At 43.8% G+C, this 142,679-nt stretch overlaps 4 protein-coding genes across 18 annotated transcripts in view; 2 read left to right on the top strand and 2 right to left on the bottom strand.

Annotated features, from left to right (window-relative positions):
* MST1R (macrophage stimulating 1 receptor) overlaps positions 1–3,452 on the bottom strand; it is a 13,044-nt gene extending 9,592 nt beyond the window's left edge. For all 9 annotated transcript variants that reach the window (XM_078077935.1, XM_078077940.1, XM_078077943.1 and 6 more), the window contains exon 1: positions 1,932–3,452. In XM_078077935.1, coding sequence (XP_077934061.1) covers positions 1,932–3,164 — 1,233 coding nt within the window. In that variant the 5' untranslated portion in view covers positions 3,165–3,452. The remainder of the gene's footprint in view (positions 1–1,931) is intronic.
* A 4,157-nt stretch (positions 3,453–7,609) lies between these two features.
* On the bottom strand, positions 7,610–20,416 carry MON1A (MON1 vesicular trafficking associated A). 2 transcript variants are annotated; one of them, XM_036109529.2, is made up of 6 exons: positions 20,150–20,415; positions 11,895–12,034; positions 10,199–10,684; positions 8,855–9,620; positions 7,993–8,140; positions 7,610–7,893 (listed from the first exon to the last, which is right to left on the bottom strand). In XM_036109529.2, exons 2-6 carry the CDS (start codon positions 12,019–12,021, stop codon positions 7,753–7,755), a joined length of 1,668 nt encoding a protein of 555 aa, XP_035965422.1. In that variant the 5' UTR covers positions 12,022–12,034; positions 20,150–20,415; the 3' UTR covers positions 7,610–7,752. The 2 variants fall into 2 exon arrangements, with proteins under 2 accessions (XP_035965422.1, XP_035965423.1); XM_036109530.2 differs by lacking the exon at positions 7,993–8,140 and having other exon boundaries at positions 7,758–7,893; positions 20,150–20,416.
* A 6,595-nt stretch (positions 20,417–27,011) lies between these two features.
* Positions 27,012–133,325, top strand: RBM6 (RNA binding motif protein 6). 5 transcript variants are annotated; one of them, XM_078077913.1, is made up of 21 exons: positions 27,015–27,170; positions 53,081–53,191; positions 57,500–58,778; positions 60,197–60,286; positions 61,487–61,556; positions 78,009–78,082; positions 110,818–110,892; positions 117,440–117,500; positions 119,494–119,766; positions 120,169–120,329; positions 121,545–121,642; positions 122,329–122,371; positions 122,512–122,593; positions 122,838–122,923; positions 123,451–123,597; positions 124,685–124,780; positions 125,948–126,208; positions 128,372–128,446; positions 129,367–129,464; positions 132,190–132,319; positions 133,079–133,325. In XM_078077913.1, the coding sequence occupies exons 2-21, from the start codon at positions 53,148–53,150 to the stop codon at positions 133,202–133,204; spliced, it is 3,369 nt and encodes a 1,122-aa protein (XP_077934039.1). In that variant the 5' UTR covers positions 27,015–27,170; positions 53,081–53,147; the 3' UTR covers positions 133,205–133,325. The 5 variants fall into 5 exon arrangements, with proteins under 5 accessions (XP_077934047.1, XP_077934048.1, XP_077934039.1 ...); XM_078077921.1 differs by lacking the exon at positions 124,685–124,780 and having other exon boundaries at positions 27,012–27,170; XM_078077922.1 differs by lacking the exon at positions 132,190–132,319 and having other exon boundaries at positions 27,012–27,170.
* A 7,192-nt stretch (positions 133,326–140,517) lies between these two features.
* The window catches only part of RBM5 (RNA binding motif protein 5), a 24,972-nt gene continuing 22,810 nt past the window's right edge, over positions 140,518–142,679 (top strand). The window contains exons 1-2 of one of the 2 annotated variants that reach the window (XM_036092038.2): positions 140,518–140,655; positions 141,989–142,059. In XM_036092038.2, coding sequence (XP_035947931.1) covers positions 142,043–142,059 — 17 coding nt within the window. In that variant the 5' untranslated portion in view covers positions 140,518–140,655; positions 141,989–142,042. Of the gene's footprint in view, positions 140,656–141,988; positions 142,060–142,679 lie in introns of those variants that run through there. The other variant, XM_078077911.1, reaches the window with a different exon arrangement.

The raw sequence follows: 142,679 nt of genomic DNA, 5'->3' as shown, positions 1-142,679 counted from the left end.
TGCAGAAACTCTACACACTCTTCGTCTGTAGCCTGGGTGGGTGGGAACTGGGACTCTGTCCTCACCTGAGGCGGTGAAAGGGGCCTGGCCTTCGCCGGAAGCCATCCAGGTGTTTTCAGCATGACTCAGGGACAGGTGAGACTGAGGGGTGGAAAAGAGGCCCTACTCCAGTCAGGGCCACACCCCTGTCTGCTTGCCCCTGGGTTCCAGGGCCTTAGCTCTGGGTTTCCAGGCTTGTCTATGAGCCCATGGCTCCTGAAAACATGACTCAAGTGTCCAGGGCCCCACAGAGGAGGGTGACTGCTCCAGACTTAAACCCTACCTGAACCCACAGAGGGCAGGTGCCAGATAAGAGCCCCACAGGCTTCCTGAGGCCAGCCACAATCAGCACCCAGTGGGTGTAGCCCTGGAGACTATGTGCCCCGTCACCGGGCAAACACAGTATAGGCTGGTTCACACACCTCCCAGGGGCCTGGCCAGCTTGTGAGCCATCTTGAGATCAGTCCTCCTAGAACCTGGCACTGCCAACTCATGCTGGCTGTCTTCTGACCTACTGACCACCAGCCAAGTCAGGGAGAGGTTCTGACTCCCCAAGGGAAAGCGAGGAGGGCAGGCGGGGCTGCCCAGGCCCAGACGAGGGCCCTCCACCCCTAGGGTCTCTGCAACCCAGAGAGACTCAGCTGAGGGAGTGAGGCTGGAAATCGCCCACTCCTCGCTGTCTGTAAGTTCTCCTCCCACGTCTGAGGCATCAATAAGAGCTAGAAAGGAATCAGCGGGGAATGTCACAGAAGGGCCAGGGCCACAGGGCAACCAAAGACTCTGAGAGCAGTGCCTGTGAGTCAGCTCACTGAAAGACCACTCCTCTAAGGCTGTTCACCCCGTTGCCCTGGTTTAATCTCTTATAAGCTAGGGTAGGACTGTTTCAATGGCTCTAAAGGGTCGGTTTGGGTTTTATCCTCAGCATCTTTTAACGAATGTCCTGTTTGTCTCTCCTCCAGCTCCCTGACACCATGGCTGGAGAGAACCTGGGTAGGGCCTGCTGGAAAGAGCATGGGCTGGGAGACCTCCTGCCTGGGGTGAGAAGGGAAACCGGAGCAGGGCCCCGACTATAGTGGAAGAAAGCCTGGGACTCCTTAGTGGTGAACCAATTCCAACTACCCCTTCCTAAGGCTTTACTCATTCCCAGATGTTTACAGTTGCTTGCACAAGACTGGGGTGAGCCTCCTGGAATTTACAAGAGCCAAGCCGCCTCCACCATGTCCTACGTCCTCCCCATAGAGAACTCCCATAGAGAACAATCGGGGACGAGTGTTTCAGTGAAGCCCAAGCCATGGAGGCTCTTGGACAAGCCCCCAAACTTCCAAGGCCCAGAAGGCTCCCTGAATTGGGGGTGGGGGCTTTCTCTGACAACTCCTGCCCACCCTCTTTGGAGAGCAGAACAAAACAAGTGCTTCCAAAGGGAAAACAGAACTGTGTTGGTGAGTAGCTGTATCTGTGTGACTCTGTTAGCATCTGCCGTGTGGGGGGCTGTTTCTCTGTGTATGTGCCTGAGGGAATGTGTGGTGGGCCGGTAGGAGGGGATCCCATCCTTCTACCCGGAGTTTGGCAGTGTGTCTGCAAGAGACAGTTGTGATGCAAGCTGGTTCTCACACAATCTGGGAAACTACCTAAAAAATCGGAGGCTATGGTAACTGAGAGGGTGAAAGAGCAAAATGGAGGAGCAATAGGGGCTAGCCTGGCTGGGAGGTGAACCTCCAGGGTAGCCTGGGCTTGGCTGATCCCCGCACCCCGGCACCACTCCACCCCGCTGCCCCAGTGCTAAGGAACTGGGTGGAAGAGAAAACTTCTCCCCTCCTCCCCTTTCCCCTCTCAGCCCCTCTCACTGGATTCAGCCACCTGCTCCCAGGTGAGGGTCCCTTCTTTCTGCTCACCGGGTTGGGGCAAAAACTGGGCGACTGGAAGAAGTTGAGGCCTCGCTGCAGGCCGTGGAGGACAGGAGACTCACAGCAGTTCTTCACACCCTGCTCGATGAGAGTGTCCACCAGGTCGATGGGAAAGGCACAGACGACAGAGTTGGGACTCACACCGGGGCTGCTGTCTCTCTGAGCCGTGAAGACTCCAAATAGAACTTCCTGGCCCTCGGTGATGCTCAGCTCCGTGGCCAACCGGCTGCCCACGGGAGCGGTGTGGGCGGCTCTCAGCACCGGGTAGGGCTGTCCTCCCTCAGAGGCCCTGCGGCGCCGGCGTTTGGGCGCGAATCGGCAGTCGAGGACCAGCTCACGGTAGTCGCCCAGGTCGGACTCAGCAGCGCTGAGCCGTGCCAGGCGCGTGTGCAAGGCGCCCGGGGCGGCTGTCTCGCTGACCCGCTGCACGGTCAGGAAATAGACAAAGTCCCCGGCGCGGAAGCTGTACACGTACTCGATAGGGTAGGAAGCCAGATGCTGGGGCAGCACCGACAGTGCTGCAAAGCCGGGTGCGAATCCTGAGGCATCGGCCTTGAGGCGCCGGATGGACACTGAGCGGGGGCTGAAGCTCGCGGCCACCGACTCGTCCAGTGAGGATGCCGCGTAGAAGTAGGAGGCATGGCCCTGCTCAACCACGGTCACGACGGTGCCCAGAGGGCTGGCCACACAGTCAGGGCACTCCTCAGGTTGGTTGTGGTGGGCGGAGAAGAGGCAGACTGGCCGTGCCAGGTGCAAGGCTGTCCCTCCGGGCTCAAGCTCGTGCAGGAAGCAGCGGCCATGCAGGCTCGAGCCGCAGCTGACCAGGGCGGGCAGCGCGGGCTCCAGTACCAGCACCTGTGCATCTGTGTCTTCCTGTGGGCCGTGGGGGCCCGGGCCACAGGCTGCACATGTCTGGCAGCCAGGGTCCCCAACAGGGCCCGTGGCCAGGCTCTCTACTGGCTGCAGGCCAGGCCCAAGCACGTACAGGCGATTGCGTGTAGCCACGAACACGGCACTCCCGTCCTCGCCGCCCTCGTAGGTCGTTATGGCCTGCACCGGAGCTCCGGCCAAGAAGCTGGGCACCTCGTACTCCACGTCAAAATCGCGCAAGGCGGCGAAGGAGGTGTGCGGGCACTGCCAGGACCCTCTGGCCAGCAGCGGCGGCAGCAGCAGCAGCAGCAGGAACAGTGAGGGCTGAGACGGCAGCGGGAGAAGCTCCATCCAGGCCCAGCTGGGCCCCGCAGGGACTCCTGCAGGCCCGGGCCTGGCTGGGAGCAGACTCGAGGGAAGTCGAGGCTGGGACCCGCGTCCAGAGCCCGTCCTGAGAGCCCTCCGGCAGCTGAGCCCCTCCCGGGGCTACCGTGACGCCCAGCGCCCTCCCGTGCCCTCGGGTCTGAGCACCTGGCACCAGGTGGACACACAGACACCGCCAAGGAACAGAGAGGCCGCCTCACCTGCCGCCCCAGCTGCCGCCCCAGCTGCCGCTCAAAGCCTCAGCTCAGAGCAAAGTCGGCCCGAGGGCGCTGGGCGGGGCGGGCGGGGCGGGCGGGGCCAGGGTGTAGGGGCGGAGCTGTAGGCGGGGCCTGTCGAAGGCCTGGACTAACCAGCCCCTCCGCCCACCCGACTCTCCAGGCCCTCGCAGGCCTGTCACCTACACTTCTTGGGCGCGTTTTTCTCCGTGGCGTGTGGGTGGGTGTGCGTGGAGTGGCCCGGAGAGAGGTAAGGAGGCCTGAGCCGTCCCTCACGACCCCCCAAGCCCGACTAGGCTGAAGTGAGGAGGGAAGGGGGCCCAGCACCAGTGAGGGTTTGAGGACCACCTGGCTTATTTCTTCCCTTGTCACCAGTATACAGCAACACACTCAGACGCTGGCTCCCGAACAGGGCCTGGGGACCCCTGAGAGGCCAAGAATGTGTGGAAGACCAGAGGGGAGACGTGGGGCCCTCCAGTGGTACTGCTACCCTCTGTGGTCAGGAGCCACCGTTCCTTGGGCCTGCCCTGGGATGTCAGTGCCAGGATGGTGTGAGGAAGGTGCGTTGCACCCTACCTGCCCAAGGCGGTAGGGGTTATGTGTTGGGGCCTACCGTGCTGGCTAGACATTAGAGTCAGAGAAGAGGCAGCTTATGTGGAGGCCCAACCCTAGCTCTGGTACCTCCACGGCTGCCTCAGTCCGCAGAATTTGCAGGATGGGGATAACAAAACACAGTGCTGGCCTTTGCTGGCTGTGCTCCAGTACCCCCTGCTATGGGGGGAACATGGGCTTTGACAGGGGACCTCTAACCTGCTCTGTGAGCTATGCTGGGCCTCCGTCTGTCTCTGAAATGAGGATGTAGTTCTAACTAGGTGGCTGCCCAGAGTTCTCTCTCTGGTGTGTGAAGTGTATGGGATTGGGAGGAGGAGAGGCTACACCTGGATTTCAGCAGCCGCTCCTTGATAACTGGTTCTCCCCAGTACTGGAGAGGGGCTTTGGGGGACGTCGTCAGCCTGACAGCCCCCTCAGTCAGGTGGGCCTGGACCCTGGGCGGGGGGAGGTTCATAGAGTGGCCCTAGGCTGAGGTCTGAGGGATCTGTGAACTGTGGGTCCCAGGGCTTTGGAAGGTAAGAGCGGTGGGAGAGAGAGGAGCTTTCAGCCCAGCAGGATTCATTCAGCCTGACTTTTGGAGCTGTATCTTCTGTACTCCCCCATCCAGACCATACTCCTTGTTCCTCCTTCCAGGAGCACCTTTTTCCCTTCCTCCTCTTTTTTTTTTTTTTTTTTTTAAAGATTTTATTTATTTATTTAAGAGAGAGAGAATGAGAGACAGAGAGCACGAGAGGGAGGAGAGTCAGAGGGAGAAGCAGACTCCCTGCAGAGCAGGCAGCCTGATGCGGGGCTCAATTCCGGAACTCCAGGATCATGACCCGAGCCAAAGGCAGTCGCCCAACCAACTGAGCCATCCAGGCGCCCCTCCCTTCCTCCTCTTGAAACTTAGATGGCACCTCCTCCAGGAAGCCCTCCTGATCCTATCAATGCCAGATCCATTTTGTGGGTCCCACAGATCCTGTGCTATACCCACCCCAGCAAGGGGTTGACTCTGGATACCTGGCTCCCCCTTTTCCCCATCCCTAGTGCTGGACTCCCTCCCCGCTCAAGGCTGGAGGTCAATGAGCACCTGGTGGAGAGAGGAAACACAGGAGTGGGCAGCCACACCCAGTGTTGGGAGGATTCCAAGCCTCGGGCAACGTAAAAGGCACTCCCTTCTCTAACCAGAATTGGCCCGGAAATGAATAAATACCTATAAAAAAATCATGGCATGGTTCCTGTGTTTCACAGCCAACATGCACATGCCTGATAGTCATGCACGGCAAAACTGAAATGAAACAGCCTCTGCTGGCACTAAGACATAGTTTCTTGGACCCCCATCCTGCCTCAGGACGTTCGGAGAGACTTTTGTGGGTTGGGAGGAGACTTCAGGGCCCTCCTTGATCACCCTATCCACCCGTTTTGAGGGTTGGGATACAGCAGTCAACAGTTGATTCTTTGCTGCCACCATGTGGCCAAGATGTTGGCTGCCCCCAAGCCAGCGTCCCTTCCTGGGCAGCCCTGGTCCTTGATAGCAAGCATCCACAGGAGCGCCCCTTCCTCCTCCCCCAACTGCTCAGTCTGCAGGAGGGGGGAGGCAAACCATGTGGGGGAAGTCTGTGCTAGGTATAAGTGCTCCCCCAAGCTGAGCGCATAAGGCCTGGCCCATATTTGACTTAGGACTTGCCCAACTACCCTGGCATCTGTGACCTCGAAGGAGTGCCCTCTTTTCCCATTTTGGGCTCTCACACCCCTCTGAACACTACTCCAAAGAACTAGTGCTGGCCTTTTTCTCCAACCCAAAGAGATCATCTGAGTGTCAGCAGGGGATCTCTCTAACCACGGTATGACCGTATCATTCTGCAGCTTTAAAACGTTCAGTGGCTCCCCAGTGCCAGAATTTTACCTGGAGTTCGAGAACCCTAGGCCTTGGAAACTCCTCCGGCTTCGGTGTAAACCAGTAATACCAGGTTCTTTATCAAGTCCTTTGCTTTGCACGTGCTGGTTCCTCCACTAGGAGCACCTTCCCTGTTTGCCTGTTATTCCTTCCTTGATCCCCAGATAAACCCCACACTTTAGGTGCCTCCTGATTGTGACCACCCCTTTCCACACCCACCCAGAATAGGTGCTGAACTGCAGAGAAGCTGAGAACCCTACGAGGATCACAGCAGCCAACAGGGGCTCCTAGGGGCGGACCACTGACCAGAAGAATGCCGATAGCAGTCATGGCATCACCTGGGCCCCAGAGACAGTGGTTTGGTGCACTGGCCAGGATCAAGGGGAGAAACAGAAGCAGGAACAGGCAGAAAAGAGACCTAGGGCACATGTGCAGGGTGAGCAGCACCACCAAGCCTGTGGCTGTTCCCCAAGGACTCTGGGGTCAGGGCAGGTGGCTTGCGGCCATACCCATCCTAATGTGATCCAGGATGGGGCCAAGGGCAGGGACTATGCTGCCATTTCCTGGGACAGCAATTGAACCATTCCAGTGTACCCTTGGCCCATGCTACCCACACAAATTTCTTTTCCCAACACGGGTTGTTTTTAGTGGCAGAGTATCTTAGCCCAGCTCTCAGAGACTACATGAGGGTGATTCACTCTACAGTCTGAAGACCATACTCAGTGGACACTCTTCTCCCATAAACATTTCCCAGGTCTTCTGCTCCCCTAGCCAATGAGATGGTTAAGTTGTGGCAGAACTGGAAAAGCCCCCCCCCCCACCTCCCACCCCAGCAGCAAGGTAGAAGCTTTCTGAGCTGTGCCTTGGGTTCTGCCCAAAGAGGGTCTCGGGATAGAGTGAATGGGGCTGGGCCTTCACTGCTGAGCCTCCAGGGATGTCCACAGTGACCCCCGTGGGCGGGGCCATTCCAGGGTATGGGGTGGCTGAAGAGGGCCCAGTGTGCCTAGTGGCATCTGCCCTTCCTAGGGCAGGGTTCACCTCTCCCCAGAAGTCAGCTGGGTCTTCTTGCAGGCCCTCCAGCTCACTCCTGGGGCCATCCTGAGGAATGTACTGGCTGGAAGTACAGATGCTGAGGTGGATAGCCCTTCAAGCTGGGACAATTTCCCCAGAGGCCTAGAGCTACGGTGAAGCTGAACTCTGAATCTTGAGGTCTGAGCTGAACACTGGACCACGTCACCAAGGGCTCCCACCCACATGTACCAAGCCTCAGACTCTCCCTAGTTGACCGTCCGAATCTTACTCAGCTCAGCTACTGCTGAGCTACTGCAGCCCAGTAAGCAGAGCCACACCTCCCAGAGCGTATGACTGGTCCTTTGGGGCACACCGCTGGGGGCCCCTCCTAGGAGTGAGAGGGGAGGCACCGGGGCTCCGACTGAATGTTGGGGTGGGGCGGTGGGGTGCAAGGCCAGGAGGTGCTGGAGAACACTTTATGTGTGGCAAGACTTTAGCTGAATGCAGAGAGCCCCAGCCCCAGTTTTGACTCTGAGTGCCGGTGGCCTGATGCTGTGCAAGGGAGGGAGGAGAAGGACTCAAATGTGCATGTGGCCCTGTGCGTGGGGGAGCACGGGCAAGGACCAGGGAGAAGGATTCGGTATTTGTATGTGAGTGAGAGTGGGTGAGTGAAGGGACCAGTGACAAGGCCCAACGAGTGTCTTTCCCAAAGCACTTTAATGCACGCACCAACCCACGGTCCCCACCTGCTGCCTGGGCAACAGAGGCCAGCCCACGTGGAGGCTCCCGTGGCTTCCATGGCCCAGTGTGCCGAAGAGGGCTGAACCCACACACATTCCCATCAGTAGGTGAGGGGCGTGAGGATGAAGAGGCGGTCTTCTTCTTTGCGGATCCAGCGCATCAGCTTATGGATGGCACTGACGGCCGATGCCTTGGTCCCCAGGGGGCTGTAGCACATGTAGAGCTCAAAGGCACCTGTCACCTGGAGGAGGGGGCACAGGGTAGTCATTGAGGTTAGGTAGCCCTCAGGCCCACTGCCTGGGATCCCGATAAAGCCCAGGCCAGCCCAGGGCCACCTTACCCAGGCCAGGAGGTTCTCATTGGGGCCTGTGTAGTAGATGGTCTTGAGTGGGCGGGAGGCATTGTGGGCTCGGCTGTGCAGATACTGGTAGAGGCCCAGCAGCCGCTCCTGCTCCTCTTCACTGGTGTACGGGGCCTCGATCTCAGGGCTGGAGATGGGGGGGGGGGGGTTCGCAAAGAAATGACTTCCGGTGCCTTCTCTGGAGACCCAGAAACAAACCATTCCTAGTCAGGGAGACTCTGCCATGTGTCCTACCCTCGAAATGTTCTCCCAGGATAGGGCACTGTCTACCTACCACAGAAGACTCTCCAGGACAGGGCTAGGCCCACCCAGACTGGAGCCCTGTTCTTCCCCCTCCCCCAAGTTCATGGCATCTTTGGTGACCTTCCCTTGGAGAGGCCAATCTGAGTTTAGGTGTCTAAGACAGAGGGACAGGTCTGAAGTGGAGGAAGAGTGATTTGGGAACCCAAAAAGGGGTAATGGGAGGATCGAAGATGCCACATCTGGCCCCAGCCCCTCTGTTGGAGGAGGAGTACTGTGCCTCCTGGCCTGGACTAAAATGACCCCTAAGGCAGACTTGCTCCAGGGCAGGAGATCCAGGAGACCTCGGTTCCAGCTTCCTTCCCTGGGTGTATTGGGTATTTCAAGGCCTTCTGGGTAACAAAGTGGAGAGATGTATGCCCATAGGGAACAGAGGGATAGGGAGACTGGGTCCCTGATGTCAGAGGGAAGCAGATCCAACATGTCAGTCCATTCCCAGAGGAGCTGTCAGCTTCAGGACTGCATCAGGGCTCAGGACCAATCCTTCTCCCCATCCCCAGCCCTATCTCCCTCAAGCAGTGTCCCCAAGGCCCTCCCTCACCTGGTGAAGAGTCCCGAGCTCTTTGACTTATAGAGGAAGTGGCGCAGGTCCGGGATGCCCACTTGAGCAACACTGTAGTAGGGCGTGCGCAGGGCCTCCCGCAGCGCCAGGTGGGCTCCGCGCTTCCGCAGGCGCTCCTGAAAGCGGCGGCGGCAGTCAGAGACTGCAAAGAAGTCCTCGCGGTCGGTGGAGACGAGCAGCAGGCAGAGATCGGTGTCAGGCTCCAGGTAAGAGATGTGTGCGTGGAAGAAGCCGGCTGCATTAAATTTGGGCAGGCACACGGGCGTCCAGGCCTCGCCCTCGCGGAAGGACGAGGAGGAACTGATGAGGTTGAAGAGCAGGTGCAGGTCGATGGGGTGCAGGAATTGGTCCTTGCGGCGCACTAGCGCCACGAGCTGGTTGCGCGCCAGCAGGATGGAGAAGACGAGGCTGCGGGCACGCGCCTGCTGCAGGCTGGCACTCACCGCGTCGCGCACTGTCGCCGCCAGGGGCAGGCAGCGCGCCGCCCCCATGAGGAAGCTGGGGTCTCGCGCCATGAGCTGCAGCAGGTTGTCGGTGATGCGCTCCGAGCCCGAGAGCAGGCGCCGCAGGTCGTAGTTCTGCTTCTGCTGGAAGATGTGGCTCAGCTGCGCGCCCGTAAGAAGGCTCAGGATCTGGTAGTAGATGTAGAGCAGCTCCTGCGCCAGTTCCTGCGCCGACTGCCGCGTGCGCGCCACTGCCACCAGCACCAGTGGGCTCCGGCGCACGAACACTACCTTGTAGCCATCTGAAGGGGGGGAGGGGGTGTCAGCTTCTCCGGGAAGCCCTCCTGGATTGGCCTTGCCCAGCTCCCTCGGAGCCCTGGCTTCCTACGCAGCTTGTCGCCTTCTACATCCTCTCCACCCTCCCTCAGAGCTCTGCACACAGTAGGGACTTAAGGATGATGCAGATAAAAACGGCAGCCCAAGGTCCCCTTTCCCTGAGGACTCCAGGCCTGTCCCTTCCACTTGCTTCACAGACTGGCACCAGCCAAAATGCAGTGAGCACTTCAGAAAAACATGCTTGTGTTAAACGGCAAGAGCCAGGACCTGGGGCTTTTTGGTCACCTCCCCCGACTTCTGGTTCTCTCCAAGGGCAAAGCCCACACCAGAGCCACCTCTGGCCCTCACAATAGCCCTATCAGGCAGGCGGTGTTGCTATCCATGTTCAGATGACAATACTGAAGCCCAGTGAGGCGGAGGGATGGCCCTTGGACCCCTTCACATAGCACATCCCAGGCCTCTCTAGTCCCCGGGGATCCAGGACCTGCTATGAATTAACCCTGGCCAGGGGAGCCCTCCCTGCCCCCCTTTCCAGGTGGCTCACCTGCGTGGATAGAACGAATGGCATTCTTGTCTGCCTCCAGGAAGGACACCAGGGCCACCATGACACCCATGGTGCTGGAAAGCGCCTCCTCTGACCCATAGCGGGAGTACACAGGCTTCCCCGCCTCGCTCAGCACAAAGACGTGCTTCTGGTGCAGTCGCCATGCCTCAGCAGCCTCCTCGTCATCCCCCTCGCCTGTGCCCTCCCTGGGGGGTTCCGTGGCTGGCCGCCCAACTGCCCCTGAAGACTCTGGCCAGTCCTCAGAGCTTCCTGGCAGCATCTCCTCCTGCAGGTCTCGGGCCACACCCGTCAGCTGGGTGCTCAGCTCACTGAAGTCCTGGCTGATCTGGCGCATGTCTGCAGGCAGTGGGGGGGGACCCCCAACACCCTCCTTAGGGCTGTCCCCAGAAGCTGCCCCATCCTCCGATTCCGTCAGGTCCTCGTAGGAACGGGCATGGACGAACATGGCACCCTCCTGCCCGGCACCTGCCGGCCAAAAGCACTGGTGCTTAGAGCAGGACCCGCTGGCAGACCACCTTACCAGCAAGGTGCCTAATATGGCACTCTAGCCTCACTGCCTGTCCTGGCGAGACAGGCCGCTGTTCCCTCCTACTACTGCCTACTGTGAGTTATGCCTCCCTGCCACTGAGAGCCCACCAGTCTCCGCCCATCACGCTGGGACTAAGACCCAAACCCCTCATGGCTGCGGGGGCGGCTGGTATCTGCTTGCTTCTCTCACTCTCATCTCACAGTCCTTACCCATTCCACTCACACTGACCTTCATCCACCTGCTCTTTGGACACCCTCAACACACCCCCACCCACCTCAGGGCCTCTGCACCTGCTGTTCCCTCTGCCTGGAAGACACTGGAACCTCCTCATATGGCCAGCTCCTTGTCACACTTCAGCTCTTAGCAAAAACGTTAGTTACCTCCTCACCTGACCTCCAACCCTAGGCACTCTGTCACATCTCCCTCCTTGACTTCTCTTGTGCCACTTGTCAGTTGTTACCCTTCTCCCCCACCGCAGTGGGGTTCCTGCGTTCAGTGACTCTCTCTCCCTGCGAGAAGTCTCCCTGACTCTGCTCAGGCCATAGTTCCTAACCCACTCCAGTGTAATGGCCCCACTAGCTTGTGGCTCCCCTAAGGCAGGGACCATGTCAGTTCTCCTTTACTGATTTTTTTTTGACAGAATAATTCAACAGATATATTTTGAGTCTCTACGAGGAGTTCGGTACTCTACTAGGTATTGGGGATACAACCACTCTGTGCTCAAAGAGCTCACGATCTTGGGGACGAGAGACGTGCAATACACACATAAACACATAAAGTTACAAAATAATGAGTATCCCGTATAGGGCATGGTCAGAGCAGGCAGGCCTGACTTGTGAGGAGGTGATACTTAAGCTGAGAGCTGAGGGAGGGAGAAGGAGCCAGGAAAGTACACTGCAGACCCAGGGAACAGGAGGAGGACCCAGGCTGGCACAGGGTGAGTAGCCCAACACGAAATGGAGAGGAAGGCCGGACACAGCCGGACTGAGCCCAGTTCCCTGCAGTATCCCCGGCACCTGACAAATAGCCCAGGAGTGACTGAACAAATACGTGAATGAGTGGGAGCGAAAGACTGGTTGGGAATCCCAGTGGCCCTGGAGGCTGCTCTCACTGTCAGCTTCCTGGAGCTGCACACTCTGCCCGTACCTGGCTCCATTCCCTGAGCCAGTCCTGGTGTGGGGCTCTCAGCTCTCTCCATACTCTGCCCATCAGAAGGAGCCAATGTGCCATCAGGGCATTCGCTGCTTCTCTTCCTCTGCATGTCAGCAGCCATCCTTCAGGCTCGCCTGTGGGGCAAACAAAGGTGTCATCGAGGCTAAGGGGGAAGGTGCTATTGGCAGGAGTCACTGGCATAATTAACGTGGTAAGTACAGGAAAGCGTCCCTCACCAGGACCCAACTAGCTCAAACCTCTGGGGAATGGGTTATGAGTAGTCCCCTCTAAAAAATGAAGTATGTTGTTCTTTTTCTAAATAGAAAAGGAAGAAAGAATTCATTGTACCTACTCACTGTAGAAAACTTGGAAAATACAACAAGGTCTAAAGAAAGAAATGTCACCATTCTCCCACCTTTCAGGATCTTTCACTGTTCCCATTTTGGTGTATTTCCTCCCAGTTTTTTTTTAATGTACATAAAAGGTAAATAATTTTTTTTTTTTTTTTTTTTTTTTTACAAACTGATAACAGCAGCTAACATTGAGCGCCAAGGCAGTGTGCTAAGAAGTTCAGTAGACAGTTATCCAAGCCTAATCACTCCGCCCTGGGGCAGGTGCCCGTGTCTCAGGCTAGCTTTATAGATCAAGGGACTGAGGTTGGGAGAGTTTAGATACCTTGCCTGATGTCACAACAGGAAGGAAGCTGGGAGCTGGGAATTGAAACAATTCTGTATCCTGCTGTCTTTCAGCACACATCCTACCACGAACATTTCCCCATTCAAAACTGGGTAGACCAATAGTGCTTCCTGGATATTTGCAAAGAAAGAACACGCTTGTCTTCAGGCTGGCTTTTTTCCGAATACACTGTTGTACTTTCTGATTTTGGCACCGGGGCTTGCCTTACAAATTACAAACAACTAGAGACATGACGGTTCTCAGTGCCCACCTGATGGCCAGGACAGACTCAGCTTGATCTCTGGGCCTGGTGGAGGTGGCTGGGAGTGGATGGCAGGGATAATGAAATTGGATGGCTCACCTGGAGTCATCCCTTGGGCCCCTGAATGGCAAGCTGAAGGGCCTTCACTTGGGGGGCAATATACATTCCCAGGGGAGGGGTTCCATCTGAGGCACTGACCCTTTCGTGAAGAGAGATCTGGCTGGATAGGCTAGAAGGGCAGCAAAGACCAGAGACTCATGAAGAGGTCATGCAGGCAGGCCAGGGGCCTGGGAGGGACTGGTGTTAGTGACCCCATCCCTGCCTTCCTAGGGCAGAGTCATAGGGAATAACTGAGACCTTGTTTCCCACTAACTCTGCAACCTTGGGCAAACGGCTCCTCCCTGAGCCTGGCGTGAAGTAGGTGCTCAAAAATGTTCACGAAGAGAGCAATCTCAAAGAGACGGCGTCCCCATCACTCGCATTTGTGTGGTCCCAGGTTGTCTGTATCCACGAGCACTCTCAGACCCCCCAGCCCCATCCCACCAGAGCTCCTATCAGGGAGCTCCTGTATGTACCCAAAGAACTGACTTTCAAGCTCCTTTTGTTTTGTCATCTTTGTTGGAAGCTATGGAATCCTTTCTTCAAATGAGTCTTTTGCAGAAGTTCAATGTGCAAAACAGACAGGGCATCCCAGTGGCCATTCCTGCACTGAACCTGGAGCATCGCACAAGTGAAGGCTGGGCACCCCTGGCCCACAGCACCACCCCACATAGAGTCGGACCAAAGAAACATCATTTGGGAACAGCCACCTTTGTGGATTTTCTAGGCCACTAATCCCATCCATCAGGACAATCAAGAGTGATGGTTCCTAGCATGAGCACCACCTTGGGCCCCCTTGTCTGACAAAGGGCCAGAGTAACTAAGAGGCTACTTGCCCTCAACAGCAACCTGTTCAGAAAGGTCTGCTCAGAGACAGAGATGGAGAGCCATGGGAGAAATCCCAAACAGGCCAAAACAACCATTGTAACACCACAGAGGCCAGGGCAGTGGGTGCTACAGTAACAAGGGCATGGCTAGGTCTTCCGCAAGAAGACACAGGCCCCATGAGAACCTTGGAGACCATTCTTTCACAAGCTACCCTAAAGGCCAGATTGGGGCCTGCACTGCTACATGAAGAGAGAGTGACCCCAGAGAGGTGAGTCTGTCCGAGTCCAGGCAGAGGGCAAGCTGCTACTGACAGTCCCAGGGCTGTGGCCAGGGCTTCTGGACCTGGCTCCCTGGATGGAAACCTGGATTGCTACGTGCTTCCTTCCAAGGAGAAGGTCCAGAACCATTGCTTTAAATTACCACGTTTCTGGGGCGCCTGGGTGGCTCAGTCGGTGAAGCATCTGCCTTCGGCTCAGGTCCTGATCCCAGGGTCCTGGGATTGAGCCCCGCATCAGGCTCCCTGCTCAGCAGGGAGCCTGCTTCTCCCTCTGCCTGCCACTCCCCATGCTTGTGCTCTCTCTCGCACGCTCTCTCTGACAAGTAAATAAATAAAATCTTAAAAAAAAACAATTACCACATTTCTATGTCGCCTCACTTTCCCACTCCACTGGTCAGTTTACACCTTCTCTCTTCTCAAACTTGCCTCACCTGCTTCTCCCACGCTCACTCAGCGCTATCCGTGATAGCCAAAGAGAACTTCCAAGATTCCCACCACCAGCTCACCTCACCTGTCAGACGTTGCCTTCCTTCTCACTGAAGATGAGCTCTTGTGCTCCAGCGGGGGCAAACTCCCCCACTCTAGCCCTCTCGCCCTCACAAGCACAGCGCATGGCTTCAGCAGCTGTCCCTCTCTCCTAGATCATTGGTTTCCCCTTCTCCCCTATCCATCACCAATATGCTGACGCTTCGTCCATTTTCAAGACACCTTCCCTGGGGTGTGTTTACTCCGTTATAATCGACTGAGCTGTACTTATGATTTGTGAACTTTACGTCTGTCTTATTTCAATTAAAAAGTTAAAACAAACCTCCCTCTAGGTTCCACCCCATTTTTTTTGCTGCCCTTTATAAAACAATCAAACCTCAAAATTGTAAATAATACTTGGAGTTTAATTAGTCAGGTGGGCTAGATTATGTTGTATAACAAATGAATGCCAAAATGGCAGAGGCTTTACACATAAAGGCTTATTTTTTGCTCACACAAAATCTACCATGGGTCTGGTAGTAATTCAGCTCCCTTCCAAGCAGTGATTCAGGAATCCAAGTTACTTGCATCTCATAGCTCTGCCATTGGAATACGTACTTTTCCCACATCACTGGGCAGTGGAAGACAGGGCTTAGAAGGTCATGTATGAGCTCTTAAATACTTCAAAGCCCAGATTGGCCAGAACTAGTCACGTAGCCAGAGGGACTGGGAAATGTGGAGAGTCGTGGATATTTGGTAATCAAGAAGTAAATCTGCCACAGCCTCTCCACTTCTCCCACTCACTCTTGAAGCCATTCCAACTAGACTTGTGTCTCCATTACTCTAGTAACACTGTTCCTATCAAGGTTGCCAGTTGACTTCAGGATCATCTCACTTCACTCAGTTGCAGCGGATACACTTGATCATTTCCTCTCTTTTGAAACATTTTTTTCTTCTTGGCTTCTGGTACACCACTCTCCTTCCTTGGTTCTCCTCCTATCTCATGGACCATTTCTTCTAAGTCCTTTTTGCAGTTCTTCTGACAGTTAGGGAACGCAGATTTCAGTCCTTAGATCTCTTCCCTGTCCTCATTCAGTCTACTGGTGATCTTATTCAGTCTCATGGTTTTAAATTCCATTGATACATTAATGATTCCAATTTTTTATTTCCAGTGCCAATCTCTCTTCTGACTTCTAGAAGCACACACATTTAACTGTCTACTTGATGCCTGCCCTTGGATGTCTTACAGTATCTCAAAGTTCTATGTCCAAAACTGAGTTCCTGATCATCCTCTTAAAAACTTATTCCTCCCATGGGCGCCTATGTGGCTCAGTTGTTAAGTGTCTGCCTTTGGCTCAGGTCATGATCCCAGGGTCCTGGGATCGAGCCCCCACATCAGGCTCTCTGCTCAGCGGGAAGCCTGCTTCTCCCTCTCCCACTCCCCCTGCCTGTGTTCCCTCTCTCACTGTCTCTATCTCTGTCAAATAAATAAATAAAATCTTAAAAACAAACAAACAAAAAACCCCCACTTATTCCTCCCAGAGTTTTATCCATCTCCATGAAAGACGTCATCCTTTCAGTTATTCAGAAAATGATCTTGGAGTCATCTCTTTTGCTCACACCTCATATACCGAACCACTAGCAAATCCTGTCACCTGTACTTTAGAATACAGGTGCACCCAGCAAAATGTCACTCTTGTTAATATTTTCCCCATAGAATTCCTTTTAGTTTTTAATACCCAACTGTGGTAGCCAGCCTTCAAGATGGTCCCCAGTGATCCTCAACTCCTGCTATTCATGCCTTTGTGTACTCTCCTTCCACACCGAACAGGGCTGATCTATATAACCAATAGGATAATGTGAAAATGACAATGTGGGTTTCTGAGGCTAGGTCATAAAAGATACTGTGGCTGCTGCCTTTCTCTCTTGGATCACCCTCTTCAGGTAGAGCCATTAGCCATGTTGTGAGGACACTTGAGCAGCCCTACAGAGAGAACCTCATTGCAAGAAACTGAGACCTGCAAACAGGCAGTATCAAATATGCCAGTCACGTGAGTGAGCAATCCTGGAAGCAAATCATCTGGCCCCAGTCAGGCCTTCTGATGATTGCAGTGTCATGAGAGAATCTGAGCCTGAACCATCCAGCTAAGCTGCTCCCAAATTCCTCCCAAATCCCCATAGGAATTGCGCGAAATAATAAATATTTATTATTGTGTTAAGCTGGTAAGTTTTGGGGTAATTTGTTACACAGCAATAGATAACTAATACAACAAACTTGTATTGATTCAGCTTATGTTTATACAGAAAAAAAATGCATATTTACATCATCAGAACTTGATCTAGATTTTAATCAAAGTAATGTGCATTTAAAGTCTCAAATTATATTCCAAATCAGACAGTGGAGTGGAGTGGCAACAAAAGGGGTTTACTTGCATCGTGGCTGTTGCAGGTACTGAAAGAGGCCATGATACTGCATCAAAGCAGCAAACAGTGTTTGGTGATCAGGAGGAAATGCTTTAAGCATTTTATATCCTAACACTATAACTTACTAGGCATATATTTTTCCTGGGATTTAGTACCATTTTAGAAAATTAGGGATTTGGGATTGATGAGGGAAGCATTATACTTTTCCCCATTTAAAATAATGGGAAACAGACACTAAGTTAGTGATTCCAGACATAATGCCCAACTTTTGTAGATTACGATGTTAAATGGGAAATACCCATATCCAGAATCCAACCACTGCTCATCACTGCCACCACTACCACATTGGTCCAGGCTACCATTCTCTCTCTAGGAGTGTCGCACCTGTCTTTTAACCAGTCTCCCCATTTCTGCCTTTGTCCCTGCACAGTCTTTCCCTCGCACAGCACTCAAAGTGATCCTCTTGAAAAAGAAGTCAGGTCATGTACTTCCCCTGCTCACAACTCTGTAATGGTTCCCATTCATTCAATGAGAAAGCCAAATTTCCTCACAGCAGTGCACAGGCCCCGCTCTATCTTCCCCCCCCCCCCCCCCCCCGCCCCACCATTACTTCTTTGACCTCATCTCCTATCCCTTCCCCCACTCGTTTTACTTCAGCCCAGCTACAATGATCTCGTGGATTTCCTTTAGGATAATGTAAATGTAAATGTAAATCCTGAGCATTTTTTTACTTCAGAACTTTGCCCTTGCTGAGCTTTCTGCCTGGACCATGTCTCCCTGCCTTTCCCTCTGGCCCCCACCTTACCTAGTCCACTGCTTGGGCTAGATATTGACATGACCCGCTCTCTCACTTCCTTCAGGTTGTTGCTCAAGTGTTACCTATCAGAGAGGCCTTCCTGCAATATCCCTGATTCTCACCCCTTTTGCCCTGCTTCATTTTTCTACATTGAAGGTCACCCTGTGACCTGCCACAAATTTCAATATGTCAGCTCCACACACAGGAAGAGTTTAATCAACATTTGCTAGATAAAAACTTTGGGAGGGAAAAGGTGAAAGATCCTCAAAGAACATCCAGTTATTAAAGATTTTTTTTTTTTTTTTTTTTTATTTATTTATTGGAGAGCGAGCGAGAGAGAAACAGCATGAGAGGGGAGAGGGTCAGAGGGAGAAGCAGGCTCCCCGCTGAGCCGGGAGCCCGATGTGGGACTCGATCCCAGGACCCTGGGATCATGACCTGAGCCGAAGGCAGTCGCTTAACCAACTGAGCCACCCAGGCGCCCAAAGAACATCCAGTTATAATGCAGCCTCTGGAGATCCCTGCCTGTGGAGAAGATTTGTGTTTGGTAGTAGTCAAGTGCTCAAGAACAATGGCCCTGGAGTCAGAGGGACCTGGATGAACCTGGTTTGGTTTTATAAGTCTTTAGTTTTCTCATCTATAAAATGGGGATAATGATAGTACTGGTTCCCTGGGTTGTGGGAGGATTAAATGAGATAATCTATGTAATTTGGTTACCCTGGCACAGAGTAGGCACTTGTACACTCAGCTGCTGCCATTAGCACAACATGATTATTTTTACTTAGCATTCAGACCATATGTAGCTGCACTTACAGACAGATCCAGTGGTTTCTGCCCCATAAGTCAGTCCTTTGAGAGCTGGCTCACCCTGAACGAGGCCCTGAGTGAGCTGGCTGGGGAAAACATGATTCTGACCTCATGAAGCCAGGTAGGCTCTGGCCTGAAGTGAGCCACCTGTGATGTCCAGCCAAAGAGATGTCTGTGGGCCTAGGACTGGGAGTTCCTCCAGGCTTACTGGCTCTTCATTGGGCTTGACGTTGTAGGAACAGACTATTGGTTTTCTGCTGCTCCTGGAAGTCTCTCCCAAGTTGAACTCTTTGGTCGGCCACGTGCCCCTGCTCTGTGCCTTGCACCTTTGGCTCAAAGGCCCAAACAAGGTCTACAGCAACTTGCCCAATGTCTTGGGGGCCCACTACCCACCAATCCCTTGTGGGCTTCAGGTGACTGAGCCTAGTGTGGCTGAGGGGTACCCAGCATGGTACATGCATGGAGTGAGGACAGGGTCAGCTGGCTGGGGCTAGCAGTGGCTTCCTTTACAATAGTTCCCCTGCTACCTGAAATCATGTAGCACCTCAGCATCTCCAAGGCCAATCTGGGGATCCAGCCAGAAGTCCTGATGAAGCAAACAGTTCTCTGGACACTTACTCTGGAAACTAGGCAGGGAGGGTGAGTGACTCACAGCAAACCCCACCCCAACCCCCACTGGAGCCATAACCTGCATGACTGAAGCTCCTGGGAGGCTGGGCCTGAAGCCATTAAGCAAGAGAGGTCTCTTGGAACCAGTCCCATATGTGCCCTTGGGGCCCCTTCTCAGGCAGCCTCTCTAAAAGCCCCCAGGGCATGCTACTTTACCTAGAAGTGCTCTGCTGTGCCCACAAGCAATGTCATCAAAGAGGCTGGGTCCATCAGCCCTTCTGTGCCCACCCTGGAGCAGGTAAAGCCTTCAAGAGCCCCTCCCTACTGGCTCCCTACCACTGTTGCTCCCTCTTCCTGCTTAAAAAGTGCTCTGTTCTCTTTGACTCCTTTGGGAGTGGGCTCCAAATGGGAGGGTGGTGCCAGGATGCATGGGTGCGTGGCAGACAGGGCCCTGGTGAGGCTGTGCTGTAGCTGTTTCAGCAGGATGCCTACTCCTGCTGAGAGCATGGCCTGGTACTTGTCACTGCTGGTGGCCACTCCCCTCTCTGACAAAGGCTGCTCACCCTCCCCCAGCAAACTGGAACCCAGAAAGGGCTGCTCACTCAGTACAAGGAGCAGACGTGTTATCTGAGCCAGGGCACCCTTGAGAGCAAAGTCCAAAGCCTCAGGACACTTCCAGGAGCTGCCCCGCTCACCCCACAGTCACCTCTGCCGATCTTTGAGAGGACTTTATTGGGGAGGGGGTGCCTTGGGGGGCGGGTCCTACCTGGCTACTGGCCCCTACAGGACTTTGCCCTCCCAGCCAAAGGAAGGATTCCGGTCCTCGCCTTTTGTATTCTCCATCTGGGGGCCAACCGGCTAAGGCACCCCAAAGAGACTAAGACCTCCTACCGCAAATGGCAGCGTAGGCAGCAGGGGCGCCCTCTCTTCAAGCCCCTCGCTCCAAGGATGACAGCTCTCCAGTCTCTCGGTAGCCCCAGGCCACGTGGGTTGGCAGTCGTACTCACCTGTTTCTCCGGGGGGCCCTGGACGCACAGAGATTGCCGGTCACTGCACTCTGCCGGACCCCCGGGAGAGCACGGGTGCCCGGCGGGACCTGGACTGAGGGCGCAGGTTCGCGGGGCCACGGCCCCCTGCGGACGCAGACATGGCCACTGTGCGGGCCACCGCCCCCTCCCACCGCCCCTCGCCCGGCCTCCGGCCCAGGAAGACAGCCTTCGCCGGCCTCTCGTGGCGGAGGCCCGGCTCCAGCCGCTCGGCCCAGCCCTGCCCGCCCCGGGGTGCATTGTGGGAACTGTAGTCCGCAGCTCGCTGCCGCCTGCGGCACTCTGGGGCGGGGCGGGGCGCGCAATCCTGGCAAAGTCGGGGGCGGGGCCTGACCCGGGACAGGATTTGCCTCATCCCGCACAGCCTTCTCTTGCGTCGCGGCCTGGCCCAAGCGCTTCCCCGGAACCCAAAGGCATGGGTGGACCAGACCCCCAGGCCCCCTCCTCCCCGGCCAACTAGAGGTTTATTTCAAGGGGAAGGAAGAGACGTTGGGGGTGTTTCCTCTATTGACTGTGGAAGGGCAGTACAAGTTTAGGGGCTGGATAAATGTCATTAGTGGGTCCAGCTACACTGGTTGTAAAGGATGTAGGCACACCAATTGTTGCTAGACATCTTTTTAGCCTCGTTTTAATATATCAGTATGAGGCTCTAAAACAGTTCTCAGCTTTGACTGCACATAGAACGACCTGGGGAATTTTTAAAAATCACTAATGCCTGGAGATTTTGATCACTTCTAGACATTTTGATTTAATCGAACCGGGATGGGACTCAGGCATCGGTATCTAAAAGCTTCCCAGGTGATGTGCCAGGGCAAGGAACGATTGTTATGGGCATTTGTAATTTCCTAGACACAAAGCAATGCAAACGACAGGAAAACATAAAGTTTTCCCACACAATTTTATTTTATTTTATTTTTTTTTTTTAAAGATTTTTTATTTATTTATTTGAGAGAGAGAATGAGAGAGAGCAAGCACATGAGAGGGGGGAGGGTCAGAGGGAGAAGCAGACTCCCTGCCGAGCAGGGAGCCCGATGCGGGACTCGATCCAGGGACTCCAGGATCATGACCTGAGCCGAAGGCAGTCGCTTAACCAACTGAGCCACCCAGGCGCCCCTCAATTTTATTTTTGAAGTACAGTTTAAAGAAGTAAAATTAGAGATTAACAAAAATACCGCTCATGTTTTCTCTGAAGCAATGAAATTACTTTATAGCTTTCTGGTTAATTACCCCCACAGTTCTAGGATGAAGGAAAAAGTCTGAAATCACTCCTTTAATTCTCCCTGCTGCTTCAAGCACCTCAATGCAGTGTCTTGTCTCCATCTCAGCCCTACACCGGAATTGGAAAGCTCTGCCCCTGAGCTTCTCTTATGGTCTCAGATGGCTGCCACTTAGAGCCTACCTCCACAATACAGGTCTGTGACTGAAATGATGACAAAACTGTGCTTTGCGCTTTTTTTTTTTTTTAAGATTTTATTTATTTGACAGAGAGGGAGAGGGAGAGAGCAAGCACAGGCAGGGGGAGCGGTAGAGGGAGAGGGAGAAGGCTCCCCGCTAAGCAGGGAGCCCATGTGGGGCTCGATCCCAGAACCCTGGGATAATGACCTGAGCTGAAGGCAGACGCTTAACCAACTGAGCCACCCAAGTGCCCTGAGCATGGGACTCTTGATCTTGGGGTTGTGAGTTGGAGCCCCACGTTGGGTGAAGAGGTTACTTAAATAATAAAATCTTTAAAAAAAAAAAAAAAGTTTAAGCCAAGAAGATCTCATATTCTCTGATTGGTACAAAAATATCCTGGCTATATTCCATTAACCAGAAGTTGCACCCCATAGAATTGATCTCAATACAAGACAAATTTAAAGTTTCCTAACATACCTAACGAGTCTCCTCAATAGTCTTTATGTTGACCTCAGGGTTTCTTCTAGAGTCTCACTCTTGCTTTCAAACATATCAGCTCCAACAGACAGCACCACTGTCATTTGGAAGTATAGCTGACCCTTGAACAACAGGTGTTTTGTTATATGCAGACTTTTTTCAATAAGTATATTGGAAAATGTCGGGGGGATTTGTGACAATTTGTAATACATTTTTTAAAGGATTTTATTTATTTAGGGGCACCTGGGTGACTCAGTCGGTTAGGCATCTGCCTTTGGCTCAGGTCATGATCACAGGGTTCCCAGATCGAGCCCTGTGTCAGGCTCCCTGTTCAGTGGGAAGTCTGCTTCTGCCTCTCCCTCTGGCTCTCCCCCTGGCTTGTACTCTCTCCCTCTCTCTCTCTCTGTGTCAAATAAATAAATGAAATCTAAAAGATTTTATTTATTTATTAGAGAGAGAGAGAGAGAGAGAAAACAAGCACACATGGGGGGAGGGGCAGAGGGCGAGGGAGAAGCAAACTCCCTGCTGAGGGCGGAGCTCCATGCTGGGCTCGAACCCAGGACCCTGAGATCATGACCTGAGCCAAAGGCAGACGCTTAACGACTGAGCCACCCAGGTGCCCTGGATTTGCGACAATCTGAAAAAACTTGCAGATGAACCACATAGCCTAGAAATATTTTTAAAATTTAAGAAAAAGTTAGCTATGTCATAAATGCATAAAATACATGTACATACCAGTCCATCTTATTTACTACCATAAAGTATACACAAGTCTATTATAAAAAGTCAACATTTACTAAACTCCCCCACACAAATACTTGTAGACTGTACATGGTACCATTTGCAGTGGAAATGTAAACAAATGTAAAGATGCTGTATTAAATCATAACTGTGTAAAATTAACTCTAGAACATACTGTACTACTGTTATAATTAAGTAGCCACCTCCTGTTGCTTTTGTGGTGAGCTCAAGTGTTGCTAGTATCCACTAATCATCTCCTTATGAGCAGTTAGTCTCTCTGGTAAATTGCTATCACAAGTGAAAAGTGACCTCTCATGGTTCTCACTGTTAAGTAGTTAAGTTTTGGAGGAGTCAAAAGTTTTACATAGATTTTCAACTCCACAGGGGGGAGGGTGGTTGGTGCCCCTAACCCCTAGGCTCTTCAGGGGTCAGCTGTACTGCATCTACTTAGGCAAGTAAGTGGCTTCTGGCTAAGACTTGTGCCTAGGACACTCTCACAGGGCAAACCACTGTGGCTACTTAGTAAAACATTTTAAGGTTGTTATTCCAAACTCTGTTTTAGTCCACTCATTGACTTGTATTTGAATATTGGGACAACCCTTTTCTATATGTCACTTTTTGCTGATAGAAATTACCAAGAAATAGGGGCGCCTGGGTGGCTCAGTCAGTTGGGCGATCAATGATTCTTGATTTCAGCTCAGGTCTGGATCCCAGGCTCTCAAGTTCCAGCTACACGTCGGGCTCCGGGCTGGGTGTGGAGCCTACTTAGTAAATAAAGAAATAAGAAATTACCAAGAAGTAAATCTTAGCCTTTTGGAATAATAATAAATGCCAGTCCCAGGATGGCTCTGCTGCCCTGCACTATGCTGCCTCAAATCTTGGGCATTGTCACAAACAACACTTTACCCTGCACCTTCTGTCACCCTCCAGGTCAGGGGCTCCTCTAAATCTCCGCTTTCTGTTTTGTCTGGGCCCGTGATTTTCATGGACCCGGCATGTCATCTCCACAACTGTAGTAGTGAGGACTAGTGGGGACTGGAACAATGATAAAATAAGACCTCTTGTTCTTCCCCAGATTAATTTTCTTTCATAGCTTTAGCGGACATTTCAGAACCTGAGGTGCTGCGAGGAGGAGGTCATGGCTAAGGTGAAAATGCCTGATTGTGCCCTGAGGCTGGGATCTGCTCCCAGCCCTGTTGCTATCTTTTTTTTATTAATTAATTTATTTTAAATTTTATTTTATTATGTTATGTTAATCACCATACATTACATCATTAGTTTTTGATGTAGTGTTCCATGATTCATTGTTTGCATATAACACCCAGTGCTCCATTCAATACTTGCCCTCTTTAATAGCCATCACCAGGCTAACCCATCCCCCCACCCCCCTCCCCTCTAGAACCCTCAGTTTGTTTCTCAGAGTCCATAGTCTCTCATGGTTCGTCTCCCCCTCCGATTCCCCCCCCCTTCATTTTTCCCTTCCTACTATCTTTTTTTTTTTTTAACATATAATGTATTATTTGTTTCAGAGGTACAGTTGCTATCTTATGTGTGTGACTAGGGGAAAATCCTCTCATGTCCCTTTCAGCACCTTCAGCCATTTCCCCCTCCTATAAATACAAGATACCTGGTAGGAAGTATTTTGAGCTAATAATAAGATCACTCAATCTTTCTCTGCAAAATCCAAAGTTTTCCTTCCTGCCTTTATTACTTGGCAGCTCCTGGTAAGGCAGCTGGGTTTTCTGCTCTGCTGGGAAATTCCATCTGCGGTCTTGTATCACCTGTATCTCTCCTGGTTCCTGTCTCTCATTTTAACATTCGATCAAATCCTACTTTCCATGTTGGAGAGTCATGGCCCCAAATGAGACCAAGGCAACACGGAGCAAAAGACAGGACATGGCCTTTCTCTTTCCTGAGTCCTCCCCTGGAAGGATTTAGGGGCTGAAAGTGGGCGCATCTCCCTGACTAGACCTTGTACACCCCATTCCAGGTGAAGGTGCTGCTCGGATCAGCTCTTCTAAATAGTTCTTATTTCCTGCTCTTGGGTAGTAAAAACAAATTTACAAGTACTATGGGCCCTTGTAAGTTAAAAAGAAAATTCCTTATGCTTCCTCTGAAAACCCTCAATAATCATGTTAAGGAAAAGGGGAAAGTAGTCAGGGACATAAACCTTGGAACAGGACTGACCTGGGTTGGACTCCCCCACCCTCTACTTTCCAGCTGCGGCAATTACTTAATTTTTCTGGTCTTTGGTTTCCTTAACTATAAAAGGGGTTTCCTCATATGATTATTATAAAAATTAAATGAGATAATGAAGTGCCAGCACAATGCCAGCCATAGAGTTTGATAAAAAGTAGAGATTATTACCCAAGGAGATTGGATGTATGGCAAGAATAATTAGTTCCTTAATATGGTTTCCCTCTTTAGAGGACAAAGTACTACCTGATAAGGGAGAGATCCACCAACAATGGTCCAGTTTGGGAAGCAAAGTCAAAGTACCCACAGTTCTGTGTAGCTGTTCCTTCTCTTCCTTGCAACCTCTTAGCGCTGGCGTGCCCCTCCCTCATTCACTTGGTCACCTCATCCAAGCCCATGGCTTCAGATACTGGCACCAGCAATATGCTGATACCTCCCAGATTTGTATCTCTAACACTAAACTTTTACCCTGAATTCCAGACTGATGTATCCAACTACCAATTCCATGTCTCACTTGAATACTAGGCATCACAAATTCAACCTACCACAAACTGAGCTCCTGGTCTTCCTACCAAAACTGCTTCGCCCACATTCTTCCCTCTCTGCCCTCATCCCAGTCCATGTCTCCTGTTTCTACTGTTGCCACACAGGTACAAGTACCACCCTTCTGTGGTTGCGTTTATGGCAACAGACTCCTAATCGGCTGCACTGCTTCTGCCCTTCCTACCTTTAGCCTATTTCCACACAGCAGCCAGAGGGATCGTATTAACACGGATGTGAAGTTATGATATTATTCTATTTAGAGCCCTCCAATGGCTTCCCATCTCCCTCCTTACAGAAACCAAACTCATTTCAGCAGAGATTGTATATCTTGTTGGTTTGTTGTCCATCTCCAATAACTACCCCACCCCCATCTCCAGTAGGGCAGCAAATTTTATCAGCTTTGTTCCTGTAGCCCCAGCACCTGATACAGTGCCTGGCACACACACACCCTTTGTACAGTTCTTGAATGAAGGAATGACTTCCAGGCAAGATGCCTGAAAAGTGGGAAGATAATTTTAAAGAGTACTTAATCCAACAATCTCCTTTGTAGATAAGGATGGCTTTACTTTAGAATGCTTTATAGGCTTTTCTTGCAGCAGATTCCTTTGATCCCATGATGCTGAATTTAGGCTACAAAGTCAGGTTACCTTTCCTAAGGGTCCACTGGTAGAGACACCAGTGGCCGGAACCAGCAAGCGTATTAACAGTGTAGATAACCCACCTGGGAAGCTGAGAGCTTGCCATTTGAAGACTAACTGTACGGAGATCCTGGAAGTGAGCTGCAAACTGAAAGCTTTTCCGCTAGATTGGGAGATTTGCAGATAACCTTCCAGTTCTGAGACCTCGCACGTCACTCTTGGCCAGATTTATCGCCTGAGATCTAGCAAGGCCTTGTGGAAGCTGGGTGGATTTTCCCTTATAGGTAGGACTACTGAACCTTTAACGTAGGTGGTATTTGCTTGATATTCTTGAGCGGGGGATGCCTAACTTGGCAACCCCCTCAGAAAGAAAAGGGGACGAGCCTCTCTGACTACTGCTGCTCTAACTCAAGTGCTTCTCTCGCACCTATCCTCAGGTCTTGGGCAAAAAGGGCTAAGCGGCTTGTGTGGGCCAGCAGCCACTTCCCCGGAAGGCTTAGGCCGGAGAAGTCTCCCTTCCATTGCCTTCACAATGACGGGAAAGGCGTCCTCGAACTAGGCAGATCAAGGCCTGATCTGCGTTCCTGGTGGGGAGCAAAACTTGGGGAGGGAAAGTTAACAGCAGACTGCAAGTCTTGCTCAATTCTAAAGAGAGCACCGGAAGACGAGCCAGGGTCTAAACCACAACCCCCAGCAGGCCCGGCGGGCCTGGGGAAGCACGCCCTCCCATTGGACGCCGGCGAGCAGCGTGCCCTCACGCCTCGTTCCGTATCAGCCCCGCCCCCCCACCACGCGCGAGGCACGGCGGGAGTGGAGTCAGCGCGACCTGTCGCTGTACTCTATCTCCCGGCGGGCCGAGCGCTGAAGGCGGCGGCGCGGCGCCTTTGTGGAAACAGCGGTCGGCGCGGAGGAAGTTCCGGTCTCCGCGACGCTGGGTCGGTGGCGGCGGCTGAGGATTAGGAGGAGCGGGCCGCGGAGGCCGCGCTGCCTCGGTAAGGGCCTGGGGCAGTAGAGAGGGCGTGCCAGAGCCTGCGGGGAAGGAGCGGGCCTGCCAGGCCGCTAGAGAAGTCGCGGGTCCGCGAGGCCTGGAAGCTGCGGCTTCGGTGTCGCGGGGCGATCGCGGCCTCGGTCGGGAAGAAGAGAGCCAAGTGGCGGTGTGGTGAGGGAGGCGCCGCCCTCGGGAGGAACGCCCCGGAACGGTCGCGGGCCCGGGGCGGGGCCCGGCACGGCGGTAGAATTACCGGTCCAGCCTCGGGGCTGTCGGCTGCGGAGTAGGGGGGCTGGCGCGTGGTTACGGTTTGGTGCTTCTGGTCTGCGGACCCGCAGGCGGGCCCTTTCTTCCTCCTTTTTTCCTGCTTTTGCAGGAATCTGATCCAGTTCTGAGGCATCGCTCGAGAGGGAGGCCTTCTTGTGCCTAGCACGTAGCCTCGTCCTTAGACCTGGCTAGACTGGAGTGGGTTCGGCCGGACTACAGGGTGCGAGAGCTCGGAGTCCGGCACGCGGGACTGTAGAACCTGGAGGCGGGGGAGTGGTCTGATGGGTTCTGCGCCCGTTGGGAGAATGTGGGAGGAGGGATGTTTCTTCGTATTTACTCTTTAGATTCCTTTTGGCGTTGTAAATCTGTGTTTTTCTCCTAACTTTAGTATTGATGTGCTACTGGATTCAACTCTAGGAGTGCATTTTTTAATAAAAACAAAGGGTCATGTTTTGTAAGGTACCTAAACTTTAAGGGTAATGGTACTTTTTGCATATTCCAGGTTTTGCATGTGAAGGTCAGAGTTGCTGGATGTAAGTGAAGGAGTTCAGTAGACTCTGATGCGCCTGGTCACTTGGTTCATTTTCTGAACTCTGGATTGTACCCTAGGTTTGTTAGTTTTCAACTTCCTGTTGAGTAATGCCACCAGTGTGAATAGTTTATAATGTCAACATCAGCAAACTTGTGAGGACTGTAGGGAGAGGTATGAAGAACTGATGGGTGACTGGCAATGTATAAAGTAACTAATGGCATGTTACTGTTTTGGTGAAACAGACAAGTTGGACCTGAACCTTGTCTCATTAATTAGCACCTAACTAGGTACTTAACCTATAGGGAAGGTACTAGGTCTCTTTTCTGGACATCTGTAGCACCCTTCTTTATAGAATTCTGTTACCAGACTTGGGTTTATTTTTGTTGCCTTTAGATTCCTAGGTTGTTGTAGCCTTTCATAGGACACTTGTCAAGGCCTGGGTGGGGGAGGTGAGTGGGTGTTACTAAAAGAACTGTTATTGCAAATACTTGAGCAAGGTTATAGTCTTGTGCCAATGTTTAAACGTACAAACTGCTGTTAATCAGATTCAGGGTTGTATTAAAATTAAAACTATTTCCTATAGTTCTGAAATTTTAAAGATCATAAATCATTCCTTGGTGGACTTTTTTTAGCCATATGCCAAGTGCTTAGAATTACTTTTTCTGCCACACTCCCACAATTATTCTTCATCTCATTCGCTTAGTTAATGGGGCATCTGTTGAATGCATTTTATAACCCTCCTGTCATGCTGTGGGACTCAGAATAGCAGAGTGGGTAACTGGGGGAGCTCTAGAATCTGATAGGTTTTGAATCCTTAACTCAACCTCCACTAATTCAGTGACATTGGATAAATTACCTTACTTGAGTTTCCTCATATGTGAAATGAGGCTGTTGTGAAGTTTATGTAATGCCCTTAGAACAGTGCCAGGTGTGCACAAGGTGCTCACTAAATGTTAGCCACCACTGTTGTCTTTTTTTTTTTAAACAGCTTTGAGATACAATTTGTAATTCATATGCCATACAATTAACCATTTAAGGTGTATAATTCAATGCTTTTTATATTACATTGCTAATTTCTTTACAGAGTTGTGGTAAATATATTTTGTTACATATGTTGTAACAAAATTCGCTATTTAAACCATTTCTTTTGATCTTTTTTTATGTTTATTTAAGGAATCTTTACACCCAGCATGGGCTGGAACTCATTACCCAGAGATCAAGAGCCACACACTCTTCTGATTGAGCCAGCCAGGCGCCCCTAAGCCATTTTTAAGTGTAAAACTCAGTGCATTAATTACATACACAGTGTAGTGCATCCATCACCACTCTCTATTTCCAAAACTTTTTCATCACCCCAAACAGAAACTCTATCCATTAAGCAAGTAACTCTCATTGTTCCTTCCCTGCAGCCTAATGATTTATAGTCTGAAATCACTGTGAATTTGCCTGTTCTAGGTATCCCATATAAGTGAAATCATACAATATTTGTCCTTTCATGTTCGACCTATTTCACTTACCATAATGTTTTCATGGTCCATTCATGTCATAGCAGGTATCCACACTTCATTCCTTTTTTTTTTTTTAAGTTTATTTATTTATCTCTACACCGAACATAGAGCTCAAACTCACAACCCTGAGATCAAGAGTTGGTCACTCTTCGACTGAGCCATCCAGGTGCCTCAAACTTCATCCCTTTTTTTAAAAATTACAAAAAATATATTTTAAAAATTGAGATGTAATTGACATACTCATTCTCTTTTATAGCGGAATAAATATTCCATTGGTGTGAATAGGCCACATTTGTTTATCTCTTCATTTGTTGGTAGACAACTATGTTGTTTCCACCTTTTGGCTATTGTGAATCATGCTGCTATGAACGTGGGCATGTGCATATTCTGAATATTAATCTTTTATCAGATATGTGATTTGCAAATATTTTCTCCCAATTTGTGAGGTGCCTTTTTACTCTGTTGAGTGTTCTTTGATGCAGAAGAGTTTTTCATTTTGATGAAGTCCAATTTTTTTCTTTTGTTGACTGTGCCTTTGGTGTCATAGCCAAGAGATCATTGCCAAATCCAATGCATGAAGCGTTTCCCCTATTATTGTAAGAGTTTTGTAGTTTTAGCACTTACATTTAGGTCTTTGATCCATTTTGAGATAATTTTGGTATGTGGTGTTAGGTAAAGGTCCCACTTCATTCTTCTGCACTTGGATATCCAATTTTCCTATGAGCATTGTTGAAAAGGCTGTCTTTCCCCCTTGATAGTCTTGGCACCCTTGTTGAAAATATCCTGACCATGTATGTAAGAATTTATTTCTGGTTTCTCTATTCCACTGATCTGTCTTTGTCCGTATACCAATACCACACTGTTTTGATAACTAGCTTTGTAGTAGGTTTTGAAATCGGGAAATGTGTCTCCTCCAACTGTGTTCTTTTTCAAGATTGTTTTGGCCATTCAGAGTCCTTTGAAATTCCATATGAATTTCAGGATGGGTTTTTTCTAAGCATTGGCTTTAGAATCAGATGGTCTTGAGTTTGCATATTGGCTTTTTCTCATATTAGGTATATTGTTTTGGGTCAAGTTTCAGCCTGTTTGAGCCTCAGTTGCATGGTCTATAAAGTGGGAATAGTAACTGAGTTTACCCTACAGAGGACTTGTGATGATTAAATGAGAGAACCCGTGTAAAGTACTTAACTATGGTAGAGTCAGCAGTCAGCTATGCTTGTCTTTATCACTCTAATTTTGGAGAGTAGGATTAGACATAGGAAGGTCCTTTCCAGCTTAACATTATTATGATTTTATTTTTATTTTATTTTTTTAAGATTTTATTTATTTATTTGACAGAGAGAGACACAGCGAGAGAGGGAACCCAAGCAGGGGGAATGGGAGAGGGAGAAGCAGACTTCCTGCTGAGCAGGGAGCCCGATGTGGGACTCGATCCCAGGACCCTGGGATCATGACCTGAGCCGAAGGCAGACACTTAATGACTGAGGCACCCAGGCGCCCCCGTTATTATGATTTTAAAAACCTGAGCATAGTAGCATTAGTAGTAATATTTATTACATTGTTTTTTGTTTGTTTGTTTGTTTGTTTTATAGATTTTATTTATTTATTTGACAGAGAGAGACAGCGAGAGAGGGAACACAAGCAAGGGGAGTGGGAGTGGGAGAGGGAGAAGCAGGCTTTCTGATGAGCAGGGAGCCCGATGCAGGGCTCGATCCCAGGACCCTGGGATCATGACCTGAGCCGAAGGCAGACGCTTAACCGACTGAGCCACCCAGGTGCCCCGATATTTATTACATTGTTTTAAAATTCTTCAAAACTTTTTTTGGAGACATAGTTTACATATCATAAACTTCCTTCACCTGTAAGTGTTCAGTTTGATGTAATCATCACCACTGTTCAGATTTAGAATATTTCCAGCACCTCAAAACATTCCTTAGCTCCAGTTTGTTGTTTATCCCCACTTCTCCAACTGCAAGTCCTAATATCCACTGATTTGCTTCCTGTCTTTGTAGTTTTATGTTTTCTAGAAATTTCATATAATTGGAATTATACAATTCTCAGTCTTCCTATGTCTGGCTTATTTCACTTGCAATGTTTTTTGAGGTTCATCTGTGTTGTTGCATTCTTCTTTATGGTATGTTTCTTTTGGTTCAGCCATTCACTTATCAGTGGACATTTGGACTATTTCCAGTTTGGCGCTATTATGAACAATGAGGCTATGAATATGATTGCTTCTTATGCATGATCTCATTTACTCCTGATAGTAATCATATGAGGTAGGTACCCTTATTCCAATAGTATAGGAGAGCTTTGAGACATATAGAAGTTAAAAAACTTGTCAAAGGTGCAGTAGTTAGAAAACTGGAGTTTTGATTCAAACCCAGGCATTCTAACTCTAAAACACATGCACTGTGGGTGCCTGGGTGGCTCAGTGGGTTAAGCGTCTGCTTTCGGCTCAGGTCACGATCCCAGGGTCCTGGGATGGAGTCCTGCATCGAGCTCCCTGCTCAGCGGGGAGTCTGCTTCTCCCTCTCCCTGCCACTCCCCCTGCTTGTGCGCGCGCTCTCTCTCTCTCTCTCAAATAAATAAATAAGATCTTTAAAAAAATAAAATAAAACACATGCACTAGGCCAGTGGTTTTGAAATCTCTTTATTCTTGGACCACCTAAAATTTAAAAAAATTTTCCCCCTAAAATTTTGAAAAACTTATTACTCCCTTGCACATTTTTTTTTTTTTTTTTTTAAAGATTTTATTTACTCGGGGCGCCTGGGTGGCTCAGTCGTTAAGCGTCTGCCTTCGGCTCAGGTCCTGATCCCAGGGTCCTGGGATCGAGCCCCGCATCGGGCTCCCTGCTCAGCGGGAAGCCTGATTCTCCCTCTCCCACTCCCCCTGCTTGTGTTCCCTCTCTCGCTGTGTCTCTCTCTGTCAAATAAATAAAATCTTAAAAAAAAAAAAAAAGATTTTATTTACTCATTTGAGACAGAGAGAGAGCATGAGCAGGAGGGAGAGGCAGAGGGAGAGGGAGAAGCAGGCTCCCTGCTGAGCCAGGAGCCCGACATGGGGCTCGATCCCAGGACCCTGAGATCATGACCTGAACCAAAGGCAGATGCCCAACCATCTGAGCCATCCAGGCACCCCGCACCTTGCACATTTTTAAGTTAGCATTAGTGCCTTAACATTTCTATCATAAATGGCTGCAAAGGATGTATTTCCTTGCATAATATATATTGTATGTATGCATGCATATATTATATATATTATATATATATATATATAGTATGTATATATATATAGATAGATAGATAGACAGACCTTGGAGTTGCAGACTTAATTTATGGAAAATGCCATATAATCTAATTGGCAAGTCAGATTTTTAATGTCAGTCATTTAGCCAAATCAGACTGCATCAATGGGAATGCATTCCAAATCTCAATGATTTTCTAAATAAACTCTTAAAGTAATAATAGCTAACATTTATTGAGCATTTTACTTATTGGCCACTGTTCTAATGGATTTGCATTGTCATTCTTTTTTTTTTTTTTTTTAAAGATTTTTATTTATTTATTTGACAGAGAGACAGCGAGAGAGGGAACACAAGCAGGGGGAGTGGGAGAGGGAGAAGCAGGCTTCCCGCTGAGCGGGGAGCCTGACGCGGGGCTCGATCCCAGGACCCTAAGCAGAGTATGACCAGAGATGGCACTTTTAGCCCTTTCCCACTACACTGTACTGCCTTACAAAACTCACTCTTGAACTAGGAGCCTGACTGTAATTTGCTGGTATAAGGAACCAGGATATAAGAATATTTAAACCATGGGGAATTTCTATTTATTTAATTATTAGAGAGAAAGAGTGTGGGTGCGCACAAGAAGGGGGAGCGGGAGAGGGAGAAGCAGGCTCCCCACTGAGCAGGGAGCCCAACGTGGGGCTCGATCCCAGGACCCCAAGATCATGACCTGAGCCAAAGGCAGATGCTTAACCGACTGAGCCACCCAGGCACCCTGGGAAATTTCTTTCTTTCTTTCTTCTTTTTAAAAGATTTTATTTATTTGACGGAGACACAGCGAGAGAGGGAACACAAGCAGGGGGAGTGGGAGAGGGAGAAGCAGGCTCCCCACTGAGCAGGGCGCCCGACGCGGGGCTCGATCCCAGGACCCTGGGATCGTGACCTGAGCCGAAGGCAGACACTTAACGACTGAGCCACCCAGGCGCCCCAAGGGAAATTTCTATTTATAAGAAAAAGCAGCTCTAATGAAATATTTAAATGTCTTCCTGCAGTAATAAAGTCTAATTTGTACATGACTTTGAGATTCCTATGAGATAGCCAAGTGGTGATTTCTGGCAGGCAATTTGGACTTTACAGGAAGTCTAGGCAGAAGATAGAGATGTGGAAATTATCATTGTAGAGATGGTAGTTATTGTTATTAAATTGAGAATGGATGCAGTTGCCCATGTCTAGTCAGCTTTGGCTGCTATGACAAAGTAACATGGACTGGGTGACCTGAACAGTAAAAATTTATTTCTTCAGTGTGGAGAAATTGGAACTTGTATTATTTTCTTGTATTATTTTCTGGAGAAGGGAAGTTCAAAGTCAAGGTGCCTTTTGATTTCGTTCCTGGTGAAGATCCTTTTGGTTTGCAAAAGCTACCTTCTTGCTGTATCTTTATATAGCTGAGAGAAAAATCATTTCTTTTGTTTTTTCTTATAAGGGCACTGATCCCATTCATGAGGGCTCCACTCTTATGACCAAGTTACCTCTCAAAGCCCCCACCTCCAAATACCATCGCATTGGGGATTAGGGCTTCAACATAAGAATTTGGAGGGTGGGTACAAACATTCAGTCCATAGCACCTAAGGATGGCGTGTGGATCAAGAATAGCGCTAAGAAACAGTGTGGAGCCTTGGGGGATTAGCAATATTTGGTGGACATTTATTTAAATAATATTTGAAGGTTTTGTATTTGTGCGTGTGTGTGTGTGTTATTGCATGAGAAAGACTTGAGTATTTTATTTTATTTTTTTTTTTTTTAAAGATTTTATTTATTTTTGACAGAGAGAGAGAGAGTGTACAAGCAGGGGAAGCAGCAGGCAGAGGGAGAGGGAGAAGCAGCCTCCCTGCTTAGCAGGGAGCCCGACGTGGGCCTCGATCCCAGGACTGTGGGATCACGACCCGAGCCAAAGGCAGACGCTTAACTGTCTGAGCCACCCAGGCGCCCCAAGACTTGAGTGTTTATAAGCAAAAAAGAAGCAGTCAGCAGAATGGTAATATGGGCAAAAAAAGTTGAGTGATAGAGCAATATAAGGGTAGGTTCTTCAAACTACAATCTTCAGCCTAGGGGGTACACAAAAACATTCCAGGGAGAATGTGGGCATATGTATATATATATTTTTTTTTTTTTTTTACTTATTTATTTATTTATTTTTTTAAGATTTTATTTATTTGACAGAGACACAGCGAGAGAAGGAACAGAAGCAGGGGGAATGGAGAGGGAGAAGCAGGCTTCCCGCTGAGCAGGGAGCCCGACGCGGGGCTCGATCCCAGGACCCTGGGATCATGACCTGAACCAAAGGCAGACGCTTAACAACTGAGCCACCCAGGCGCCCCTGTATATGTATATTTTTAAAGATTTATTTATTTTATAGAGAGAGAATGCGTGAGCAACGGGAGGGGCAGAGGGAGAGGGAGGGAGGGAGGCAGACTCTGCACTGAGTGTGGGGCTTAATCTCACAACCCTGAGATCATGACCTGAGCCAAAATCAAGAGTCAGATGCTCAACCGACTGAGCTACCCAGGCGCCCTTGCGTATGTATAGATTTAAAGGAATCAGTGTGTAAAACTTTACCTTCCATAAATATTCTTCTAAGAATGAATCTTCTAAATGTAAGAACTAGGGGCGCCTGGGTGGCTCGGGTGGTTAAGTGTCTGCCTTCGGCTCAGGTCATGATCTCCTGATCCTGGGATTGAGCCCCACGTCATCAGGCTCCTGGCTCAGCAGGGCGTCTGCTTCTCCCTCTTACCCCTGCTCCTGCTCGTTCTCTCTCCCTCTCTCTCTCAAATGAATAAATAAAATCTTAAAAAAAAGGAAAAAGAATTAAACCATAAAACTCTTACAAGAAAACGGGGAAATCGTCATGCATTGGATTTGAAAATGATCTCCTGGGTATGACACCAAATGCATAGTCAACAAAAAAAATAGACAAATTGGACTTCATCAAAACTTTCCTTCACCAAAGAACACTGGCAACAGAATAAAAAGGCACCCCACAGAATGGGAAAAAATATTTGTAAATCACATATCTGATAAGGGATTAATATCCAGAATATATAGAAAGCTTCTAAACTCAACAACAAAAAGACAACCTGATTCAAAAATGGGCAAAGGACTTCAATAGACATTTCTCTAAAGAAGGTTATACAGATGGCCAATATGTCCGTGGAAAGATGCTCACCATCATGAATGATTAGGGAAATGCAAATCAAAATGACAGTGAGATGCCACTTCACACCCATTAGGATGACGGTGATCAAAACAACAACAACAACAAAACACCTCCAAAACAGAAAATAACAATGGTTGTTGGTGGTGTGGAGAAATTGGAACTTGTATTATTTTCTTAGGACTGCTATAACTCATACCACGGATGGGGTGGCTTAAATAACAGAAATGTATTTTCTCTCACTCTGGAGGCTAATGTCCAGGATCAAGGTGTCGGCAGTGTTGGGTTTTGGTGAGGCCTTTCTCCTTGGCTTGCAGAAGGCTGCCTTCTTGCTGTGTCCTCACGCAAACTTTCCTCTGTGCATACATTCCTAGTGTCTCTTCCTCTGACACCAGACCTGTTGGATTCAGGTCCCACTCTTAAGACCTCTTTTAACCTATGTCCTTAAAGGTCCTCTCTTCAAATACAAGCCCATCGGGAGCTAGAAGTTCAGCATATGAATGGGGTGGGGAGGGGCACAATTCAGTCCATTGACAGAACCCTTGTACTCTGTTGCTGGGAATGGAGAATAGAGAAACTGGTGTGGAAAACGGTATGGTGATTCCTCATAAATTAAAAATAGAATTACCATGTGATCCAGCAATTCCACTTTTTTTTTTTTAATTTATTTATTTGACAGAGAGAGACAGCAAGAAAGGGAACACAAGCAGGCGGAGTTGGAGAGGGAGAAGCAGGCCTCCCGCCAAGCAGGGAGCCTGATGTAGGGCTCGATCCCAGGACCCTGGGTTCATGACCTGAGCCGAAGGCAGACGCCTAACGACTGAGCCACCCAGGCGCCCCTCCACTTTTTTCTTTTTAAGATTTTTTATTTATTCAGGGACACCTAGGTGGCTCAGTTGGGTAAGCATCTGCCTTCGGCTCAGGTCATGATCTCGGGGTCCTGGGATCGAGCCCCCATCGGGCCCCTGCTCAGCGGGGAGCCTGCTTCTCCCTCTCTGTCTGCTGCTCCCCCTGCTTGTGCTCTCTGTCTTTCTCTATCTCAAATAAATAAATAAAATCTTAAAAAAAAAATATTTATTCATTTGATAGAACACAAGCAAGGGGAGCGGCAGGCTTGCTCCCAAGACCCCGGGATCATGACCTCAGTGGAAGGCAGACGCTTAACTGACTGAGCCACTGAGGTGCCCCTAAAGCACCAATTCCATATTTGGGTATATGTCCAAAAGAATTTAAAGCAGAGTCTCAAAGAGATATTTGTACACCCAGGTTTGTTATTCACAGTAGCCAAAAGATGGAAGTAACCCAGGTGTCCATCAGTGGATGAGTGGATAAACAAAATGTGGTGTATACATACAATGCAATATTACTCAGCCTTAAAAAGTAATGAAATTCTGGGACTCCTGGGTGGCTCAGTCAAGTGTCCAACTCTTGATTTCAGCTCAGGTCACGCTCTCAGGGTTGTGAGGTTGAGGTTGAGTCCTGCATTGGGTTCCATGCTGGGCTTGGGGCCTGCTTGAGATTCTCTCCCTCTGCCCCTCCCACCCCCCTCTCCTCTCTCTTTCTCTTTAGGGGAAGAAGATATATATATATATCTTTTAAAAAAAGTAATGAAATTTTAATAGATGCTGCAATGTGGCTGAACCTTTAAGATATGCTAAGTGAAATAAGCCAATCATAAAAGGACAAATATCATATGGTTCCACTAATAGGATGAGGTACATAGAGTAGTCAAAATCATAGAGACAGAAGATAGAATGGTGGTTGCCAAGGACTGGGTTGAGAGGGGAATGAGGAATTACTGTTTAATGAGTATAAATTTTCAGTTTTGCAAGATGAAAAAAGTTCTGTGGATGGATGGGGATGATGGTTATGTAACATGAATGTATTTAATGCCACTGAACTATACACTTAAATCACTTAAATATGGTTAAAATGGTAAATTTTGTATATAAAATTTTTAAAAATATATATATATATTTTAAAGATTTTATTTATTTGACACAGAGAGCACAAGTAGGCAGAGCCGCAGGCAGGGGGAGAGGGAGAAGCAGGCTTCCTGCTGAGCAGGGAGCATGATGTGAGGCTCGATTCCAGGACTCTGGGATCATGACCTGACCCGAAGGCAGTCGCTTAACCAACTGAGCCACCCAGGTGCCCCTAAAAAATATTTTTTAAAAGATTTTATTTATTTACTTATTTGAGAGAGAGAAAGAGAGTGATGGGAGGACTGGAGGGAGAGGGACAAGCAGACTCCACACTGAGCGCAGAGCCCAACATGGGGTTTGATCCCAAGACCCTGAGATCATGACCTGAGCCGAGATCATGACCTGAGCCGAAATCAAGAGTCGGATGCTCAACTGACTGAGCTCATCCAGGCGCCCCTAAAAATAATTTTTTTTTTTTTAAGATTTTATTTTATTTATTTGACAGAGAGAGACACAGCGAGAGAGGGAACACAAGCAGGGGGAGTGGGAGAGCGAAAAGCAGGCTTCCCACTGAGCAGGGAGCCCGACATGGGGCTCGATCCCAGGACCCTGGGATCATGACCTGAGCCGAAGGCAGATGCCCAACAACTGAGCCACCCAGGCGCCCCCCCTAAAAATAATTTTTAAAAAAGAATGGATATTATTGATTCTCCTTTTCTACTTCCCCTTTCTTACTAACCCTTCTCTTCACTTTACCAAAAAGGCATCTCTCCATTTGAAATCTAAAGTATACTACCCCAGGGACGGAAACCCTCAAGACACCAAACTATGTATTTCATCTCCTTTGGAAGGAGGTTGGGTTGGTTCCATTTTTTTAAGCTATTATGAATAAAGCTGTTGTGAACATTTTTTGTACAAGATTTCATTTATCTTAGGTTGAAGTGAAATTACTAAGTCATAGGATAGTGTTGTCAGACCAGTTTCTAAAGTGGTTGTACCATCTTGCATTCTTTCCCGCAGCGTATGAGTTCTGATTGCTGAAAATCCTTGCATATTTGCTTTTTAAGTCTTTTTAATTTTAGCAGTTCTAGTGGGTGGGTATTAGTATCTCATTGTGGTTTTAATCTGTGTTCTTTATGACCAATAATAGTAAGCATTTGTCAGATGTGTGTTACAAATATTTACTCTTGTTCCATAGTTTGCCTCTTCATTTTTTAAAGTGTCTTTTGAAGAACATGTTTTTTTGTTTTTAAAGATTTTTTATTTATTTGATAGAGAGAGACACAGCAAGAGAGGGAACACAAGCTGGGGGAGTGGGAGAGGGAGAAGCAGGTTCAGGGAGAACCAGAAGAGCTGGATGTGGGCCTCGAACCCAGGACCCTGGGATCATGACCCAAGCCGAAGGCAGACGCCTAACAAATGAGTCACCCAGGTGCCCATGAAGAACATGTTTTAATTTTAATCTTTTTCTTTATTGTTAATGCTTTTGGATCCTTTATAGAAGTCTTTGCTGACACAAAGCTCAAAAAGATTTTCTCCTGTGTTTTCTTTTAGAAGCTTTATAGTTTTAGCTTCTACATTTATGTCTGATCCATTTTCAATCAGCTTTTAAGTGTGGTATGATGGTAGGCAAGCAAGTGCCATCAAAGGGGAATCAGGATATGGTTCTGGAGAGGAGTCTGAGAAACAGACGCCACATCTAGGGATGGCAGCAGGCTTGTAATTCCCCATTCCAAATCGGAGGACTCTTTAGAGGCCCTGTAATTGGAATCAGTACACTTAAAATCTTTTAACAGAAATTTTGCAAGGAACAAGGGTGCTGCCAGCAGCCACTGATTCCCACAGTGCATATTAAAGTTGCTACTGTTTAAAAATTCAGAGGTGGGTCTTATTTGGTAGGTGCTCAAATCAACCTTTGCCTGTTGATGTGCCCTTGATGTTCTTAGTTGAGTGTCCTGTGCGGCCCAAAGCATTTACTTTGGAAAAAAAATTAGAGTGTTTGGTGTAGGATTAAGCCGCTGCATACTGCAGATAGAATAGGACCCCTGGTTCTGCTTTTTGGCTTTTGGAACTGAAATCATGATTAAAAAGGATGGCCCTGGGTATTAGAATTATGCTCTTAGAGGTAAAATTCTTGGACCGTTGCAAGATGGACCAGAGTGGAAGTGTTTGCCAAGAATTTTTTCATTTATTATTTATTACTCTTTTTTTAAAAAAGATTTATTTATTTGAGAGAGAGAGCAAGCAAGCACACATGTGAGTGGGAGGAGGGGCAGAGGGAGAGGGAGAGAGAGAATCTCAAGCAGACTCTGCTGAGCGTGGAGTCCAACATAGGGCTCAGTCTCATGACCCTGAGATTATGACCTGAGCTGAAATCAAGAGCCGCATGCTCAACCAACTGAGCCACCCATGTGCCTCCTAAGAATGCTTTTATTAATGAAGAATGAAAGGCAGAGGAGGCTCGAAAACAATCAGCTACCATCATTGTTCCAACCATAAACAGTGCTGACCTACAGTGGGGGGTCTTTTTTGCCAAACCTACTGGTCAGCTTCCAGGAAACCAGTCTTTAGGTTCTAGAGGAGTGTGGTTGCAAAGTTCAGCGGAAGGGCATCAATAGAAGTGTAGCCTATAGATTAGTATAATGCTTACCATCCCCAGAAGCAGCTGACCCTGTTCAACTGCTATTCATATGGAACCATTTTTCACTTCAATCTTCAAAATTTTTATTTGACTATTAACTACTCATCCAGATCTGTACCTGCATTAGTTTCCTATGCTAATTTTCAGAACTCACCAAGGGGTCCTTTTACTGATTGGTGGGTAGCATGTGTTGGGGGTGGGATCTGGGCAGTTTAGGTGGCAGGCCCTTCTGTTCCATTGATCTCTATGCTCATCCTTATGCCAGTGCCATACTGTCTTGATTACTGTAACTTTGTATTAAATCTTAAAATCAGGAAGTGTGAGTCCTCTAACTTTGTTATATATACAGGCATACCTTGTTCCGTTACATTTTGCAGATACTGCATTTTTTACAGATTGAGGAAGGTTTATGGCTACCCTGAGTTGAGCAAGTCTATCAGTGCCATTTTCCACCAGCTTTTGCTTACTTTGTATCTCTGTATCACATTCTCAAGATATTTCAAACTTTTCATTGTTATTGTATTTGTTATGGTGATCTGTGATCAGTGATTACAATTTGCTAAAAGCTCAGATGATGGTTAGCATTTTTTAACAAAGTATTTTTTTTAATTAAGGTATGTGCGTTGTATTTTTAGAATGCTATTGCACACTTAATAGACTACCATATGGTGTAAACATTTATATGTACTGGGAAACCAAAAAATTCATTTCACTCACTTTATTGCAGTTTCACTTTATTGCAATAGTCTGGAACCAAACCTGCAATATCTCCAAGGTATGCCTGTATTCTTTTCTGTTTTGCACAGATGGTATGATATTACAAATAGTATTTTGCACTAATAGCTTATCCTAGATAGTTAACATAGCTACCTCATTTTTTTTGAGAATTGCATGGCCTTTCAGTAGTGCAGTATACTCTATTGATGTACATTTAGATTTTATAATCTTTTGCTGTTACAAACAGCGCTGCACTGTGTGTGTTTGTAAACATGTCACCTCACACTGTAAGTTTCTAGAGAATGAATTCCTAGAAGAGGAACTAGAAAGTCAGGTAATATGCACTTGAAATTTTGTGAATATTAGTTTTCCTTATGTTACTGATTTTTAACTTCATCCCCATTGGTCGGAGAAGATACTTATGTGGTATCTACCTTTTTATATCTATTGAGACCTGTTTGTGGTTTAACAAATGGTTCGTTCTGGAGACTATCCCAGGTGCACTTAAGAAGATGTGATTCTGCTACTGTTGTGTAGAGTGTTTATATGTGTCTGTTAGGTCTAGTTGATTTATTATGTTCTCTATTTCCATTTATTCTGTTTGGTTGACCTATCTATTATTAAAAGTGGGGTTTCAAGTCTCCAGCTATTAGAGAACTATTTATTTTTCTCTTCACATGTTTTCAGTTTTTGCTTCATGTATTTTGAGAGTGTTATACTAATAGATCGTTTTATCTTCTTGCTGTATTTTTTGAACCTTTTAATTAATATATAATGTCTTCCTTTGTCTTTCATAAACTTTGGATTCAAAGTCTGTTTTGTCTGATATTAATCTAGCTCCCCAGCTTTCATTTGATTACTATTTGCATGGAATATGTTTTCCATCTTTTCACTTTCAATCTATTTGCGTCTTTGGATCTAAAGTGAGTCTCTTGAAGCATATACAGCTTATTACAGTTACACGTATATAGCATATGCAGTTGATCCTTGAACAGTGCAGTGGGTTGGGGTGCTGACTCCATGCACTGTCGAAAATGTGTATAACTTTTGATTCCCCCAAACTTAACTACTAATAGTTTACTGTTGACTAGAAGCCTTACAGATAGGATAAACAGTCTGAAGGCAGACGCTTAACCACGCTGAGCCATGCAGGTGCCCCTCGATATTTTCTTATATGATAGAAACACTATAGATGTTTATACATATTACTGAAATTAGACATCAAAAATGAAAAGATTGGAGCACCTGTGTGGCTTGGTTGGGTGTCTGACTTGATTTCAGTTCAGGTCCTGATTTTAGGGTCTTGAGATCCACCTCCCTCCCAACCCTCTGCACTCAGTAGGGAGTCTGCTTCTCTCCTCCCTCTCCCTCTGCCCCTCCCCTTGCTCATGCATGATGTGCGCTCTCTCTCTAAAATAAATAAATCTTTTTAAAAATGAGAAGATTCTGTGAAAAAGAAATTCGTATTTACTTACAGGTATAATGATTCATGCACTGATACCAAAGAAGCAGCAGTATAATTGCTTCATGGTAGTCTAGCCTATACGTTAATGATTGAATCATTGTAAAAATTTTATGGTATATAGGAGTAAGTCATATTCATAATACACTATTGGAAACACTGTTAGGTTTTAAAACTGATATGCAGTTTCTCCAATTACGGGAGAAAGAGGCATACTGTATGGTAATATTCTTTGAAAGCAATGTTATAGGGGCACCTGGTGGCTCATTTCGTTAAGCATCTGCCTCCGGCTCAGGTCATGATCCTGGGGTCCTGGGATCGAGCCTCGCATCGGGCTCCCTGCTCAGCGGGAAGCCTGTTTCTCCCTCTGCCTCTCCCTCTGCTTGTGTTCCCTCTCTTGCTGTCTCTCTCTCTCTGTGTCACATAAATAAACAATAATAATAATAAAAAGAAAGCAATGTTATAAAACAGTAAGAAAACTAACACAATATTAATTTTATATTAAATATCACTCATCGGTCCACTTCCATTCAAGTCTTGCACGTGATGTTCTACACCGTGAATACTTGGGTGATGATGACACAAAACATCTCACATGGTTCTTGCCATACAGTTACTATGTTTTCACACGAAGACACACAATACAAGTGTTCAGCTTGGGGGTTGGTCTTGCTCTCTCAAGTCACAGAGGTAGAAGAGGTGGAAGTAGAAGAAGGAAAGGCCTGCACGCTCTGTAGCTTTATGGAAATACATTCTAATTTCTGACTTTTTTGGTTTCCAGTTTCTCTAAAGTTGTTTCTATGGTGGTACCACAATCCTTCCACTGTTTGCTTTAGTTTCAGTGCTTGTACCTTAGAAGGATTGTATCATCAAAGAAGTTAAAAGCAGTCTTGAATAATTAGAATGCTTCTGCCAGATGTCTGATATCAATTTGTTTTCTGGGACTGTTGCTTCTGCATCGTTTTTTTTTTTAAGATTTTATTTATTTATTTGAAAGGGAGAGAGAGCGTGCCTGAACAGGGGCAGGATCAGAGGAAGAGGTACAAGCAGACTCTCTGGTGAGCAGGGAGCCCGATGCAGGGCTCGATCCCAGGACCCTGGGATCATGACCTGAGCTGAAGGCAGATGCTTAACTGACTGAGCCACCCAGGTGCCCCATGTTTCTTCTACATCTTCTTCTTCATCTGTCATGGTTTGGAAATACTCATCTCCATCGAGTCATCTTTTAATTTTCTGGTGTGGTGTTTGTTAGCTCTTGAATTTCTCCCAAGATCCATATTTTGAAACCCTTCACCCCTCACCTTTTTTATCCACTCTTTCATGATTTCCTTGATTGTCTCTGTTGTAAATCCTTTGAAGTCTTCACAACATCTGGACACAGTTTTCACCAGCAGGAACTTATTATTTCAGGTTTAATGGCTTTTATGGCTTTTCCTATAACAATGGCATCTTCAATGGTGTAATCCTTCCAGACTTTTGGGGTGCCTGGGTGGCTCAGTTGGTTGAGCATCTGACACTTGGTTTCAGCTTAGGTCGTGATCTTGCAGTTGTGAGATCGAGCCCCAGATGGGGCACTGCACTCTGCATAGAGTCTGCTTCAGATTCTCTCTCCCTCTCCCTCCCACTATGCTCCACTCCTTGTCACACACACTCTCTCTCTAAAGTAAATAATAAAATCTTAAAAAAAAAAAAAATCCTTCCAGACTTTCATGATACTCTATCAGAGTTCTTTTTCATAGCATTGACAGTCCTTTCCATAAGGTACCATGTATAATAAACCTTCAAGGTCCTTATGATCCCCTGATCTAGAAGCTTGATTAGAGATGTGTTTGGGGGCAAGTAGATCACTTTGACACCTTCAGTGTTGAACTCCTGGGGTTCTGGGTGGTCAAGGGCATAGTCTAATATGGAAAGAACTTTAAAGAGACAGTTCTTACCAGCAAGGTACTTCCTGACTTCAGAGACAGCATCAGTGGAACCAATCCAGAAAGACGGTTCTTGTTCAGGCCTTCTTGTAGAACCAAAAGACTGCCAGCTGTTGTTTATCTTTTCCCTTTAAGGCTTGGGGGTTAGCAGCTTATGGATCATGAACCAGACTCAAAACGGTAGAGTTAGCCTATACCTTCTTGCCTTATATCTTGGTGCTCTCTTTTCTTCTTTACTAATAGATGTCCTTTCTGGCATTTTTTTTTCTCCCAGAGTAAGGCACATTCATCAGTATTATAAACCAGATAGCCTTTTTCCTCAGTGATTTTATTAGTGGCCCTGAGAACTCATCTGCTGCTTCTTGGTGGGCAGAAGCTGCCTCTCCTGTCATCTTGACATTTTTTTTAAGCCAAACCTCTTTCTAAAATTATCAAACCATCCTTTGCTGACATTAAATTTTCTAGTTTTAGATCCTTCACCTTTCTTTGCTTTAAGTTGTCATATAATGGCTTTGCTTTTTCTCAGATCATATTAGAGCCTGTAAGTATGCCTTTCTTAAAGCAATCCTGCACCCACATAAAGCTGCATTTTCAATATGAGATAAAAACATATTTTGCAAAAATTACAAGGTTTTCATGCCTGCCAGTGTAGCTGCAGTGACGGCTTCATGAATTTTCTTTCTTTCTTTCTTTCTTTCTTTCTTTCTTTCTTTCTTTCTTTCTTTCTTCTTTCTTTCTTTCTTTCTTTCTTTCTTTCTTTCTTTCTTTCTTTCTTTCTTTCTTTCTTTCTCTCTCTCTCTCTCTCTCTGTCTCTCCCTCCCTCCCTCCCTCCCTCCCTCTCTCTCTCTCCTTCCTTCCTTCACACTGGATTCATTTATCTTGAAACAGCAGGCAACTGCAACCGCAGACCTCTATGGTACATATCAAGCAATTCAACTTTTTCTTGCAGTGTCATGACTTACTCTGCTTCTTGGGAAGACTTTCAGCATCACTAATGGCACTTCATATGGGTCCCATGGTGTTAGTCAAGGTTTATGGTGTTGCATTAAACATGATGAAAAATACAGGAGAACCGGGAGAAATCACTTTTTACTGTGATAGGCAATTTGCCAGAAAGACTAACGGACTCTGCAGGGTTGATTATTGTCTTTTTTTTTTTTTTAAGGGGATACTTACAACACTTGAGCTCACTGAAATAGCAGCAGGAGATGACTGTGAAATTATTACAGTAGTATAGTATGTACTACAGTTAATCTTATATAATTATGATTTAATACAGTGTCTTTACATTTGTTTACATTTTTCTCAACTGCGAATGGTACAACTTATGGTCTGTGAGTTTGTAAATTTTGATAAATTTTAACTTTTTTTTTAAAGATTTATTTACTTTAGAGAGAGAGTGCACACTTGAGTGGAGGGAAGGGCAGAGGGAGAGAAGCAGACTCCCTGCTGAGCAGGGAGCCCAACACAGGGCTCCATCCCAGGACCATGAGATCATGACCTGAACCTGAACTGAAATCAAGAGCCGGACGCTTGACCAACCGAGCTACCCAGGCACCCCAAATTTAACTTTTTATTACTTTTGTGTGTATTTTATGGTAGTAAGTGATAAAATAGACAAATATCTACATATATTTTGTGCCTTCATGATATACCTAACTTCTTCTTAGTTTTATTTAGTATTTTTAGGTTACATGGTTCATCTGCAAGTTTTCAACTTTGTCATAAATCTCGAAAAATGTTTCCACTATATTTATTGAAAAAAATGGGACTCACCACAGTTCAGACTTTTGTTGTTCAAGGATCAATTGTAGTTAGATCATGTTTTTTTAATTTATTTTGCTTATGTCCTCTTTTGATTAGAAAATTTTAAACTATTAACATTGAAAGTAATTACTGATAAGGAGGGACTTTTGCTATTTTGCTTTTTGTTTTCTGTATGCCCTATAGCTTTTTTTTGTCCTTCGTTTCTTCCATTGTGGCCTTCTTTATGTTCAGTTGTTTTTTTTGTTTGCAGTGAAATGTTTTGATTTCCTTCTCATTTTCTTGCATGTGTATTCTTTGTGGTTACCATGGGAATTACATTTAACATCCAACAGTTATAACAACTTAATTTGAATTTATATCAACTGAAGTTCACTAGCATGCAAAAACTCCGCTTCTGTACAGCTTCTTCTCTTTCTGTTATCAGTGTCACAGGTAACATCTTTATAAATTGTGTCCCCAGTAACCTAGATTAATAATTGTTTTTTATGCATCTGTCTTTTATTATTTATTTTTGGTGCACAAAGTTTTTTTTTTTAAAGGTTTTATGTATTTATTTGAGAGAGAGAATGAGAGAGAGAAGGAGATAGCATGAGAGGGGGGAGGTTCAGAGGGAGAAGCAGACTCCCCACTGAGCAGGGAGCCCGATGTGGGACTTGATCCTGGGACTGCAGGATTATGGCCTGAGCCGAAGGCAGTTGCTTAACCATCTGAGGCACCCAGGCACTCACACAAAGGAGTTTTTATTAAAGCATGGAGATAGGACCCGTGGGCAGAAAGAGCTGTGCGTCTGTCTTTTAAATCATGTGGAAAATAGGGGCACCTGGGTGGCTCAGTCGTTAAGCGTCTGCCTTCGGCTCAGGTCATGATCCCAGGGTCCTGGGATCGAGCCCTGCATTGGGCTCCCTGCTCAGCGGGCAGCCTGCTTCTCCCTCTCCCACTCCCCCTGCTTGTGTTCCTCTCTTGCTGTGTCTCTCTCTGTCAAATAAATAAAATCTTAAAAAAAAAAAATCATGTGGAAAATAAAAAGTGGAGTTACAAACCAAAGTTACAATAATACTAGCTTTTATAATTGCCCCTGTGTTTATCTTTACCAGAGACCTTTATTTCTTCATATGGCTTTGGTTACTGTTTAGCTTCTTTGTCATTTCAACTCGAAGAACTCCTTTAGCATTTCTTGGAGGGTTCATCTAGTGGTTAACGAACTCCCTCAGCTTTTGTTTACCTAGAAATGTCTTAAATTCTTCCTCATTTTTTGGAGGACAATTTTGTTGAACATAGAATTCTTGATTGGCAGTTTGGTTCCCCCCCTTAGTATTTTCTGAAACTGTCCACTGCCTTCTGGCCTCCAGGGTTTCTAATGAGTAATTGGCTGATAATCATATTGAGGATCTCTTGTCACTTCTCTCTTGTTGCTTTGAAAATTCTTTGTCTTTGATCATAATGTGTTGGATGTGAGTTTATCCTACTTGTACTTTATTTTTTTTAAAGATTTATTTATTTTAGAGAGAGAAAGCTTGAGCACATGCATTGCACACAAGCGGGGGAAGGGGCAGAGGGAGAGAATCCTCAAGCAGACTCCCCACTGAGCATGGAGTGGGCCGAGGGGCTACATCCATGACCTGAGCTGAAACCAAGAGTCAAATGGTCAACCAGCTGAGCCACCCAGGCAGCCTCCTTGTATTTCATTTAGTTTCCTAGATTTGGAGGTTCATATCTTACAGAAAATTGGGGGAATATTTTTTTCGCCATTATTTCTTCAAATAATCTTTCTGTCCTTTCTCTCTTTTCCTTCTGGGACTCCCTTCTCATCTATTACATAATCATTGTCAGTTTGACAGCATCTCCAGGCCCCGTAGGTTTTGTTCATCTTTGTTCATTCTTTTTTCTTTCTGCTCTTCAGACTTCATAATTTCAACCCTCTTCTCTTCAAGTTTGCTCATTCTTTTGCCTGCTCAAATCTGTTGAACCCCTTTAGTGAACTTTTCATTTCAATTATTGTGCTTTTCAGCTCCAGGTTTTTTATTCCACTGTATAAATTTCTGTCTCTGTAAATATTCTCATTTTGCTTATACATTGTTTTCCTGATTTCCATTAGTTCTTTAAGCATAATTAAGATAGTTGTTAGAAAGTCTTTGTCTAGTCAAAAAGTGGGCAGAAGATATGAAAAGACACTTCTCTGAAGAAGACATACAAATGGCTAATAGACACATGAAAAAATGTTCATCATCATTAGCCATCAGGGAAATCCAAATCAAAACCACACTGAGATACCACCTTCACCAGTTAGAATGGCAAAAATGGACAGGGAAAGAAACAACAAATGTTGGAGAGGTTGTGGAGAAAGGGGAACCCTCTTACACTGTTGGTGGGAATGCAAGTTGGTACAGCCACTTTGGAAAACAGTGTGGAGGTTCCTCAAAAATTTAAAAATAGAGCTACCCTATGACCCAGCAATTGCACTACTGGGTATTTACCCCAAAGACACAGATGTAGTGAAAAGAAGGGCCATATGCACCCCAATGTTCATAGCAGCAATGTCCGCAATAGCCAAACTGTGGAAAGAGCCAAGATGCCCTTCAACAGATGAATGGATAAAGAAGATGTGGTCCATATATACAATGGAATATTACTCAGCCATCAGAAAAGATGAATACCCAACTTTTACATCAACATGGATGGGACTGAAGGAGATTATGCTAAGTGAAATAAGTCAAGCAGAGAAAGTCAATTATCATATGGTTTCACTTATTTGTGGAACATAAGGAATAACATGGAGGACATTAGGAGAAGGAAGGGAAAAATGGGCAGGGGGAATTGGAGGGAGAGATGAACCATGAGAGACTATGGACCTGAGAAACAAACAGGGTTTTAGAGGGGAGAGGGGAGGGGGGATTGGTTAGCCTGGTGATGGGTATTAAGGAGGGCACGTACTGCATGGAGCACTGGGTGTTATACGAAAACAATGGATCGTGGATCACTACATCAAAAACTAATGATGTATTGTATGGTGACTAACATAACATAATAAAATAAAAAAAAAGAAAGTCTTTGTCTAGTAAATCTGATACCTGGGTTTATTAGAGATAGTTTCTTTCTTTCTTTTTTTTTTTTTTTAAGATTTTATTTATTTATTTGACAGAGAGAGACACAGCGAGAGAGGGAACACAAGCAGGGGGAGTGGGAGAGGGAGAAGCAGGCTTCCCGTGGAGCAGGGAGCCTGATGTGGGGCTCGATCCCAGGACCCTGGGATCATGACCTGAGCCTAAGGCAGACGCTTAATGACTGAGCCACCCAGGTGCCCCGAGATAGTTTCTGTCAATTTATTTTGTTTCTTTGAATGGTGGGCCATATTGTCTTGTTTCTTTTTATGTCTTGTGATTTTTTTTTTTCTTGTTATTGAAAATCGGGCATTTGACTATCATAACTCTGGAAATCAGATGCTCCCCTTTTGTTGGGGTTTGCCAGTTTTTGCGGGGGGATTGCTGAAGGCTGTAGTAGTCTGTTTTGAGGCTTTTTCTAAACTATTTTGCAAAGACTATTCCGTGTCATCACTGTGTGATCACTGATGTCTGTCCCATTAGCTTATGTTCATCTAATGTTTTCCATGAACAGCAGAAGCTCAAACAAATGAAAACGAACAAAAACACCAACAAAAACAAAGAGAAAAGCAGAAAAATGAAAACCACCTCTGTCTGTTTTTGGATATTGGTTCTGTGCCGGGGCATTCTTTCAACATCTAGCTAGGCTTGCTCTGGGCCTTGGGATCAACCTGAGGTGAAAGCTTAAGGTCTTTTCAGGTCTTGTCTCATCATGTGTCTTGCCTGGGTATGCGTGTAGTTTTCTAAATTTTCCCCTATGCTTGTTGTTTGGAATGTCCTAATTTCCCAAAGTGTTTTCACCCCAACTTCCCCATATCTGTGAGTCTGCTTTGCAGCTTTTATTAGCAATGCTTGCCCCATCCCCACCCACCACTAAAGTTCTGAGTTAGGTGAAACAGACAAACACCAACACCTCACATCAATCCTTCAGATATCTCCCAGACAGATTAGAAGAGATGTGCACAGTAATCTGCAAATCAGGTTTCCCTCTGATTTGAAGGAGGGAGCTGGGAACTGGGTTGCCACTTCTTCAAGACCAAAACCTCTGCCTGTGCAAGGGTGGGTGGGACAGGGATGAGTAAAACACACCACAAAACCTTACTGTTATTTTGAAGATAGCTTTTTCTTTCTTTCTTTCTCTTTTTTTTTTAAGATTTTATTTATTTATTTGACAGAGAGAGAGATAGCAACAGCAGGAACATGAGCAGGGGGGAGTGGGAGAGGGAGAAGCAGGCTTTTCCGCTGAGCAGGGAGCCCGATGTGGGGCTTGATCCCAGGACCCTGGGATCATGACCTGAGCCAAAGGCAGACGCTTAACGACTGAGCCACCCAGGTGCCCGGAAGATAGCTTTTTCTTGATTGAGCGTTCTCTTGGTTGTTGTACACCTTTGGCTGCTTTCTAAGCTCCAGCAGGGCTGGCTCAGACATTTACTGCCTTTTTTTGATGTTTCTGTGGAGGAATGAGACTTTGGAACTTCCTCATCTCCCATTTTGCTGAAATGTGGTTTGTCTTTTCACTCTCTTGGTAGTATACTTTGCACAAAAGTTTTTTATTTTGATGAAGTCCACTTAATTTTTTCCTTGTGCTTTTGGTGTCATTTAAGAAACCGTTGCCAAATCCAAGGTAATGAAAGTTGGCATCTTTTTTAGTAGCTGTAGCAAAAGTCCTGGAGATGAGTTCTCAGCTTGACTTGGGTTACATGTCCATTTTTAGTTTTAATTTTGTTTATTTTTTAGCAGGAGAAAATTAAATTTAGTGTCATACATATGAGGAATCCATGCAGACATGAAATTCCCCAGGTAGTCTGGCAACATGAGGTTTATATGACATACTGAATAAGGAGAGGGTCAGGGGCCTGAGGGAACAAAGAAGAAGACCCTTAGCAGAAAGGTGAGAAGAGATGTTTGGGGAACAAACTTTGCCCTATCATGCAGATAAATTTTTTGGTAAAGAGGAATCTCTGTTAATACTCTTCCTGATACAGTCAGACAGTTAAGAAGGAGGTAAAGAGCTTTTCTGCTAGGTTTTGATTGGTATTAATTCCCAATAATGTTTATCTCATAGTGTGGTACATCTTGGTACATGCCCATTTTTAGAGCAATTACTGTGAGTGGTAGACTATTCTGATTGACAAGGCTGGACTGTGTAGAATCAACCATGGGCTGAGGTTGAGAATGGTGTTAAAAATGCTGTTTCCAAAAAGGAAGGTGAATAGATGATAGAAAAATTAGTAAATATTTAGTAAATGTAAAGCATTCTTACTACATTGAGAAATTTATGATGCTCCAGAGTGCATATTTTTTTAAAAGATTTTATTTATTTATTTGAGAGAGTGATCATGAGTGGGAGAGAGGGGCAGAAGGAGAGGGAGAAGCAGATTCTGGGATCATGACCTGAGCTGAAGGCAGATACTTTTTTTTGTTGTTTTTTTTTTTTGACAGAGAGAGAGAGACAGCGAGAGAGGGAACACGAGCAGGGGCAGAGGGAGAGGGAGAAGCAGGCTTCCCGCAGAGCAGGGAGCCCGATGCGGGGCTCAATCCCAGGACCCTGGGATCATGACCTGAGCCGAAGGCAGACGCTTAACGACTGAGCCACCCAGGCACCCCTGAAGGCAGATACTTAACTGACTGAGCCACCCAGGTGCCCCCAGAGTACACATTTTGGGGCGCCTTGGTGACTCAGTCGGTTGAGTGTCCCAACTCTTGATTTTGGTTCAGGTCGTGATCTCAAGTTCCACGTTGGACTCTACCGGTGGGCATGGAGCCTGCTTGGGATTCTCCTCCTCTCCCACTGCCCCCCACCCCCCTCGCTCACTCTTTCTCTCAAAAAAAAAAAAAAAAAAAGTATTTCTCTTGGTATAAATTAATAAGTAAATGTTTAAAAGTGACTTCCAGGGGTGGGCGCCTGGGTGGCTCAGTTGGTTAAGCGACTGCCTTCGGCTCAGGTCATGATCCTGGAGTCCCTGGATTGAGTCCCGCATCGGGCTCCCTGCTCGGCGGGGAGTCTGCTTCTCCCTCTGACCCTCCCCCCTCTCATGTGCTTGCTCTCTCTCATTCTCTCTCTCTCAAATAAATAAATAAAAAATCTTTAAAAAAAAAAGTGGGGGCGCCTGGGTGGCTCAGTCGTTAAGCGTCTGCCTTCGGCTCAGGTCATGGTCCCAGGGTCCTGGGATCGAGCCCCGCATCGGGCTCCCTGCTCAGCGGGAGCCTGCTTCTCCCTCTCCCACCCGCCCTGCTTGTGTTCCCTCTCTTGCTGTGTCTCTCTGTCAAATAAATAAAAAAAAAAATTAAAAAAAAAAAAAAAGTGACTTCCAGGGGTGCCTGGGTGGCACAGTTGGTTAAGTGACCCAACTCTTGGTTTTGGCACAGGTCGTGATCTCAGGGTCATGAGATCAAGCCCTGCGTCAGGCTCTGCGCTCAGTGTGGAGTCCTCTTGAGACTCTCTCTCTCTCTCCCCTTCACCCCACTCATGCATGCGTGCTCCCTCCCTCTCTCTCAAATAAAAAAAAAATAAAATTAAAAAGTGACTTCCAAAAACATCCCTGTTGTTGTTCCTGATAAGCCAAGGTGGAAGAAATTAGTTTAGCCTTTTCTTCATGTTCTAATGTGTTTATATTTTGTGGTTTGTTTTATACAGGTACTACTATAACCAGAGTTTGATAGCAAAAGGATCTACTTACTGGGCTCTCTTAACATAGAAAGAGATGTGGGGGGATTCTCGATCTGCTAACAGAACAGGACCTTTTCGGTAAGTCTTGAAATTTGAATATTGAAATTGTAATATTTTAATGATAAAGATGTATAATATTTTTTGGTCTGTCATAAAGAGGGATATTTTCTTTATATAGAAATAGCTCTGGTTTTTTAAAAATAGAAGCTATTTAAAAAATTTCTAGTCATTTCCAAAGTGCTTGTGAGGTTGAATACTGAGCATGCCAAGTGTTTTGTGTTTCAGCACTTTTTTTTTTTTAAGATTTTATTTGTCAGAGAGCAAGAGAGCACAAATGGGGAGCGGCAGGCAGAGGGAGAAGCAGGCTCCCTGATGAGCAAGGTGCCATGAACTTGACCTGAGCCAAAGGCAGACACTTAACTGACTGAGCCACCTAGGCGTCCCAGTGTTTCAGCACTTTTTAAACATTAAAAAATAATCCCCCAATTATTTTTTTAAATCTCTTTTAACAAAGTAATACATACTTGGCAAATAAGGAAAGCTAGCAAAAACATACATGAACATTTATATATGTAAATAAAAGTTTTGTTAATTTCACTAATTTATGTCTAGAATCCAGAGCTGTGTTTGGCCCATGGCACATTGTGTTTCAGTTATCAAAAATAGTTCTGAGAAAAAAAAAAATTACTGGATGCAATTTTCTAAGGTACATTTCAATAGTAAGGGTTACTGGGTACAAAGATGAGTTGAAAGGTAGTACCATTCAGTTATTAGTAGGTTATATTTTAGATTTGTAGGGAGTTAATTTTCTAATAGCGAATATAATAAATTATGATGACTGTATTTTTAAAGCTTTTGCATTGTGTTTACAATTAATAAAATGCCAAAGGAATGTGATTTTTATGGTTTATGGTTTTATGGTTTTACTTGGCCAAAGAAATCTGACCTTTAAAGTTATATATTAAAAAATATTTATATATATATATAATAAATATATATATATTTTAAAAATGCTCCAATTGAAATTTCTGTTATTAGTAAATTTTCTTTTGGATTGGCAGTCTGCAAGATTTTATCATGCAAATTCAAGAGGTGTTGTCATTATTCTGAAGCTGGGGGTTCCAGTGAAAAATTAGGTAGAGAACTGAGTTTTAAAATCCATATAATATTTAGTAAAGCTAGTGTTTCATAAATACTAAATGATAGGGGTCTTTACTTTTGGCTCAGCAATCTTTAAATTAAAGCAGTGGTGATGATGCTGGGTATGTTTTTCCTTTCAAAATTTAGGGTCTGCATCAGTGGTCAGCAAATTATAGCCTGCAGCTCACTTTTGTTTTATTGTAACACAGCCATGATCATTTGTTTACAAATTGTCTATGATTGCTTCCATGCCACAATGGCAGAGTTGAATAGTTGTGACAGACTGCAAAGCCTAATATCAGTACTGTCTGGCTTTTTGTGGAAAGTTCGCCGATCCCTAGTTTAGATCAATGGGCTTATACTTCAACATTTTTAAATATTTAGGTTGTAATCTATCCTTTTTTACTTATATTTATGGATAACTATTTTGTAAGTAAGGCTATTTCTTATAGAATTAATCTAATTTAGATTACTTTTTTAACTTTTTATTTATTTAGATTGTTTAGGTAAGCCTTCAGAAATGTTGGGTAGCCTTAGCTCTATTTTGTAACTTTAAAAAAATTTTCAGAACATTTTTTCTTTGACCAAATTATTATTTAAAATTATATTCCCCCACTGTAATTTTAGTTTAAATATGTTATTACATGCTATTTTTAAGATCTTTGACTAGAATGGAGATGTAGTTTATATGGCATAACTTTTTGGAAGACTAATTTGGATTTTTAAAAAGGTATATTGGGGTGCCTGGGTGGCTCAATCAGTTAAGCGTCTGTCTTTGGCTCAGGTCATGATCCCAGGGTCCTGGGATCGAGACCCGCGTTGGGCTCTCTGCTCCACAGGAAGCCTGCTTCTCCCTCTCCCACTCCCCCTGCTTGTGTTCCCTCTCTCACTGTGTCTCTCTGTCAAATAAATAAATAATCTTTTTTTAAAAAAATAAGGTATCTTAACAGGAAAATGATTTTATATTTCATTTTATCAGCTTCTTTTTTTTTTTTTTAAAGATTTTATTTATTTGACAGAGAGAGACACAGCGAGAGAGGGAACACAAGCAGGGGGAGTGGGAGAGGGAGAAGCAGGCTTCCCGCAGAGCAGGGAGCCCGATGTGGGGCTCGATCCCAGGACCCTGAGATCATGACCTGAGCCGAAGGCAGACGCTTAACGACTGAGCCACCCAAGCACCCCACATTTTATCAGCTTCTTATATTTTATTTTATTTGGTTGAAAATGATTTTCTTTTTCAAGATTTTATTTATTTATTTGGCAGAGAGAGAGATAGCAAGAGCAGGAACACAAACAGGGGGAGTGGGAGAGGGAGAAGCAGGCTTCCCGCCAAGCAGGGAGCCCAATGTGGGGCTCGATCCCAGGACCCTGGGATCATGAACTGAGCCGAAGGCAGACGCTTAACACCTGAGCCACCCAGGCGCCCCTGAAAATGATTTTCATAGTCACTGCTATTTTCTGTTAATAGAACTGTTTCTTGAATAGTCTGCATAAAATACAGTTCTAAGAACCCTAGTACAGTAAGTTACTCTAGATCTATTTGATCTTCCCAACTTAAGAGGGTTAAGATAATCTATAGGGCAGTATTCAAAGATAGTGTTAGAAACATTCTGGTCAGAAAACATGTAGGTTTAGATGCCTCAGTACCCATGAGTGTTTGCTGAGGCTTAAGTCTTCCTGCAAGCTGACTATTGGGATTTGATGATTTTAAATATGGGAGACACTAGAGTTAGTGGTAATGTCTTAGTTTTAGTGCAAAACTGTATTACTTATGAAGAATGTTTAAACTTTCTCCTCTTAGGATGAACCATATAGACATAACTAACGTTAATGGGAGCTAATGGAAGTCATCATGTTCTGAAAATCCATTAAATATGCATCATTCTAATGTTCAGGTTACTGTTGTTAAAGTTCTATTACTTTAAGAAAGGGTTTGACCTTGTAACTCTTTCTCCTGAACTGAGTGACCCAGAATCAGTTGTCCTTTGAGTCTTTCTCTGGTGGTGTAGTCTGTGCTCAGAGGGTCATAAAATAGATCCTGTATATTCTGGTAGGGGAGAACAGAGTTGGACTTGATTTCCTAATACTTTTGTTTTACTGCTAAATAGCAGATAACCCTTTAGATCATTTCATGTTTTTCTTTTTTGTACCTTCCCCTCACCCTCAAGCTCAGGATCCTAGGTATCTAATTGCTTACTTAAATTCCCTTTTACCAAAGCCTAAGCATGTAAATGGTCTGAAGGCTAGGCAAAGGGAAGAATTGGGTAGAATGAAAGACTAGGCCAGTTCTCATTTATCTCTTGAGTTTTGTAAACTGAGAATGTGAATTTAATATTTTGCTTATTTTTAAATATATTTTATTACTATGAAAAACTAGCGTGAGGCATTAGAATCTAGAATATCAGCTGCTTCATTTGGGACCTGGAGATAATACTTGAAGGCCTAATGCTCTCTCTAGGTCCCTTTCAGCATTAAGCTCCTAGATGCTGTTACTTGGCTAGGTTGATGTACATATGCTTTGTGGCATGATTCATGCTGCCTTTTGTGATACTCTTGGGTAGTTAAAATAATAGGACCCAGGTGAGAGTGCTTCTAGGTGGATCCACTGTAGAACTGGATTTTAGATGCAGCCAGGGCTGATGCTCAGCTGGTGTACACTTGTGTGCTCCTACTGGTGATTTACAGCCAGTGTTCCTTCATTTTGGGCGTGCATCCATTCCAATCTGGGTGGTGTCCATGCTGTAGCTGTAATCACATATTTTGGGATGTTATCATTGCTGTATGCAGAAATGAGAAAGACACCTCCTGAAATTTACTGTAATACATTTATGGTGCATTGATTTATTTGATGTATAGGAATCATCATGTTGATCTTGGAATTCTAAGTTCCCTGGCTGTAGGAAATGGAAATTTTTGTAGTGTGTCACCATTGCTAGCTTATCTGGTGTTGCGGATTTTCCCTGTTGCAGGACTGGGTGAAAGCTTTTTCTGCAGCAGTCATGTTGAAAACCTTGTGTTGACTTTCCTCGTGTTCTGAAATGGGAACATAAAAGTTTACTCCGCCACTTCGTCTTAAAATAGCAAAACATTGCTGTTTTCTGCAGATCTAGGACCTTGTTACAGAACTCTGCCAAAAAAAAAAAAAAATGTTTACAGAAGAATGTGCTGTGATTAGAGAAGAATATGCTGGTGTGTAGATTTCAAACTCTCTGGACAATATGAATAACACTGTCTTTGTTTCTACAGTGGGAGCCAAGAAGAAAGGTTTGCTCCCGGGTGGAACAGGGATTATCCTCCTCCTCCCCTTAAGAGTCATGCTCAAGAGAGACACTCTGGCAACTTTCCTGGCAGAGATTCACTTCCCTTTGATTTCCAGGGGCATTCGGGGCCTCCCTTTGCAAATGTAGAGGAGCATTCTTTCAGCTATGGAGCTAGAGACGGACCGCATGGTGACTATCGAGGAGGGGAGGGACCCGGACATGATTTCAGGGGGGGAGATTTTTCATCTTCTGATTTCCAGAGCAGAGATTCATCACAGTTGGACTTCAGGGGTAGGGACATACATTCTGGGGATTTTCGGGATAGAGAAGGACCACCTATGGACTATAGGGGTGGAGATGGTACTTCTATGGATTATAGAGGTAGGGAGACATCTCACATGAACTACAGAGACAGGGAAGTTCACACCGTTGATTTCAGAGGTAGGGATGCTCCTTCATCTGACTTCAGGGGCCGGGGCACTTATGATTTAGATTTTAGAGGCCGGGATGGATCCCACACAGATTTTAGGGGAAGAGATTTATCAGATTTGGATTTCAGGGCCAGAGATCAGTCCCGTTCTGACTTTAGGAATAGAGATGTGTCTGATTTGGACTTCAGGGACAAAGATGGAACACAGGTGGACTTTAGAGGCCGAGGTTCAGGTACTAGTGATCTAGACTTTAGGGACAGGGATACGCCACATTCAGATTTCAGAGGTAGACATCGGTCCAGGACTGATCAGGATTTTAGGAGCAGAGAGGTGGGACCTTGTATGGAGTTTAAAGATAGGGAGATGCCCTCTGTGGATCCAAATATTTTGGATTACATACAACCCTCTACACAAGATAGAGAACATTCTGGAATGAACGTGAACAAGAGAGAAGAATCCACACATGACCATACAACAGAAAGGCCTGCTTTTGGCATTCAGAAGGGAGAATTTGAACATTCAGAAACAAGAGAAGGAGAAAAACAAGATGTAGCCTTTGAACATGAGTCTGCATCGGACTTTCAAAACAGCCAAAGTCCACTTCAAGACCAAGACAAGTCACAGCTTTCTGGAGGTGAACAACAGAGTTCAGATGCTGGTGTGTTTAAAGAAGAAGGTGGTCTGGACTTTCTTGGCCGGGAAGACACTGATTACAGAAGCATGGAGTACCGTGATGTGGATCACAGGCTGCCGGGAAGCCAGATATTTGGCTACGGCCAGAGCAAGTCTTTTCCAGAGGGCAAAACTTCCCGAGACGCCCAGCGAGACCTTCAGGTGTGTTAACAGAGTAGATTGCTTTTCTGTTTGTTGTTGAGTCATAAGGCTTTTCTGAAGGATAAAGTGTAGAGTCCAGGATCCGTGATCCTGGGTCTCTCCTTCTATAACCATTAAAAAACAAAATGGGGGCACCTGGCTGGCTCAGTCAGCAGAGCATGCGACTCTAGATCTCGGGGTTCTAAGTGTCAGCTCCATGTTGGGTGTAGAGATTACTTTTAAAAATAAAATCTTAAAAAAAAAAAGTATATTCAAGAATGGAATGTACATCTCTAGAGCAGTGGTTCTCAGCTCAGTTCATACTTTTGGTGTGTCTCTCTTCATTATTTTGTTTATGCTGTTGATTTAAATGCCTTGGGATAATTTAGTTAGAAAGTATGTCTTTGGGAGTTGGTTCTTTCAATTCTTGTTAGGCCTTGTGGCTATTAGGGTACATTTTTTTCTTTTTAAGTTTTTATTTATTTAAGTAATCTCTACACCCAATGTGGGACTCGAACTCATGACCCCGAGATCAAGAGTCGCAGGCTCTTCTGACTGAGCCAGCCAGTAGGTGCATTTTCTGAAACTCGTTTAGGATATACAGAATACCTAGGAGTCTTTCCCTAGTCATGAGGAGGTGATGTTAATGTTTCAAGTATCTTCTTACAGGTAACTTAATTGACTTAAATGTTGAATTTCAATATATATAATATATACTCTATTGTGTATATAATTTAAGTGAGAATAATTAAGTTTGCAGTTGGTTAATGCAAATATTATCTTTTGAAATAGGTTTTCCTCATCTCTACCCAGATTTCTGTTATTTTGGACAGTAATCTTAAGACATGTTAACCAAGTAATGAATTTTGAGAATGTTAGAGGTGATTGACTATATAATTTATTGTTCAGATCAGGACACTTTAAAGAGTAAAAGAGGATGTTGGAGTTGAGGCTTCTATGAATATGGAGAATGCAGATTTCTCTGAATTGTACTGTTGTATGGTCAGATGACACCTTTTGATTTTGTTCTGAAATTTATTTATAGTTGACATCTTTGACGAATGGCACCTGATTAAAATTTTTTTTCTATTTTCTCATTCAGGAAAAGAAAATTACACATTTTTTATGTGAAAAATATTTTTGAGAATATGTTAGGTTTTTTTTTCCTGATTATAAGTCCTATTCAGTACTGTTTCTCTTAATGTTCTGCTTTACTATTTCAAGACTCTTCAGTGAGCCTTGATTATAGCACACTTACATGCTAATGATTGGAAATCAAATTTTGGAACTCAGAAAAATAGAGAATTATAATTTTTTATATCTTAATATGATGCAAATGATTTTGATATTTGATCCTGAGAACCTGTATTTCACCTTCACTTTCATCTGCACACTAATATATTTTTATTTCTGAAATAATCTTTTATTCTGGATTCAAGGATCAAGATTATAGGACTGGTCCAAATGAGGAAAAACCAAGCAAGCTTATTCGATTAAGTGGGGTGCCTGAAAATGCCACAAAAGAAGAGGTAAGGCTCTTGTTTCTTTTTCTTTTTCCTTTTTTTGTCAATTAAAAAAATTATTTTTACTTTTTATTTTGAGAAATTAATAGAGTCATAGGAAGGTGCAAGGAAATATACAGGGACATATTGGGTGTCCTTCCTGCAATGTTAACATCTTGTATTACTATAGTACAATAGCTAAACCAGCAAATTGGTTTTGGTACAATCCACAGAACTTACTTAGATTTCAGCAGTTACACATTCACTCACTGACATGAGGTTTATGATTGCTGTCCTCAGACCTGATAATCATCTTTTAGGGCATAATCCAAAAGGGAGGCTTGGATTACATACATAAAGATGCAGTTTATTTACAGTAGTAAAACCTGGGAGCTGCATAACTCTTCAGTGTTAAAGGACTGGCTGAGTAAATTATGGCTGAACTTAATAGGAGAATCTGGTCAGGCTATTATAATCGGAAGAGCAAACTGTGTTTACTCTGTGCCAGGCATTATGTGATGCTTACAAGCATTAATTCTTTAATTATCACAGTATCCTATGAATAGGTGTTCTTTATTCATTCCCTCCAAATACAAAGCACTAACCACATGCTAGGCACTGAGTGATATAGCAGTGATAGTCACTGCCTCCATGGATAATAAAAAGGTAAACAAAGAAACAATTTCAGGCAGTGATAAATGCTCTAAAGGAAACTAAAGTAAAGGTGTTGAGCATAACTGGGGTAGGGGCTATTTTCAATTGGGTAGTTAGGGGAAGGCATCACTAAGGAAATGACATTTGAGCCCAGGCCTGAATGCTGCGAGAGAACAGTCCATCTGAAGATGAGGAAAAGAACTGACCAGGCTGAGCGAGTTAAGTGCCATGGCCCTGGACTGGCATGAGCCCAGGGCATCATCTTAAGTTTAATGGATGAGAAACTGAGTACTGAAAACACTCAAGAGAGGCTTGGAATGTAGGCAGTCTGATTTCAGAGCTTGGGTTCTTGATGGTTATGTTCTTCTGCCTTTTTTATATACGTAGGAATTTTTGAATAATTATTTTCTACTCATTAACAGTTTTGAATGCCTAGAGTGTATATGGGTTAATTTTGCCTTGATAAAGTAATGATAGCTTTAAATTACGTAGAATAAAAACCAGTAGGGAAAATTAAATATTCAGTATTTGGTAATGATTTGCGTCATTCGTGTATACACCATGTGCTTGCAGATTCTTAATGCCTTTCGGACTCCTGATGGCATGCCTGTAAAGGACTTGGAGTTAAAGGAGTATAACACAGGTGAGTTTCTGGACGTGAATGTGGCCTTGGGTTAGGAAGGGTCTTTGTCAGATTTCTGCATCATGTGCTACTTAAAGTTTTTTTAAGAAACCACAGTTAAGATTTCCAGAAGCCTCCTGTTGATGCCTTCAAATAACAGCCAACTTTAGTCTTAGCTGGGTTCTTTGTGGCTGTTTGTCCACACTTGGGTGATGAGGATGCATGTTCCAGTTCTTCTGGGTGCCTATGAAATACAAAGTGAGTGTTGTAGCATTTAAGATATAAAGTTAGTGTTGTAGCATTTATCCCTGAATATATTTTATATAATCATTAAACTTGCTATATATGTTCTTCATCGTGGTGGAGTGTTTATGTTTGAGCCTATTAGGATTTAATAAACTTACTATGTTTAAAAATTTACATTTCATTGCTTCAGCATGAAATTTACAACTTTCCAGAGAAATTGTGCAAATTAGTGGTTTCTTGAATTTTCAGTCTTGCTCTGAGAATGAAGCCCTGCAACAGCTGTTTTGTTGAAACCCATGAATAGATCCAGAGGAGCTTTCTCTTTGACCTCGCTCTGTGGTCTGAACTGCAGATTAAACTTTTCATAATATCGTCTCAGTGTTTTAGTGTATCATGTTCAGTCAGTTCCTTCAAATCTTACTACAAAAAAAGTGGAAGTGAAATGCTAGGCACTCAAGATAGTGACTGTTATTTTAGTTTACATAATATGAAATGGTTTAAAAATGAAGGTAATCTTTAAGTGATCTCTTTTGCAGAATTTTAAATTGAAGAAAGTAGATAATCTGTTCACAGAACTTAGAATTTTAGTAATCCAAAGAACTTTTCAAGTAAGAGTATGCTATATTTTTGAGGCTATAGTTTACTTCTAAATAGTTTACAATGGGATAAATTTCTTTGTGTTAACTAGATAGCTGCTGCTTCAGTTTGGTTCTGCAGAGGGAAACTATCCATAGAGATAAATTTTTGTGCTTGAAATAATTTGGTATTTTTGTCAAGTCCAGAAATATTTTTTTCTGTAATTTGAGAATAAACTCAGAAACATTATTTTTCAGAAAGCTATTTTTTTTTGTTTTAAAAGCATCAATTCTGAATTTGTGGAAACAAGAGTAGTTATGTTGTTCTTACACATTCGTGTCTTTTTTTTTTGTTTTGCATGTCTTGTACATGCTTTCTAGATTTACTGTTATCTTTAGGAACTAAAAGTAGAATTTATAGGCTGCAGTTACTTTTTAACTGACGGCAGTAACCTCAACTTTGGTCTTGTTTCATGAACTGTGTTTTTATTAAATATTAGTATATTAAGGAAAGTAGAGATGTTTTGATGTTCAAATAGCAACTTAAACTCTTCATTTCTTTAGTACTCATTGACTTTCTATTGTCAGATTTATTAGCAGAGCAATATTTAAATTAATGTATAAGGTCCATAGAAGAAGTTCTTAAATTTACTTGCTCTAGTAGCTATTAGAAACATAATTGGCAGACCAAAGACATTGATACTCACGTGAAATCATCAAGACAGTCATTAAAAAAAAAAAAATCACCTTTCAGGAAATATAATCTTTCCTTGGCATTTTATTATATGAAGTGACAGTGTATTAAATATGTATACATGGTTCTTTTTTTAATGAGAGAATTGGATTACCAGTCCCATCTTATCCGTCTCTTCATGGCAAGTAGAATGAACTTTTGAAGATATCCGTCAGATCATGTTACTGCCATGCCTAAAATCCTCTAATGGTCTTCCATCTCATTTGGAAGAAATTCGCAATTCTTTGTTCTGACTTACAGAATCCTGCATGACCTGGCCCTTGGCTATTTGACCTCATCCCGTACTGCTCTCCACCTTTCTTATATGCTCTAGCCACACTGAGCCTTTCTCTAGGCTTAACCAATACAGACTTCTTTCTCTCTCAAGACCCTTGTACTGTTCTTCCCTCTGATCCTCACTTGTCTTCTGGGATTTAGTTCTTGGCTTCAGTTTCACCTCTCAAGGCCTTACCTCACCATCCAATCCAAATCACTCCTTGATTGTTTTTCATCATATCCTGGTTTGTTGTCATAGGATCGATCATTTTGATATTTTCTCAGTGGTTTTGTGTCTTATTCCTCCCAGAGAGTTAGTTCCATGACAGTGGGAGCCTTGTCTATCTTGTTCCCTCCTGCTACCCCCATGCTTACCACTCTCCCTGGCACTGCTGGGTTCCCAGTATGCATGGAACGAGTAAGTGTCTGTGATGTGTATGAAGAGCAGCTGCGTTCTCCTCTCAGGTGAGGAATGTTAAAGGGTCATTTAGGTTTCAGAGCAGTGCAGCCTTACATCTGCTGAAGAATACGCCTTGGAGCAATCAGATATTTTAAGAATGTTTTTAACATTTGCTTGTTAAAAGACTCTATGTATATTTTAGTGGAAGAGGGGACTTTTATAAATGGCAGTCTGTTTCTTTAGGCTTGTGATTACCTGCAGAAACCATGCAGGATGGACATTGCTCGTAAGAAGGGGACTGTAGGGCAGAGTTTTAGTTGGTGTAATGGGGAGCCAGTCTGTAACGGAGAGAAAAGATTAATGCCTGTTCATTGACTCTAGTAATTTACATTGATTTAATTTTTGTTTCATTTAGAGCTGTGTGAGTACAGGGCCACAACTTTTATCTAAAATCTGTGGGGTCAAATAAGTTCATGACTTTTTCTGAATACAGAAAGGTAATGCGGTACCTAGATCATATATGAATTATATCCCCCAGTGGGATGTATATCAGTCATAATAATACTTCTGCAGCAAAATATATGAATATTCTCACTAAGAGGACTAAATAAAGACTGTAAAGAGACTCAGTATACTACAGGTCAGGATTTGTCTCCAAATGACTTCAAATGATTTGAAAATTTACCAAACAATTTACTATTTAAGGGATTTTGGAATCGCAGAAAAGGAATTGTGAATCTACATATGTTGTATATATTTGAGTTTTTCTTTTGCCATTTGCAAATATATTATAACCCCATTAATTGTAAATTCCTTGAGTAAAATGATTACATTCCTGGGAGAAGTATCAAGAGTGAAATGTCTTTTGGTGACCAAATGAACAAACTTTGGTATGTACATACAATGGAATACTACTCAGCAATAAAAACAACGAAACTACGCATGTACATAACAACATGGAGGAATCTCAGGTATTATGCTGAGTGAAAGAAACCAGACTGAAAAGGCTACACATTACCATAAAAAGGAATGAAATACTGGTACATGCTTATAACTTGGATGAATCTTGAAAACATTGTGCTGAGTGAAAGAAGCCAGGCACAAAAGAGCACATATTGTATGATCCCATTTATATAAAATATCCAGAATAGGCATATCCATAGAAGAAGAAAGCAGATTGGGTAGCTTGGTTGTTGCCGGGGCTGGAGAACGGGGAAATGGGGAGTAACTGCTTAATGGGTATAAGGTTTCCTTTTTGGGGTGATAAAAATATTCTGGAACCAGATAGTGGGGATGGTTGCATAACATTGTGAATGTATTTAAATGCCACTGAATTGCACACTTTAAAATGCTTAAATGGTGTATTTTATGTTATGTGTATTTGATCATAATTTTTAAAAGGACTACAGACTATATGATTCCATTTCTGTGACGTTCTGGAAAAAGCAAAATGATAGGAATAGAAAATAGTTATTGCCAGGGTGTTGGGGAAGGAGTCGACTGTAAAGTGGAAGCATGAGGGAATTTTGGGCACAATGGAACTATTCTCTATATGGATTGTGGTAGTGGTGTATCGATGTTAAATTCACTGAAATTGATAACTACTGTATTTATATAAGAGAACATGCTTATTAGGAAATACAACTGAGGTTTTTACGGGTGGAGGACCATGGTGCATGCTTTTTTCTCTCATGTGATTTAGGGAAAAATATTTGATGTATATAGACAGGGGAGGAAGAGAGTAATGATACAATAGATATGACAAAATATATCAATAGCTGAATCTGGGTAACAGGTCCATGCGTGTGTTCTTTGTGCTATTATTCTTGCAACTTTTTGTAACTTGGAAATGATTTTCAATAAAAAGTTGAAAACTGACAGTACAACTGATGTATTTTATTGTTAAGTGATCAGAATTCTTGCAAGATAAAGACTACAATGAACAGCTTCTGTGAACAATAGAACAGTGGTTCTCAGAGTGGGTTCTGGACCAGCAGTGTCAGCACTACCTCAGACCTTGTTAGAAATATAAATTCTTGGGACGCCTGGGTGGCTCAGTCGGTTAAGCCTTGGCCTTCAGCTTGGGTCATGATCCCAGGGTCCTGGGATCGAGTCCCACATCGGGCTCCTTGCTCAGTGGGGAGCCTGCTTCTCCCTCTGCCTACTGCTTCCCCTGCTGTGCTCTCTCCCCCCACCCCCTGACAAAAAAAAAAAAGAAAGAAAGAAAGAAAAAGGAAAAAAAGAAATACAAATTCTAAGGCCTCACTTTAGACCTACCAGATCGTAAACTCTGGGGGCAAAGCCCAGCCTTCTTTGCTTTAACAAGTCGTCCACGTGATTTTGATGTGCCCTGAATTGTGAGAACCACTGCATTAGATTAATTATATTCTTTATTCTAGAACTTTTTGGCACAGTTTAAAAGAGACTTAGCAAGCAGGTGGACATTCTTTAAGTCAAAAGGGCTGATGCTTATGTGCTTTAGGAGCCCATGGCAAACACTTGCCTTGCCTACCTGATACCAGTTCTGCTGTACTGAGCTGGGGCAGGAGCTAGAGTAGGGTTGATGCTATTTTATGCCCTTAGTTGTACTTTCTGTTTATGTAGCATATTTCCTCCAGAGATCTTGGAATGGTGGTAGATGTTCTCATTCTCAAAGTGTTTCTGTAACTTTAATACCATTTTTTAAAAGATTTTATTTATTTGAGAGAGAGAGAGCACGAGCCCCGAAGCAGGGGGAGGGAGAGACAGAGGGAGAAGCAGACTCCCCATTGAGCAGGGAGCCTGACGTGGGGCTTGATCCCAGAACCCTGGGATCACCACCCGAGCTAAAGGCAGAGCCCAACTGACTAAGCCACCCAGGTATCCCAAAGTGTATCTGTAACTTATGAATATAGACAGAATTGTTCTTGGTTTTTAGATGGATTTACATGCTATCTAGTATATAAGCTTGCTATGATGCTTTTTCCAAAGGAATTTGTATTATTTAAGCAAAAATAATACAGTTTCTGGATTATGTTTCCTAAAAGTCTCAAACATAGAAAGTAATTCTCCATAGTGACTGAAGTGTTACAGAATTATTATAGAACTGTTTTATTAATTAGCATAGCAAAGTTAGAAGGCTAATGGAGGTGGTGTTAGGAAGAAGGAGTATCTTGCATTGAGTCTGGCAGCATTCATATAATGAATGGGCACTTTTTCTGTGGCCCTGGGTAACAGGCTTATATCATATCATATCATATCCTTTCATTTTTCACAGTTGAAATGGTTTTTACCACCATGTTGTTAAAATAGAAGTTTTAAGAAAAGAAGAAAAACCCAGAGAGAATCTGTCACTTTAGGGGCAGAAATCCATTGTGAAATGGATTGACACTGATGATACAAGATGTGTAGTTTATGGTATTCCAAATGGAGTAGCTGAAGACACAATAGCTTAACATCATTTAGAAAAAATAGAGTTGGAAAAATGCAAATACACATTTTTTTTGCAGTATTTTTGGCATTTATAGAATAGACAAATATTTTTAGGTCTTAGGGGAAAACTGACCATAGGCTAATCGGAAAGTATCACATTTACTTGTCACATTTCTAAAACTGCAGGTGTTTTCATCCAGGAGTCTTACTAGGTTTGGTACCACATTTAGGGAGGATGTTTACAGGGGAGCCTTAAGCAAAGATGGCAAAGCTTTGAAAATAAGAATGTCTTGGGGCACCTGGGTGGCTCAGTCGGTTAAGCATCTGTAACTCTTGGTTTTGGCTCAGGTTGTGATGTCAGAGGTGTGGGATTGAGCTCCATGTTAGGCACCATGCTCAGTGCAGAGTCTGCTTATCCCTCTCCCTCCTCTTCTGCCCCCCCAATAAATAAATAAATAAATAAATAAATAAATAAATAAATAAATCTTTTTTAAAAAGGTAGAATCTCAGTACTCTTTTTGGAAAGCAGTACTTTAGGATTACTGGTTTAACTAAAGCAGCCTTTTTCTTTGGGGTGGTTAGCTTTCCTGACACTTAAGATGAAACTCATTTTAGGGGCGCCTGGGTGGCTCAGTCATTGAGCGTCTGCCTTCGGCTCAGGTCATGATCCCAGGGTCCTGGGATCGAGCCCCGCATCAGGCTCCCTGCTCCGTGGGAAGCCTGCTTCTCCCTCTCCCACTCCCCCTCCTTGTGTTCCCTCTCTCGGTGTGTCTCTCTGTCAAATAAATAAATAAAATCTTTAAAAAAAAAAAAAAGATGAAACTCATTTTCTATTCTGGGAGCTGACTCGTTCTCCAGTTTAAGCTCCTTTGTTGAAACCACTTAGGTTATGAAGGATGGCTGTGGTAATCTATAGCCCTGGAAGGGAAATTTTAATATTATTGTTGACTTTTATTGGACTGCCTGCATTATTCCATTCCTTGGGGCTTTTGGGTATGGAGTTTCATTCTATAAGTTTTATTTTATTTTTTAGATTTTATTTATTTATTTGAGGGAGAGAGAGGGAAAAAGAGAGAGAGCACAGAGGAAGAGGGAGAAGCAGACTCCCTGTTGAGCCGAGAGCTGGACGTGGAGCTTGATCCCAGGACCCTGAGATCATGACCTGAGCCGAAGGCAGATGCTTAACCGACTGAGCCACCCAGGTGCCCCTGGAGTTTCATTCTAGATCTGATAATGGAACATCTTCACAACCCAAGGCATCATTTTATTCAGAAACAAGGACCACCACCTTGGTGCTTTTTGGTTGGTAGACTGTGTGGTCTTGGAGATCTCTACCTAAACTACATAGCATGGGAACGTAGCATGACAGTGACTCCCAGCTTCAGTCCACGGAGGAAAAGTCATTGTACAATTACCTTCAATGGGCACAAGATAGAGGCCATACATAGAAACTATTTATAGGATATGAAAATACATTGGCTTCTTCTTTTAACTTTCTCCTTGCACCAGAACATCTGATCTGTGCTCACCCTTTCTAGCTTAAATACTCCACCCTCAAAATGTAAATTAAAGCAATTTTTACCTGCTTCCTTGTTTCTTATGTTAGCATTTAGGTCTTCTGTCTAATTTACATGTAAGCCTTCTTGGACTTACTTAGTGGTCATGGTGACACTACTTTGTAAATATACCACTGAATTGTACACTTTATTTTGTTTCATTTTATTTTTAAGATTTTTTTTGGCGGGGGGTGGGGAGAAGCAGAGGGAAAGGGAGAGAGAGAATCTTAAGCAGGCTGCACACCCAGTGCAGAGCTTGACCCGGGCTGCGTCTCACAACCCTGAGATCATGACCTAAGCCAAAATCAAGAGTCAGACACCTAACTGACCAGGCATCCCTTAAGATTTCTTTTTAAAGATTTTATTTTTATTTATGAGAGAGGTGGGTAGGAGAGGGAGAGGGACAAGTAGATTCTGCGCTAAGTGGGGAGCCCGACATAGGGTTCAGTCTCACCACCCCAAGATCATGACCCAAGCTGAAACCAAGAGTTGGATGCCCAACTGACTGAGGCACCTAGGCGCCCCTTTATTTTTAAGTAATTTCTACAGCCAACATGGGGCTTGGACCCACAGTCCTGAGACCAAGAGTCGCACACCACCTACTGAGCCAGCCAAGTGCCCCTGAATTGTATACTCTACAACGGTGTATTTTATGGTATAAATTACATCTCAATTTTAGAAAATAAGCCTTGAAAATTGGTTGACAAGTCATATAAAGATTGATTTCTTAACAGCATTTTCATGAGTATATAGAATATTTACAGAGCTTCAGTGCAGATATTAATGGCCTACTGACTGGTACTTATACGTTTTTGGTAGAGTTCATAATTGATTGTCCCTAGTCTCAGTTCAATTCATTATGGTATGCTTAGAAAATGTTGTATTTTCATCTTTTAAAAATAAAGTAGCACCCTATAACCTTGAAAAGGTTACGATTCATTCTTTGGTGTTACCTACCAAATATGTGCCATTCTGATTAGTGTATGGCTCTACAGACTACTAGAGAATGTTATTGTTTGTTTATTGATTTATTTATCCAACCAATAGTTATAACATGTTGAGATGCAGAGGATACGTTGGTGATCACGAGAGTTGTAATCTTTGACCTTAGGGGCTTCAGTTTCTGTGGAAAATGGGTATATGGGATGAGTTTTCTGTACTCATCTGAATAGGCCACAATATCTTATAAATCAATTTTTTTTAAGGGATCATGGGTTCTTTTTGGCTGAAAGTTTGAAGTTTACCACTCTGAATATCTTGATGAAAAATGTTCAGTTATTTCTTTTTTCTTTTTTTAAAGATTTATTTATTTGCCAGAGAGAGAGAGCGCGCATGAGAGAGAGCAAGAGTACATGCAGGGGGAGCAGCAGGCAGAGGGAGAAGCAGGCTCCCTCGCTGAGCAAGGAGCCTGACTCAGGACCCGATCCCAGAACCCCAGGATCATGACCTGAGCCAAAGGCAGATGCCCAACTGACTGAGCCACCCAGGCGTCCCCAAAAATGTTCAGTTATTTCTAATCCTAAAGTCACTAGAGGATGACAAACATAGGACTTTTAGAGTCAACGGGCTTAGAAAAAGAATAACATCTGGGACACCTGGGTGGCTCAGTCGCTTAAGCGTCTGCCTTCGGCTCAGGTCATGATCCCAGAGTCCTGGGATCCAGTCCCACATCGGGCTCCCTGCTCAGCGGGGAGCCTGCTTCTCCCTCTGCCTGTTGCTCCCCGTGCTGTCTCTCTCTCACAGATAAATAAATAAAATCTTTAAATAAAAAAAAAAGAATACCTAAATGAATGATTGGAGATAATCGTTGGTCAGAGAGGTCAGCAAGTAATTGTTAATGATGTCCCCTTATTTTCAGAGAGTTAAAATAAAACAGGACTTTTCATGGGTGTTACAGGAAATGATCAGACAAGAAGTGGAGAAAATTGCACACAGATGCATGTGGGTGCTTTTGCCAGCCTGGAAGCTTTCCAAATTCCATCACTGAGGGGTTTTTATGGGAGGTTCCATTACGCAGTCATTATTGATTAAATCATTGTGGCTGCTGGTGATTAGCTTAAATTCCAGCTCCTTTCCCCTCCCGTAAATAGGAGGGGTTAGGCTGAAAGTTCCAAGCTTCGGATCAAGGCTTGGACATTCTGATCACCAGGCCCCATCCTGATGCTATGTAGGAGCCCACCAAGAGTCACCTCATTAGAACAAAAGGCACTCATATCACCCTTATCATTCAGGAAATTCCAAGAGTTTTAAGAACTCCATGCCAGGAAACTGGAACAGAGACCAAGTATCTTTCTATATTACCACAGATGGGGATCCCAAATGTGGATCTGGCTGGTATCTAGTACGTTTAGTTGGGCATCAGTTTTCTGTTACAAGGTATAGGTGACCTAGGCTTATGGTCTGGTCAGAGGGTGAGTCTCACAGAATGCCAGTTGTCTGACTCTTCTCTGGATGCTGTTTTACTTCCGGAATAGGTAAATGGCTGGACTAGTGTGATCTGTTCTCATCTTGAGCAACTTCCAACTCAGAAGCCACTATCTTTGTGGAACCTTCCCAGAGCCCCTTAGAACAGTGGTGACTTGTCCTTTTATTTGCACTAGGGTCCAGGCAATGGAAAAATGTTTGTGGGCCATATTTTTTTCCCACTTGAAATTAAAATAGCTTTAGGGTGCCTAGGTGGCTCAGTCGTTGGGTGTCTGCCTTTGGCTTGGGTCGTGGTCCCTGGGTCCTGGGATCAGAGTCCCACGTTGGGCTCCCTGCTCAGCGGGAAGCCTGCTTCTCCCTCTCCCACTCCCCTGCTTGTGTTCCCTCTCTCGCTGTGTCTTTCTCTGTCAAATAAATAAAATCTTAAAAAAAAAATGAAAATAGCTTTGTGATCTATGGGGGAAACAGATATATTCTTAGCATAAACTAGAAATCAGTGAGGCAATTCATCAGTGCTAAAATTTTAATACTGGGGTTGGGTGCCTGGGTGGCTCAGTTGGTTAAGTGACTGCCTTCGGCTCAGGTCATGATCCTGGAGTCCCCAGATCCAGTCCCGCATCAGGCTCCCTGCTCAGCAGGGAGTCTGCTTCTCCCTCTGACCCTCCCCCCTCTCATGTGCACTCTCTTTCTCTCTCTCTCTCATTCTCTCTCTCAAATAAATAAAATCTTTTAAAAAAATAAAATTTTAATACTGGGGCATATTTGAGGAGCACCAACAAGGTACTGTCTGATCTTTAGTCCCTGATAATGCTTTGTAATAGAAATGTGGGGGTTCTGAAATGCATTATCTCATGCACTCTGAAACCACCCTGCAAAGGAGTTAACATCATTGCAACTTGGCATATGAATAACCCAGGCCTAGAGAGAAGTGGCTCGACTGAAAGCACATGATGAGTTAGCTTCTGCGTATGTACAAACTGGAGAAGTTACTTTTCTTGTGTGTTGCTCCAGTGAAGAAACTCCTTACAATTGCTGTGGTGTTAACTGAGCACCATCGTGTACCAGGTATTATGCTAGTGTTGGAGATAATAGAAATGAAAAGAGCTCAGGGCGCCTGGGTGGCTCAGTCGGTTGGGCTTCTGCCTTCCGCTGAGGTCATGATCTCCAGGTCCTGGGATTGAGCCCCACATCAGGCTTCCTGCTCAACGGGGAATCTGCTTCTCTCTCTCCCCCTCTGCCCCTCCCCACTGTTAGTTCTCTCTCTCTCTTTCCCAAATAAATAAACAAAATCTGAAAAAAAAAACACAAAACCTCTCTGATGTCAAGGACATACCCTTCCAATGTGCTTACATAACGTTGTTAATGTCATTGGAGTTAAAATGAATTAAATAAGGGTAAGATTTTCCTAACAAATGATATCCTGTGCCCAGACAACCATCATTAAGATGAAGTAACCCTAAGATTAATTTTGGACTTTGAAAACTACTTGAAAATACAACCACCCCCCTCCTTTTTTTTTAATAACCAGTTGGCACAGATGGAGCACTAAATAAAATAGAACCATATGCAGTTTTCAAAAATTTAGCAAGTAATCATGACTCTGTATCTTCCTCATTTCATCTTTTATTATAAACCAGCAAGCCTTATGTGAATAGTTGAGGGGAAGAGGGTTGAAAGTGCTGGTAAGATGTCAAAATGATGTATTTCATGGAGTCCAGTTGTGTTCCTCTCAGATAGTAGGTTGACCTATAAATCAGATATTTTCCTAATTTTCATAATGCAAGCTGCAGGTGCATATTCACTTGAGGTGTTTCTTTTTTAAGATTTTATTTAACTGAGAGAGAGAGCATGAGCAGGGGTGGGGGCAGAGGGAGAAGCAGACTCCCTACTGAGCTGGGAGCCCGAGACGGGTCTCTTTCCCAGGACCATGAGATCGTGACCTGAGCCAAAGGCAGCCGCTTAACCAACTGATCTACCCAGGCACCCCTGCTTGAGGCTTTAACAGAGCAAAGTACCTGTCAGAAATCTTGTACATTGGGGACACCTGGGTGGCATGTATAGTTCCGGTATATAGTATAGTGATTCAGCAATTCTATAGATTACTCAGTGCTCATCATGATTCCCCTCTCCTTATGTCCTTTAAAATCCTGATTCCTTTTTTACATTCCATAGTTGGTGTGTATATTCTTGGCTTTATCAGCGTACCTACTGGAAAGATCAGCTGGACTTGGTTATGTTAGTTGGGTTTTTCTAGACTAGTTCGAACAGAAGGCTGCTCATCTCATTTGCCTAAGTAAATATTGCTGTATAATTATTATAAAAGCCGGGCTTGGCATAGACATTACAGTTGACTTGAACAATTAAGGGCCATGTTTGTCAGCATCTCTGAGTCAGCTTTTTTAGGAGGAGAGACTAAAAGATAATGGATATTATTCATTAGGGCTTTGTTTTCTGTACCTTGTTCCCCCTTAAGCACCTGTTAGCTTTTATCACAGATACTTTTTTGGGTAATAGGCAATCATATGATTAATGAATATGAAGAAGAATTGAAATTTTAATGTTACCTTTATAGATTTCCTTCTTTCCCTGTTCTCATCCTTCTCAGCTGCCAACAAACAAAAAAACCTGTAAGGAGCATTCACATTTTTATGAGCAATCTATACATTTAGTTAGGTTAGAAAATGGAGTAAAATATGCTTTTTTTAATAGTCATATAAATAAGCACAAAGACCCATCAGCCCACCAGACTTCTAGCATGTGGCAATAGAAGAAAAAGGTAATAAAAGATTTTTTTTACTCCTTAGGTCAGACTCTATCTATGGGACTGTTAACACCGAGTTTACCATCTTAATGATTCCTAAATGGTTCCTAGCAATTCTGAATGCAAGGTTGGTTGGTCGTTTTCAGAATGTTTAGGTCTGTGGGTGGAATAGGTCTACTAGAACTTATTCTGTGAATTATAAAATTACACTTGAGGAATTAAAAAGAAATCCCACTGTAACAATACAACCACTGTAATCATGTTTGTGTACAGTTGTGTTGCATTACATCATTTTCAGATTTCCGTATATTCACCTGTGCTTGCTCAACCCCTCTCCCCAACCCCATCTTCCCTCTCATGGAGTGAGCATGAGAGGTGGGATGTGACTCAGGCATGGCTTCAGTTAGTCTCTGTCTCCCAAGTTTCCCTAAGTGTGAGCATTCACTGTGCTGGCTGTGATTCTGTTATTTAAAGTGATATGTTTTTCATACATTATGGCCCTTAAATGCAAGCCAGCCTCTTCATCTGGTGTCAACCAAAAGGAAAGCGATCTGTTGCGACGCTGGAGGAAAAACTGGCAGTGTTGGACTTAACCTATATTGAGAGATGGTATGTTGTTCTTCAAGTTGGGGTGTTCGAGTATGATTTTGACAATGCATGAAGTTTTCATCTCATATGCAGACTTTTATCTCTAACTTCTGAGTTAGATGTGACTTCATAGTATTTAATTTCAGTTCTTTTTCCTATACACATTTTATATAATTGTCCTCATTTTTAAAGCTTTTGAAATATGCTCTATTAAATATCCCATATCAAGTATCTTACTGTATTGTAATTTTTATAGCTATCATTACAACAAGACTTTTGGATTTTTGTCTTTGCAGAAGACTTTTGGTAGCCAGTATAGCAGTCCATGAGTGTGAATGCCTTCTAACTTGCATACTCGGGTCCACGCACAAGGTTCTGCTATAGGTATTTTAGAATAGGGGTAACTGGTGTGCTGCAGATTTCTATTATTTCTCAACTATAGACATGGTCTTATCTGTCTGTGCTTGGGCATGTGGGACTCTTTCTGTGGCAGGGCTTAGTAAAGTTCAGAATTCAGATTACTTCTGTCAGTCTAGGATTTTATTTAAAGGTGAGAGGCTATCAGTGTACCAGTTAACAGCATCAGTTTGAATCTGGACTGCCTGGCTCTGAGCCCGTATTGCTACTTATCCCTGAGGTGATTTTGAGGAAATTACTTATTCTTTCTTTGCCTGCTTCCCCATCGGTAAAATGAGGTTAATAGTATTTACCTCATAGGGTAGTATTGTGAGGATTTAATTAGTGTGTGTAAAGTGTTTAGAATGCAGCCTTGCACCAACAAGTGCCTTGTAAGTATTACATACTAAGTATTATTTAGTATTGTTGTCCATTTGGGCAATTCCTGAAAATCCTTGTACAACTGTGAGTCTGACACACAAAATCCCTAAGATCAAGATTGGGTACTTTATTTTTTTCTTTTTAAGTTTCAGGCATTATAATTAAACCTTAAATTTTTGATATTTAATAGCTAAAGTTTCAGGCAAAAGAAATTGAATGTTGGGCTTGTGGATTTAATATTCAATCTGAAGTACATTGTTAACATATGTATTGCAGAGTTGGTATATGGAGATGCTCATAATGTCTCTTGCAAACTGTATCTTTTCCTTCCCAGTGACTGTAGTATCAAAGTCTTGTTTGTTCTTTAGTAAAGTATGAATGTTGTCATAAATCTCTCTTTCTCTTTGTCCACAGATTCTGTGCGCTCCTCTGGGCCACAATAGTTACTTCTTTAAGTACAGAAAGGAAACTCAGGGCTTTTCCAATGTGGTGTTAGTTCCCTGTGTTTTTCATTTTGGCAGCTGTAGAGAGGGTTGCTTTCTACACACCTGGACCTTGATATGCTCTGTAGAGGTAACCAACACACTTGAGAGTATTCTGCTTGTTCCATGGCTACCCCTTTCTGATTGTGGACATGCAGTTGAGTGTATGCAGTAGATATTTGCTGATAAAAGGCACCTTAGTTGCTTCTGCTATTCTACAATGTTTTCCAAGAACATTCAGAGCGCTTTACAAAATGCAGAAAGTTTTCTTTTTCTTTTTCTCTTTCTTTTTCTTTCTCTTTCTTTCTTTCTTTCTTTCTTTCTTTCTTTCTTTCTTTCTTTCTCTCTCTCTCTCTCTTTCTTTCTTTCTCCCTCCCTCTCTTTCTTTCTTTCTTTCTTTCTTTCATTTATTTATTTATCTTTTTTTTTTTAGAAGTGGGCTCCACACCCAGCATGGAGCCCAATGCAGGGCTTGAACTCACGACCCTGATGAGATCAAGACCTGAGCTGAGATCAAGAGTCTGAGCCACCCAGGGGTCCCCAAAATGCAGAAAGTTTCTGTAGGAGAATTTCACTGAGTTTGATAAAGAAAATCAACTTGAACGGAATTAACTAACAAAACAATTTCTATTGTTAATAGGATATATATAAATATACTGTTTCTTTAAAGTAGTTTCATTTCTTCAAATAGTTACTAATCAGAGGAGGCTGATTTTGTGGTAAATTTAAGTAGAGGTTGCAGTGGTTAGTTTTAATCTGTGTTGGTCAAAGCTGTAAAATCAAATAGAAAAATCTCTCTCTCAGCCTAAGGTGATGCTGGGATTTCTAGCAGATTTGTTTTCTTCTTCCTGGTCATTTCCTAAAATTCTAAGCAAGAATCAGCCTATACCATTGTAAGAGTGGAGTATTTAACTTGGAGTTTAACAAGTCTGACGTCACAGTTTTATTATCATCATAACAAAACATTTCAGGCCATTCCTTCCATGTGACAAGGAATCCAACCCATCTCACCAAATTTGGTCTGGTTTTTAAGCTATATTTTCTGTTGCTCTAGTTTTTGTTTTGTTTTTATTTTTTTGGTCTTTGATTCCTTGATTTAATGATACTCAGTTTCCTATTGTTGTATATACTCTGTGCTCAAAATTGGCCTGGGTTTTGTGTTGTTTCTCCTCCCTGAGTTTGATTTCTCATCTGAACAAATTGCATCTTTTTCTTGCTGTTCATTTGCACAGCATCACTCCTAAAGATGAGCTTCTTTATCCTACGAGGCAGTGGAGGAAGCATGGAAGCCATTGTGGAGCATTGTATTGCCAAGTGCGTTTTTGTAGTCATGTGGTACCAGTATCCGGGAAATTATAGGATGGGTTCGTATTAGAACTCAGCAGCCTGTAAATCCCATGAGTTCCCAATCTCATGGGTCATGAGAGTTGCACATGACACTTGCTTAGGAGAAAGGTGAAGAGTTCTGTAACTCCAGTGGTTTATACGATTCTTGAACTTGTACTGATTGCTAACAACTGCTATCTCTCCCCCAGCCTACTCTACCACCAGTCTTTGTGCGCAAGCACAATTTTGGACCCAGCTATTTGTACTTATTTATGCTTTTACACCTTCTTCCTTTCATAAAGATTTAAGCTGGTTTATGACTTGAGTTGAAACAAGGAAAAAAAGAGGAGACCTGAAATGGTCTGTCCCCTGCCAACCAGAAGCCTCCTGTGGTATCCAAACAGAATAGTTGCCTCAGTCTGTCAGCAGCACTTCTGTCTTTGAAGGTGGTTTCTGCTTGAAAAGTGGTGACTATTAGCATAGCTTTGGGATCATTGCTTCTCCTTCCTCTCGGGATACGTGTTTTTTTTTTTTTTCCCCAGATACTTTCCTGTTCTTGTTGACTTTGTTTTTCCAGAAGATTCAGCCTGTGGTGAAATGTTCTGGGTCCCCACTTGAACTTTCTTTGGGATTACCTAACTCTGGGGCACCCTCACCAGACCATCAGTGCTAAAGAGGGCAGATCTTCTTGGTTAATAGAAAAAGCCATTTTGGAATGACTCTCAAAGCCCAGAAACATCCAGATTTTCCTTCAGTACTTTTTTCTGTTTGGGGTAGCAGCTTTGCCTAGTATAGGGGAGGGAGGGTCTAGTTGGGAGGGCTTATGTTAAGGGGTTCAGAAACAGGGGATTTAAGTGTGTCTTTTGTGTTTGCAAGGCACTAACACCACTCCCGTCTGTATTTAAATGCTGTCCCCAGGTTACGACTATGGCTATGTCTGCGTGGAGTTTTCACTCTTGGAAGATGCCATCGGATGCATGGAGGCCAACCAGGTTGCTTTATACTTCGGTCAAATGATGCTGGAAGGATATATTTTTTATGTATGGGGAGGGAGGGTTTCAAATGATTGAACTTTGGAAAGGTACTAGAAATCTGTATTTGGAGCGTACCACATTCCAACCAGAAAGCGATTGTGAGGAGAAACTTCAGAAGAAGCTGGGAGGGTTTCTCTATAAGAGTTAATGGACACAAGTGTATTTTAAAAACTAGAGCCCATGTGCAGTTGGACTAGATGACAAAGACAGTAGATGGGAAAAAATGACAGGTTTGGAGTGTGACAGATAAGGAGATCCTAATGCAAAGAATGATCCTTGACTGTCTGTGATCTCAAGGATCTGCCTGGCACAGGAATTCTAGCTCAGTACTTATACCCAGACCTAGGGTGAAGACCACTGATGGCAACTCCTGTGGCACTCAGGTCCTGCCTGCACGTGCTGCTTTCTCAGGAGGGCCATCAGGGAAAGAGGAGTGGCTTGCTCGTGTGTATTGCGTTCATCATGGTTCTTTACAGATTGGAGTTTTGTACTCAAGTTCTTGGCTGCCTATAGTCAGAGCTGGTGAATCTGAATCTATACTTACCTTATGTTTAAAACATCTAGCTGTATTCAGCTTGCCACCTAGAACTGTCATTTGGACTTTTAATTGAATCCTGCCTGGTAGTTTTGGAAGGAATTATGAAGTGGATAGAATCCTTCTTGTCACGGTGTTTCCTTGGGGAAAGTTATTTTCTTTGTGGTGTCTTAGTTCCTTCATCTGTAAAGTGGAAGAAAGAAGCTTAATGATACAGTTTGATTTTTATGTATCCACTGCTTGTACTTAACTGTGAATGCAGTGTGCCCTTAAGGGTAAGAGCCCTTAAGGCTCTGCCAGAGAAGAGTAGTGTTGCATGAGAATTCTTCCTCTCTTAGAGCCTGATGCCCTTTCATCAGCTTTGTTCCATTCAGCATGGCTCATTACACTTCCCCTTTTCCTTTCTTTGGCCATGTTCTCCCCTTATGGGTATGGAAATAACATGCTGTAAATCCTTTGGGAACAAGCACTAATTAGAGGAAAATTTGACGTATCCATACCTATTGTTAGTAGTATAAATACTGTTAGATCCTCAGAGAATGACTGGATTAGGACCATACCCCCTTGACAGAGTTCTTGTTGACTGATTTGTTCATTGTCCATCATTGAGCCAGTCATTTAATAGATATTAGTTATGTGTTAGAAACTGTGCCACCTACCAATATTTTGAGAGAAGAGTGAAGGTCCCAATCTTTATGCTTATGGTTGATTCCATTCTGACTATCCTAATTTGAGAACACTCATTTAATTCATGAACGTCTTGTTATCAGTAAATAATCATTAAGGCCTTTGTCACTGTGTGATCACTGTGCTAAATAATACTATGGGTGGTGGAAACATAAATGGGGGAGCCATGGCACTTGCCATGCCATTCTCTTTTGTACCATTCTCCCAACTGTGTGTTTCTCCTAGAGGGGTGTTACTTTTTATCAGAGCTATTTGATCTTCAATCTTAAAAAATAACAATATTGTGTTTTAACTGCTTCTGCCCTCTGTCCCAACAAAAAATCCTGCCTGAAGTTTCTAGCCCCTTAAAGATGAAGTGTTAAATAGAACCAGGACAGCCTTCTTTAAAAACAAGGTTTATCCTAGGCAGGGTTTCTTTTGGAGCCATATCTGGAAAATATTCATTTACACTAAATTTACATGTACATTTAGCCATATCTGGAAAATATTCATTTACTCTAAATTTACATGTACATTTAGTACATTTAGTACACTTAGTACATTTAATATACTAAAACTACATTAAATATTCATTGAGGGGGTATGGCTTTTCAACATCTCTACTCCCACCCTCCCCACACATTCTGTGAACATTCTTAGGGCTCCCAAGTCCCTGTTGACCGACTCCTGCCCGGTGAATGAGATACCAGAACAAAGCACGAGCTGTGCCAAAGTTCTTTCAGGGTGAAATAGGATGTTTTGACAGGTAGCTATCCTTATGCATATGTACCATAAGGTACTCTGTGTAGAAGTACAAATAAGAGACAGCCTCTGTCTTCTAGGAGCTTAGACCAAGAAAGGTGACAGACATTATGGTGGTATTCATAGATCCCATGGGGTGTTCTCTCAAATTCCAAATTTTTGTATGATCTCATTTTTAATATTCACTGGAATAATTCCTTAAGAAGGTAGCACCATATCCTTATTCAGTCAACCTCCTTTCCTAGCTTTTTATTCTTCCCCTAGTCATGGGACACAGGACATATTGCTAGCACTGCCACACAACAGAATCCTTTTCCTGAACTGTATAGATTTTATGATCCACTCAGCATCCTTCTAATAATCTTTACCCCAACTAAGATGTGTGCAAGTCATTTTGATGGAAAGATTTTTGAGAATGGGATCTCCAGGGGAATTTTTGTACCTAGGTACTATAGCATAGCAAAGAGGAGTGTAGGTTCTGTAGTCAGATGTTACTTCCTAGCTGGGCTGTCTCTGGCAGGTTTCTTTACCTCCCTCAGCCTCAGTTCCCTCTGTTACCAGTACCTCATGGGGCTCTGGTGTGGACTAAATGAGAGCATATGTTCATGAATGCCTGCTGTGTGTCAGGCAGCTTTCTGGATGCTGGAGATGCTTCAGTAAACAAGACATTATATAACTTCTGTCTTAGTGATAGGAGATAGAGCATAAGCAAGTAGACAAATAGAAAACAATATAAGATAGTGCTGAGTTCTGTAAAGGTAATGGAGCAGGGTATTGAAAGAATGCATGATGGGGACAATTTTACATGGGTTGGTCAGGTGAGCTTCTTGAGGAGTGACATTACATTTGGTGAATAATGTGTACAGAACACTTAGCATAGGATCTGGTACCTAGTAAGCATTTGAAATTAGATGATCATCTCCTACTCCCTCTCCCTTCTGCATGTCAAGTAATTTCCAATCATAATTCTAGGAAAATAAATTTATTTTTATATCTGGATATTTTTTAAGGAAATGGATGTGGTTCAGGTGCCCAGTAACAGTACAAAATCTTAGGAGAGATGTAAGAATGTGGGAGAAGTCCTTCTCAGAGTGCATAAAGCAGGTGTTCATGGAAGATGAATGTCTTTGTCTATTCATTCATTCTCCTACCCTCCGGGTTTTACTTATAGACCAGATTGGTACAGATTCTGAGTCACCATCTGCTGGACACCTCTGAGTAGAATCTGTGTATATGCTTCTGAGGAGGTTTCTATCGAATGCTTTGGGTTGAATTTTTTTTTTTTTTTTTTACAATTATTTGCTTATCCTGATTCTTGATGTGAAATGTCTTTTTATTTATCATTGACTGATACTTACAAGTCTAGGGGAAGGGAATAAAGGAGCCTTCTGCCAGCTTGCTTTATCAAATATTGTGGTATATGTGTGCCTTCAAGAGGTTGTCCTGGATGATAACCAGGGCCCCTCTAGCCCTTTTCCAGGGCCTTCATGGAGACATCAGACAGTAGGACACTCTACCGCAGTACTGAGCATTGTGGCCGAGAAGACTCCTCAGGGCAAAACCTAGCCAGCAGCTGTCTGGGCAATTCATTTCCAGCAGAGGTCTGTCAGCATACCTTCACCGTCTCTGTCTAGAATTAGAAAGCCAGCAAACACTGTGAGGCAGGGGTTTTTATTTTACCCCTACTGGGAAAAGTATTTCTAGCAGTGTCATATACCCTGGGCTTTCTTTGTTGTCCAAGTCCCTGCGGTTTGAGGGTGAATATTATCTCCTTTTGCTGTGTGTGCCATTGCACTGGGACTTAGGGGACTAAGAAGCATTGTATTAGAGTATCGATCCCTTTTAGTGGTTGCCCAGTACTAGCTCTTTCAAGCTGTTGTCAGTTGGTCTACAGAAATTAGTATTTTATTTTCTTCCATTTGCAGGTGTGATGTTTGTTGTCTGTTCCCATTCAACCAAATGTTTACTAAAATGCCCTTATGAAGGATAGCTCTGGAAGAAGAATTCATTTCTCTGGAATTTTTACTTCAACTGTCTTAGCTTTGGTGGCCTTCTTTAGCCAAAGATGACTTGGCTGTATGACAGAATCAGCCTGACTTTATGAAGTGGAAAGAAAAGATGCCATTATCACCTAACGTGAAAATTCTTTGAGACACTGGCCTTTGCTGGTACAGAGGAAGATGAAATTTTATGAAATAGTGTTTTTTGTGTCACCAAAGTTAAGAGAATTTGGGTTTTTGAAGATACCAGGATGTCCAAGGTGGTTCTGAAAATAATGTAAAGGAAGCCAAATCTGAAATGGTGTCTTTTGATTAAAATGAGATCAACAGAAAGCGTATGTTCTGGAGGGTGGACATTTGGAAGACTTATTTGTGAGGCCATGGTGGAAAAAATAGGTGAAGACCTAGTTTGTTGGAATCTTACTCAGGTTGATAGCATTACTGTATGAAACACTTCAGTATTTAAGTTGTGTACATTCCGAGTAACAAAAAAACAGTAATCTTTATAAATTCCTGCAAGGTTGTGTTGTTGCCTAAACCCACACCCCAAAACTGCTTCACTGAAGAGAATGTGGCACCCCAGCCAGGGCTCAGCTGTATAACTTATGTCTTGAATTATGCCATTGTTCCTGGAAACTTCAATTTCAGTACTTCTGATTGTCCTCAGTAGAGGTTATTGGTGGGAAATAGAAAGGAAAATGCATTCTAAAATGAGTGTAAATCAGTAGTTACTGAAAATTCTTGCTCTCGGGATTTAAAAGAATTACCTGTCTAGTAATTGAGTCTTGAATGGCATGAGGCAGTATATCTTAGTAATTAAATATGTGGAGGCAGACTGCCTGGGGTTTCATTCCTGTTCTGTCACCTTTCTCTGTGTGATTTAGACAAGTGACTTAATGTCTCTGTGTCCCAGTGTCCTCTCACACATCTAGGGATTAAATGAGTTAATGCATGTAGGGCGATTAGAACTGGGCCTGGCACACAGTGAACACTGAGTCTGTAGTTGTTATTATCACAACAACTTTGCATCTGACTGGAACAAGAAAGTCTTAAGTGACAGCAGCTTCAGTCTTGGCTTCTTGGGGTATCTGGCTAAAAAGGGATTTGGTGGCAGTACCCAGGGGGATTATTTTTGTATCAACAGTATTTCCCATTTAGCCTGTTGACTGGGACTGATTCTCAGGGGACTGCTTCCAGGTCTCTAGGAGCTTCTGCTGCATTAGCCGTCGAATCTTAAATTCTCCCAAGAGAAAGAGCCAGACACACCACATGGGGGACGTGGAGTATGGTTAGACCAAACCTAGCCTGTGGCTTTTTAAAAAAATATTTTATTTATTTATTTGAGAGAGAGAAAGTGAATAAGAGAGCACGAGTAGAGGAAGGGGCAGAGGGAGAAGCAGACACCCTGCTGAGCAGGGAGCCTGATGTGGGGCTCCAATCCCTGGACCCTGGGATCATGACCTGAGCTGAAGGCAGAAGCTTAACCGACTGAGCCACCCAGGTGCCCCTAGCCTGTGGCCTTAAAACCCTAAGCTCTGATGACCAGCCCCTGGCTTTACCATATCTCAGACCCATATCTCAGACTTTCTGCAATAATTACAAGAGGTGCTCTAAACTGGTCAGTTTAATTTTCTTGAATCATTTGGCAGTTTTTTTGTTTTGTTTTAAGAGAGAGTGCACACATATGTGAGCGAGAGGGGTGGGCGGAGGGTGGGGGAGAGAATTTTAAGCAGGATCCACGCCTAGCACAGAGCTCGATGCGGGGTCCAGTATCACGACCCCGAGAGCATGACCTGAACCAAAATCAAGAGTCGGACGCTTAACGGACTGAGCCACCCAGGCACCCCTCATTTGTCAGTTTTAAGGGGAACTTCCAGTGTGTCTCCTATGATGAGGTTTATAATTACTTTTGTCATGCATATATATCATGGTTCATTTCTCCAGATTGAAGTAATTTAGTTCTTAATTTGTTCTAAATTGGAAATATGCCTATGTATTTTAGTCTTTTCTTTGATGTTGTACCTCCTCTTTCATCTGGTATTTTTAGTTAATGTCTGTACTTTTTATAAAAATGGGGTTGTGTAAAGTGCTAATTTTCAGTCTTGTGGCCTTTTGGAACTTGATTACAGACAGTTATTGAAAAAAACAAGCAGAATATGTATAATTCTAATTAACTATCTAAGGGGTTATACAAAGGCACGGTTCAGTTTGTGATCTTGATTTTAACTTTGGTTTATGATTTTGTATACTTTCAGACAGTGTAGGGTGTTAGGAGCACTGAGAGGTTTAGAATTCCAGCTTTGTCACTTCCTAGTTCGTTTGTAACTTCTCAATCTCAGAGTCTCATCTGTAAAATGGAGGAATAATCATAGTACCCACCTCAGAGCAGTTGTGAGATTAATCTCTGTGAAACGCCTGCTACAGTGGTCGGCCTGTGGTGGGTGCTCACTACCAGAAGAGGTACTGAAGAGAGTGATTCTTTAACACTGGACTCTGCCTGGTTGTCTTCCTTTTCCTCGATTGCTTATTCACCTCTTGGGACTCAGGGATGCCTGAGAAGTGGTAGTGCTGCTTTGGGTGGCAGGTAGATCTTTGGCAGCCAGTTCTGATGGTGCTGTTGCTGGTGCCAATACCTCTCTCGTGAGACTGGGCTGCCCGGACTGAAAGTGAAAAAGGCTGGGCAGCATCTATCCCAACATTGTCTGCGGGATGAGTGCACAGGCATCCATCCAGGCATGTGAGGGAAGAGAGGATCATGGCCATGCCAGCCCTCCTGGGGGTGGAGGGAGCCTTGTTTCTGAGCCTAGCATTGCTGCTAGTCGTCCCATCACAGAATTCTCTTAGGCTACCTGTGGCATTCAATGTTATTAGGCATCTTCTCCATCTGAGCTGAACTTGGAGGTTATTTTTTTTTTTTAAGATTTTATTTATTATTTATTTATTTATTAGCAGCAGAGTGAGAGAGAGAGAGAGCGCGAGCAAGCACGAATTGGGGGGGGGAGGGGCAGAGGCAGAGGGAGAAGCAGACTCCCTGCTGAGCAGGGAGCCCGACACGGGGCTCAATCCCAGGACCCTGGGATCATGACCTGAGCTGAAGGCAGATGTTTAACTGACTGAGCCACCCACACACCCCCTGAACTTGGAGGTTATAACTGTCTTTGTGTCTCATTCTTCCCATGCCAAGTGTTCAGCTGCTGTTGTTTCACCTTCTAACTCATTTATGTATGAGATAGATATATATTATATATAATATGTACTTATTTCTTGTTAAGAGCATTGATGGTATGATTTTGATAATCATGGATAAGCTTATCTAGATTAATAATTACTTTTAATCTCACAACATGAGATTAGCAATGCTAATGTTATATACTAATAACGTATATTTTACCAAATTCTGTGACTAAGTGAAATTTGTGTTTAATCTGTATAAATGCTATTTCCAAAGGAAAATAAGTAAAAGAGAAAGAAGTTTATCACAAAAGTAGATTATTGGGGGCACCTGGATGGCTCAGTCAGTTGAGTATCCATCTCCTGATTTCTGCTCAGGTCATGGTCTCAGGGTTGTGAGGTTGAGCCCTGAATCGGGCTCCATGCTCAGTGTAGAGTCTGTTAGTCCCTCTCCCTCTGCTCCTCCCCCTGCTCTCACACTCTCTCTCTTCCTAAAATAAATAAATAAAATATTAAAAAAAAAAAAAAGAAAGTAGATTATTGGTTACCAGCCACTTAGGGATAAGTGCTCTCAAGAGGGAATAGTGAGTGACTGCTCATGGGTAATAGGGTCTCTTTTGAGGGTGATGAAATGTTCTAGAATTAGATAGTAGTGCTCATTGACCAACCTTGTGAATATACTAAAACCCATTGCATTGTAGAAAGCACAATAAAAGAGTGAATTTTATGGTATGTGAACTGTATCTCAATTTTTAAAAAAAGTTTTTAAAATTAGCATGGAAATTAGTTCAGGGTCCCAGTCCAGTGGGAATGAGTCCCGGTCTAAAATAAAACACAGATTCATTTACAAAAAAAAAAGGTGTCTGTCAATTTGTCTGGAAGCTAGAGATTTAGAACTTCAATCTTAAAATGTAAGAAGAATTTCTTTGCTAATGGTATCTGCTTACCACAGAAGAACACTTAAGCTGAAAATCTGGAAGATGATGATTGGAATTGAGTAACACACCACAGTTGAAGTGGCCACGTGGCTTGTGCACAGTAGTTGCTCAGTAGAGTTGAGTGGGCTTTCTTTTTCTTTTTTTTTTTTTTTAAAGATTTTATTTATTAATTTGACAGAGAGACAGCGAGAGAGGGAACACAAGCAGGGGGAGTGGGAGAGGGAGAAGCAGGCTTCCCGCTGAGCAGGGAGCCTGATGCGGGGCTCGATCCCAGGATCCTGGGATCATGACCTGAGCCGAAGGCAGACGCTTAACGACTGAGCCACCCAGGAGCCCCTTGAGTGGGCTTTCTGCTTTAGTATCCATACAGTTAGAAATTAATAAGAACTATTGGAAGTAGATTTTAAATAAAAACGCTACTTAGGAAATCCTTGGGCTGGTTTTTAGAGGCGATATTGCTGTAATCGGATGGTTAGTAGGTACCAATGTGGATCTTTCCTATTTTCCTAGAATTGTTAACCAAAGCTCAAAGCAGGGGTGGGCTGGGGTGGGGGGTGGGGTGAGGATCAGTTCACTGCTGGGATAGGTTCCTTACCTGTATATCTTCCTCAGAGGCTTCTTTCCAGCAGCATTGACATTGTGGCTGTCATCTTTAACCTGTAGTACAAGGGGAAAACAGGGGTCCTTTTTTTTTTCTTTTTTTTTTTTTTTAAAAATTATTGTGATAATTTACAGATCATAGAATCCACCCACTTTAAGTGTACAATTCAACAGTTCTTAATTTACCAAGTTGTGCAGCCATCATCATAATCTAGTTGTAGAACATCCTTATTACTCCAATAAGATTGTTGTTTGAGGTGCTTTTTTTATTGAGAGAGAGAGAGCGGGTGCACAGCACATGCACGCGAGCAAGGGGGGAGAGGGCAGAGGGGGAGAGAGAATCCCAAGCAGGTTCCATGCCTAGCGTGGAGCTGGACATGGGGCATGATCCCACAACCCTGAGATCAAAACTCAAGCTGGGGGTGCCTGGGTGGCTCAGTCAGTTAAGCATCTGCCTTCAGCTCAGGTCATGATCCCAGGGTCCTGGAATCAAGCTCCGCGTCGGGCTCCCTGCTCAGCGGGGAACCTGCTTCTCCCTCTCCCTCTGCTGCTGCCCCTGCTTGTGCTCGCTCTCTCTCTCTCTCTGTCAAATAAATAAAATCTTAAAAAAATAAAAATAAAACAAGCTGAAATCAGGAGTCAGACATTTAACTAACTGAGGTTCATTTAAAAAAAAAATTATTTCAGACTAACTGAAAAGTTGCAAAAACAATGCAAAGAATACGTATATGCTTTGTACCCAGATTCATCAAATGTTAACACTTTACCAAATTTGAATGCAGAGATTTTTGAATAGCAGTGTCCCCTTCTCTTGGAAAGAGGCATCATTTGACTTGTGCTCCCACCAGACCCTCTTTTGGTGGTTAGAGGTGCTCATTGGTAGGGGAAGGTATGTGAATGTCTGGTGGGTTGAATGGATGCTTTGGAAGGTGTCTGGGGCTTAAGCTATCTTGTCAGTGCTCCAGCAGGGGGAGGGCTGAGGTTGGGGTTGAGGTTGAGGAATAGGAAATAGGGGCAGATTCAGACTTCCCACTCCTGGGCACTGCGAAGTTTCTGTGGGGCTTTTCAGTAAACCAGCAAATGTGTTCTCCCATGAGAGGGCTGACATTTGGATGCCTGATACTCAAAGAGACTACTTGCTAGTCAGCATTAAACCAAGAAGCAACAGCAGCGCGGGGAGGGGGGGGGCGGCAGGGACGATGACACTGGCCTAATAATGTTTTTGTAAGACAGTGGTTCTTAACAGTCGGGAGACAGGGAGAAAGCAGTTTTGACACCCTCTTCTCCCTTCCCTAACCATTGGACATTCGGCAGTGTCTGGAAACATTTTTGTTGTTGCTATTGGCATCTACTGGGTAGAGGCCAAGGATGCTGCTAAACATCCTACAATGTACAGGACAGCTCCCATATGAAGAATTATCTGCTTCCAAATGTCAGTAGTGCTGATGTTGAGAAACCCTGGTATAAAGGGATAGGAGTTGTGGTTAACCAAAGAGAGAATGACCCATCTTGCCATGGGTTGTCTCTTAATGAATCATCTTTCTCCTTGCCTTCTTCCTGGTCCTAACAGAGTTGGGAGTGGTGGGTGGGATTAGAAGTATAGCAAGAGTGCAGACACTGTTCCTGCCCCCACTCCAGAGTAGCAGTCCCAGGCCTAGTTTATGCCCTTGGGAGAGGAGCTTTAGAATGAGACCTGTTTGGGGCACCTGGGTGGCTCAGATGGTTAAGCGTCTGCCTTCGGCTTAGGTCATGATCCCAGGGTGCTGGGATTGAGCCCCTCATCAGGCTCCTTGCTAAGTGGGGAGCCTGCTTCTTACTCTCCCTCTGCCTCTCTGCCTGCTTGTGCTCTCTCTCTCCCTCCCTGTCTAATAAATAAATAAAATCTTTTAAAAAAAAATGGGGAGCTGCCTGGGTAGCTCAAATGGTTAAGCGGCTGCCTTTGGCTCAGGTAATGATCCCAGGGTCCTGGGATCGAGTCCTATATTGGACTCCCTGCTCAGCAGGGAGCCTACTTCTCCCTCTGCCTGCCACTCCCCATGTTTGTGTTCGCTCACACGCTCTCTCTTTCTCTGACAAATAAATAATTAAATAATTTTTTAAAAAAGGAATGAGACCTGTTTGATGTATTGACCATCAAAGATGATTTTTAGATTCAGCCTGTGACTTGACTAAGATACTCTTATTCAGGAGACATATGGGGGTAGGCAGCAGATTACACACATTTGGTAGCAGTTACTAGAAAAACCAAACAAGTTGAGAGTTCTCTAAACAAATTGTACTTCATATGTCAGATAGTTTTCCAGGGAATATTTTAAATGTGGGTGCTGGTTTTCATAGCCCTTAGTTATAATGTATCAAACATTTGAAGTCTCTGGATCATCTTTTCATTTAGCTTTATTTTAGAAGATTTTACAGAGCCAAGTAACTGGAGCCAGCAGTCTGAACTAGTTATAGAGACTAAACTCAAAGTAAAAAATGCATATATTTTATCTTAATATAATAGCACTTTGCTGTAAATGGGACCTACTCTGCCAGGTAATACTGATGGATCCATCTGGAATCCCATTGGAAATAACAGAAGCAACTCATTTTAACTTCTGTTAACATGGTGGATATGGAGCACCTCCCACATGCAAGGACCTGGGCTAGGTAGTATACATTTAATAATGAATAAAATGGACACATTTCCTTATGTTCCAGTGGGATGAGACTGTTTAAAAGTTTTTAATGTTTAGGGGTGCCTGGGTGGCTCAGTGAGTTGAGCATCTGCATTCAGCTCAGGTCATGATCCTGGGGTCCTGGGATTGAGCCCCATGTCGGGCTCCTTGCTCAGTGGGAAGTCGGCTTCTCCCTCTCCCTCTGCCCCTCCTGGGGTCGTGAGTTGAAGCCCCATGTTGGGTGTAGAAATTACTTAAATAAATAAAGTTTAAAAAAAAAAAAGGAATACCAAGGGTGCCTGGGTGGCTCAGTCAGTTGTCTGGCTCTTGATTTTGGCTAAGGTCATAATGGCTCATGAATTCGAGCCCTCTATCGGCCTCCACACTCATTGGGGAGTCTGCTTGAAACTCTCTCTCTCTCCCACTGCCCCTCCCCTGGCTTGCACACACGCATTTTCTTTCTAAAATAAATAAATGAGGGGCACCTGGGTGGCTCAGTCGGTTAAGCGTCTGCCTTCGGCTCAGCTCGTGATCCCAGGGTCCTGGGATCGAGCCCTGCATCAGGCTCCCTGCTCAGCAGGAAGCCTGCTTCTCCCTCTCCCACTCCCCCTGCTTGTGTTCCCTCTCTCCCTGTCTCTCTCTGTCAAATAAATAAAAATCTTTAAAAAATAAATAAATAAAATCTTTTTTTTAAAGGAAAAGGAATACCACTCTTCACTCGTACATTTCTTTCTTATTTTTTTAAAGATGTATTTATTTATTTGAGAAGAGAGAGAGGGAGAGAAGCAGATTCCCCAGTGAGCATGGAGCCTGACGTGGGGCTCTATCACACCCCATGGCCTGAGTCGAAATCAAGAGCCGGTTGCTTAACCCACTGAGCCACCAGGTGCCCCCACTGATATATTTCATAGCACAGTCATCAAAACCAGGAAGTTAACATAGATACAATATTATGTACAGAACTTTATCACATTTTGCTGGTTGTCCCACTGGTTTAGGATGCAATCCAGGATCACATGTAGTATTCAGTTGTCCTGTCCCTTTTTTCTCTGTGATAGTTCCTCAGGCTTTGTCTCTCATGACCTTGACTTCTTAAGAGTACTGGCAGTTATAGGACATCTTCAATTTGGATTTTTCTGTTTTCTTGTGATTAAATTTTTTTTTTTTTTAAAGAAAGAACACAGTTTTATTATTGGATACACTTTTTTTTTTTAAGATTTTATTTATTTGACAGAGAGAGACACAGTGAGAGAGGAAACACAAGCAGGGGGAGTGGGAGAGGGAGAAGCAGCCTTCCCGCGGAGCAGGGAGCCCGATCCGGGGCTCGATCCCAGGACCCTGGGATCATGACCCGAGCCGAAGGCAGACGCCCAACGACTGAGCCACCCAGGCGCCCCATCCACCAATGAGTCTTGTTTGTAACAGTTATTACTGTGGGGTTTGTGTAATGGTAATTTGCTATTTCCATCATTCCTTACACATTTGTTAGAATTCTACTATGGGGAAGAGCCATCCCTTCTCCCTTATTTATTTAGTGAACAGAACTAAAAAGTATATGTCATATATATTAAAAACCATGATTTCATGATAATTCCAATTCCAATCCAGTACCACAGAGTTCATCCAGCTTTACCTCAGCCATAATTAAAATTCCCTTCCCTAGCAGTGAAAACCCTAGGTCTCATTATCTACAATGTATTTACTTATTTTCTCAGTCCTAGAGTACACATAAAGTAGTTTCAGAATTGTTCATTCTTACCCCTGTGAAAAACTAGAGTGCAGTAGGGCAGTACAGTTCTTTTTGTCTTCAGCCTGTGAGTATATAATCAAAATTCTGTTTTCCAAAGTTACTTACATTAGTTCCTCACCACCGCATCTGCTCTTCAGTGTGGTTGTTATTCACTCTGTAGAAAAAGTGGAAAACACAAGTTAAAAGGAAAAGAGTTAACATCTCCAGTACTCTGTACTGCTATTCTTTTTTTTTTTTTTTCAGTGTTCTTTATCAAGTTGAGGAGGTTCCCATCTATTCCTAGTTTGCTGGGAGTTTTTATTATGAGTGGGTGTTGGATTTTGTCAAATGCTTTTCTGCATCTAATGATATGATCATGTGATTTTTTTTTTCTTCTTTAGCCTATTGATGTGATGTATTACATTAATTGGTTTTTGAATGTTGAACCTGTCCTGTATACCTGGAATAAATCCCAGTTGGTTGTGGTGTATCATTCCTTTTATACATCGTTGGTTTTGATTTGATATTATTTTGTTGAAGATTTTGCATTACAATCATGGGAGATAATTGGTCTGTAGTTCTTATAGTGTCTTTGTCTGATTTTGGTATTAGGATGATGCCTGCCACAGAGAATGAGTTAGGAAGTATTCTCTCTACTTCTATCTTCTAGAAGAGATTATAGAAAATTAGTGTAATTTCTTTCTAAATGTTTGGTAGTCTTCATCAGTGAACCCATCTGGGCTTGGTGTTTTTAGTTTTGGAAGATTATTAATTATTGATCCAATTTCTTTTTTTTTTTTAAGATTTTATTTATTTATTTGACAGAGAGACACAGCGAGAGAGGGAACACAAGCAGGGGGAGTGGGAGAGGGAGAAGCAGGCTTCCCGCAGAGCAGGGAGCCCGATGCGGGGCTCGATCCCAGGACCCCGGGATCATGACCTGAGCCGAAGGCAGATGCTTAACGACTGAGCCACCCAGGCGCCCAATTATTGATCCGATTTCTTTAATAGGTATAGGCCTATCTAGATTGTCTTTTCCTTTTTGTGTGAGTTTTGGCAGATGGTGTTTTTTTTTTAAAGAATTGGTCCTTTTTATCTAGGTTATCAAATTTGTGGCCATATAATTATAATATTCCTTTATTATTCTTTTAATGTCTGTGAAGTCAGTAGTGGTGCCCCTATTTCATTTTTGATATTAGTAACATATGTTTTCTTTTTTTCTTAGCCTAGTTAGGCGTCTAGTTTATCAATTTTATTGATCTTTTCAAAGAACTGGTTTTTGGTTTCATTGATTTTTCCCTATTGATTGCCAGTTTTCAATTTCATTGATTTCTGCTCTAAATTCTTTTAAGTTTTATTTATTTAAGTAATGTCTACACCCAGTGTGGGACATGAACTCACAATGCTGAGATCAAAAGTGCGTGCTCTTCTGACTGAAGATTTTTTTATTTATTTGACAGAGAGCCAGCCAGGCACCCCTCTGCTCTAATTTTTATCATTTCTTTTCTTCTGCTTACTTTGGATTTAATTTGCTTTTCTTGTTCTAGTTTCCTAAGGTGGAAGCTTAGATTATTAATTTTAGATCTGTAGATGTTTTCTTATTATGTGCATTCAGTGCTATAAATTTCCCTCTAGCACTGCTTTCACTGCATCCCACAAATTTGGTTAAGTTGTGCTTACAGTTTCATTTAGTTCCAAATTTAAAAAAATTATCTTGAGAGATTTCTTCTTAGCCCCATGTGTTACTTAGAAATGTGCTGTTTAATCTCCCCAGTATTTGAGGATTTGTAGCTGTCTTTCTGTTACTGACTTTTAGCTGAATTCTTTTATCGTCTGAGAGCATACATTGTATGATTTTCTATTCTTTTAAATTTGTTGTGTTTTGTGGCCCAGAATGTTTTCTGTATTAGTGAGTGTTCCATGTAAGCTTGAAAGGGATGTGCATTCTTCTCTTGTTATATGACATATTATATAAATACTGATTAGAGTACTGTTATTTTGATGTGTGCCTTTTCAGATTTTTCTGTGCACATATCATCTATAATCACTATATTTACAAAGTAGGATAATCTTGTACATTTTTTTTTTAAGATTTTATTTATTTTTTGACAGAGAGACAGCAAGAGAGGGAACACAAGCAGGGAGAGTGGGAGAGGGAGAAGCAGGCTTCCGGCCAAGCAGGGAGCCCGATGTGGGGCTCGATCCCAGGACCCTGGGATCATGACCTGAGCCAAAGGCAGACGCTTAACGACTGAGCCACCCAGGCGCCCCTGTACATATGATTTTATAACCTTTGTATTTCAAGTGTTGTGGACATATTTCCTTATCATTAAATACATTTTTATCATATCATTTTTGATGGGTCTATAATGCTCCGTAGTATAAATCACCATGATTTAACTAGTTCTTCATTTGATATTTTGAGGTCTGTCATTATTTTATTAAACAATGCACTGATGAATGCCCTTGTAGCTAAATAGTCACACATCCTTAGTTACTTCAAGTGAATTTCCTTCAGGTAGCCTTGCCAGATTAAGATGTAAGTATATTTTATGACTTGGTAAATGTAGTCAGATTGCCATCTAGAAGTTTCCCAATTTATTCTTTTTTACCAGCAGTGTTTGAGTTTATCTGTTCTCCCTGCATCCCATCCAGTGCCAAGTATTAATAAAATACTTGGGGCGCCTGGGTGGCTCAGTCGTTAAGTGTCTGCCTTCGGCTCAGGTCATGATCCCAAAGTCCTGGGATCGAGCCCCGCATTGGGCTCCCTGCTCCGCGGGAAGCCTGCTTCTCCCTCTCCCACTCCCCCTGCTTGTGTTCCCTCTCTCGCTGTCTCTCTCTGTCAAATAAATAAAAAATAAAATCTTAAAAAAAAAAAAATACTTATACTGGGTAGCAGTACATCGATATTTGTTACTGTATTCTCTAATTTTCTGTGTGTTTGAAATTATTTCATATTTTTTTTAAAGAAAGTTGCCAGTGTAGCAAAGAAGGGAATGATTTGATTTTCCTGTCTTAGGTTATTAGTGAGATAGAACGTTTTCTTTTTTTTTTTTTTTTTAAAGATTTTATTTATTTATTTGACAGAGAGAGACACAGCAAGAGAGGGAACACAAGCAGGGGGAGTGGGAGAGGGAGAAGCAGGCTCCCGCTGAGGGGGCAGCCCGATGTGGGGCTCGATCCCAGGACCCTGGGATCATGACCTGAGCCGAAGGCAGACGCTTAACAACTGAGCCACCCAGGCACCCTGAGATAGAACGTTTTCATATTTAGTTACTAGTTATTTGTATTTCTGTATATATATTCAGCTAAGAGAGAAAAGGTAGGACATCTTAGTTACCCTGTCTAGTCTTAATGTAAATACATGTGGAACATCTGTTAGACTTTTTCTTTTTTTTTTAAGATTTTATTTATTTATTTGTCAAGGAGAGAGAGAGAGAGAGAAGAGAGCACGAGCACAAGCACGAGGGAGGCTGAGGGAGAAGCAGGCTCCCCGCTGAGCAGGGAGCCCGATGCAGGACTCGATCTCGGGATCCTGGGATCATGACCTGAGCCAAAGGCAGACGCTTAACCGACTGAGCCACCCAGGCATCCCTAGACTTTTTTGAAATGTTGAAGATTAGTATATTACCTAAATATGAGATGGGATTTTCTAAGAATTTATCCCTCAGCAAAGAATCTTTTTTTTTTAAGATCTTAAAGTCTTTGCTATATAAAGTATTTTCTCAGTTCTTTTGAGTCACAAAGTATTATTTGAGAAAGATACATTAATCACTGACTTTAGCCCATGCTAGGTTTGGGTGCTTACAGAGGTCAACTACTAGAATCTGGGGTGGGTGGGTTAGTTGGTTGTTTTTTTAAAGAAGTTAAGAAAAAAATGGTGTAGGTATTGGGGGTATGGTTGTAATTAAGACCATATTATTTTATAATTTAAGTGTATAAGACTAATTAAAATAATAAATTAAGTATAAGTAGTTCATTCACATCCCTAAAAGTTTATTTATTCAAATTCAGTCAGATTGCTTTTTGGCCATCTTTTTGTTGGGAAAATAGATGTTCCTTTCTAGTTAGAGTTCTCTAATTTTCCTTTTCTTTCAAGATTTATTTATTTGAGAGAGAGAACGTGCACATGTGTGCTCTCGCACTTGAGTGGGGGGAGGGGCAGAGGGAGAGAATCTTCCAACCAGACTCCCTGCTGAGCCTGGAGCCTGACTCAGGACTCAGGGCTCTACCTCACCACCCATGAGATCATGACCTGAGCCAAAACCAAGAGCCGGACACTCAAACCAACTGAGCTACCCAGGTGCCCCAGAATTCTCTAATTTTCAGTTAAATATGGTCTTTGGGAACCAGAGCTTCGGGCAAGAATGGGGTTCGATAAGGAAGGTGAATGTGGCAGTGGCGGGCGTGATTAGAGGAGAAGAGGCTGGAGGCAAGATGCTCCCTGAGAGGCTGTGTGGTGGAGGCAGGTTAAGTGAGCCAGTGAATGGCAGAGAGGGAGGAATGAAATAACTAAATGTCTTTGTCCTGGCAGTAGTCTTGCTTGCGGCCCTGAAACTTTTATTCTGTTTTATTTTAATGGAGGTGAAATCCACATACCATAAAATTCACCCTTTTAAAGTATACTACTTAGGAATTTTTAGTATATTCACAAGGTTATGCAACCATCACCACTTATATAATTCCTGAACATTTCTGTTACTTCAAAAAAAAAAGAAAAACCCCTGTCCCTATTAGCAATCACTTTCCATTTCCCTCCACTTTCCCCTTCCCACACTCTAAAGGCCCACTAGTCTACTTTCTGTCTCTATAGATTTGCCTGTTCAAGATATTTCATATAGATGGAGTCATAAACTTTTTTGACTGGCTTCTTTTACTTAGCATTATGTTTTCAAAGTTCATCCATGTTGCTGTATGAATTGGTACTTCATCTCTTTTTATGGTTGAGTGTTCCATCGTATGAATGTAACACATTTTCTTTATCTGCTAATTAATTGATGGACATTTGGGTTATTTCCACTTGCAGCTATTATGAATAATGCTGCTATGAACACTCATGTACACATTTTTCTGTGGTCATATGTTTTCATTTCTCTTGGGTATATATCTAGGAGTGGAAATGCTAAAGCTTTTGGGTGTTTTTAGGAGTTTTCTCCAAATGGGTAGTTCATTAGGTCCCATATTAGAGTAGTGTAGTGGACTACATGGACCACTTACAGTTCCAGTGGCCGGGTTTCACTTCTGTTTTGGACATTCATATTGCCATTTTGGATTCTCCCTTGGGCTGGTGGGTGTTTTGTTTGTTTGTTTGACTGGGGTTTTTTTGACTGGATGTCTCCAGGTACTTGCTGCCCTGGATGTTGATCTGTCTTTGTTATTTGGATTTGGGGCATGTTCAGGATTTGCAGTTGACACTTGAATAGCTAATTTTCTTCTTTCCATTCCTTATAGATTATCTTGCAACTATTAAGTAGCACATTTATTGTTTCTGCCTATGCGTCTGGTAATGCTCATGTTGTGTAGTTCTGAGGTATTTATTTTAAAGGTACACGGTAAAGGTCTTTTTTTTTTTCTTTGACCCGATTCTTGTGTAATGTGAATCCACAGCAATACAGGATATGTTGGGCTCCCCACAAACTGGAGGAGTGCCAGCTCAGGCATGTTTGTGTTTATTCCTATCAAGTTTCCAAGCTCAACAGACCTCTTGAAGATCAGAGAACATTGGATTGGGCACCTTGCCTAGGAAAATGCTCCTTGTTTCTCTTTTGAGTGCTTGGGTTGAGTGCTTGTCAGGCATTTGCTTAGGTATTTTCAAGACTGTACTGGAGCCCTGAGAAATATGGAATGAAGGAGTAAATCGCTAAACCAGACAAAGTACCTGGGTAATGACTGGCAAAGATCTATGTACAGTAAAGCAAATGCCACCAGATATAATTGGACATCTCTAGATTGAAAGGTTCATGAGGTCAAGGACTGTTTCTTTACTTTTTTTCAGATTTTATTTATTTATTTGACAGAGAGAGAGTGAGAGCACAAGCTGGGAGACGGGGAGAGGGAGAAGCAGGCTCTCCACTGAGCAGGGAGCCCGACATGGGGCTCGATCCCAGGACCCTGGGATCATGACCTGAGCCGAAGGCAGCCGCTTAACCGACTGAGCCACCCAGGCGCCCCTTTTTACCTTTTTTTTCCTCTTCACTGTCGAAATGGTTTAGAGCTATACCTGGCAACACGTGATGTGCTGAATAAATACTTGTTCGCTGGGTTAATACGTGTTGAATAGTTTCTGACTCCATATTCCTTCTTTAGAAGCTCTTAGCAGTCTTTTTAGTTTCTGCATAATGTAGAAGGCTCTTGTCCTTCCAACCTGAGCCACTTCTTGACTTCCCAGATTCTGGTACTTCTATTAGGTTTCAACCCTATCATCTTTGATAGCAAATAGTAATATGCTGTTTCTATTCTTACCAGAGGTAGCCACATCTTGTTTGTTACAGCTTCCAAATTCCTGCGTGATTGTTGTCCTCATACTCTGGGAAGTAGTGAGAGGAATAACTTGGAAAGTGCAAGGTAGGTTGTCAAGAGCCTTGCATTTTATTTTTAATTTGAAGACAGGGCAGAGCCACATGAATACAGCAGTATCAAAGTGACACCATAGGGAAACTTTTCTTATGGCAGTATATAGTCTTAACTAGAGGTGAGAGGGGAGAAACTGCAAAGGACAAGGCCTTAGGGTCTAGTGCAGTGGTTGAGATGTGAAGAGATGATGGCTTGCACTAGTGGCTGGCAGCAGCTATGTAAGGGAAAAGTGAGGTTTGCAAGAGAGTTTGCACAAAGAATCTCTAAGGTCTGTTAACACTGAATATTGAACAGAAAGGCAAAAGAGAGGGCAGATTCAAAGGGCCACTCAGATGTTAGAAGAATGGTAGTACCTTAAACAGAAATAAAGCATGTGGGAAACAAAGGCATTTGGGAGGAAGGGATGAAGATGATTGTTTTAGGTATGTTGAGTGTGAGGTGACAGCAGAACCTTTAGGTGACCATTAGATATAGGACTAGAGCTTAGTAGAAAACTCATGAGGTTTTTGGGGTTTTTTTCCATTGCCATTTTTTATACCTTTGGTTCCACTACTTAACTATTTTATTCTACAGCTTTCCCTTTATTTCATAATCTGTTTTTTTGGGCAAAATACCTACCTCTGCCTATCACCAATAATTTTTTTTTTTAAGATTTATTTATCTTACAGAGAGAGAGAGAGCACGAACAGGGGAAGAGGGAGAGGGAGAGAGAATCCTCAAGCAGACTCCCTGCTGAGTGTGGAGCCTGACATGGGACTCAGTCCCAGGACCCTGAGATCATGGTCTGAGCCAAAATCAAAAGAGTTGGTTGCTCAACCGACTCAGCCACCCAGGTGCCCCTATCACCAATAATTTCTAAAAGCATCTGTACTGGTTAGGATTAGATTGGCTTAAATGAGTTTATTTCTTTCTAATGTAAATGAAGTCTAAGCTGTCCAGGTTTTCTTCTGGTGGTTCTGTGATCCTGAGGGACCCAGGCTCCTTCAGTCATGTAGCCCTGTCGTCCTCAACATGTGACTTTCACCTTATTGTCAAGATGGCTGCTTGAGTGTCAGCTATCACTTTGACTTGCCAACCAACAGGAAAGAAGGAGGAATGAAAATGGACATGCCCCCCTTCCACTTTAAGAATACTTCCTGGACTTTGCAAGCACTATTTCTGTTTATGCCCAGTTGATCAGAATTTAGTCATGGCCACACTTAACAGCAGAGAGGTCTGGGAAACTTCTTTATTCCAGGTAGCCATGGACTCAGTTAATGAAGACTTTGGGACACCTAGGTGGCTCAGTCATTAAGCGTCTGCCTTCAGCTTGGGTCATGATCTCAGGCTCAGGGTCCTGGGATCAAGCCCCGCATCGGACTCCCTGCTCAGCTAGGAATCTGTTTCTCCCTCTCCCTCTGCCCCTCGTGCTCATGCTGTCTCTCTCCAATAAATAAAATCGTAAAAACAAACAAACAAAAGAGTTTGCCTCCAAGGAAGAAGCAGCAAATAGGCATTGGGAGACTCCTTGGAGTCTCTTCATTTTCCAGAGTAAGAACCAGATTCCAAATTCTTTCAGTTTATAGAACTTAATTCTCCAAACCTTAATTATCCTTATAATAAAAAATATACTAAATAATACCAAAATAGATTTAAGATAATAAAATATAAAAAGCATACTTCTGTAATTGTAAAAGTTTGAATATAAGATCAATGAATGCAGAAGCTAGAGAAGTCATAGTATGATAAAGACCATGTTTTACCTGGGCAGCTTTTGATGTAATTTTTCTGCATGAGCTGTTCTATTTGAGAAGGAGAGAGAGAGCATGAGAGGGGGGAGGGTCAAAGGGAGAAGCAGACTCCCCACTGAGCAGGGAGCCCGATGTGGGACTCCCATCCTGTGACTCCAGGATCATGACCTGAGCCGAAGGCAGTCGCTTAACCAACTGAGCCACCCAGGCGCCCTGCATGCGCTGTTCTAAATCTTACTACATATAAACATAGAGGAATTACAGAAGACAGAGGTAGAATGCAGCATTTCTGTTAGGGCTTTCTTAGCAAGAAGAAGAATATATGTTGATCTTATTTCTGGGCTTTTTCACTTAAGTGTGCTTTATCATTTTCTCCTCTGTGGGTCACATCCAGCTTTGTCTATTGTATGCACTGCTTACCGTGCACTTTATACCTGGTGAACCATCAGCATACTTGACCTCTGAGCATAATTTCTCACTCTCCTTTTGTCTCTCTTGACTTCTAGCAGTGTTAAAGAACTCTTTCCATTCTGTACTTTTCCTATAAGAATTTCAGATACAGGTATGTGTTTCTTATTTGTTTAAAAGTATACTTGTCCTCGTGCTTTATTTTTTTTATTTTTTATTTTTTTTAAGATTTTATTTATTTATTTGACAGAGAGAGAGATAGCGAGAGCAGGAACACAAGCAGGGGGAATGGGAGAGGGAGAAGCAGGCTTCTTGCCGAGCAGGGAGCCCGATGTGGGACTCGATCCCAGGACCCCGGGATCATGACCTGAGCCGAAGGCAGACACTTAACGACTGAGCCACGCAGGCGCCCCTGTCCTCGTGCTTTAAAACAAGCTCCACGAGAGCATTGTTAGGATTTGTTCACTGCTGAACACGCTCCCACCCCATGCCTAGTCAGTCACCTGTGAGAAAATATTTTGTTAAGAGTACATATGCTAGGGGCGCATGGGTGGCTTAGTTGGTTGAGCATCTAACTCTTGATTTCAGCTCAGGTCATGATCTCAGGGTCTTGAGATTGAGCCCTGCATCAGGTTCCATGCTCAGTTCAGAGTCTGCTTGAGATTCTCTCTCTGCCCCCTCTACGTGCACACTCATGCACTCGCTCTCTCTCTCAAATAAATAAATCTTTAAAAAACAGGGGCACCTGGGTGGCTCAGTCGTTAAGCATCTGCCTTCGGCTTGGGTCATGGTCCCGGGGTCCTGGGATCGAGCCCCACGTTGGGCTCCCTGCTCAGCGGGAAGCCTGCTTCTCCCTCTCCCGCTCCCCCTGCTTGTGTTCCCTCTCTTGCTGTGTCTCTGTCTGTCAGATAAATGAATAAAATCTTTAAAAAAATAAATAAAAAACAAAACAAAACAAAAAATCGAATAAATACTCTATTCTAATTTTGGGGGGGGGATGAGGATGTGGTAGGGAAGGGGTAAAGGTGCTTTTTAATCTTTAAAATTCTAGAATAGTCTTCTCACAAAAAGAAATCTCAGTAAAGTCTTTTGGAGAGGAGCCAGTCATATGTTGTACCCTTGACCATCTTCCTGAACCTCAGATCGGTTTGCATTGCTTAACATATAGCTTTTCAACAGACCAGAACACGAACTTGGGACCATTTTAGAAAATCTAGACGTTCAGGCTATTGTGTATAAGAGAAACCTCAAGGGGCATTTGGGTGGCTCATTTGGTTGAGTGTCTCTCTTCCGCCCCGAGATCCTGGGATCAAGCCCCGAGTTGGGGGCTCTCTGCCCTGTGGGAAGTCTGCTTCTCCCTCTCCCTCTGCCCCTACACATGCTCATGTGCATACTCTCTCTCTTTCTCTCAAAAAAAATAAATGAAATCTTCAAAAAGAGAGAGAGAGAGAAACCTCAAGTTGCTTCCTAACACTGCTTGAGGCTGGCCCTTTTTAAATATATTTCTTGGGGTGCCTGGGTGGCTCAGTTGGTTAAGTGACTACCTTCGGCTCAGGTCATGATCCTGGAGTCCTGGGATCGAGTCCCGCATCGGGGTCCCTGCTCAGGGGGGAATCTGCTTCTCCTGACCCTCCCCCCTCTCATGCTCGCTCTCTCTCACTCTCTCTCAAATCAATGAATCAAATCTTTAAAAATAAATAAATAAATTTCTTTCGCAGTTTTTCTTATAAAGAGAAATTTTTTTTAAGATTTTGTTTATTTATTTGACAGAGAGAGAGAGAGCACAAGAGGGGGGCGGGGAGCACAGAGGGAGAGGGAGAGGCAGGCTCCCCACCGAGCAGGGAGCCCGATGTGGAGCTCGGTCCCAGGACCCTGGGATCATGACCCAAGTCAAAGGTAGACACTTAACCTACTAAGTTACCCAGGCGCCCCTTAAAGATTTTATTTATTTATTTGTCAGAGAGCACAAGCAGGGGGAGCAGCAGGCAGAGGGAGAAGCAGACTCCCCTCTGAGCAGGGAGCCCAATGTGGGACGTGATCCCAGGATCCTGGGATCACGACCCGAGCCGAAGGCAGACACTTAACCTGCTGAGCCACCCAGGCATCCCAAGAGGAGAAATTTTCAATTATATGATCACTTGGTTATTTTGAGAGCTTTAAATAGATATAAAGGATGCCTTTTAATACACTGGATGATATGTCTTAGGTCTGAGGGTGTTTAAAGGTATCCAAGGGTTAAGTCTGTGTTAGATTTTCAGGGCATACAGGTTTGATCAGGGAGAGTTTCTTGATGCCTGTGGGCTGTGCCTTTGTAGCACTTGGCTGCAGCTCTAGCTGGGACATGATTAGAGACCTCTTGGCTTTGTCTTCTCTCAGATTCCTGGATTACCTGAGATTTCTGCCCTGTGTAGAGCTCATTCCCTCATTCTCTATATGTACCTGCTACAATGGCAGCCATGATATAGATCAGCAAATGTTGCTTCCTCAATATGGAGTAATTTGACTTGAGCATGCCTTAAATGTGAAAAGCCACCCCTTGTTTTTATTAGGACTGAAGTTTGATAATCCTCTTATTCCCATGTGAGAATGAATAGACCCGATAAGGATTAGGGTCCTAATCTTCTGTCCCAATGGACATTTTCTGACTCAGAGCTTCCATTCTTAGTGTTGTAGCTACTGTCAGAGTGTCATTGGGTCTGTAGCTTTTTTTTTTTAATTGTTTGTTTGTTTATTAATCTCTGTACCCAGCATGGGGTTTGAACTCCTGATCCTCAGATCAAGAGTTGCATGCTCTTCCAACTGAGCCAGCCAGGTGCCCTGGGTCTGTAGCTTTTTGCCTAAGAAAAAAATAATGGTGGGTGGTTACCTCCCTAAAATGGCAGTGGAGCAGTGTGTGTTCAGAAGTCTGGTGGCATTGTGTTTTATTCATCTTTTCAGGGCATTGTTTCTGCAGAAAGTAGGTCAGCAGGGGTTTTTTTTGAAATGTCTGAGCAAGGACATTGAAGCCAGAGAGGCTAATAGAGACAAGCTTCAAGAGACCTAAGGTTCTTGGGTGGGAGGTAGCAGATGAAGAGCCAGTAGAAGTAATCTCTTCAATGGTGAGGCCAGAAGAATAGCTGCTGGTTCTTTGGAGGGTACCTGAGAAACACTGCAGCCTTTGTGGTGGGCTCAGCAGTGTGATCTGTGCAGTGCCTTAGGATTTGTGGGCCTCGCATTTTCTCTTGGCTATTCCTCCCATGTCCCATCATGAGCTCTGTAAGAAAAAGAAATGAGAGAGAAACAGTTTGATTATGTTACTCAATAGACAAAGTAAAGTAAGAAGCTTTACATTTACCACGTTGATTTTAGAAACTCCCTTTTCTTCCTTTACAGTGACTCAATTTAGAGACCTAGAAAATGAAGCATGTGTATATGTTGAATTTAGGGTCCACTTTTTCCAGAGACATGAGTGTTGGGGAGCTAGAACAATAGTCATCTCGGGGCGCTTGGGTGGCTCAGTCAGTTGAACATCCGACTCTTGGTTTCAGTTCAGGTCATGATCTCAGGGTCGCAAGATCGAGCCCTGCATTGGGCTCTGTGCTCAGTGTAAAGTTTGCTTGTCCCTGTCTCTCAGTTCCACCCCCTGCTCTTTCCCTCCCTCCCTCTCTTTCTCTCAAATAAATAAATAAATAAATAAATAAAATCTTTTTTAAAAAGGTCATTTCAGAATATGCAGGAGTGTTAAATAGTGTTCTAGTATTCAACGGTGTGGGGAGAAAATGGCCCTAAGGGCCTCAGTAGGCGGAGAGCCCCTCTTTTATCTGGGACTAAAACCTCTGCCCTGCATACCCCACAATTATTTCAGGGCTAAGTGAGAAAATTGTTAGGAAGGAACAAGCTGTATCTCGTTTCTATATCTGTTCTACTTTATGAGTACTTTGATTTCATTATGATGTGATTGAAACCAACTGAGAAAAAAAAAATGAAACAGAGGTTATAGAAGCTTGAATTCTGAAGGGAGTTCTGAGGATTACCAGTAAGATGTGTTCAAATATGATCTACTTCCACTAAGAATTGTTTGGAAATAAATTATTAACTGACCAGGAAAATCTTAACTAGGCTGAGGTCCTTATCAACATTGGATGAAATACTGCTTTAAAACATACAAAATTGGGGCGCCTAGGTGGCTCAGTTGGTTAAGCGTCCGCCTCATGATGATCCCAGGGGCCTGGGATCAAGCTCTGTGTCGGGCTTCCTGCTTAGTGGGGAGTCTGCTTCTCCCTCTGCCTCTTCCCCTGGCTTATGCTCTCTCTCTCTCTCTCTCGCTCACTCTCAAATAAATAAAATCTTAAAAAAAAAAAAAAATACAAAATTAGGGTGCCTGGATGGCACAGTCGGTTATGTGACCCACTCTTGGTTTCAGTTCAGGTCTGATCTCAGGGTCATGAGATTGAGCCCCATTTTGGGCTTTGGGCTCTGCGCTCAGCACTGAGTCGGCTTCAGATTCTCTCCCCCCTGCCCCTCCTTCTCTCTCTCTCTCAAATAAATAAATCTTGAAAAAAAAATAAAACATACAGAATTATAACAAACTGACAGTTTCAAAAGTATTTGCATTTTAGTGGTTCACATTTATTAAGTTATTCTAAGTACTAATAGCTGGATCTTGTAATCCTTTTTTTTTTTCTAATTCTTCATTTAAATTCAATTTAGTTAATATATACTGTATTATTAGTTTCAGGGGAATCTTTTTTTTTTTTTTTAAGATTTTATTTATTTATTTGACAGAGAGAGAGACAGTGAGAGCAGGAACACAAGCAGGGGAAGTGGGAGAGGGAGAAGCAGGCTTCCCGCCGAGCAGGGAGCCTGATGCGGGGCTCAATCCCAGGACCCTGGGATCATGACCTGAGCCGAAGGCAGACGCTTAACGACTGAGCCACCCAGGCACCCCCAGGGGAATCTTTATAATTATTTCTTCATAGTAAGATGTTGGTGGTGAAGGAGTTTGCTGAGTGCCCCATCTACTGGTCTCAGTCTCTGATAGAACCTCACCTTCTCACAGGGAGAGAAAAGACTTTTGGCATTTTATTATTTACTTATTTGCTTACTCATTTGTTTGTTTATATTTTGCCTCTTTGTTTTTGACCCAAATGACTCTCAGAGCTCGAGAATTTTATGAATACCCTGATAGACAAGTCTTCTGGGAGCTAAGTTGATGAAATTACTTCCAAGACTGCAGGTTTTCTTTCATAATGACAAGAGGCATTTTGTAGAAGAACTGAGATCTTATTTTAAAATACACCAAAGACTGGCAGGGAGTGGTGGTGGAGGGGGAGTGGAATGTATTCTCAGCACCAGATACCTTTGAAATAATCAAGTTGCTGTATGTCGGGGCCTGGTCTCGAGTGTATTGTGTTCCTTGAGACCCTGACTGGCCAGGTCGGAGCCTGGTGGGTTGGGCTGAGTGAAACACAGCCAGAGCCATACTGCTTCAGGGAGCACACATAAGGTTTTAGCAAGATGCTGTTAGTGTCCCCTTAGGAAATGACAGATAAACTGGTCAGGTAGTGAAAAATATTATTTTTAAAAGATGTTATTTATTTATTAGAGAGAGCACAAGCCTGGGGGGATGGAAAGAGGGAGAAGGAAAAGCAGTCTCCCCACTGAGCAGGGAACCTGACATGGGGCTTGATCCCAGGACCCTGAGATCATGACCTGAGCTGAAGGCAGACGCTTAACCAACAGACAGACACCCAGACGCCCCATGGAAAATATTACTAAGGAGCATTTCAGGAAAAAATGTTTGTGCTTTCATCTAGACAAGAAAAGATATCCAGATGAAGTATCAGCTGAGAGTGCAGTGTCTCCTTGCCCCTCAACTTTAAATTGGACCCTGAAGTGGGATTCTATTTCCAGTGGAGATCCCATTAGAGTCTCATCTCCTGGCTGCTCACAGAGTGACTCAGATCCTGTTCTGTGAAAAGTCAGTCTATGGCTCCTGGGTAGCACAGTCAGTTAAGTGTCTGGCTCTTGGTTTCTGCTCAGGTTGTGATCTCAGGGTCTTGGGATTGAGTCCGTATCAGCTCCACACTCAACTCGGAGTCTACGGAAGACTTTCTCCCTCTACCCGCCTCCCCCCCCGCCCAGTACATGCACCCCCCCTCAAATAAATAAATCTTTAAAGAAAAAAGAAAAGCCAGTCTAACAGAGGGTATAGAGATCAATGGACAGAGCTACTACAGAGTTATCACAGAGCTTTCTGTGTGCTTCCCTTAGGGTTTCTTCCTCTACTTCCCTCCTTCCTCCCTCTCCTCCTTTCCTCTTTCTGTCTCATTTTAGTTTTGGCCTTTGGAAATACCGAGTTTTACTAGATGTTTGAACTATAACATATCCTTGCACCAGAAAGAATGAGCCTGGCTGCTTTGCAAAAGATTTCTATAAAACTACCCTTTTATACAAGAGGAATGACGTACATCTGTTTTAAACCTGTTATTTGGTTCCTCTTGCTTTACTTTTTCTGCAAGTCCATTTGATTGCTGGGTTGTTGAAACTGCTCATAGCACCTGCTTACTAGCTGCTCTCTTTGTGTTAGGTACTGTGCCTTAAAGTAATTGTAGTGCTTTAAGAACACAAAGACCACTTGAGCAGGCCAGCTTGGGGGATTGGCAGTGCTATCAGGGAGCAGGGTCTTTATGACAGTCTCTCTAAAAAATCCCTGTGGGGCCATTGCCTGCGAATTTCTTTAGACTTTATGCATCTTTTTATCAGAAGCCACGTCTTTGGTGTGGCAACTATTATGAGTTGGCTGACTCCCTGGATGTGTAAAACAAAGAAAAGCAATATGGCAAAAAGAAAACCTGACTCTTGGTCCTGTATGTGTTGCTAAGTAGCTCTGTAATCTTGGGCAGGCTGTTCCATGTATCCCAGCCATACTTTCCTATGTGGAAGTAAGTTTTATATATGCCCTACTTTTGAGGATTGAGCTAGGTGACATTTGTGAAGAATGCCTTTGTAAACTGTAATTGCCTTGTGAATAAAGATTACTATCTCTGATAAACAGTACCAGTTCTCAGCCACCAGTAACCTGATTCTCCCATCCTGTGTTTGGAAGAAGCACAAATCTATGAGGAGGGATTGCTGATGTTTCAGTGTGAGTTGTATTCACAAGGCTCACATACTTACTCCCTGCCTTTTGATCCTGTCTGTGTCTCTCCATGCTTCGATGGGATGACCCGTTCTGTCGCACAGCAACCGTGCTCTCAGTACAAAATGTGATTGTGACCGTGCTTGTGTTGGGAGATCGTCAACAAACATGCCGAGCTGCTGGCCAGAAATGTTCTTCCCTTCCCATTTGCTCTTGTACCTCCCCAGTACCTTAAGAAAGGATTCTTGGGGTTTGGTTATGAGCCAGCTGGACCATGTGGTAGAGCCATAATTCTCTGACCCAAGTCCTTTTCACAGGTTGACAGTCACAAAATGAAGTTACGAAGCCTCCAGGAACAGCAGCTGAAAAGGGAAATGGAAATGTGGATGTTGAGTTCAGCTGCCCTCAGACCCAGAGTGTGCTCCTCTCTAGTGTCCCTGAGGTGGAGAATATGGACTTGACTGGCTTTACTGTTCAGGAACGCAGTTATCTCTAGCTTTCTGCAGCTTTACATTAAGACCCCCGGGGATATACTTAGGAACACCTATATGTGACTTTGTCAAGTGAGGGCTTTGGGCTTGGGAGATAAATTTTTGCAGGTTTTGATCTAATTTAAGCCTAATCTAACACTAAGAAAGGAGGTGTCTCTGGTTTTACTTTCAAATGTATGATGCCTCTTTAGGAGCCAGACCTGGTTAATCAGACTCGTGGTCTTCATGGTTCCTTTGCTTTAGTAGCTTAATAATCCAATAATTCAAATGATGACTAAAAATACTAATGTGTGAAGATGGTAGGTAATAGACAAAAGTGGACAACCAAAAATGATGAAATCATTCATTAATGACTTATTGACTTATTATTTATTAATATTTATTTATCCTACTCATTTATTAATCCAACGCCCCACAGTTTGCTTCCCTAGGAGACACTGGCAGATCTTTACCCTATGAAATCTGAAGAAAGGGCCTGGCCAGGTTAGGGAGGGTCATAGTGTATGTCACCCCATGCTTGGTATATCTGGGCAGCCTGTATGTGATAGCAGCTGGGGAATCAAATCATAGATAAACCTGATTGTTCTCATTCAAGTGATTTCTCTGTTTATTCTTATTAAAACAATTGGCTGTTCTTCAACGGTGATGTTAAAAGCATTTCATATTCTTTAGCAGTGGTCTCCTGGCAGCCTTATGTCTAGCCACATGCAGATTGAAAAGAAAGCCGTCCTAGCTGTAGGGGACTCTGAGGAATTGGAAATCATTGCCTTTGTGACACATGAGGGAAAGGCAATCTTCTCAAATGGGAAGATATGCTAATGAGTGCTCCTGGCAGGAGTTTGCTACCCTGGACGAAAGTCATCCGTGGTTCCTGGAACGGTGTATTTGTCACACTAGAAGTATAAAGACTCCTTGCCTTAGAAATTTGAGTCTAGTGATACCTCCAAGTGGTGAAATCAAAATTTGCAGATGACTATGTTCGCAGTAGTGCCTTGTGCCTGTGACACTGTTCACTCTTTACGTGGCAACCCACACGTTTTGTGGCCAGGGTGTACAGATGCGCACTGTGACGGCAGTACCTCCCTCCAGAGCCACTGTGTGCTAAGCACTCCAGTCTTCCAGGGAGAGTTGGATCCATTCAGTCTTTTGTTCCTTCCACAAGCCCTTATTAAGTTCCTTTTCTGTGCCAAGTACTGCACTTGGTACTGATAATAAAAGGCCAGCAAGATTTGGCCTGGACACTAAGATCTGGCCCAGCAATTGACAACTGACACTAAGTGCAGCATAAAGATACCGGTTCTGACGTGCAGTGACCATTTCCTATGAAAGCTTAGTCTTTTAGTAGATTGAAACGGGTTGTGCAATATTACCTGACAAGTAAATGAGGTGAAGTGAGTGGCTTTTTGACCTGTCTAGTCTCACCTGCTGATGCTAGTCCTTTTTTAGCACTTAGGAGTCAAAATACATTTATTGAGCCCTCACTATATTTCATGCTAAGCTCTTTATATGTATTAATTTACTTAATCTTCATAACCATCTTATGAAACAGGTACTGTTATCCCTACTTTACAAATGAGGAAACTGAAGCACATAGAAATTAATAAGGTCCTTGTTGGAGGTCATGAGGTGGTGGCAAGATTCAAATTTAGGGAACCCGACCCAGAGTCCATGTTCTTAAATGATGTGATATACTGCCTCTAGGTAGAAGGGTACCATCCTGACCAACCTCCTGTATGGTAGAGCTTGGCAGAGTGATAGTCCCCTAACCTCCCTGCCTGCAGAGTTCTTCTCTTTCCTGGTTTGGTTTCTGAGATCAGATTGCTTGTCCTTAAGACAGAGCAGGAGTTGATGAATGCAGTAGGAGGTCCCTTATCTACAGCCCACATGTGAATCTGGCTCTGCCTTTCACCATCTGGGTGACCTTGGCTCTGAGCATGTTTCCTCATCTGTAAAGTGAAGATAATGTTATTTTATGGGGTCATTCAAGGGATTAAATAAGATCACATACTTAATAGTTGCTGGCTCTGAGTAAGCGCTTAATAAATGATAGCAAATTTTTATTATCATCATCTTCTAGCCATGAGAAGAAGCCACAAAACAATTTCTCAGAGACCAGACTCTAGGACCTAAGTAGGCGGGCAGATTTCCTTTGGTTTTGACAAGACAATAATTTTATTCTATGTATTTCTCTTGACTCTTTTGGTGTGAAAAGCAGAGAGGTAAAGCATTATTTGACAGATGTATGGATTCAAGCAAGAAACTGAGGTCCAATTGCAAAGAAATGCCTTGTAGAACTCAGAGCCCTGTCTGAGGAGACACAGAGGACCCTAGAGGGCGGAGAATGAACACAGCGCAGGGGCTAGTTCCAGAGTCGCATCCTCGGTTAGTTCACTTACCAGTGTGGGTGAGGGTCTCTTGTCAGTAAGCAGAGATTTTTTTTTTTCTCTCTCTGCGCTAACATATCTGCTGGCTAGTGTTTATTAAGCCTTACCTTTTCTTGATGGGAAATAGAATTGGTGACTTTTCCAAAATGCAGAGGCAAAGGAGCTCTGTAACTGCAAGCTTATTGAGCCCCTTTCCCCACCTGTTCCTGTGCCAGACTTCCCCCCAGTGCTTATTTGCCAATGGTTGCTCCTCAGATCTCATGGCTGGCTCGCTCTGTAGGCTCCAAGCCAGAGTGATGCAGCTGCCGTCGCCGCCGCCGCCGCCACCATCAGCCATTCAGGGTCCTACCATAGGACGTGACCTGCCGTGAAGCTTTCACCTTTCTCCGTTCTGCCTATCATCGGGGTTGTACCTTTTTTTCCGGGGGCTTTTGCCATGCAGCCAGTGTTCCAAAGAAAGTTTTCAGGCACCACAGTTAAGAGCCCTACCTGCCTTTCCAAGGAGATTTGAGTTAGCCATGGAAAAGAAGATAATTGAGAGGGCTCCTGTGCCTCTGAGCTGCAGAAGGAAGAGTTGGCTTCTGCTAGTGTGCTCGCTCCGAGTCAGGTGGGGGATTTGCTGGGACTCGTGAACGTGCACTACATACCTCTGGAGAAGTAGACTCGGCCTAACCTGCCCAAGGACAGCGCCCTGACCCACAAGAGCGAAGGCTGAAGACTGATTTTCCCACGTCCTTTCCCTAAGCTTAAGCTTGCTCTGCCACACTGCCCCAAGTCTGTGGCTTAAAACAGCCATTTCCTTTTGTCGATAAATAGGTTCAGTCTTTGTAAAATGTTTCAGCTTGGGGACTGGAAAGGCTCTCTGTGCCTTCCTGTCTCTCTGTTTTTCTGAGGATTGATGTTGATGGCTTCTGTCTTTGTCTTCACAGGGAACTCTAATGATCCATGACAAAGAGGTCACCCTTGAGTATATACCAGGCCCAGATTTTTGGTACTGCAAACGGGTAAGTGCCAAGAATTCCGTTCCTTAGAAGTAAGGATCCAGCCTCACAGCTCCTCTGTGTCTCCAGGAGTGCTTCCTGGTAGTATGCATTGCCAAGGACAAAGCTCTTCTACCTTAGTTCACTTCAGATGAACTGAGGGTCTGGGCAAGGCCAGCCACCATTCATGCTTTCTGGCTGCTGCCTGTGGCTGTAGAGGGTTCTGGGCCTATTGGAGGCACTTTCTCAAGGGACATACACCATGCTTTTCAATTGATTATGAACTGCGTTGACTTAAACCTCTCCCTGGTTACCAACTTCCTGGGGGTGGTTATAGGGGATTAGTATTTGGAGAGGTTGGTTCTGCTAGAGGTATACACTTTTTGGCTATTACAGGGTTTCCAAGGATATAGAACTTTCAGGTACCATGACATTTTACCTCTCTTAAAGTCCAGTAGTCTTCTAGAATGGCATATTTAAAGATTTTAGGCTATACTCTTTTTTTTAATTTAAGATTTTATTTATTTGAAAGAGAGAGCATGGGGGGAGGGGGTGGGCAGAGGGAGAAGCAGACTCCCCACGGAGCAGGGAGCCCAATGCAGGGCTCAATACCAGGACCCTGGGATAATGACCCGAGCTGAAGGCAGATGCTTAACTGACTAAGCCATCCAGGCGCCCCTAGACTATACCTTTTTTTTCTTTTTTTTAAAAGATTTTATTTATTTATTTGACAGAGAGAGAGACAGCGAGAGAGGGAACACAAGCAGGGGGAGAGGGAGAGGGAGAAGCAGGCTTCCTGCCGAGCAGGGAGTCCGATGCGGGGCTCGATCCCAGGACGCTGGGATCATGACCTGAGCCGAAGGCAGACGCTTAACGACTGAGCCACCCAGGCGCCCCCCTAGACTATACTCTTATTGGAAGTCCAGCTGGCTTGCAAATGAGCATGAAAATAAGATTTGCCAGTTTTCATTGCTGCTACTTAGTTTCAAAAATAATTATGAAAAATGTATAGTTTCTGAACCATGATTCATTAAAAATTCATTATAAAACTTGATAAAATTCAGCAAAAACTTTAGGTTGATATTTTATTAGCCTCAATGAAATATAATTTGTATAGCTGTGGTTGTCATTAACCAGAGCACTCATATTTCATGGTGTCATTTTAGGAAAACATTTAACTTTTTAAAAAATTGTGATAAAATACATGTAACATTAAATTTATCATTTTAACCATTTTATTTTATTTATTTATTTTTTTTTTTAAAGATTATTTATTTGACAGAGAGAGAGAGAGCGAGAGAGGAAACACAAGCAGGGGGAGTGGGAGAGGGAGAAGCAGGCTTCCCGCGGAGCGGGGAGCCCGATGCGGGGCTCGATCTCAGGACCCTGGGATCATGACCTGAGCCGAAGGCAGATGCTTAACGACTGAGCCACCCAGGCGCCCCCATTTTAACCATTTTAAAACATACAATTCACTGGCATTAAGTACATGCATAGTGTTGTACAACCATCATCACTATCTAGTTCTAGAACTTCTCATCACTTCAAAAGGAAACCCTGTATCTCTTGAGCAGTCACTCCTCAGTCTCCTTTCCCTCATTTCCTAATAAACCACTAATCTGCCTTCTATCTCTATGGATTTGCCCATTCTAGACATTTCATGTAAGTGGAGTCATAGAACATTTGACCTTTTGTGTCTGCCTTTGTTCACTTAGCATGTTGTCAAGGTTTATCCATGTTGTAGTATGTATCGGTATATCACTCATTTTTATGGCTGAATAATATTATATGGCTATACCACATTTTGTTTATTCATTCATCAGTTTATGGACATTTGGGTTGTTTCCACCTCTTGTCTGTTGTGAATAAGACTGCTGTGACTATTCATTCACATACAAGTTTTTGCTTGAACACACATTTTCAGTTCCGTTGGGTATATACCCAGGAATTGTGAGGTCATATGGTACTTTTATGTTTTAACTCTTTGAGGAATCACCAGGCTATTTTCCATAGACAGCAGCTGCACCATTTTACATTCCCACCAGCAACGTATGAGAGTCCCAATTTCTGTACACCCTTGCCAACATTTGTAATTTTAACCCTTTTTAAAAATTTTTTTCATTTTTAAGTAATCTCTGCATCCAACGTGGGGCTCAAACTCACAGCCCCAGTATCAAGAGTCACGCACTCTACCAACTGAGCCAGCCAGGCACCCCAACCCTTTTTTGATAATAGCCATCCTAAGTGGGTGTAAAATAGTATCTGATGATTTTAATTTGCATTTCCCTAGTGACTAATGATGTTGAGCATCTTTTTATGTGTTTGTTGCCACTTTTATATCTTCTTTGGAGAAATGTTTATCCAAATGCTTTGCCCATTTTTAATTGGGTCATTTGTCTTTTTGTTGTTGTTCTAAGAGTTCTTTATACTGGATTCTGGATATAAATCCCTTATCAGATGTGTGATTTGCAGTTATTTTCTCCCATTCTGTGTGTTGTCTTTTACTTCCTTACCATGTTTTTTACACAAAAATTAATTTTGATAAAATCTAATTCAGCTGTTTTTTCTTTTGTTGCTTATCCTTTGGTGTCAGAAATCATTTGCCAAATCCACGGTGATGAAGATTTACGCCTGTGTTTTCTAAGAATTTTATAGTTTGGGCTTTTATATTTAAAGCTTTGATTTATTTTGAGTTAATTTTTGTTCATGCTGTGAGGTAAGGTTGCAGCTTCATTTTTGGCATGTGGGTATCCACTTGTCCCAGCATCATTTGTTGAATTAACTATTCTTTTCCCGTTGAATGGTCTTGCACCCTTGTTGGAAAGCAGTTGACCAGAGGTCTGTAGTTTATTTCTATAGACTCTCAGTTTTATTCTGTTCTATATTTTTATCCTTATGTTAGTACCATGCTGTGTAGCTCTGTAGTAAGTTTTGAAATTGCTAAGTATGTCTTTCAACTTTGTTCTTTTTTAAAGTTCTTTTGGCTATTGAGTGTCTTTTGCAATTCCATATAAATTTGAGGATCAGCTTTTCCATTTCTACAAAAAGACCATTAGGATTTTTATAACATTTAACATTTTAATAGTGATTGCCTCTACATTTTGAGATTATGGGTAATTTCCCCCCCTCTCTTATACTTTTCCTATCAACTATAATACCCATATATTGTTTCTTTTATAATCAGGGATGGAGGGAGCTAGCATTAAAGGGACAATTTTGAACTCTATTTTTTTTTTTAAGATTAATTTACTTTTGAGAAAGAGAGAGCACGTGAGCAGGGGGAGGGGCAGAGGGAGAGGGACACCTCTGAGATCGTGACCTGAGCTGAAACCAAGAGTTGAATGCTCAACTGACTGAGCGACCCAGGCGCCCCAAACTCTATTTTCTGTTAACTGGCAGAAAGCAAATGTTGATATCTGATGTCAAAATTACATGGCTATTGCCAAAGCTGTTGCTTGAAAGAACAGAATGGCTTGGTTACATTGTCCCCTAAGATGACAAGCCACTTGTTTAGCTGTCTCAGGGGTTCTTGTAATTTCTGCGCTTTATTGGAAGGATTGAGTACCAGCCCTGCATATGCAACCTTTGGCCTGATGTGGAATCTACCAACTTAAAAAAATACATTTATAGCAGTATTATTTGTAATGTCCCAGAAGTCGAAACAACAAAATATCCATCAACTGCTAAATGGATAGACAGACAACACTCGGTACAGCCCTACAGTGGAATGCTATTTGGCAGTTAAAAGGAATGAAGTGGGGCTCCTGGGTGGCGCAGTCAGTTGAGCCTCCGATTCTTGTTTTGGCTCAGGTCATGATCTCAGTCTCATGAGATCAAGCCCTGCATCGGGCTCCGTGCTCAGTGCAGAGTTTGCTGAGATTCTCTCTTCCTCTGGCCCTCCTGCTCGTGTGCCCGCGCTCGCTCTCTCTCTCTCTCTCTCAAATAAATAAATCTTAAAAATAAATAAATAAAAGGAATGAAATGCTGCAATGCGCTAACATGGATAAACTTTGAAAACACTATGCCAGACATAAAATAATAAAATACCTTATATCGCACTATTGCATGGGACTGGTGGTAAGAATGGGAAATGACTCCACTAGGTTTCTTTTTGGGCCAATGAAAATGTTCTAGGGGCGCCTGGGTGCTCAGTCAGTTGAGCATCTGCCTTCGGCTCAGATCATGATCCCAAGGTGCTGGGATTGAGCCCTGCATCGGGCTCCCTGCTCAGCGAGGAGCCTGCTTCTCCCTCTCCCTCTGCCTGCTGCTCTGTCTGCTTGTGCTCTCTCTCTCTCTCTCTGTCTGTCAAATAAATAAATAAAATCTTTAAAAAAAAAAAAAAAGTTCTAAAGTGAGATTGTGGTGATGGTTGCACTCTACGTATACTGGAAGTCATTGGGGGTGCCTGGGTGGCTTAGTTCGGTAAGCATCCAACTCTTGGTTTCAGCTCAGGTCATGATCTCGGGGATCGTGAGATCGAGCCCCACATCAGGCTTCGCTTTCAGCATAGGAGTCTGCTTGAGTTTCTTTCCCTCTCCCTCTGCCTCTCTGCCCCTCCCCCCTCAAATAAATAAATAAATCTTAAAAAAAAAAAAAAAAGAGGGACACCTGCGTGGCTCAGTCGGTTAAGCGGCTGCCTTCGGCTCAGGTCATAATCTCAGGGTCCTAGGATCGAGTCCCGCATTGGGCTCCTTGCTCATCGGGGAGCCTGCTTCTCCCTCTGCCTGCTGTACCCCCTGCTTGTGCTCTCTCTCTCTCTCTGACAAATAAATAAATAAAATCTTTAAAAAAAAAAAGGAATCATTGGACATTTGAAACAGGTGAACATTATGGTACTTAAACCAAGATTAGGATCCTGACTCCAGTGGCACTTACAACTCTTCTGTAATAACAAGCAGCCTCCAAATCCCAGTAACTTAAATGCACAGACATATTCTTCATTTAAGTTACATGCTTGTTCTGCTCCATGACCCCTCAATTTGGGACCCGGCTGGAAGGAGCAGTCCCAATGTGGCACTGCTGTCCCCCTGGCTAAGGGAGAGAATGAGAGGCTCATTTTCCCAACCAATGGCTCTCAGAGCTTCTGCCAGGCCCGTGCAGGTCATGTTCACTCACACTCTGTTGGCCAAAGCCAGACACATGGCCAAAGCTGCCAACGGAGAGGGCAGTGCACTCACCTGCAGGGAGACACCACCATTGCTTGACCGAGGGCAGGGCTGTGTGTATGATCCGTCCGTGCACCGAGAGGGGAACAAGGAAAAAATCGACTGTAATGACTTTACTCGAGTTTGTGTGAATCACTTAAGTGATAGTTTGTGGAACAGGCCGGGTACGTGGTGTGTGCTGTTTACTCATTAGCTTCTGCTGTGGTGGTTATTCTCCTCCATCTGGCATGCCCTCCTTGCTCACCCTACAAGGCCCTACTCAAATAGCAGCCTTTTCTTCACAGTTCCTGTTCTTTGGTTTCCAGCCAGTCAGCTCTCTGTCCTCGTACTGCTTGGAAGCTCATTGGCAAAAGTTCAGCGTCTTTGGGATTGGCAATGTGCTTACCTTTTTATTCATAGGTTCAGACAAGAACTACATTCACATTGCAAAGTGTCTCTTCCCTTGTTTGGGCGAATGAATGTTCCTTTTCCTTTTAACATCCTCAGAAGAGCTGCCAGAGGCACTACTTATGTATCTTCCTCTTCTTTCCTTGTCCCTTTTTTATTTATTATCAGTTTTTTAATATTTTATTTATTTGACAGAGAGCACAAGCAGGGGGAGTGGCAGGCAGAGGGAGAGGGAGAAGCAGGCTCCCCACCGAGCAAGGAGCCCAACTCAGGGCTTGATTCCAGGACCCTGGGATCATGACCTGAGCCAAACGCAGATGTTTAACCGATTGAACCACCCATGTGCCCCTCCTTGCCCCTTTTTTAAATCAGGGGAGTTGATCATCAAGAATGGCCAGTTCCAGCCCAGCCTGAATGGGGCTCTCATAAGCAGTTTAGGACCAAATGTTGGATGCAGACTATGAAGAGCAATGGCTTTGGGGCAGTAGTATCGTATAAACCATTTAACAGTCCAGTTTTCCTAGTTAAGTTTATTTCCTGTAGAAATCTTGTCTCTCGGGGCGCCTGGGTGGCTCAGTTGTTACGCGTCTGCCTTCGGCTCAGGTCGTGACCCCGGGGTCCCGGGATCAAGCCCTGCATCGGGCTCCCTGCTCAGTGGGAAGCCTGCTTCTCCCTCTGCCACTCCCCCTGCTTGTGTTCCCTCTCTCGCTGTGTCTCTCTCTGTCAAATAAATAAATAAAATTTAAAAAAAGAAAGAAAGAAATCCTTGTCCCTGACAGAGGCATTTGGGGCTGCTCGGGGGTCCACGTGCCCTGTTAGAAGGCAGCTCTCAAACAGCAGCTCCTCACATTCTGTCTGTCAGCTCTGATGAGTGGGGGGGACATCAGATTTGTTAGGCTTTACGGTGATCTGGGATATGGCTCATTTCTTTCATGTTTGGCAGGTGCTATTGTGTTGGATATACATAAGGTTTTTTTAAATGTTTTTGTCAAATTGAAGTCTTTCCCTTTCCCATGCAGTGTAAGGCCAGCGTAGCTGGACACCGATCTTCATGTTCACTCTGCAAGTGCCCAAGGGAAGGTGAGTGTTGGTAGAGGTGGTGGTGGTAGTTTTTATTTTATGTACTGATCAAAACAAATTTCATGCTCTCTTTGGCTTTTAAGAGTGGTCATACCTAAAGACAAGTTGATCTGTAAAGCTCTTAAAAGTGCAATGTGATCTCTAACTTCATGTGACCTGTTAGTGAATGATACTGGATCTCAGTTCCACCAGGGGAAGGAGATGGGTTGCCAAATCCTCACATTGAGGGAACCAAGTGGGCAGCTGACCAGAGGTCAGTAGTAGGTTATTTAGAATACATTTAAGGATGTTAGGTTGAGAAAGATTCTCCGTGGCATTCGTCCATGTGACCCTTATCCCCCACTGCTTTGGCGTTACTGAGAATCATCTGTTATCGGGATTGTTTTCTTATTTACGCTCTATATAAACATTTCAGGATCTTCAACAGAAAAATATTTGTAAAATAACAGTAAAAAATGAACAAGAGAAAATAATCAGGATTGAGGGTATATGTTGTTTTTATAAAGGAATAAACCTACCAGCTTCTCAGTCACTTAAGTAAATTTCTCCAGAGAACCTTTAGGTAGGCAACCTTGAAGAGTCTGTCAAAGGCATCTGTAGCAATGACTGTTTTTGTTTGTTTTTCTTTTTTAAAGATTATTTATTTATTGCAGAGAGTGAGCGAGTGCACAAGCAGGGGGAGCAGCAGAGAGAGAGGGAGAAGCAGGCGCCCTGCTGAGCAGGGAGCCCGATCCCAGGACCCTGGGATCGTGGCCTGAGCCAAAGGCAGATGCTCAACCAATTGAGCCACCCAGGTGCCCCAGCAATGACTATTATATGCCTGTTTCTGATATTACCCCTTCAGGAGAGCTAGGGCATGACCATAAAATACAGTTCAGTTTAGGGATCCAGGTAGCCTTCTGAAGGACCTCTTTGTTCCAAGTTTAGGACTTAGTATGTCTACAAAGAATTTCGTAGCTGGGGTTTTGGCCTATAGTGGAGATTCTACTCTCTAGTGAGGACTGTGAAGCAGGTGTTCTGAAAATCTTTAAGGAAGGCTCTAGATGGTGTAGAGACCAAACCAACCTGTGAGAAGGTGAGTAAGTAACTGAGATTTTTAGCTTGTATTACAATTCAGATTACGCAAAATTGTGGGTTTTTTCCCTGAAGAAAGGCTTGCTTTCTCAGTATATTCTAACAAATGAATGGCTGGTTTATAAAAATCCTTGGGTACCATAACACTAAGAGGGCTAAGACAGCTTTAACCTGAAAACATGTAAAACAGGTGTTCACTAGTTGCCTATCACTGCTGTTAAGTTATCTCTACATTGGTCCTATAGAATGTATTTTTTTGAACTACATGGCTTCCTGTGAACCCTCCCAAGAATTGAATTCGTTGCAAAAATATGTTCCTAATTAATTGGACAAATTGTCCTGCTATAGAAAGAGATTGAGAATGAATCATTTATATTTTGAAGGACATTTGCTCATTACAATTATTTGCAGGTGAATGAGCTATATGCAGGTAGGTCTGTTAGCTTCCCCAGAGAAGAGGGGACCTGTGGTCTTACAGAATTGGAGACAGCTGTCTTAGTACCATAACACTGGAAGAAGCAAGACTCCTAGACACATACGTTTGGGATATATGTTTCTACCAAACTTCTGGCAAGGGTCATAGCTATGGTAATTTTGTTCCCAAATCTGTTCTTATCATTGGTGTTAATAGTCAGGCCCAGCATCTCATGAAGTATTTCTTATATTTAAATGTTTGGGAAGTGATAGAAAACTCGTAAGATGAAATTTTTTAAGTACTTGAAGGGTTTCTTTGAACTATTTCATGTGCTGTCTCATTGGCCTGGCTTAATATCTGTTAGAGGACTTTTTTGTAGGTATTTCTGAGACTATTAAAACCATTCCAGTATGAGTATTTGTTAGCAGGTAAGGAGGAATCACAGCAGTAGTGTTTTTTGGATGAAACCTGCTGGAGATTCTCTTTCTGTTTCTGTTCCTGTAGTGACAGAGGCCAAGCAAGAATTAATAACCTATCCTCAGCCTCAGAAAACATCCATACCAGCACCATCAGAAAAACAACCCAACCAGTCCCCAAGGTCAGCTGATAAGGAACCTGAACCCAAGAAGCGGGAAGAAGGACAAGAACCACGCTTGGGACATCAAAAGAGAGAAGGAGAAAGGTATCTGCCTCCTCGAAGGGAAGGGCTCACCTTCCGAAGAGACCGAGAAAAGGAGCCATGGTCTGGGGAGACACGCCAGGATGGGGAGAGCAAAAGTAAGTGTTTTGTCAGGGCACAAACCAGACTGTGACCACCGCAGTTCGAGTATAGATGGTCTGTTTTGTGGCTAGGGACCAGGTGTTTCTCACACCCTAGTAAAACTGCTCAACCTGATTGTTAGAGGCTATTGCTTTCTGCAGGCCTTGCTGTACCATTTGGAGGAACCTACATCCTCCAAATAGCAAGTTGCTATTCAAATGCAGCAAGGCATCATTTTAGATTTCTGAGTATTGGTGAAGAAATGTTTGAAGTATATGACCCAACATTGTTTTATAGAATCAGCCTTGCTGGAGCAGAATAGCATCTGCAGTAAAAAAAAGACAATCAGGCTCTGAGGGCTTTGGAAATTAACCTTTCTCTCTTTCCTTGCTCCTCCCATTTCTATGTGGTTTGTTCAGCAATTATGCTAAAGCGCATCTATCGTTCCACTCCACCTGAGGTCATAGTGGAAGTGCTGGAACCCTACGTCCGCCTTACTACTGCCAATGTCCGTATCATCAAGAACAGAACTGGCCCCATGGGCCACACTTACGGCTTTATTGACCTCGACTCCCATGCGGTAAGTTTCCTCTGCCTTGGAATGGCCAAGGGACAGCTGGCTATAGAAACCTGAAGAAGGTTTGAAGGACTTCCTTATCATTGGAATTCTCATGTGCTACCTGGTATCAAAACCCTCTTGTTCTTTCCTTTGGGTTTAATGCTCATTCAGAGGAAGGGACTGCCTTTGAAAGTTAGAATTCTGAGCATTTTTCTAGATTTGGTTTTGTCTTTTGGCATTTACAATGTCCAATTAAAATAACATGAGAACTTAGGGGCACCTGGGTGGCTCAGATGGTTAAGCGTCTGCCTTCGGCTCAGGTCATGATCCCGGGGTCCTGGGATGGAGTCCCGCATGGGGCTCCCTGCTAGGCGGGGAGCCTGCTTCTCCCTCTGCCTCTGCCTCTCTCTCTCTCTCTCTGACTCTCATGAATAAATAAATTTTAAAAAAAAAAAATTTTTTTTAAATAAATAAATAAATAAAATAACATGAGAACTTAGTTACTTGTGAAGAATCTGTGTACCGAACCTTGCAAGATTTAGCAAATTTTCTAGTTTCTTAAATTTGTTTTGCTCAGCCATAGATGGTTTTATATTTGATGGTAACAGAACATTTCCTCTTTTTCCTTAAAATGTTGTTTAAGAGATTCTTGTGGCTTGAATTTTTAGTTGTGGGGCCCTTTTCTATGGAGGTAACAGGAAAGTAATAATGAAAATCATTGGTATTTTTCTTTTTTAAGATTTTATTTATTTGAGAGAGAAAGAGCACGAGCTGGGAGAGGGGCAGAGGGAGAGGGAGAAGCAGACTCCCCACTGAGCAGGGAGCCTGATGCTGGGCTTGATCCCAGGACCCTGGGATCATAATCTGAGCTGAAGGCAGATGCTTAACCAACTGAGCCACCCAGGCACCCCTTGTTGGTATTTTTTAGATTTCATGCTCAGAAGTCACAAGGGACTTTGTAAACTGGATCTGATGCAATGAGAGTTGCAGCCTAAAAGAAGAGAATTTGAATTTCTGATATTAATACCAGAAACTGATGTTTACTATGATCACTATTCTGATCAACCCTTCATCAAGAGTTGCCTGTTTTTGCCAGGGTGCTCTTACTATTATAATTACAACCAGAACATAATGTTCAGTAAATTTTTCTTTTGAGAAGAAAATCCACATTCAGTTCTCTTTCAAAGGACATGGCCTTTTCTCTCTTTGTGCTGCAATGTGTCTTTGGTTTCCCAGGAAGCTCTTCGTGTAGTGAAGATCTTGCAGAACCTTGATCCACCATTTAGTATTGATGGGAAGATGGTAGCTGTAAACTTGGCCACTGGAAAACGAAGGTAAGGCAGAAGAGTGGGGCTCCTTTCTGATTCCCCTACTCAAGTTTTTGGGAGGCAACTCTGAAAGGTAGAGATGGTAAGACATGGTACCTTCCGATGTGGATTTCTTCAGGTAGTGTGCATGTTTTCTTTTTATGAAGCTTGCCTTATTCTGACTTTAGTTGTCTTTTTTTGTTGTTTTTGTTTGGTTTTTCCTTAAATAGCAGCACTAGGTACTTAAGTGCCTTCCCTCTTCACTGCCTGGTATCTTTGGGTTCCAAATGATGATACCGTCTTGGATGTGCAGAAATCTCGATACATCCTTGCGCCTCAGAATCCTAAGAAAATGCTGTCCTGACTCCCCATTCCTCTGACCCTGGTCATGCCTCCATGGTACTGGGAAGTCTAATTCCTCTTTACTCCTATACTTACCTTGACCCAGGAGTGGTAACTGGGAAATGGCTGCATCAGAGAGGCAGGCTTGCAGGAATGGGGCAGATCTTGCTCTAGCACCCTCAACTCGTTTGCTGTTTTGCTTCAGCATTAGCTTTGTAGAAATCTCTGTACTGCCAGCCCTGCTTGCTCTGGGTTGGTTTCTTTCCCTCCAAAATGGGGGAAAGTTAGTTTCTTGGCAAATCTGTAGGGTTAGGCAATCCTCAAGTGGCTTTTTGTAGCAGACTCAAGATGTGTTGTATTATTTGTTGCAGAAATGATTCTGGGGACCATTCTGACCACATGCACTACTATCAGGTAGGCTTCAGCAGTTGGGGAGTGCTCTGTCAAAATCCTCAAGTGACTGAAAGAGTGATCTTGAATTTTCTTCAGTGGGTGACTGTTAAGGTTAAGAGCTATCAGAAGTTCCATAATTTTAACTAGCCTTTCTGTGATAGGGTAAAAAGTATTTCCGAGATAGGAGAGGAGGAGGCAGAAATTCAGACTGGGCTTCAGATACAAATCGACAAGGACAACAGTGTAAGTCACTTGTTTTATTTCTATTGCTCTTTGTGGCTTGACTACTCATTAATTGAAATCTTTGTGGTCACAAAGTTAGCAAGAGATACTGTTGACTGGGGATGCACATTCAGAGAGAGCACCATCTACAGGTTCTGCACCTGTTTGGGTTGGCCAGCCCCATTCCTGGGTTGTTCTCAGTGAGTCCCCAGCCAGGGCTTCACTGGACAGGGACTAACATTGGCTCTGGTTTTATTCCCACTAGCATCATCTGACTGCTACATATATGATTCTGCTACTGGCTACTATTATGACCCTTTGGCAGGAACTTATTATGACCCCAACACCCAGGTGAGTTTTTGGTTTGTTTACTTTATCAATGATTCTTTTGAGAAAAGTACCTATAATTTGTTACTTTGAAGATTTTATTCCCTGGATTTTTTGGTTGCTCATTACATGAAAAGTAGAAAAGTTTAAAACTTATGGAAGTTTAAATATTTCTCCATTCCTGGCAGCTGCTGTTATACTGTCTGTATCTCATGTCTAGTCTGGTGTTTTTTAAAGTCCACATCTTATATTGAGTTGTATTTATTGAGTTGTGTTCATTCAGGATTTAAAGATGGTGACCTTTGTGTTAACTGTTACCTATATGGCATTATAGGTAAGAATAGTGCTGCTCTTGGAAAAATGGACAGTGAGTGGTCTGGATGTGTCCTGGCCCCTGGAGTGGGTTTCAAGATTGTTTGATGTGGTCTCTTCTTAGGCTTGTGAGGGAGAGAGCTGTTCTTTCTCCCAGAAGGGAACTTGTTCCTTAGACCTAGAATTAACTGGGAAAGTGAGATATTCTGTAGACTTAACAGTTTCTAACTGTATTGCAGCAAGAAGTCTATGTGCCCCAGGACCCTGGGTCACCTGAAGAAGAAGAGATCAAGGAAAAGAAGTCCACCAGTCAAGGAAAGTCAAGTAGCAAGAAGGAAGCATCTAAAAGAGATGGCAAGGAGAAAAAAGACCGAGGAGTAACAAGGGTAAGAGAACTTGTAAATCTGCTCTTTACCAGACAATTACAGATTCAAATAAAAGAGTCATAGAGGAGATCTAGGGTTGAGGTGTCAAGTTACCAAAAAGCAGGCAATCCCCTTGCCTCTTACAGCTGGTGGTAACTCTTTCACAAATGCAAAAACTGTGGGTGGTAGAACAAAGTGACTCAGCTCAAACCCTAACACCTGGGCTCCGCACAGTTTCACTTTCCTACACCCCCTCTTCAGTGCTTGACTCTGTATACATGTTTCTGTAGGTGTAATTGTAGCAGAGGTTACCATTCTGTATTCTCTGCTCTGTTTATATTTGATCTTAAGTAGTTTTTCCATGGTTTTATAATACTCTTTATTATTTTAATGCCTGTATGGTAAAAACTCACAGTAAAACTGTACCCTTATTTTCATCAATCCTGCATTATTGGTCTTTTCTTTCTAGTCTTATTCTGTTGTAGTATGCATCATTCAGCATTTTATTTCTCCTTCTAAATTACTTCCTTAGGATGAACTTTCAAAATGGAAGATGTTGAATATTTTGGTATCTCCTGACATAAAGCCAAATTATTTTCCAAAGAATTACATTGATTTGCCCTGGCACCGATTATGCATTAGTGAAAATGGATGAATTTGCTTGTGGCTCAATTTATAACTTGTCTGTTTCCCCTTCTAATACTGCTAGTTGTTTATCTAGAGATTCAGAGAGAAAATATGTGTGTGTTTCTGAGAACTTAGACTTTAGAGTTCTGCTGGCTTAATATTTGGATTCAGCTTTTGCCACTTTTCTTTCCAACCATATTCCCAGTCATTTGTAAAATGAGGGTATTAATGCCTATCTGGGAGGGTTGTAGTAAAGGCTGAGGACAGTAATGCATATAAATGTCCTATCTGTTGCCTGACATATAGCGATCACTCAGTATATACTGAATGTTATGTTTTCAAAGGCTTTTTATTTTTGAAATCATTATGGCAGCATTACAGATATTTCACAGATTAGGAGTTTTGGAAAATCTGATTAATTTCAACAGGGTTCTTAACCCAGCTTTTATGAGTATCATGTAAGAATTACGGGTTTAATCAGTTTCAGGAAAATGCCAGTGAGGGGACAGCCCCCCCAGAGGACGTCTTTAAGAAGCCCCTGCCTCCCACTGTGAAGAAGGAAGAAAGTCCTCCACCAGTAAGGCTAAGCCAAGGCCCGGGGCTGGGGCTGGGGCTGGGGCTGGTTCTGGTTCTGAATGGGAAGGGAAGTTCAAAGGCTGATGCTTCACTTTGGTGTTGGTCCTTTTGTTCTACCTCCCAAACAAGGACTTTTCTTGAGTATGAGCATGAGATAAATGTTCCTGCCTGCTAATAGGGATATAACTGGAGAATCAAGGCAACTTTCTGTCTTCTTTCTTTGTACCCTGCACCATTCCCATCAGACAAGGGAATGTCTGGGCCTTTTTAAGTTATAATCTTGGTCTTGTTAATCCTTCTCTTCTAAGAGACCCATTTTCCTGGCTCTGATTTTTCCTGCCTTTCAGTGCTGTGTAAGAAGCTCAGATGTGGAGTGCGTGCATGGTTGTTTTTACAGTTTACCTATCTGGCCACAGTCAACAATGCTAAAATAGGTACCCATTTTTTAGATGCATTAAAGTGATGGTCTCCTGCAATCACAGGTGATTCTGATTAAATGTAATATGTAGCAGTAGTGATCATGCTTTATTTTTTATTTCGATTGATCACAAGCCAATGACCATGCATCATTATTTCACGGTTCCTATGAACTATTGATAAATACTCTGCCTGTGTCACATTACTAGTTCAGTTCATTGTAGCCTCAGTCCTAACCATGCCTTTGCCTTTGCCTCACTCAGGAGCTGAATGTCTACCTGAGAGCTTATTCTTCGTTTGCTTATTCTTCGTTTGCTTTTAATCCACCTCCTAAATCCCTTTTGCTGTAGGGCTTACTGTAGCCTTAATAAAGTTTATCTTTCCTTTTCTCCATGGGTTATAGTAACTTGAGGGGTTGCTGCTATCTCTTCCTCTTTGTAATTTGTAACTTTTTAACTCTCCCTACCTCTTTGTCAGTTCCCCTTTCCCTTTTTTATCTTCACTGTTCTGTTGCTAGAGTCACGTCTAAGGGAATCTTTCTGGTTTATCTCAACAATCCAGGAGAAAAGTCAAGCTTGAACCATGTTGCTTCTTTGTGGGAAATGAGCAGTGTGGTCAGTGGGCCTATTTTGAGCCCAGTTCATTATTCAAACTGAAAGAGAAGAAATGAGATGCCATCCTGGAATATCCAGAAAACAGGCCCCACAATATAGGTTGAGGTTAGTGTTAATCTTTGGCCTTCTCCTTCCAGCCTAAGGTGGTAAACCCACTCATTGGCCTCCTGGGTGAATATGGAGGAGACAGTGACTATGAGGAGGAAGAAGAGGAGGAACAGGCCCCTCCTCCACAGCCCCGAACAGCGCAGCCCTCACAGAGGGAGGAGCTGACCAAGAAGGAGAACGAAGAAGATAAACTCACTGACTGGAATAAACTGGCTTGTCTGCTCTGCAGAAGGCAGTTTCCCAACAAAGAAGTTCTGATCAAACACCAGCAGCTCTCAGACCTGCACAAGGTATGGGGAAGGGGCCCTGACCTTTCAAACTCTGGACTCTTACCATCGTGCATTACAGTCCGATTTCAAAGTGAATTGTTCCTCCACCTTTTGTCATGAGTCGCTTTGCATTAAGGCTGTGCCCACCTTCAAAAACCTTGGAATGTAGACCCAAGGCAGGCAGCATGGCTGGGGTCTGGGGCACCAGACACGGTGGCCATGCTAAAGACAGGAGAGGAGGGCGTCACCAAGTAGGAAACTTATTTGCTGAGTTTCTCATCAGAGCTCTTCCATTAACCTAACAAGTGGACCTCAGATAAGCCTCTTCTCTTCTGTGATATTTGGTGGCTTCCTCTGGTTCTGTCTAGTTCTGATACTGTGCAGTTTTCCCAAAGATGGGTCACATTCTGCCATCCCTTCCTGTGGTGAGTCGCCGCTATAAGCCGCGGCACAACATCTATTGTTGGAGTGTTAAACTGACACACGCTGGTCCTCCCCTGCAGTATTCCCGTTCACATGTACTGACCAAAGAGTGGAATACTGGACGAATAAAACCCCTAGATAGACTCATGTTCTCAGTATAGGGTGATTTATTTCACACTCCTTCTCTAGCAGATGTTGCTAGAGCCGGTGAGGAGATCGGATTTAGACTTTCCTTCAATATAAAATCTAAAGTCTTAATGTAGCTAAAAGCTGAGAAGCTCTGCTTTTGGTAATAGGCACACCTCTTCTCGCCCCTGCCTCTGTGGAGGCTCTGCAAAGTTTTTAGGGGTCTGAGAAGTTCCTCACAATCCCTGCAACAGATTACCTCCCAAGTCCCTTTGACCTGGAATTCTGAGTCATGAGACTGACACATTGAAATATCAGCTCTTTGGGGGGCGCCTGGTTGGCCCAGTTGGTAGAGCATGTGACTCTTGATCTTGGGGTTGTGAGTTCAAGCTCCACATTGGGTATAGAGCTTAATTTAAATAAATAAATAAATAAATAAAACAAAAGGATATATAAAATTAAAAAAATAATAATAGAGGGGCGCCTGGGTGGCTCAGTTGTTAAGCGTCTGCCTTCAGTTCAGGTATTGATCCCAGCATCCTGGGATCGAGCCCTGCGTTGGGCTCCCTGCTCCACGGGAAGCCTGCTTCTTCCTCTCCCACTCCCTCTGCTTATGTTCCCTCTCTCGCTGTCTCTCTCTCTCTCAAATAAATAAATAAAATCTTTAAAAATAATAATAGTAGATTTCAGCTGTCTGATGAAAATGCTAATAAATGGCTAATATCAGGAAAGAGGAGCCAGAAATCTGGTGAGTCCACAAATTGAACTGACCCTGGGACAGTGGAAAGTGGACTATGGTACTTTTTCCTTTCCTTGTAGTGATCCAGTGCAAAGAATCCCCTGTCCATACAAGAGCTGTTCTGGACCCCTTAAGTTTCTTAATATATGCTCGAGGGTATTGTGTAGGAGAGCCATGCTTGAGAAGTGTGGGACCCTTAAGGAATACAGGACTCTCAGAGCAGTCTTTTTGTTCTTTAAGGACCTTGGGTTCTCCTTTTCATGTTTTTCTGGGGGCTTGAAAGAGTGAATAGTGTCTGAGAATGGTGGAGGGTAGTGGTAGTGGTAGGAAGAGCATGTGGGCATTAAGTTTTCTTCACTGGTGTGCTCAGATTCCCCTCTCATAATTTTTACTTTAGATAAAGACCTATAAACCAGTTTTGTGTTTTCTACATTTTTAAAAAAGTTTTATTTATTTGAGAGAGTGGGGTGTGGGGGCAGGAGGGGGGAAAGGGAGAGAATTTCAAGCAGACTCCCTGCTGAGCACAGAGCCCGACTCGGGGCTTGATCTCACGACCCTGAGATGACCTGAGCTGAAATCAAGAGTCAGACACTTAACTGACTGAGCCACCCGGGTGCCCCTGTTTTCTACATTCGGGAAGTAGAATGAAGGGCTCTCTTGTGCCACACCATGTAACTAATCTGCGTGACAAGCCAGCATAACAACTTGGGTTCCCATTGGTGAGCCTAAAGCCAGTCTAGTTAGGAACTGTTGATTGCAGGATACAGTGATCACTCAGGAGAGGTGGTCAGTGAAAGAAGCCACAGTCCTAAAACAGCTGTTGGGAAAGGCCTAGAGGCATTTTCTAAGACCACTTTTTCTAGACCTGTTACTCATAGAACTTTCTCTCTTCTCAGCAAAACCTGGAAATCCATCGGAAGATAAAACAGTCTGAGCAGGAGCTAGCCTATCTGGAAAGGAGAGAACAGGAGGTAAGTTTTGATGAACCTGTTAACTCCCTTGACCCCAACCCTTTTTACTTTCTGGTGTGGAATTTGTAGGCTGTGCTGAAGACAGAGAATGAAGAGGCCCTAAAAGATGGTGTATACATTTATCAAAACTCATCAAACTACATTATAATGGGTACACTTCATTATTTATAAATTAGACCTTAATAAAATTGATATATATTTTTTAAGATTTTATTTATTTATTTGACACAGAGAGAGAGCACAAGCAGGGGGGAGTGGCAGGCAGAGGCAGAGGGAGAAGCAGGCTCCCCGCAGAGCAGGGGGAGCCTGATGTGGGACTCGATCTCAGGACCCTGGGATCATGACCTGAGCCAAAGGCAGTCGCTTAACCAACTGAGCCACCCAGGCGCCCTGATACATATATTTTAAAGGTGGTGCTAGTTCAAGGTCTCCAAACAGGTCAAATAAATAGCATTTTTCTTTCCTGCCCAGCTTTTAAAATCAATGAAGGAGTGTCGGATAGGGCTGCTGAAGTACCATCCTTTACTGTCAGAGGCTGAGTTAGTAGAAGTAGTTTAGTGTTGGACTTGCTACCTAGATTACATAATTAGGCAGACTCACCTACATAGCCACAAGCTTCACTGCCCGGGCCAGGTCTTATGTGATGGGTAGGAATCTCCCCATGGAGGTCTACTGGAGAGCACCTCCTCCTCAGAAGAGGTAAACACAGCTGTGAGACAAGCCCACCAGCTCATTCTTCTCAAATTTACCAGAGAAGCCACTGCTTTCTCAAGAAGAGTATATGAAGGAGCAAAAGATTCCAGGCGTTAACAGTTGAACTCCCTTCACTTTAGAAGGAATATAAGGAATAAAGTGAAACTTCCCCACCACTCAACTCCCTTAAGTGGAAATCTCAGATCTGTTATTCTGCTTACCAACAGGGAAGGTTTAAAGAAAGAGGAAGTGATCGCAGGGAAAAGCTCCAATCTTTTGACTCTCCAGAAAGGAAACGAATTAAATACTCCAGGGAAACTGACAGGTAAGCCAGGAACTTTTCATTCAGCCTAGGCCTCAAGGCCGAATGGTGAAACCATCTTCTCCAGCTATGATGCTTTTTTCTCTCTCAGGGATAACTGAAGTCAGCAGGAGCAGGTTCTTTTTGAACTCCTTGAACATGAGGTTCACTCCAACCTCTGACCACCCAGCTTTACTCGGAATATGTGTGTTTGCATGGAAGTTTGGCTGGCTATTTAGCTGCTCAAAGCCAGGGCTGGAGTGGCCATGGTTGGGAACTCTTTCTCTCCTCATCAGTAATGCTGTACCTCCTATGGACCTGATAAGAATGTCACACTCTCTCAGGCTTTTTCTCTAGGGAACCTCCATCCTCACACATAGGTGCTGAATGAGTGGTTGGTTGCTGATAGACCTATATGATCTCTAGATTCCTGTGCTTATTTCCAGTCGGGTAGTTGAGAGTCGTGAGCCCAGCAGAGTTAGATAGAATTTGTTGATAACCCATCGTGTCTAGGTACTGCACTAAGTGCAAGGAATACTCAGGTGGACAAGACATATATTGTCCTTGACTATCTGAACACAGAATAAGGAAGGTTTAGGTGATGCTGTGTCTCATAAGGCAGGCAGAATTCCAGTGGAGAATGGGAGGGCATTTCATTTGGAGGAAATGGCATACGCTGTGGATGAGAGAGATGGAAGTCATATGATGCATTTGAGAAATTGTAAGTAGCTTGATGGAGGCCAGCTCAGGAAGTTCATACTCCTTGAACACCATGCTAAGACTTTGTCTTGGGGCAGTGGGACGTTATGAAATGATTCTAAGGAGGGTGTTGATCTGATGAGACTCAAACAGGTCTTTATGTTGGGCTAAGCAAAAGAGCAGCTAGTAGCCAGGGTAACTTATGCCTGTGGGGATGGGGGAGATCATTGATGGAGAAACGCCCCAAAGGAGGGTTGATGAGGTCTGGGATTGTGGCATTCTGACTTATTTGCTCACTGCCCACAGTAAGAGATTATTTTTTAATCATGGCCCAATAATCATGTGTGTGTAAGTACCTGAAAAAGAAATCTTCATGAAAAATACTTCCCTAGTGTGTGCGATAAACTCTGGTATTTTTATTCTAGCCTTTTCTGTTTGCTTTTTTTTTTTTTTTTTTAAGGATGAGTGACTTTTTTAAAAGATTGATTTATTTATTTTGAGAGAGAAAGAGAGTGAGAGTGCGCACACACATGAGCAGGGGGAGGGGCAGAGGGAGAGAGAGAGAGTCTCAAACAGACTCCCTCCTGAGCGTGGAGCCTGACATGGGGCTTTATCCCAGGACCCTGAGATCATGACTTGAGCCAAACAAGAGCCAGACACTCAACCGACTGAGCCAGGTGCCCCTGTTTGCATTCTTAAGAAGTGCTAAGGAAGGACCGCTTAATCAATGTAACATCCCACTAGGTCATTCTCTGCAATTTGAAATATACTGGGCTAAGCCAGAGGTGAAGCAGTCATTCAGGAGGAAGAAGGACACCTTAGCCCTGAGTGAGCTGGGCTGGGTGCAGAAAGACACCTTTCTGTATTCTTGGCACCCATCATACCACATTCTACTGGTTCCCTTCCTTCTTAGTCTTCTCCCCTGCTTTTCATGGTTTTCTGGGCAGCTCCAGATATTCTCCAGGACTCTGCCCTCAGTGCTGTTTAATTCTTGCTGCTCCACCCTCTTTACCTAGACTCAAGGCCACAACCATCACTAACAAGCTAATAGGTCCCTATGACTCCATTCTAAGGCAGTTTGGTTTTCTGAGCCCAAAATCACTATTTCCACTTACCTCCTGGGAATGTCCTTTTGGAGACCTCTTAGGCTCCTCACTCTAAACAATTACTCAGTATTATATTCCATATCATACTCAGGTCCAGTCCTGCTAAACCTGCTGTGTGTTCCTCTTTCAGAGTAGTGACATCACTGCATCATGGCCTGCCTGGTCTGACCCAGTCTTCCTCCTTTATGCCCTGTATCATTACTGGCCACATCCCTAATTAAGCTTTTCCCCCTTTCTAGCTTACCTCCAAATTGGACTCCTTACTCTCAGTCTCTCTTCTTCAACGTCTAGTGTACTCTCTACCCTGGCACCAAAATCATCTTTGTGAACAGAAATCTCCTAAAACTTGCCTTTTTGTGAAGGCATACCTTGCTTAGAGGGAGGTCTGGAGTCCAGGGTTTTTGTTTTTGTTTTTGCCTGAAGGATGAAGTCCAGAGTCATGATTTAGCATGATGTTTCAAGGCTTTTCAGTCTGGCCCAGGAAGCGTTTTGTCAGTTCCTACCATTCCTCTCCTGGACAAATTGTATTCTTTCACTTCTTATTTGTGGCCTCCTTTCTTCTCATGCTTTTTGTCAGTTCAGATGTGCCCTCTTGTTGGAATTCATCATTTTTGGTGAAGCTCCTTCAGAGTTTGTCTTCTCTGATGTATTTCCATAGGAGATGTCCCCTGGTGCCACATCCATGGCTGAGCTCTTCACTGTGTTATAGGCATCTATGGACATACTATCCTTCTCATGTCCTTCCCCGTGAACAGGGTTGGGTCTTGGGCATCTCTGTATCCCCAGGACAAAAGCCTATTACATAGATAGCAGGTACTCAGAAATATTGCCTAATATACTTAAGAGGAAGCAAATGTGAATCAAGAGGACAGAGGTTTTTATTAGGCTCACAAATAGGTCACTTTGAAAGTGATGGTATGTAAGTACATCTGCTCCTTTCGCAGTGATCGCAAACCTGTTGGTAAAGAAGGAATCGACAGTAGCAACAAAGGAGGCTGTGTCCAGCAGACCACTGGCTGGAGGAAGGGGGCGGGCCTCGGGTATGGCCATCCCGGATTGGCTTCAGCAGAGGAGGTGAAATGGTTTCCATCTTTTGGGGGTGGCGTGAACCTGGAATATACTTAACTTTCTCTCACTCTGTGGCTCAGAGCTGTGTCTTTGCCGTTTAGCTGGGCTTTCTCCACTGCCAATGAAGGACACAGGAGCTGAAGGAGCCCATCAGTCTTGATTATTGGATGATAGCTAGGCATTCTGGGCCCTTTGTAATTTTGGTTGCCGGTGGGAAAGGGAGAAAGAAGTGGAAATGGGGCTCATCTTACTCTTCCGTGGAGTAAGAGATGGGGCAGTATGGTATTCAGGCAGTTTGAGACTGACGAATCATTTGGTGACAAGAACCAGGGAACCTGCAATAAAAGGTATAAAAGCATCTCTGAGAGGCATCATCATCAGAGGAGCTAAAATGGCTAAAATCTGAGGAGCGTGAGGTTAGTCCTGGTTCTCATGAAGGGCTCTGCCTCACTTATTTCGGGAAGAAAAGAGAGCAAAGGTGGTAAGAGGGAACAAGGCCCATTTTGTGTTGGCTTGGTCCCCCTCTGAAAATGCCAACTAGAGGAGACTGGCTTCTCATATGTCTGGTATTATTAAATCCTGTATCCTGAAGTCATGATGTCACTACCCTTCTTATTCATCTTGGGTTTTGTTTACTAATTAAACATTCTAAAAAATTCCCCGAAATCCTGATCCTTACTGGTCCAGAAATGCTTGTAATCAAAGGCCAGCCCTGAGGCTTATTAATTGATAGAGCCCACTTCATTGTTTGTCTTTGTGTTACAGACTGAAGGCCGGATGAGGGGGCCCAGTGTGGGGGCTCCGGGAAGAACCAGCAAGAGACAGTCCAACGAGACTTACCGAGATGCTGTGCGAAGAGTCATGTTTGCTCGGTATAAAGAACTAGATTAAAGAATGGAGACAAGTCCCATAGGACACAACCTCCTTCTTGTTTTGTTTGTCCGTCTCTCCTTTTGTTTTGTTACTGTTCTTGCTGCTAGAACTTTTTTAAATAAACTTTTTTTCAATGTGATTTTTTTTTTTTTGGTGGTTATATTTTTCTCCCATAGATGGGTGGGGGTGGGGCTTATGGTAGGAGGGAGAGAGCGCCTTGGTGCAGCCCATTTGAGGTGCACTGAAATGGCAGCAAGTGCTACCATGAGCCCTGAGACACCACCTGTTCTCAGTGTGAGTGGATGTGTTGTGGTGACCTTTGAACTCTAGCTTGTGTGAGTACTGTCAGATTTTTAAAATTATTTTCCTAATCTAATTAATGAAAACTGCATCTCATTATTGCTTGCTTCTATTTCTTTGGTAACTACTGAGACTGAACATATTTCCGTATGTTGGTTAACTGCTGATTAGACCTTTGAAAGTCATCTTCTGACTTCCCCATTGTTGGCGGGGGTTTGGGGGGAGAAGCAGTGTGGTAGCTCTTTTTCTGGGTGCCTGCTGGGAGCTCAATGTGTCACATGTTATGATCACCACAATGCGTTGGCATAATAAGCATTATCACTCCCCTCCAGCTGCTACCCCAGGTTTTCATTCCCTCCTTGGCTAAAATTCTCCAAAGAGATGTCTTTGGACACCCTCTTTCAAATCTTTATTAATTTTCTACCATATCACTCATACCATTTCACAGGATTTGCTTCAAAAGAGAGGGTTGTTTTAAATTTTTTTTTTTAATTCTTTGCAGTTAATGGGGCGCCTGGGTGGCTCAGTCGTTAAGTGTCTGCCTTCGGCTCAGGTCATGATCCTGGGGTCCTGGGATCGAGCCCCGCATCAGGCTCCCTGCTCAGCAGGAAGCCTGCCTCTCCCTCTCCCACTCCCCCTGCTTTGTATTCCCTCTCTCACTGTCTCTCTCTGTCAAATAAATAAATATTATTTAAAAAATAAATAAATAAAATTCTTTGCAGTGAAAAGGACTATATCCTATGAACTATTAAAACTTTAAAAAATGAGCCTGGGTGGCTCAGTCAGTTAAGCAGCCAACTCTTGGTTTCGGCTCAGGTCATGATCTGTGTCCTAGGGTCAAGCCTCGTGTTGGGCTCCTTGCTCAGTGGAGAGTCTGCTTGTGGATTCTCTTTCTCCCTCTCCCCAGCTTGTAGTCGCTCACTCTCTCTCAAATAAATAAATCTTTAAAACTTCAAAAAGTAATTCTTCCAGATAACAGAGTACTAAGAATTGCACTTTTCAGATGTCTCCGGAGGAGTGTTTTTTAGGAAGAGAACTGCAGGTTTAGAAGAGTTTGTTGATGGTGTAAGGTGGGAGTTTGTAAACTCACCTATCAAGGTGGGGCGCCTGGGTGGCTCAGTCGGTTAAGTGTCTGCCTTTCGGCTCAGGTCATGATCCTGGGGTCCTAGGATAGAGCCCCACGTTGGGCTCCCTGCTCAGTGGGGAGCTTGCTTCTCCCCCTTTCCCTCTGCCCCTCCCCATGCTTGTGCTCGCTCGCTCGCTCTCTCAAATAAATAAATAAAATCTTAAAAAAAACCAAAGGGCACCTGGGTGGCTCAGTCGGTTAAGCATCTGCCTTCGGCTCAGGTCATGATCCCAGGGTCTTGGGATCGAGCCACACATCGGGCTCCCTGCTCAGTGGGGAGCCTGCTTCTCCCTCTCCCACTCCCCCTGCTTGTGTTCTCTCTCTCTGTCAAATAAATAAAATAAAAACTTAAAAAAAAAAAAAAAACTTACCCATCAAGGGCCAGAGTCAATATTTTAGACTTTACAGGTCAGATGATCTGTGTTGAAACTATTCAGCCCTGTTATTGTAGTGAGAGCGCAGCCATAGGCAATACATAGACAAGTGATTGTGGCTGAATTCCAATAAAACTTTCTTTACAAAAACAGTTTGCAGGCCAGAATTCGCCCACGGGTCTAAGGGCGTAATCTGGTTGCATAAGGCAGAACCAAGGAGAGCTCTGTAAAAATAGCATGGAGGTATTAGCATTTTGGAGGGGATGGACAGTGAGGGGTAGGAGGTGTAAGGGGAGGTAGGTATATACCAAGGAGAAAACATTTCTAGCAACAGGAATGATAAATGTGAAGTTAAATTGTTTGCCATGCGGTGTCCAAATATAATCCCTTTTTCTTAATCTTTAGTAAGTCTTTTACCCCTCCCAAAGGGAAAACAAACAAAATCAGGAGCACACTGGCTTAGGGATCAAGAGCCCCAGGTTCTGGGCCTTGCTACCACTAGTGCAGCATTACAGAGGATGGGCCATTGGACTCTCAGCTGCAGACAGATGTAGTCCAAGAGCCCTTCTGGTCTGATGGCCTGCAGGTACCTCTGTGGTGCATCTCTTTTTCTTTTTCTTTTCTTCTCTTTTTTTTTTTTTTTTTTTTGAGTACATCAATGAGTACGTCAGAATACTTTTTGAAAGCTGGTCCAAGTTTGTCCTAAACTGGCCAGACCAGGTTTTCCTTCTAACTTTGGGTTATCTGTTTGGGCCTAAACTGTGGAACACATCAAATGCTCCACTATTGAAGACTCCTTTATGGGCTGCTTAGTTAACACCAGTTATTGGCTGCCCAGCAGAAACACCATTGAGGTTTTTTTTTTTCACCATTGAGTTATTAAGTGGTCATTCTATGAATGTTTTGAGAGCCTACTCTACTTGTCACTGGGGCTAATAGCAAGATCAGTGTTGGTCTGTGTGCCCATGGGACTTAGTCTACTGAGGAAGATGGACATTGAGCAATTCCTGATGTGATGAGAGACAGTACAGCAAGCTATTGGCAGCATCTTCCCTGAAGAAAGTGTTAAAGCTCAGACCTCAGACTAGTTTGCCTAATTTTGTTTTCCAGCTTTATTTTGCCACTTAAATAGAAATTTTGCTGTTGGAAATAAGGTCTAAAGTGCTCCGTATATTTTTAAGGCAGTACTTTGGGTATTGAAAGTTGGAATGGAAATGAAAAGTGTGTCACCCTAGCATGTCCCTGGGCAGTTCCCTGAGGCTTTGATCAGAATGCGAGCTACCTAAGGGCAGAGATCTTGGGTGATTTTCTTTACTACTGTATCCCTAGGGACTAACACAGTAGGCAGCCAATAAATGAGTGAATAATGCCTTGTTCATAGGTCTATAGAAAATGCATGTTGAATTAAATTTTGATTGCATATCTCTGTCAGTTTTTCAAAGCCCATCTTTGACAAAAGAAATTAGTTTCTTGATATAGGCAAGAGTTCTCTCATGTAAGTCTTCTTTACTTATTCTGGATCAGTATTTCCCCGCCTGAGATCAAAATATGTGAACTAGTTTTATTCTTTTGCCAAGTGGTGGAAAATTAAGGAAAAAAAATAAGATCATCATTTCGTTAAGAGGACTTTTTTTTTAAACCTCAGAACGTTAGGAAAAGCAGTCTTTTTTTTTTTTTTAAGATTTTATTTATTTATTCATGAGAGAGAAAGAGGCAGAGGGAGAAGCAGGCTCCTCAAGGAGCAGAGAGCCCGATGCGGGACTCGATCCCAGGACCCCAGGATCATGACCTGAGCCGAAGGCAGACGCTTAACCATCTGAGCCACCCAGGTGCCCCAGGAAAAGCAGTCTTAAAAAAACTTTGCTCAATATTGAACATACATGGCTTTATTTAAAACAAAAAACGGGCGCCTGGGTGGCTCAGTCGTTAAGCACCTGCCTTCAGCTCAGGTCATGATCCCAGGGTCCTGGGATCGAGCCCCGCATTGGGCTCTCTGCTCAGCTCAAAGCCTGCATCTCCCTCTCCCACTCCCCCTGCTAGTGTTCGCTCTCTCTCCGTCTCTGTGTCAAAATAAATAAAATCTTTAAAATAAATAAAACAAAAAACAGGGGTGCCTGGCTGGCTCAGTTGGTGGAGCATGCGACTTTTGATCTCGGGGTTGTGGGTTTGAGCCCCATGTCGGGTGTGGAGGTGACTTAAGAATAAAATCTTTTTTTTTTAAGATTGTATTTATTTGAGAGAGAGAGAGTGAATGAAAGCAATCGGGGGAAGGAGAAGGACAAGCATACTCTGCACTAAGTGCGGAGCCTGCCATGGGGCTCAATCCCATGACCCCGAGATCATGACCTGAGCCGAAATTGATAGTTGGACACTTAACCGACTGAGCCACCCAGGCGCCCCAAGAAAATAACTGACTGTTGTCTTTGTTTTCTTTCTTTATTAGCTTGGGACTTGTTAAACTTTCCCAGACCCACATCAGCTGCCAGACAGGCTTTTGGGGGCACTGCTCTGGAGCTCAACCCAGCAAGCACCTCAGGGATACTCAGAAGTGCTTGTTGAGGGCGCCTGGGTGGCTCAGTTGGTTAAGTGACTGCCTTCGGCTCAGGTCATGATCCTGGAGTCCCTGGATCGAGTCCCGCATCGGGCTCCCTGTTCGGCAGGGAGTCTGCTTCTCCCTCTGACCCTAACCCCTCTCATGTGCTCTCTCTCATTCTCTCTCTCAAATAAATAAAAAAAAAAAAAAAAAAAAAAAAAAAAAAGAAGTGCTTGTTGAACTGCTTTGGGAACAAGGCAGTCAACTGCTAGTGGCCATTAAGTCTAGCAGGTTCTGAATTCTTGGCATCTACATCATCCATTGCAGGGTTTACAATGACCCTACTGATGTTTAACTTTTAAATTTCATTAAACATATTTGGGTGCCTTCTGTTGGTCGCATACTTCTACTTTTTTCTGATGATGGAAGTTTTACATACATCTACTCCTCCCCATAAATTGGACACTATATGTAAATACATACACACACATATGGAAAAGTAGAAGTGTGTGTGTGTCTGTGTGTGTGTGTGTGTGTAGATAGTGCTATGATCTGAATGTGTTACCTCCCCCCTAAGTTCATACACTGAAATCGTAACTCTCAAAGGTGATGGTATTAGTAGGTGAGGACTTTGGGAAATGATTAAGCTCATGAAGATGGAATCATCATAAATGAGATTAGTGCTCTTGTAAAAGAGATCCTACAGAGCTCCCTAGACTCTTCTACCATGTGAGGATAAAATAAGAAGTCTGTGGCCCAGAAGAGGGCCTTCACCTGACCATGCTGGTACCTTGATCTTGGACTTCCCAGCCTCCAGAACTGTGAGAAATAATTTTTTGTTGTTTATAAGCTACACAGTCTGTGGTATTTCTTTATAGCAGCCTGAACGGAGATGGATGGATAGATAGATAGATAGGAAGAGGGAAAGGAAGTTAAGTTACCCATTGTTCCAAAATCAGAAATTTCTACCTTTCCTTCTGTTGTTAGGTTTTTTAATTACCCAAAGAGTTTCCAGTGTCCATCACTTAATGCCCTTAATGTAGAATGCCCATAGTAAGAACATGTTTAAAGAACATTTTTCCTGGATGCTTTTCCAAGAAAAAGATTTTCCAGTGTATTTGAAGCTTCTGGTTTGGAATCTACTCACTGACATCCTTCCATTATTCTTTTTTTTTTTTTTAGATTTTATTTATTTATTTGACAGAGAGAGAGACAGCGAGAGAGGGAACACAAGCAGGGGGAGTGGGAAAGAGAGAAGCAGGCATCCCGCGGAGCAGGGAGCCCGATGCGGGGCTTGATCCCAGGACCCTGAGATCATGACCTAAGCCGAAGGCAGTCGCTTAACCAACTGAGCCACCCAGGTGCCCCATCCTTCCATTATTCTCGAAAGATCTCTTAATCAGAAAGAGTATAGTGCAGTGTTCTATAACTGATACCTTCCTCTGCCTTATCATGGTCTAATTTTTCATGTCTGTATATGTGACCTGAAAAACCAGTCCCACTAAAAGTATGTCTATAAATAATGCCAAAGGGCAAATTATCCTAACTAGAGGCACTGCAATACCACCATCTCGCTGACCAGTCCCAGTCCAGAATACCTCTTTTTTTTTTTTTTTTTTTTGAGAGAGAGAGAGAGCACATGAGAGGGGGGAGGGTCAGAGGGAGAAGCAGGCTCCCTGCCGAGCAGGGAGCCCGATGTGGGACTCGATCCAGGGACTCCAGGATCATGACCTGAGCCGAAGGCAGTCGCTTAACCAACTGAGCCACCCAGGCGCCCCAGAATACCTCTTTTAATTACCCAAGAATCCTTGCCTTTTTCAGCCCCAAATGTTACACGTCTAGCTTTCTTTGTTAGTGGATTCATTTGTTTACTCAGAAAATATCTATTGTGTACGTACCATGTGCCAGGCATACAGTAGTGAACGAAAGAAACACAAGTCCCTGCCCTTCTGGAGTTTACAGTCTAGTAGTTGAGGGCATGGACTCTGAAATCAAATTTATTAATTCAAATCCCAGTTCCACTACTATTAACTCTGTGTGACCTACTCTGTCTCAAACAAGGACAGTGATGATGGCTTTGACTAGGTAAACAACAATTGAGGCAGCTAGAAGTGGTCAGATCCTAGATACATTTCGAAGACAGAGTCAAGAGGATTTACTGACAGATTGGGTGCAAGGAAAAAAGTCCTGGATGACTCCAGGGTTTTTGTCCTGAGTAACTGGAAGTAGGGAGTCACCATTTATGAGCTGAGGAAGGCTGTGAAGGAGTTAAGGTTGAGTTTTGGCTGCAACTTTTGAGATGCTATTAGGCGTCCCAAGTACTGTTAAATTAACCCTGGAAAATGACTTTCCTGAGCCTTTGCCTTAGACTAGAGAATATCAATCAAATGACACTCTGAAGACCTTTCTTAAAAAAAAAAAAAAAAGAATTCTCTTAATTTGGAGGTGCCTGGCTGGCTCAGTAGAGCATACCACTCTTTATCTTGGGGTTGTGAGTTCCAGCCCCATGTTGGGTATAGAGGTTACTTAAAATTTGAAAAAAAAAAAAGCTTAATTTCCATAAACCTCATTTTCCTCACCTGCAAAATGGGTTTAATAGCCATTTCATAGATTACGAGAATGAAAGATATTTGTAAAGCATCTGGCCCGACAGTCTATGAGTCCAATAATACAATAGTCAACTAACGTGACTTCTCTTAAAACCAGATTAAACGTGATGTTCTACATTGTGTTAGTGAAAGCAAACTGTGCTCTCTAAAGCCTTAGTAGCAAAGACAAAGAATTACCAATAAAGATAAGAGCTCTATTTAGGGTCTGCAAATGGCAGACTGGCAACTTCGCCCTTGGTTTTGGGGGGGAAAAAAAAAAAAAGAAATACGCAGGAAATTAACACTGGGCGTAGTGAGTGACAGGATGCCGTAGCGACCACACTTCCCAGCAGCCCTCGCGCAGCCAGACACCGTCGAGGATTGGATGCCTCCTCGGGAGGCGGGTGGCGTGGGGGAGGGGACAGGCGCGAGGTGCTGTGGGTAGGAGACGGCCGTCGACCGAGGCGCCATTTTGTGAGGCGGCCGTACCCTGTTGGATAATCTGGGGCACAAAACCGCTACTTCTGCCACTTTGGTCTCTTCTGGGGGTAAGTGCGGCAGCCGCCCGTAACGACCCGCAGTTCTTGCTTTTGAGGCAGGCCTTGTGCAGCCTCCCTGACAGCCGCGGGTGGCGGCCGATCAGCCCCAGCCGCATCTCTCGAGTAGCTACCCAAGGCATTGGCGGGCCGCGCCCCTCCTTGCCGCCTGCGCTGTCAGCTTTCAGAGGGCGTCCTCCCGCGCCACCTGAGGCCCGCTTCTTTCGGGCTTTTGACTGTGCCTCTGCCGGGACGCGTGTCCGACTCCCCAGCCCAACTGAACGTGGAGCCGTCGCCTGTCCCTCGGGTACTCCTCAGGGGCGACCGGCAGTTTCTAGCCGCCATCGCCTCGCGGCTGCATCTGAATCCGCCCTCTCCGGGAGGTTGTTCGGTGAAGGCTGATCTGCAGGCTGGGGGAGCCTCTTGGGGGTCGGGAGGGGCGTGTGCAGACAGAAAGGGAAAGCCGGACGCCCGAGTCGGTCGCGCAGCCTGTGGCGCCGCCATCTCGGCCGCAACACCCCACAGAGATGGGTCCAGGCACTGCCTGGGCGACGAGGGGCGGCATTAGAGGTTTTGCCCAGGGCCTTATTTCTCCCAGGTGGTTCTCTTCCATTTATTAATTCAGCAAATGTTTGTTGAGCGCCTACTCTGGAACAGGCGCCAGAGACGGCTGAAACTAGTTTCTCAGACCTCCACGAATTGAACGCGGTCTAGCTGTGTGTTTTATCACCGCCGGGGCGCTGCAGGGCCCAGCTGGCAGCCTCAAGGGTTAATGGTGGTTATTGTTACTGAGGAACTAAGTCGTGTCGAGGTTTGCTCTTGTCTCATTGAAATAGCTTAGGATCAGCCGTTTCGTTATAAATAGAGTAGATTTCAATTAGCGCAGCATCCCCGGCTTCTAAAAGATTTAAACTTTGCATTAGAAGATTTTGAAATTTATGTTGCTCCTTGTATTAGTAAAGACGCTTTGATTATGTTTTAACGGCCAACTACCCCACCGGAGTTGCTTTGATTAGAACACAGGGAGCTGATTGCATCTCTGCCCTTTTTTGCTTCGTAATCCTAAAGTAGGAGAAGGGAAGGAGTCTTCTGCTTGCGTCCTTTTATGAGTTTGTTATTGAATAGGGAATCTGATGTTTTAAGGTATGCTTCATCTTCCTGCTATGCTCATTTCAACAAATGATTTTCATGTTGACAGTTGATCCCCCCACCTTCCTGCCCCCACCTTGGATAATCACTGTTAATAGTCTGATGAAATTCCAACCTCAGTAGTGTCCTGGCCTACAGAAAGATTGACTTAAGTGATCTCTCAAATTTTCAGCAGCCAATCTCTTTTGTTTCCTAGAAAAAAACAAAATTTGAACCTTTTGGAACAGAGTGCTACATCTTCAGTAGGACAATGGGTTCAGACAAACGGTAAGTTACTACTATACATGTCTTTGATTTCAGCATTTCATCGGGGACTGAAATTTTTTAAAAAATTGTTTATCAAATATTTGAGTGTCTATTTTGTGCCAGACATTGTTGTTAGTGCCTTCATGAGCCTTGCTCTTACAAGCATGCAGTTTAGTGAGAGAAGTGAAGTACTGTGTGAACTGTGCTATGTAAGAGAAGTCGAGGGTGCTGTTAGAACACATAGGAAGCATGTGTTTTCTTGGAAACATCTAGGAAAGCTTCCTGGAGAAAATGTTCTCTAAGGTAAGTAAGAACTAGGCAGAGGAGGGAGTGGGTCACTGAGGGTTCCCAGTGTGGAAAACAGCCTGTGCAGAAACCAGGAGATACCATACAAGTCTGCCACTTTACACAGTAGCTGGCTATAGCAAGCAGTCAGTGAATGCTAGTTCTTGTCATTGTTCCCTCTGTGGCAAGATGATCCAGATTTATAGAAGCTTTGGATGGACCGTGGGTTACATGAAAAATAAATGAAAAGTTACTAAAGAATTAGTGGAGAATTAAGATGAGAGCATTTGGCTACCATGTGATCTATGGATTCTTCCACTCAGACTATTTGATTTACATACACGACCTTTTTCAGC

This window comes from Halichoerus grypus, chromosome 1 (genome assembly GCF_964656455.1).
Source record: "Halichoerus grypus chromosome 1, mHalGry1.hap1.1, whole genome shotgun sequence".
NCBI lineage: Eukaryota > Metazoa > Chordata > Mammalia > Carnivora > Phocidae > Halichoerus > Halichoerus grypus.
The sequence above is the reverse complement of the archived record's forward strand: the minus strand, read 5'-3'. Positions and strand labels throughout refer to the sequence as shown.

What these genes read in the sequence shown, in the direction of transcription:
- MON1A (XM_036109529.2), bottom strand. Translation starts at nt 12,021, where the DNA reads ATGGCTGCTGACATGCAGAGGAAGAGAAGCAGCGAATGCCCTGATGGC. An exon ending in AGCTCGGGACTCTTCACCAG is followed by an intron (nt 8,141 to 8,854) that starts GTGAGGGAGGGC and finishes CCCCATCTCCAG; the next exon opens with CCCTGAGATCGAGGCCCCGT. An exon ending in ATGAGAACCTCCTGGCCTGG is followed by an intron (nt 7,894 to 7,992) that starts GTAAGGTGGCCC and finishes CCCCTCCTCCAG; the next exon opens with GTGACAGGTGCCTTTGAGCT.
- RBM6 (XM_078077913.1), top strand. Translation starts at nt 53,148, where the DNA reads ATGTGGGGGGATTCTCGATCTGCTAACAGAACAGGACCTTTTCG. An exon ending in AACAGAACAGGACCTTTTCG is followed by an intron (nt 53,192 to 57,499) that starts GTAAGTCTTGAA and finishes TTGTTTCTACAG; the next exon opens with TGGGAGCCAAGAAGAAAGGT. An exon ending in ATTATGACCCCAACACCCAG is followed by an intron (nt 122,924 to 123,450) that starts GTGAGTTTTTGG and finishes ACTGTATTGCAG; the next exon opens with CAAGAAGTCTATGTGCCCCA.